Source organism: Cryptomeria japonica, chromosome 3 (genome assembly GCF_030272615.1).
Source record: "Cryptomeria japonica chromosome 3, Sugi_1.0, whole genome shotgun sequence".
NCBI classification, from domain to species: domain Eukaryota; kingdom Viridiplantae; phylum Streptophyta; class Pinopsida; order Cupressales; family Cupressaceae; genus Cryptomeria; species Cryptomeria japonica.
The window spans coordinates 775,552,009-775,696,187 of record NC_081407.1 but is presented as its reverse complement, the minus strand read 5'-3'; the positions used below and the strand labels follow the sequence as shown (position 1 = coordinate 775,696,187).

General features: G+C 36.8%; 1 protein-coding gene and 1 pseudogene across 2 annotated transcripts; both read left to right on the top strand.

Annotated features, from left to right (window-relative positions):
• Positions 1-2,458: 2,458 nt before the first annotated feature.
• LOC131063305 (probable methyltransferase PMT21) lies at positions 2,459-10,201 on the top strand (annotated as a pseudogene).
• A 17,442-nt stretch (positions 10,202-27,643) lies between these two features.
• On the top strand, positions 27,644-125,232 carry LOC131063332 (vacuolar protein sorting-associated protein 26A). Of its 2 annotated transcripts, none has more exons than XM_057997114.2 (13): positions 27,644-27,790; positions 27,895-28,225; positions 40,252-40,300; positions 76,394-76,468; positions 84,457-84,531; positions 84,681-84,753; positions 95,066-95,110; positions 96,348-96,459; positions 112,160-112,226; positions 122,998-123,042; positions 123,211-123,266; positions 123,354-123,529; positions 124,663-125,232. In XM_057997114.2, the coding sequence occupies exons 3-13, from the start codon at positions 40,298-40,300 to the stop codon at positions 124,833-124,835; spliced, it is 900 nt and encodes a 299-aa protein (XP_057853097.1). In that variant the 5' UTR covers positions 27,644-27,790; positions 27,895-28,225; positions 40,252-40,297; the 3' UTR covers positions 124,836-125,232. The 2 variants fall into 2 exon arrangements, with proteins under 2 accessions (XP_057853097.1, XP_057853098.1); XM_057997115.2 differs by having other exon boundaries at positions 27,727-27,743.
• The last annotated feature ends 18,947 nt before the right edge of the window (positions 125,233-144,179 follow it).

Here is a 144,179-nt window from a genome sequence, read left to right as displayed (position 1 = left end):
CTGATTCTTTTGGAGATTGATTTCATGCATAAATTGTGATAACCAAGTACTCACCTCATTTCTTATCACCTTGTAACCATAATTTCAAACCTTTTATCCCCATTGTTGCAATGTTTCCTCTTTAATATCTTTAAGGTTAGGGTTATGACCAATAATTCTCCCCTCCCTGAGAATCATTCCAAAAAGAGGCTTTTGGCATATTTCTAATCTCCTAAGTGACATGTTTGGTGATAATATATGTACATTCCATCATATATTTCCAAATGGATGAACCTCTTGGTAGATCAAATGTTGTTAGGATTCAATTAGGCTCATTTGAGCCCAGATGTTTGTTTATGAGGACTCTAACCCATCTTTGTTCCCCTTCAGTGTAGATTGGCCCCCATTGCAAGATTCATGTTGGCCAATTGCCTAACAACTATTCCATCAACCTCCTTAGGGAGATAAATCTTGTCCCAAGCCACCAAGGCTAGTTTATTTTGTTCACCCACAACACTCCAAAACAATTTCCTCATAATTTGGATAAGTTCATCTTCTACTGCTTTCAGGAGTTTGAAGTATGCCATAGAATAAATAAGAATGGCTGAGAGGAAATTTTTTGTCATGATTAATCTTCCTACAGAGGATAACCACTTTCCCTTCTAGGATTCTAATTTATTTTTGCAACCATTGATCAAATTCTCCCAATAGTTACCTTATTCATTCACACAAAGAGGGGCATTCCTAAAAAGTGGCCCAAAAAGTTGGTCACTCTCATGTTTAATCCTTGTCGAATCCCTCTATAATCTAGGTTGCATGTTGAGGAAGAAGATCTTTTACTTCCTCTAGTTTATACTTTGTCCCATAGCCACAAAATATTCATCTAGAAATACTTTAATTGTTCTAACTTTTCTTCTAGATGATTCACCAAAAAGGATAGTATCATTTGCAAACTATAATTGTGTAGCAGGCTCAATCCCATTAGCCATGCTCACACCTTGCCAACTACCCTTTCTTTTGAGTTTGCCAATAATTCTGCCAAGAGCCTCAACCATATTGATGGAAAGGGGGAGAGAGGGTCTACCTATCTAATTCCCCTAGAGAAAGAAAAGAAACCATGGAAAACATTATTCTCCAAGATGAAGAATTTAGGTGTCAAAATACAACTTCCAATTCATTTGATCTTATTTTATTCAAATCCAAATTTACTGAGCACCTTAATGAGGAATTGTAGATCAACCAAATCATACTCTTTTAGAATATCCAATTTTAGAATCATACAAGCCTCTTTGGTTTTCCTTACCGAGTGTAATATTTCATGTGTTGTTATAACAACTTCCACAATAGATATCCCCATAGAAAACCTATTCTATTCATCTAAGATCATAGTTTTAAGAGTCTTTTTTAATCTATTGGATATGATTACAGTGACAATTTTATACACAATGTTGCATAAGGTAATAGGTTTGAATTCCCTCACTTCTTATGTGCATTTTTTTGGGTATAAGAGCGAGGAAAGTATGATTCAGGGCCCCCAACATTGCGATTTTTCTCCTAGATTCCTTAATTGACGAAGTTAACTCATTCGCCACCATATCCCAATATCTCTAAAATAAAGTAGCTAGAAACCCATCTAGGCCCAGGGCCTTGTCAAGGTTGAGCTTAAATATGGTGATCTTGATTTCCTCTTTTCCAATCTGTCGCCCCATAATTGACATACCAAAAATTTGAACTTCAAATTGGTCTCAATGTTGAATGAAGACCCAAATATGTGTCTATGCATAATGAATGAGCATGTGATCTAAGGTCGTTGTCAGTCAAAATATGAGAAATGGATGAGTTTTGAAAATTAAAAATAATTGAGGGAAATCATTTTGTAAACATTCCCTAAGCGTCATTTTGTGTCATATGACCATTTTTTGCCTGAACCCAGTTCACACTTTGCCATATTTTAAACTTTCAATTTTTTATGTCCCTCACTCGTAAATAATTAAAATCCCTCATCCTAGGTATCGTCATGAGGAATAAATGATGATGGTTTCTCATTTACCTACTATCAACATGTGTTTCAAATTTCAGAGACCAACTCCTTACCATTTAAAAGTTATGGTCGTTTTTCCTAAATTTGGGTATTAAATTTTAATGAGAAATATTTTAAATTGGTTTCTATATATTTCCTATTGAGATCATCTTTGGGGGAAAAATTTATTTAAATATACCTCTCATCTCTCTTTCTCCCACTTCGTGGTCAATGGCTCCTACAGTTCAAAATCATAACCCTTGAGAGAAAATGGTTAGGAATGCTCCGTTTTAGAGCATTCTTAACCCAAATTTATAACCTCTCACAAAAGAGGTTAGGATTTCTCTGAACTGGAGCATCTCTAACCTTATTTTCTAACCTTGTATGGGCCCACTTTATGAGTTACATAAAAAGGTTAGAAATTCTCTGTTTTGGAGCATCCTTAACCTTTTTCACAAGATGAATAAAAGATACTTAAAAAAATGTTGTCACGTGGAATGTAGCAGAAAATATCAAGATTATAATCCATGCACAGACCCACAGAGATGGAGGAAGTATGATCCACCCAGGTTGGTATTTAGGGAGCGACACTGTCCATCACTTTTTGAAAGAATTGATTGCCTAATTCCTCCACCAGAGGGTTACACGCTACCTATTAAATGGCCAACAAGCAGGGATGAGTATTGGTATAGGAATATTTTGTATGAATAGATTAACAATAAAAAATCAAACCAGAATTGGGTGAGGAAGGAAGGGGAGAAGTTTCTCTTTCTAGGTGGAGGTATAATGTTTCGTAGAGGAGTCGATGAATATGTGGATTAAATGGAAGATTTGATTCTAGGAATGAAAGATGGTACTGTTTGAACTGCACTTGATACCGGATGTGGGGTTGCAAGTTGGGTTGGTGATTTGCTGAATCGTGGAAATATCATATTATCTCTAGCATCCAGAGATAATTATGAAGCTCAGGTGCAGTTTGCACTTGAATGGGGAATTCTTGCAATTCTTGGTATCATTTCCACACAATGACTTCCATATCCATCCAATGCATTTGACATGGCTCACTACTCTCGTTGTCTCATTCCTTGGACATAATTTGGTGGAGTATGCCTTTTGGAAATAGATAGAATACTATGGCCACGAGGTTTTTGGGTGCTATTTGGACCTCCAGTTAACTATGAAAATAGATGGCGATGATGGACACAAAGAGCGTAAAATATTTAACAAAATACCTAAAAGGAAATGCATCTCATAATGTCTTTGATCATGGTTGACATGTGGTGGCTATTTGTAGTAAACTTTACACCTTATATTATGATGTCAGTTAGACCTGCGGTGGTCGAGTGAACGTATTCTCTTACTGTAGAAGTGAACGTATTCTCTTATTGTAGAAGTGAACATATATGGAGAATCTTGATGCACAGACAAGGTGGTAGCATCTAGACAACGCGTGTGAAGTGTTTGACATAGTGCTTTAAAGAGATGTCATCTCAAGGAATGAGGTGAAAAGATTGTAGGATATGCACGATGCAATTGGCGGGTGTAATGCCAAATTTTGTAATCCTTTGCTAGCATCCTTCCACTTTTACCAAAACGGGAGCTTTTTAAAAGGACTTCAACATTTATCAAAGTATACAAGGTTATAGGAATTTAGTCAAATGTTGTAGTTGCAACTACTATGGTAGACATGAATGCAGATCATGGAAGAATAGCCATGTCATGAAGTGTTTGACAAGATGCCACAGATGCATAGACAATGTTGTGAAGCATTTAATAAATGCAAATTGTGGAATCATAGCTAATACACGTAAAGTGTTTGAAGAGCACGCGACAGATGCAGAATGTGTAGCCAATGTCATGTACTATTTGATAGAATGTCGTGTTTGCATAATGTAGATCATGGAAGCATCACCAATACACATAAACATGTCATGTTTGCAAAATGCATATTGTAGAAGCATCAACATTGCATATTATTTGTTTGAACAAAATGCTTCGTAGACATTTTAATCCAGAATGATGCAAATCGTGGAAGCACATACTAGGCACATCAAGGTTTGAATATCATCTCATGGAGTGCAATGACTACAACATAAAGGGAAAATAGAGTTATTGAGAAAGATTTAGAAATTATCAAGCAAATGTACTTGATAGCCGCAAGTTGTAATCAGAAATATCTTGTTGACATACATCTAGAATTTGAAATCATCAACAAGGCATGATGAACTGTTTGACAAAACACCTCAAATCGATGTCATCTCATGACATGTGATAATTGCAAGCTATTTGTTAAATGCTTCAAATAGATATCATCACATCGAAGGATAGATTCATTGAAAAATATTTAGAAATATACAAAGAAATGTCATTCGTCAGTGTAAGGATAGATTCATCAACATCCTCATTGCACGTTTGAAAGAAAGAAATGGAGGCATAGACAACATGCAGACCATGTGATAGATGCTTTTAGATAATACCATCTCACATCCCATGATGAAATGAGGGTATGCACTTAATAGATCTTCTCATAGGTGTAATGAAATGATTGTAAAATGATTTTGCAAGGAAACTCTCAAAATTTTAGAATTAATGAGGCATTCTCTAAGCCAACATCATGGTTATATGGTAGGTTATTACATATTAGGAGGCATCCACACAAATGAAAGATATTGGAGAATAGAGGCTGATATCAAACGAGTGAAACCAACCATGATAAAAATAGAGAAAGAAACACATGAGAATGATAACAGGTTATAGTTCAAGATGTTGAAAGGGATGGAGGGACCTTAATAAGCTTGGCGGACTTGAATTTTCTATTCAAAGCATGAGTGTGGGAAAATTTATGATAGCCAAACAATATCTTTACAATAGAATCATGTCATGATGCAATTTCCAATGTGATAGCTTTCAAGCCTACAATGTATGATGCTTTCAAAGAAGGAAGACAAAGAATTGAAGGTCATCGGCCTAAATGTATCAATATGTGTAGATGCGCTCTCTTGGTGCATGCAGATTTTACATGAATATCAACTTAAATGTTGAAAAAGCTTTGAAACCCTTCATGGAAGCAGAATTGGTAAGCGTAAAGCTCATTCTACAACCTATGTCAACATCCTCGGAGCTCATGCTAAAGTGAAGTATTGTTATACATCAAACTTTAAAGGATGCTTGCAAAATAAAATTCGATGAAAGGAGATCCAAAGTATTTCATACAAATGTGCAGATAATGAGTGTAAAGCTATGATTGTCTAACATTTTCCAGCATGTAGCTACACTCCACAGTGTAAGCAGAGAGTTGATAATGAAATAGTTACAAAGATAAAGATGCAGATGAAGACATGGAGGCTACCTCGGCAAAATCGATAACGAATTATTTCTTCAATTTAATGGGTTTGAAATTAGTTTTGTAAAAAAAAAGTGACTTATGTCACTTGTTGTAACCAAAGGTTATTAACTCGTTGAAATTTATGTAGAAAAGAGTTAGTTATTAACCCGAGATTGAATTTGGTTATAAGGTAGTTATCCTACAAAGCCTATAAATACAAGGCTATTTGGAATGTAAGGGGGACTTTTACGAGGGGGGAAATTTTGCAGAATTTTGTAGAGAAACTAAGTGGGAAATTTTGATGTTCATACCTTTGTACTAAGGGGTTTTTGAACTTTTATATTTTCAAAAAGAATAAATAAGAATGCATTGAGTTCGTGTGTTTTGAATATATTCATGAGTTATTGTTACTAATTTCTCGCATGTTGAATTAGTAATCCCTTTGTGTATTGGTGAAACCTATTGACGAAACACATCATTTCATGTTGTCTTGACTTGCATGTGCTAGTACAACCTATCTCTTCGTATGTCGAGGTTTATTGTACTTCTTTCATCGTCGTTGCATGACTAACCTATTTGGTGCTAACCCCTTTTGTAATTGTTATCATTTATGGAATCCTACTTGGTATTCGTATGTCTTCTAGTAGGGTTTTTGTTATTAATATTGTTTAAGTTCTATGTTTTCTCCTTTATGTACTTTTAGGTTAAAAGTACACAAAAAATCCCGAATACCCCTATCATACGAGGGAGCTTCCCCTCTCAAACGTAGAGGAAGATTGTGGTTTTTCTCCAATCTCTCCAATTGTTGGAACATTTGTCACTGCTCATCGAGCAAACAAGGTCAATTTCAGATAAACGATTGTAGTGACAAATTTGTTTACAAATAGATTTTTGGTGACTCTGCTGGGGAGAGAAATACTATTGTGTTTTTTTTCGTCACAAATTGTAAGGTACCTTCTTCAAAATAAAGGTTGACGACTCTATCTGAAAGATCGAATTCAAAAGAATGGTTTGGTACAAAGGAAAGTTGGAAAGTGACATTGAAAGTGATGGTGAAGACTATTTATATAAGAAGAAGCAAGTTCCTGATGAGCCCATATAAGTTTAGTTCTTGAAGAACTTTTATGGTGGCATGCAGTTTACTCCTGATAAGATTCACCCTACCTTACATCAATTGTTGCAAAACATTGAAGAAAAGGATGGAAAGGAGATCAGTTTTATTGCTTGTGATCATTTACCCAAGTTAACAATCAAGAAAGATGAAGACAAAAGTGACCATTATCTAGTACCAGTTGTTCAACACAATTGAAGTCTTGATAATCCTAAACAAGTCAACTTCTTGAAGAGTTTCTACAATAGAAAGAAACTTGATCTTAATAAATTTCCTCCTTCTGTACTCCAGTCTTTGCAAGTAATTGAAGAGAAAGAAGGAAGGGTAAAATTGTTTCTTGCTCATGATCATTCACTTGAACCAAAGGTAAATAACAACAATGATGAAGAAAAAGATCTTCATGTTTCACTTGTTGCTCAAAGAAATCAAGATCTTAATGATTCCGAACAATTTTAATTTTTGAAAATCTTTTATGGTGATAGGCAACTTGATCTTAACAAAGTGCATCCTTCCTTGCTTCAAAAGTTGAAAATGATTATACAAAAAGAGGAGGGAGAAAATTATTTTCTTGAAGATGTTCACATTCCTGATGAGATGTCTTGTGATCCAAGTTTTGAAAAAGATCCATCACATTATGCATGTGTTGAGGAAGATGAAACCATATCGGTTCACAAGGATACATGTCAAAAGAAAGATCAAAAGAAAGTGTGTGAAGAAGAAAAAGAAGATGGTGTTGGAGCATGTCATAAGTATTGTGCTGAAGAAATATTCCATCAACCTAAGAACAAGGAACTTGAAGAAGAGGTATAAAGCGATTTCAAGTCTTGTTTGCAGCCCAAGCTTGAAGAAGATGATGAAGAAAGAGCATCCCAAGATGAATCTCAAGTAGTCTTTATTCCCAGTTGGTGTCTTGAAACTTTTGATGATGACTCTCTATGTGGAGAAGATATTTCTATTCATACATTACCAATTGTTGAAGTGGAAAGACCTGTTGATGAAATCAGAAGTATAACATCCAGTGGACAACTTTGTACGAATATGACCAATGGAGAAGCAATCATAGGTAAAATTTTGCAGACATATTCTTTATCTTAAAAAATGGAGACCTTTATTGAACTTCTCGATTAGCCTCGATTAAAAAAAAAATGAACCATCAAGCATCCACTCTTTATCATACATGCCACCTAAGTATGAAGTTTTCAAATTTCATGAAGAGTGATGAAGAGGAATCATTGGGACAAGAAAACACAAAAAGTAATGCAGATATCTATGAGAAGGTTGAAAATGAAATTTATGCAGGTATATCAACAAATGTCCCTATCTTGATGGAATTACAATCTATGCCTTTTGAAGTATTCAAGGTTCAAAGCAATCCTCTTTTTGAATATTTGAATCAAGAAGACACCCCTATACAAGAGGGTAGTTTTGGGAACTGTATCAAAAATGCAGAGATAAATGAGGTAATGGATGATCTAATGAAGGAAGCCAATGAAGTTAATTCTCATAATGTTTGTATTCCAGATTGGTGTTTGAAGGCTTCAAATGATGACTTCTCCTATGGTGAGAGTGTGTACCTCATCCCTTTATTTTCATATGAGTGTATTTCTACAGGTGATTTTCAAGTTGATACTCAAGAACATGATTCGATGGTTGTGTTTACTCAAGTTTCTTCACATTACAGATTATATGAAGGTTGTCCAATTCGTGGGTTAATTTGTTGCAAACCAGACTATCAGAGGGATCTTCAAATAGAGGATATGGCTATGCTTGAGAATATTCCACAAATTGCCAATAATGTTCATAGTGGTACCCAAATCTTTCAAGAGAGCCTATAGATTTATGATGAGAGATAGTTGTTTGGTTCATTGCTTAAAGATATTTCTCATCTTATACATGTTGATATTGCCAACCTACTAAGCTTACAGGTGTCACATGGATGCATGACACTTTTCCGCAAAGGTGCCTATTTCTCTCAACTTGTGAATGGTTTTGTATGATAATCCTGGAGAAGTTTGAGGTGGGATTTGCCTACCATGTACATATTTAGTTATAATTTTATGTTGTGTTCATCCCATTTTTGGTTTTTGTTTGGTTTCTCCAGCTATTCCCTATGTTGTTTCCTCTTTGACTCTGTTGCTCAATGGATAGTGCACTAGCCTGCGAAACCAAAGATTTTGGGTTCATTTGCGTCCTTTGCAGTCCTTGACCCCAATGAGATCCATTTGTTGCCCCATATTTGACATACCGAAAATTTGAACCTCAAAATGGTCTCAATGTTGAATTAAGACCCAAATATGTGTCTATGCATAACGAATAAGCATGTGATCCAAGGTCGTTGTCAGTCAAAATATGAGAAATGGATGAGTTTTAAAAATTAAAAAGAATTGAGGGAAATCATTTTGTGAACATGTCCTAAGCGTCATATGACCAATTTTTGCCTGAACCCAATTCACACTTTGCCACATTTTAAACTTTCAAATTTTAATGTCCCTCGCTTGCAAATAATTAAAATCCATAATCATAGGTATCGTCATGAGGAATAAATGATAATTTTTTCTCATTTCCCTACCATCAACATGTGTTTCAAATTTCAGAGCCCAACTCCTTACCATTTAAAAATGGCCTTTTTTCCTAAATTTGGGTATTAAATTTTAATGAGAAATATTTAAATTATTTTTTAAAAATAGTTTAATATTTTAAATTGATTTCTATATATTTCCTATTAGATCATTTTTGGGGGAAAAAAATATTTAAATATACCTCTCATCTCTCTTTCTCGTACTTCGTGGTCATTGGCTCCTAAAGGTCAAAATCATAAACATTGAGAGAAAATTGTTAGGAATGCTCCGTTTTTGAGCATTCTTAACCCAAATTTATAACCTCTCACAAAAGAGGTTAGGATTGCTCCAAAATGGAGCATCTCTAACCTTATTTTCTAACCTTGTGTGGGCCCGCTTTATGAATTACATAAAAAGGTTAGAAATTCTCCATTTTGGAGCATCCTTAACCTTTTTCACAAGATGAATAAAAGATGATTAAAGAAATGTTGTCTCGTGGAATGTAACAACGAATATCAAGATTATAATCTATGCACAGACCCACAGAGATGGAGGAAGTATGATATGCCCACGTTGGTATTTAGGGAGGACATTGTCCATCACTTTTGGAAAGAATTGATTGCCTAATCCCTCCACCAGAGAGTTAAAAGCTACCTATTATATGGCCAACAAGAAAGGATGAGTGTTGGTACAACAATGTTGTGTATGAATGGATTAACAATGAAAAATCAAACCAGAATTGGATGAGGAAGGAAGGGGAGAAGTTTCTCTTTCTAGGTGGAGGTACAATGTTTCCCATAGGAGTTAGCAAATATGTGGATCGAATGGAAGATTTGATTCCAGGAATAAGAGATGGTACCATTCAAACTACACTTGATACCGGATGTGGGGTTGCAAGTTGGGGTGGTAATTAGTTGAATCATGGAATTATCACATTGTCTCTAGCATCCAGAGATAATCATGAAGCTCACGTGCAGTTTGCACTTGAACAGGGAATTCATGCAATTTTTTGTATCATCTCCACACAACGACTTCCATATCCATCCAATGCATTTGACATGGCTCACTACTCTCACTGTCTCATTCATTGGACAAAATTTGGTGGAGTATACCTTTTGGAAATAGATAGAATACTGCCGCCAGGAGGTTTCTAGGTGCTATCTGGACCACCAGTTAACTATGAAAATAGATGGCAAGGATGGACATAAAGAGTGTAGAATGTTTAACAAAATGCCTCAAAGGAAATGAATCTCATAATGTGTTTGATCATGGTTGACATGTGGTGGCTATTTGCACAAAACTTTACACCTTATATTATGATGCCAGTTAGACCTGTGGTGGTTGAGTGAACGTATTCTCTTACTGTATAAGAGAACATATATGCAAAATCTTGATGCACAGACAAGGTGGTAGCATAGGCAACGCGCGTGAAGTGTTTGTCATAGTGCTTCAAAGAGATGTCATCTCAAGGAACGAGGTGAAAAGATTGCAGGATATGCACGATGTAATTGGCGGGTGTAAAACCAAATTCCGTAATCCTTTGCTAGCATCCTTCCACCTTTACCAAAACGGGAGATTTTTAATAACACTTCAACATTCATACAATCATAAAAGGTTAGAGGAATTTAGTTTGATGTTGTAGTTGCAACTGCTCTCGTAGACATGAATGCAGATCATGGAAGCATAGCCATGTCATGAAGTGTTTGACAGGATGCCACAACTGCATAGACAATTTCATTAAGCGTTTGATAAATACAAATTGTGGAAGCATAGCTAATACACGTAAAGTGTTTGAAGAGCACGTAACAGATACAAAATGTGTAGCCCATGTTGTGTACTCTTTGATAGAATGTCATTTTTGCAGAATGTAGATCATGGAAGCATCACCAATACACATAAACATGTCATGTTTGCAAAATGCAGATTGTAGAAGCATCGACATTGCATATTATTTGTTTGAACAAAATGCTTTGTAGACGTTTTAATCCAGAATGATGCAAACCGTGGAAGCACAAACTAGGCACATGAAGAATTGAATATCATCTCATGGAGTGCAATAACAACGACATAAAGGGAAAATAGAGTCATTGAGAAAGATTTAGAAATTGTTGAGCAAATGCACTTGGTAGCCGCAAGTTGTAATCAGAAATGTCTTGTTGACATACATCTAAAATTTGAAATCATCAACAAGGGAAGATGAACTGTTTGATAAAACACCTCAAATCGATGTCATCTCATGACATGTGATAATTGCAAGTTGTTTATTAAATGATTCAAATAGATATCATCACACCGAAGGATATATTCATTGAAAAATCTTTAGAAATATACAAAGAAACACCATTCATCGATGTAAGGATAGATTCATCAACATCCTCGTTGCACATTTGAAAGAAAGAAATGGAGGCATAGATAGTGTGTGGACCATGTGATAGATGATTTTAGATGATGCCATCTCACATCCCGCAATGAAATAAGGGTATGCACTTAATAGATCTTCTCATAGGTGTAATGAAATGATTGCAGAATGATTTTGGGAGGAAACTCTCAAAAATTTAGAATCAATGAGGCATTCTCATAGCCAACATCATGGTTATATGGTAGGTTATTACTTATAAGGAGGCATCGACACAAATTAAAGATGTTGGAGAATAGAGGCTGATATCAAACGAGTGAAACCAACCATGATAAAAAGAGAGAAAGAAACACACGAGAATGATAACAGGTTATAGTTCGAGATGTTGAAAGGGATGGGGGGACCTTAATAAGCTTGGTGGATTTGAATTTTATATTCAAAGCATGAGTGTAGGAAAATTTATGATAGCCAAACAATATCTTTACAACAGAATCATGTCATTATACAATTTCCAATGTGATAGCTTTCAAGCCTGCAGTGTATGATGCTTTCAAAGAAGGAAGACAAAGAATTGAAGGTTATCGACCTAAATGTTTCAATATGTGTAGACACGCTCTCTTGGTGCATGCAAATTTTACATGAATATCAACTGAAATATTGAAAAAGCTTTAAAACCCTTCATGGAAGCAAAATTGGTAAGCGTAAAGCTCATTCTACAACCTATGTCAACATCCTCGGAGCTCGTGCTAAAGTGAAGTATCGTTATCCATCAAACATGAAAGGATGCCTGCAAAATAAAATTCGATGAAAGGAGATCCAAAGGATTTCATACAAATGTGCAGATAATGAGTGTAAAGCTATGGTTGTCTAATATTTTCCGGCATGTAGCTACACTCTGTAGTGTAAGTAGAGGGTTGATGATGAAATAGTTACAAAGATAAAGATGTAGATGAAGACATGGAGGCCACCTCGGCAAAATAGACAATGAGTTATTTCTTCAATTTAATGGGTTTGAAATTCATTCTGAAAAAAAAGTGACTTATGTCACTTATTGTAACCAAAGGTTAGAAAGTTGACTTCTTTTGCGCATAAATGTGTAAGTTATTAACTCGTTGAAATTTACACAGAAAAGAGTTAGTTATTAACCCAGGATTGAAGTTGGTTATAAGGTAGTTATCCTACAAAGCCTATAAATACAAGGCTATTTGGAATGTAAGGGGGAGAATTTTACGAGGGGGGGGAATTCTAGAGAATTTTGTAGAGAAACTAAGTGGGAATTTTTGATGTTCATACCTTTGTACTAAGGGGTTTTTGAACTTGTATATTTTCAAAAATAATAATGAAGAATGTATTGAGTTCATGTGTCTTGAATGTATTCATGAGTTATTGTTACTAATTTCTCATATGTTGAATTAGTGATCCCTTTATGTATTGGTGAAACCTATTGACGAAACACATCATTTCATGGTGTCTTGACTTGCATGTGCTAGTACAACCTATCTCTTCGTATTTTGAGGTTTGTTGTACTTCTTTCATCATCGTTGCATGACTAACCTATTTGGTGGTAACCCCTTTTGTAATTGTTATCATTTATGGAATCCTACTTAGTATTCGTATGTCTTCTAGTAGGGTTTCTGTTATTAATCTTGTTTAAGTTCTATGTTTTCTCCTTTATGTACTTTCAGGTTAAAGGTACACAAAAATCCTAAATACCCTTATCATACGAGGGAGCTTCCCCTCTCAAATGCAAAGGGAGATTGCAGTTTTTCTCCAATCTCTCTAATTGTTGAAACATTTGACACTGCTCATTGGGCAAACAATGTCCGTTTCAGATAAACGACCGCAGTGACAAATCTGTTTACCAACACAATCTTATGAAATAACATTTCATTTTGCTCCTCACTTATGATTGCAAGGATAGAGTCTAGAATGCAATTTCTTACATCTCTATTCATATGTGTTTTCTTGTTCAAAATTTCCTCAAAGAACTTGATCGCTTGTATATTTACTTCCTCGATTTTTTGAGTTATCCCCCCATCTTTTTTTACGATCTCTGATATTCTATTCTTACTTATATTTTCTATAGCACTTTTGTGAAAGAATTTGGTGTTTCTATCCCCCTCCTTCAGCCATGTCTCCCTTGACTTTTGTCTCCAGAAACATTATTCTCTTTTTAGTATTTCATTGAGATCCTCCTTCAATGCTTTTTTTATTCATATTTGTCGCTCCCCATCCCATCTTCAACCACTTTCTCATTTAATGCTACCAGTTCTTGTTCCATTCTTTCCTTTTCAACGAAGATGTTTTTGAAATGCATCTTGTTCCACTCCTTTAGTTTAGTTTTAATATATTTCCTAGATTAATTTCATTCCACCATTCTATGATTAATTCTGATAGTTTAGCATCTCTTGTCCACATCAATTCAAATTTAAAGGGATTTCCAATAGGATGACCATCGGGAGACAATGTCAACTGCACTGGAAAATGATCTGACCTTGTAAGTGGCAGGATTATAGCTTCATGAAGTGTCCCCTATTGCCCCCAGTCACCAACTAGCAAGAGTCTGTCAAGCCTTTTTGCTATATTGGTAAAATCACATTTTCTATTAGTCCATGTGAACAGACTATTATTAAGCATTATGTCCATAAATCGATTATTGTCCACAAAGCTTTGAAAATGCCACTCCACCATTGTGTATCTCTGTAAACCTTCCTTATTTTCATGGATATTTAATGTTGCATTGAAGTTTGCTACAACTATTTATTTCTTCTCCCTTCTATTTCCTAGACTCAGAGATATTTTCTATCATAGTTCCCTTTTATCAACTGTGGATACTAGCCCATAAGCATTTATAATAATAGTTTAACATTGCTCTATAGTAGGTTGAATCTAGATAAGATCATTTTTTTCCTTCCTTCAAAACTTCTCCCTTGACTGACAAAGGGTTCCATAGAAATCCAACACCCCCAAAAGCTCCCTTAGCCTCTACGAAATGCCCTAACCATTGGCTCCATGTCTTTGTTTTCCTATCTATCTCTTATTTGATCCATTTTGTTTACTAAAGTAGCCATATATCACCATTTGTTTTTGTTTTATTTGGCGCTTAATTAAGCCCCATTTGTCTGCGATATTTAAAACCCTGACATTCCATGTTATGATCCTCATTTCCCCTGGGGAAGGGTTCTACGCTTCCTTGTCTTGAGTTTTGTCTGACTAGCAGCCTTTGCTGCCAACTCCAACTTTGCTTTGTTGGTTTTAGGCCCTCTTTTCCCATCTAGTTTGATATTTGGATTTTTGTTCTTAGATTGTGTTAGTTCAAGTCCCAATTATTCAAAGGCTCCTTCTTCTTCCTCCTCTCCATCTTCTTCATCTTCCATATCTATTTCAAAGTCATCTTCCAACTCCATCAGATTCTCATCTTCTCTACTTTGGTCTTTGATTCCCTTTTGTTCTGGACCACTATCCCTAGCAATCGCTCCTTCCTTAGCAACAAGGTTCTCATTGCCCTTTCTTGTAGATTCTAATTCCAATGGAGATCCACCTGCATTGTTCTTAGCCTCTACAATAATAGTATTCTTGATCTTCTCTAAACTAGTTTGTTTAGTGTTTGCTTCATCCTTATACAACTCAATTTTAAGTTTTTCTTTGTTTGAGGGGATTTCTCTAATCTATTGTTCAATTTTTTATTTCAAATAGAATGTTTCTTTTAACAATTTTTGCAAGTTTTCTTGCTCATCACACATATAGGGGCTACTCATCTTTGGAGGTAGAGGGATGTTTGCATTTATCTCCCTTTGTGAATTATTTTGCTCATGTTGTAGTTTCCTTTTTTTGGCCCTAGTCTCTTCAGAGAAGATAATAGTCATGTTATTTGTGCTCTTATTCTTGTTGTTTATCTCCTTAGGGGTAGTAGTTGGGGTGCTATGGGGTATGCTTGATATGGGTATAGTTGATGCATAAGCCATAAATCCTCTCCCCAGGATGAATTAGCTAGACATGAACTCCACGTCTATAGCCATTGTTTGACGCGACACTCTTGAGCTTGTAATAATTTCCAAATCATTCAATTGCTCAAGATTAATATCCACGTCCACATATATTATTGCAATTTTCCATTGTTTTTTGAAGAAGAAGTCCTCTTCCACCCCAATGAAATTACCAATTTCTTCCCCAATATGACCGATCACCTCCACGGCCTAATACTTCAATGGCCAAATGTCTAGTCTAATCCATCTTGGCGAATTTTTGATAATGTGCTTCCTTGGGTTGAAGTTTGGTTCCCAATCCATTAGGTAGAGGCTGAAACCCTTGAAAAAAGAGTCTCTCTCCCAAAATTTCCTTTTTCAATGCATTATTGATGCACTCAACTACAAAAAATCCTTCAGTGAGAGATTTGACACTTACTCAATCATCGTAGTGATTTTTCCACCGGTTTGCAATGCGCTCCTTAGGGAAAATAGGTCCAAACCATCTCATGAAGAAGGTGCATCTCCTCATTTTCTTCCAAGCTAGCTCCATCAATTTCCTCATAATTCCTAAGGCTTTACATCTAGGATCAAACTACCTCGTTGTTTGATCTAGGATTTGACCGTCATTAATCCACCTAGTTTCACCTTGAGCATTATTTGTCCTTAAATTGGGGGTCTTTAATTTCTTCTTTACCCACTGTCTACTTGTTCTCCTAGCCACCCCATTCCAATTTCTTCTCGATCACCAATTTTTCGCTAGGTCTGCTATCTTTCATTGATTTTGCCTGAACAAGCTATGCTCGTTGAACCTCGATCTTCTTTGCCTCCTTGGGTTACGCTAGTTCTATCTCCAACCATTGTTGATTTCAATATTTCGGATGAAGGCTTGATTCCATTGCAGGCGAGGATATCCAGCTTGATGAAGACCATTCTGCTCCACAATGTTTCTTCTTCGGTCATCTTGCTACTTGCTTTAGCACTTGTCCTACCATGCTTCATTCTCATTCATCGATTATGAGCAATAGTATTGATTGTATTCCCTTGGCTTCATTTTGCCTTCTGCCTCTTCATCAAACTCCATGTCAGCCCATCGATGACCTTCCAAGTCACTTTCTTTTTTTCACTCCTCATCCATATTGCACACCATTTTAAGACCACTATTTTTTTTACAATGTTAATTTAATTAAATTTTACTTATATATATTTTTATTTTCATATATCCAAAGAAAATATTTGATATTGAAACATAATGGTTATAATAAATATTTTAACATTTAGTTTTAAACATAACATTTGATAAAGAAAATAATTTACTTTAGTATTTGTAAAGAAATTTATTCCTAATCATTCTAACTCAGCTTAAAAGAAATGTTTAAAATAGTGATTGAAGTTCAGGGTTGTGTTTTTACAAATAAAAAATTACTTTTTTTATAATTTTTTTCTATTATCAAGAAATTCCATATATAATAGCCTATTGACCAAGAGAAATATGTTCATGCATTAATATTACCTATTTTAATCATAATCCATTCAAGTGTTGGTTGAAAATTTTGTACACCTGGGAAGATGCGCAAAATTGTGGTTTCAACCACAGCGTGTGAGTATGAAACTCTCCTAAATTAAGGGGAGTCTCCCCCTTTCCTACTACTGCTAACTAAACACTAATCTAATTTGGGTGGGACGATGTCCTTTTCCCTTTTTTCAGAAAAGACGTATTCTTTCCTCTTCCTAGAAAAGAAATAGCAGTTTTGAAAACAAATACAACAGCTTAAACAAATAACAAGAATGCTTAAAACAAAAAGGAAGTGAAGTTTCCATGGAAGCTAAAAGTATTATGTTACTTTCCCATGACGAGAAAATAAAAACAAAGCACAAAGTCTTCAATTCCTACTATCCTATCAACCTTTTCAAAATGATTAACATGAGAATGATATACAACATATAATAAAATAAAATTTTCAATTATGATGCACCTTCAAACTACTTCAAATGGAAACAACTACAAGCACAAAGTCTTGCAACTCTTCTCAATTCTTAATATTTAACTACACTAATTTAACCCTCACTATTTGCAGACAAAGTTTGCAGATAATCAAAGTGAAGCTCTTCTCAACGACTTTCTCCAATTTCAAGCAAATACAAAGAAATGTCTCACTATGACATAAGAACACAACGGACACAAAGTGTGGTTTCAACACAAAGTATGAAACTTCAAACTCTTTTGATATTAATTGAGAGAAAATAGTTTACAGGTATAAAGCTCAAGGTTTGTATTATTGCAAATTTCTGTAGGGTTTTCTTGGTTGCTAAAAAGATCCAAATTATGAAGGGCACCATCATGTATATAGAGGACAAGGGCTGAGAGAAAAATGTGGGAGAAGTCTAACTAACTAAGAAATTTTCTACAACTAACTAACTAACTATGACTTATTCAAATTACAGTCCTACTGACTTTCGATTTGTAATTTATTTACATGCAATTACAAGTTACAATAATGCAAGTAATGTGATTACTTGCAATTACATCTTTTGAACATTATATGTAGTTTGTCAAAACTAAATTACAAATGCATAATTGAAACTAATCTAAGTGTTTGATACACAAATCTATTTACATCATCCTCTATCTAAGAGGTTTTCATGTTGCTACAAGATGCTAGAACTTGAAGTATTTGGGATCGATGAAGGTATATGTCTGGGAACATTGACTTGCATCATTGATAGTTCTTATGTCATTTTCCAATGAAATCCAACCTCATCCTCTTTCTCATTTGATCATGAATGGTAATGACAGTGACCCCATGAAGATCAACCATTGAACTTGAAGATAATTAACATTCTTTGCTGGCCAATGTGATAGTGAAAATCATTGCCTTTAATCATAACATTGCTACAATGCATTGCAACAATGTATTCCTCTGTTGTATTACTCAATTTTTCAAGTCCTCTTTGTGCATATAATAGTATATTATTTTCATTTTTCATCATTTCCGCCATCAACATATGACGACACTGACTTTTTCTTGTTGTTCATTCACATACATTGAAATCCATTGAAATCGGGTCTTAGAAACCCAATTGCAAGTCATCAAAGGGTGCCTTCTTGTAGTCGGGTCTTGGGAACCTGATTAAAAATTTTGATCTTGCAAAGGGAAAATGTGGTAATAAGAATATATGGACAATGTGAATTTTGGAATACATGTGATGCAGGAGCATCCCTGGTTCTTGGCAATCTCGCATCAACCAAAAATATTCTTTCCAGTCTGTTTTCTGTTTTCTGTTTTGTAGTTTTAGCATTTCTTTCTGCATTTTCTTGCATTTTCTCACTAGCTCTTGCGAAGTTGGATTTTGCTTGTAATCATGATTATCTTCCTTATTCTTGGACCGTGGGATGTTTGGATCTCTTTCTGGCAAGTTATCACTTCCGGATTCCAAGATAGTTTTCTGGCTTAGAACACAAGAACTGCTTGGACCTATTTGCTATTGGAAAATCTTGCGATCCTTTTCATAGCTTGCAAAACCCCAATTTGTTGTTTCAACATTCCTTGGTGTGTGACCAACCTTCCCTGTGATCCACACTTCTTCCTTTGGATTTTACATAGGATTTTCATTGGTGGAGGCCGACCTAGTGGTTTTACACGTTTCATCATGTTCATCGTTGTTTGATTCTTCTTGGGATGACCAAATCCCTCTAGATCATACAAGTCAATGTAATTTATCTTGTAGAAGTAAGTCATTGGAGCCGAGAAGATCTATCTTGAGGTTAAGAGGTCCGATATAGACCGAGACTGTAATAGAGCATGTTTTGTATCAGGCTAGTGAGCCTAATATTTTAGCCCACATGTTTCTAGTAGATTGTAAATGGTTTTCATGATAAATCAATCAATTATGTAGTGCCTCCATCATCTTCTCTTGATTTCATTGTGTTTACTCTTGTTGCACGGTGTAGATAGATCTCATTGAGGTCCCTCCTAACTATGAGTGCACTAAGTGGTATTAGAGAGAGATTTTATTCCAAAGATTGTATTGTCCTAAAGATTTTATTGTGGGGTGGTGGATTGTGGATACGACCTGTAGCTGCAAAGGACTGGCATAAAGATGACACAAAGAGGAAATATGAATGGTGGAGCGCGTGGGAATGCAAACCCCGCTGTAATGTAAATGTTGAGTGGAATTGTAGTCCGGTTGGAAGCTGTTGAAACAACCCAGAGAATAGGTCAACATAATGACGATGCGAGTGAAGATGAAGAAGAAGAAGCACCACAAAACAAGTAGCAAACCTGTCAATGATTGATTTGGATGAAGAGAGGTTCTTAAGGGTTTTGAGTAGGGCAAACACCAAACTTCATTTTACCCCACCAGAGTATGATGGTAAGTTAGATTCAGGTGAATTGATGGTTTAGATCTCAGAGATGGAGCAATATTTTGATTTTGAAGGCACTGTAGAAGAAAGAAAGTTTAAATGTGCATGTACTAGGTTGAAAGGTCATGCATCTATTTGGTGGGAACATTTGTAGGTTGATAGACAAAGAAGAGGTAAAGAGAATAACAAATCATGAGAGAAAATGGTTGTCAAGTTGAAATTGAAGTTTATGCCAACTGACTACCAAGTAAATTTATTTTGAAAGTTAGAGAACTTGAAGTAGAAAGAATCAAGTGTGAAGGTGTATACCAAACCATTCTACAAGTTGAATATCAGATACAAACATATTGAAGATTAGGTTGAACAAGTTGCAAGTTATTTCAATGGATTGTAGATGTCTATACAAGATGAACTCAGTTTGATAAAGTTGCAGAGTGTTGAAGACGCTTATCAATATACTCTGAAAGTAGAAGAGAAGTTGAACAAAAGACACGAGAAAAGACAAAGAGGTAGTGGTGGAAGGTTTTCTTGAGGAATATTTCAAGGAGGTAGAGGATATTCTAGAGGGAGAGGAACTTGTATAGATTAGAACAAGGACAAATAAGTAAGCAAAGATGTTAGTTCATACCAGAAGGATGACATAAATTTCTACCGGAGAAGAGAAATTGATGGTTACCAGAATGAAAATTATGGAAAAGATGATAGAAGACAAGATAAGAGAGTGTTTAAAGGAACTTTATTTAAGCGTGGAGGAGAAGGACATCGTGCTTTTGAATTTAAGAAGACATAGAACACTAGGAGAAAGAAGACCCTGCCAGATCAACTAACAAACCAGAAGATGGAGAACTATTGATGATGAGGAGAGCCTTATGTCATACCAAAGAGGATGAAGAACCCAAGTGTAGAGGAGAAATTTGTTCAAGACCAAATGTAAGGTATTCTGTAAGTATTGCAAAGTAGTTATTGATAGTGGTAGTTTGGATAACCTTGTTTCAGAAGAAATGGTGAATAAATTGAAGTTGGAAAGATTGAGACACCCTAAGCTTTATCAAATAGCATGGATGCATGATGATCATAAGTTATTAGTAAGTGAGAAAGGCTTAGTGAAATTGAAAATTGGAAATTGGAAATTATCGTGATGAAGTTTTGTGCGATATCATGCAAGTATGGATATTTGTCACATTTTATTGGGTAGACCTTGGCAATTTGATAGATAGGCAATACATGATGGGAGAAAGAACATATACACTATTGTAGCAAATGGGACGAAATAAACCTTGTTACCAATGGAGGAGCCCCTGGATAGTGAAGTTTGTACAAATGTTAATCTTTTTGATGGATGGAAGGAAATTCCTATAGGGAATGAGACATAAGAACATGTGTTTTGCCTTGGTCCCTAAAAAGAAATCTGAGAACTGGGAGCATGAAAAAAAATCAGAGTTGATAAAGGAGTTGTTGATAGAGTATGAATACATCATTTCAGAGAATGTGCCCAATGGATTACCACATGTGAGGAGTGTTAGTCATTTCATGGACCCAATTCCTGAAGCTAGTTTGCCTAACAAAGTTGCACACCGAATGACGCCCATAGAGAATGAAGAATCGAAAAGACAAGTGCAAAAATTATTAAAGAAAGGTTTGATAAGAGAAAGTTTGAGTCCTTGTGCAATACCAGTCATGTTAGCACCTAAGAAGAATGGAGAATGGAGGATGTGTACCGATTCTAGAGCAATAAACAAGATCACAATGAAATACTGGTTTCCTTTGCCTAGGATGGATGACATAATGGATTGTTTGAGTGGAGTCAAATACTACACAAAGATAGACTTGAAGAGTGAATATCATCAGATTAGAATTAGAGAAGTAGATGAGTGGAAGATAACATTCAAGACAAATGAAGGATTGTATGAATGGTTTGTGATGCCTTTTGGGTTGACTAATGCACCAAGCACTTTCATGAGATTGATTAATGAGGTATTGAAGAAATTATTGGGTAAGTTTATTATTGTGTTTCTCTGTAAAACAAGAGAGGAGAATTTGTTGCATTTAAGACAAGTTTTGCAAAGGTTGAGAGAAGAGAAGTTGTTGATAAATCTTAAGAAGTGTAGTTTCATGAAGGAAGAGTTAGTCTATTTTGGATTTGTGATATCTGCAGATGGATTGAAGATGGACCCTGAGAAAGTAAAAGCAATTGTTGAATGGCCTACATCGAAAAGCATTGGAGAGGTAAGATCATTTCATGGATTGGCTAGTTTCTACTAGAAGTATCAAAAATTTCAGTTTAGTTTATACCTTATGACTGAGACAATGAGAGGAGATAGGAAGGAATTCATATGGACAACTAGAGAAAATAAGAGTTTTGAATTGTTGAAGCTGAAGGTGACTAAGCAGCTTGTGTTAGCTTTACTAGATTTCAACAAAGTATTTAAAGTAGACTCTGATGCAAGTGGAAATGCAATTGGAGCTGTGCTCAGTCAAGAAGGGAGAGCAGTAGCTTATTTCAGTGAAATTTCAAATGATGCGAGAAGGAGATATTCAGTGTATGATCAAGAATTTTATGCCATAGTTCAAGCTTTGAAGAAGTGGAGACATTACATGTTGCTTAAGGAGTTTGTGTTGTATACCGATCATGGAGCCTTGTAGTATTTGAATAATCAGAGTGAGTTGAATAAGAGACATATGATATGGGTAGAGTTTTTGTGGAGTTACACCTTTGTGTTGAGGCATATGAGTGGGAAGTCAAACAAAGTTGTTGATGGATTGAGTAGAAGGAGGAATTTGTTAACACAGATGGGAGTGACAATATTAGGATTTTAGGAGTTAAAGACCTTGTATGATGATGACCCAAATTTTGCAGAACCTTGGAAAGCATGTAGAGCACTGGTTATGGTTGATAGAAGTAAGTGGTTGGATTATTTCTTTCAGGATGGGATGTTGTTTAGATGAGTTCATTTGTGTATACCTAATAGTTCTATGAGGGAGAATCTAATAATGGAGAAGCATAGTGGAGGATGAGCCAAACACTTTGGTGCTGACAAAACAATAGCATTAGTGAGTGAACATTACTTTTGGCCTCAGATTCATAAGGATGTTAGGAAATTTGTGCAGAGCTGTAGAGTTTGTCAGGTTGCAAAAGGTGGTAGTTAGAATGTTGGATTGTATAAACCTTTGACTGTTCTGAAGAGGCCTTGGGAGGATATAAGCATGGATTTCATACTTGGACTACCTAAGACACAAAGAGGGAATGATTCTATATTTGTGGTGGTGGATAGATTATCAAAGATGGCTCATTTCATACCTCGTAAGAAGACATCAGATGCAATACATGTAGCTAACTTGTTTTTCAAGGAAGTGGTGAGATTACATGGATTACCTAAGAGCATAGTTTCAGACAGAGATACTAAGTTTGTTGGTTATTTTTTGAGAAAACTTTGGAAGAAGATGAAGACAGATTTAGAGTTTATCTCTACTTTTCACCCACAGACTGATGGAAAAATAGAGGTAGTAAACATGAGTTTGGGAAATTTGTTGAGATGCTTAGTTGGAGAGAAAACCAGAAGTTGGGATTTGATCCTTGCATAAGCAGAGTTTTACTACAATAATTCAGTGAATAAGAGCACCAGAAGAGCACCTTTTGAGATTGTTACCAGAGAACACCCTAGAGGTTATCAGAATTGAGGGATATCAGTAATGAAGACAAGAAGAGTGCAGAGGTAGAAGAGTTTGCAGATCATATGAAGGCCTTACATGTTCAGGTCAAGCATCATTAGAGGAAATGAACAACAAGGATACGCAGAAAGCAGATGAGAAGAGAAGACATAAGGAATTTGAAGTTGGTGATGAAGTGATGGTGTACCTGAGGAAATAAAGATTTCCAGTTGGAACATATAACAAGTCGTAGATGAGAAAGTTTGAACCTTGTAAGATTTTGAGGAAATTCAGTTCCAAAAATGCATATGAAGTAGAGTTACTGGATGGTTTGGGTATTTCACCTATATTCAACATTGCTGATCTACACCAATATCGTGAATCAAAATTTAATAAAGATAAATTTACGGATTTGGAGAAACAGTTGCCCTGGAAGGAACCAAAGTAGATTGAACATATTTTGGATAGTAGGATTGGGCGTAACACCCAAAGCAGTCAGTACAAGGAGTATCTTGTGAAATGGAAGGACAGACCAGTTGAAGATTCATCTTGGATTTCTTAGGTAGAGGTAAACCACCTTGGTTTTCCTTTGACCCCAAAAAAGTGAGGGACTCACTTTTTTTAACAACCTCAGATGTCTAATGCAGGAGCATCCCTAGTTCTTGGCAATCTTGCATCAACAAAAATATTTATTTTCACTTTGTTTTTTGTTTTGTAGTTTTAGCATTTCTTTTTGCATTTTCTTGCATTTGCTCACCGGATCTTGTGGAGTTGGATTTTGCTTGTAATCATGATTATCTTCCTTATTCATGGATTGCAAGACATTTGAATCTTTTTCCGGCAAGTTATCGCTTCCAGATTCCAAGATAATTTTCTGGCTTAGAACATCGGAACCGCTTGGACCTATTTGCTATTGGCAAATCTTACAGAGCCCTAGTTCATTGTTTCAACATTCCTTGGCATGTGATCGACCTTCCCTCTGATCCACACTCATTCCTTTGTATTTTTTTAGAGGATTTTCATTGGCGGAGGTCGACCAAGTGGTTTTACATGTTTCAACATGTTCATTGTTGTTTGATTCTTCTTGGGTCGACCGGATCCCTCTAGACTATATAAATCAATATAATTTAGCTTGTAAGAGTAAGTCATTGGAACCGAGAAGATCTATCTTGAGGTTAAGAGGTCTGGTATAGACCGAGACTGTAATAGAGCATGTTTGTATCAAGCCAGTGAGCCTAATCTTGTAGCCTGCATGTTTATGACAAATTGTAAATGGCTTTCATGATATAATCAACTAGTTTTGCAGTGCCTCCATCATCTTGTCTTGCTTTCGTTGTGTTTACTCTTGCTACACGGTCTAGATAGATCTCATTGAGGTCCCTCCTAACCATGATTGCACCAACATGAATTGGGAGCAATGATAAGCTTTTACTTATAGTCAGGTCTCTAGGACCCAATTGCAAGCAAACAAACTTGAAGAAATGGTGGCTAAAATGATACATCTTTCACTAGTAATCGGGTCTTGAAGACTCGACAACAAGTGAAAATTGTTTGCAAATGAGTGAGCAAAGTTGATAGTTTGCCTTTGAAATTGGAATTTAGGATATTGGAAGCAAGTGATGTTTGAATGTTGAAAACCACTTACAATCAGTTTTCAAAGACCTGACTACAAGTGAAGATAACTTGCATGAAATAAGGTGAAAAGGGACTTGAAATCGGGTTCTAGATATCCGATTGCAAGTAAATTAACTTGCAATGAAAACATATATCCTCACACTTGCAATGCCGGACATAAAACCCTACTTGACTTTGACAAAACTGCACAACCAAATGAACTTTGGTTGCAGTCGAGTCTTAAAGACTCAATTGTAAGTGTTATAATACAACTTGCAATGATACTCTAGAGACCTGACTTTGCAAGTAATTTGACAATTAAAACAATGAATTAACTTGTGATTTGGTCTTTGAGGCCTGCTTACAAGTAAGTGCATTTACTTGTAATGTCATCCAAAAGTTCCTACTACTTGCAGTGAGGTCAAAAAGTTCCTACTTGCAGTGACTAACCTGAAACCCAAAATTGCACAAAAAACTAGGAATATGAAGGCTAAAACTAACCAAAACGTGGACAAAAATGACAAACACCCCCCCTGATGATTGGACATTAGAAGACATGAGTTTTGAACCTCGTAAAACATGCTTTTATGAATTTTTGAGTAGAAATTCATAAGGGTTGTGAATTTTCAAAAGTTCAAAAATGAGGACAACATCAAGCATGTGAGAGACATACAAAAAAAAACAATCATTATCTAAATTTATATACCTAGATGGTTTAACTATCAAATTCATACATTAACTTATGCAATACTTATTCCATTTATATAAAAAAATTTGTTGTTAATGGTTGAAAATAAATAAAATAAATCTTTTAAAAAATAGGCCAATTAAGTGTAAATGAATAATAACATGCATATGAGAATTGATATAATAATATTACACAAGTACATTTTTCAAAATGATAATAAGGGAATAAAAACTTAGCTTAAAATGTGATGCTAACTTTCTATGGTTGAACTCAATGATTCAATTTGATGTTCTATGATTAGATTTGTGATTCTAATGTTGTAATATATTACTAGATGATTCACTTTTTTCTTTAGTTAAATTCCATGTTGTATAAATGATCCCCACGTTCATAGTTTTAATTTTTATCCACAAATTTAATCTTTGCTAAGGACTTGATTTGTGTATTATTGATTTTCTAAAACTTCTTTATCTTAGGTATATGAATCAATGACCTAAAATTTGGTATTAACTATAGATACCATTTGAGTGTTGCGTAAGGGGTTTCACCATAGTCTAACCCCTCAATTATACATCTTTCATATCTTGACATTCTCTTTCATCCCGATGATGGATCACAAAGTGTGATCTGAAACGTTGATGCAAAAAAAAGAAGTAACACAATCAAATCCAAAAGCAACAATAGACACTTTGAAGAATATTGAAGACACATAAAACAACCATGTAATATTCCTAATCTACCCTTACCATGCAAATGTTAATGTTGAAAGGAAATCAGGGTAGCAAAACAACTTCCTACACTAACCTTGAGAGGAGGATTAAGCAAAAATTTTCATATCTTTACAATAGATAGAAAAACTGAACAACAATAAATCTAAATAGCATGCATACCACAACACAATGATTTATGTTGGGTAAACCCTTTTGGGAGAAAAATTCCACACTCCAAAAGCCACCCAATGTTATTTATAAGTCAATAATATATTACAATATACTTGCAGAGCAAGCTTCTCACAAGAGTATCACCACAAAGATCCACAAGCAACTCAACAACTATTAGACTCTTAGAATACATCACAATACTTAACCACAATACAATGCCCTCATAAAACAAGGTTGCCTTCTAGGACAAGCAAAACACACAAAATATCCATCGTTTGATTTGTGACCTAATAATAAATGGTCAAGATTTACATTGATAAATTATACAAAAAATGTGCCTTTTAGGGGCTCTACCTTTGAACCCCTGCTGGGGTGCATGATCCCCGAATCCCTTGATTGGGGGGCCATCCACTCAAACCCCACAAGGGGGGCACCCCCCTTGCAACCCACCACACTCATTTATCGATAACAAACTTTTATTAAATTGTAATGTTGAAACACCATTTTCTTAACTAATGTTATATAACAATGTTTTGATATGCTTAATGTAGGACAAATGCAAGAAAGACTCTCCCCTTCATTTCTTGACACATCTTATACTAAATTAGAATTTATCCTTTTATACAACACTCAAGCATACAAATTGAATGTTTTCACATTCAAGGTACAAGTAAGAAAGAGATTGGCTTAAGCCTATGATAAAGTTTGAATTTAGAATTTTGCTGGTCAAATCTATATGTAGATTTAACCCAAGACTAAGAATGGACAATCATATCAAATCCAAACCCTTCAGATGTGTAAAAATACTTTCAAATCAATTTACAGACTTTCATACAAAATATGCCACTTAGACACTAATTAAAATATTTTTTATCTAATGAATAAATTTGAAACAATCTACAAATAAATTCGAAAACAAATTTTACTATAAAATATACACCCTTTACCTTTACAAAACAAAGTCAACCCCATAAAAATTAAATTACAAATAAATTAGGACTAACACTTTGAGTTGAAAGGTAGGTAGCATTTAGGTTTCGTTACAAATGAGGGAAAGCTCACCACATTGTCTTCACCACCTGGTTAGCTTAGTCTACAAAAGTTTTCTTCATACACACTTTTAATTTATACTTTCTGCGTATATAAATATCACAACAGACGATTGTAACGACAAGCTTGAAAATCGCATGTATCGAACTCGATAACCTCATTAGGCTTTATTTCGTAAATTGGTACTTCCAAAGTCTCCACATGCCTAACCTAAAGCTTCAACAACCATGTGAGGATTTGAAGTGCGAACCTAAAAATAATGAAAAAATGGAAGTCAATAAACAAGCACTTCATTTTTGAGCTCCTAACAGTCTGATTTCTCCTGTTTGACAGATACGCTACAGTAGACCAAAAAAAAAAAAACATTGTTTCCCGTGACTGTCTAGTTTCGAAATTCTGCATTTTACGGTTTTCTGAGGTCACCTGATCGATTCCTAGCCCTAGCTCGAACCTTCCTATTTCTGCAGTTGTGGATCGGCGGATATATTTGCATAACTGCCAGCATTTTGTCGTCTTGGGAGAATTTAATAGTTCAGAAATCTCGGATTCGATTCATATAGAAAGGGCGATATGAATTAAGCTGCGGAGAATTATTCTGCGAAATGATCGTCGTTGTCGATTGCACATCGATCCCGGGGCGTTCCATCTTACGCCTTTATGAACGGTGAGTTTTATTTAATCAATTTTTTTTCTCTTTTCCATTCAATCTTTTTTTATGATATAGCTGAGATTTTTGCAGGCCGCAATTTTTTGTTTTGAAAACATGGTTGAAATCTGGATTTATGAATCTTATTGAGCCGCCGAATTTGAATTCGCAATCGGCTCTGAACTTCGCGTTCTTTTAAATAATTAACCTACTTTGCCTGCAGAGCCAAGCGGGAGGGATGAATTTAGGGTTATATTTTAGATCTTGGTGTTGATAATTTTAGATTGCTTTGATTAAGGTTGTACAGTTCTAATGAGTGACTTTTATGATTTGAGAGGGGCGGGGAAATGCTACTTATATTATGAATTTTCTGTTCTTGTATTTATTAGCTTATGTTTATGTTGAAACCAGTACCATGTGGCATGCCTTTTTTGGTTGGGCATTCCCCTTGATGAGAGTCCTTCAGCTTAATGCTATGAGCGAGGGGTATCTGCTTCTGTTCCGTGAATTTGGTTTTGATTTTTGCCTGTAAATTTAGACCATGCCATATTGCCCACTATAATTTTTTTCCACAACTGATATGGGTCACAGGGTGTCAAAGATCATCCTTAGGTCTTTCCCGAATCTGTTCTTCCTCTGATTAACCTCTGCACTGTTGCCCAAATCTGTAGCATGAAGTGAGTGGGACCATGTATTTAACACTTCGTTAGTCATAAAAACTGTGAAGATAGTCTGAATATTCTTGCCAAACTGAATACGACATTCTTCTCCGATCCAAATTGAAACAATTTTCGGAAGCTTTATCATATTTTATGAAACGTTCAATGCGGTCAACATGTTATAATGCTTCTTTCCTCTACGCAGATGAACATAGGTGTCCCAGAAGTGATTTATGAGCCTCTGACATACAAACTTTGAATTTAAAGGCCTCATAGGATTATGGAGCACCTAACTGAAATCTATTTTCCGTGGTTAGCAATTGTGGAGAGCATAGGATTTTAAACCTTCATTATTTGGAAACTTCTAAAGCAATAAATCGAAAAAAATATCGAATATTTTGAGTTATGTTGAATGATAGAATTTTTATACTGGGATATATACTCGAATATCAGATTTAAGCATGTCTGCTTTTGTCTCTTTTGGTTGTGCTTGAAAAGTTTTTGTAATGCATGAAGCAGAACATTGGCACGTGCTGTGTAAGTCTTTGTGATTTACCTAATCCTTTGATTCCTTTGATTTAAAAACTGTTTCTGCTTATATTGTATGGAATAATTTTGGAGATTATAGAGAGAAAGTTAGTGAAAACTGCAAAGAATTCGATGCTTATTAGTAATTTGTAAGTTTGCAAATACTGATAACAGGCCAAATTCAACTACTAATATATTTCCTATTCTACAACACATGCACTTGCTAGCCATCAGTGAAGTTAAACTAAGGAGTACTTGGCCACTCGGGTAGAGTATTGTGAGTCGTGACTATGCTACTAAGGGAGTCAAATTAACCTGCGTACTAACTGACTAAAACAATGGACACCATGATAAGCAAGGATAACATTCACTCACACATTGTAGTAGCCTTAAGAATTCAATAAAAAATGGTTGTAAGGACTAATCTAGAAATCAAGTAGGAAACAAATTTAAGTAAAAGCCTCATATTCCAAACTACTACAAGCCTCAGATAGAACATGCAAATATAATTTTAAACAAAAGCAAAGAAACCAAATATTATCAAGAGAGCATTTGTGGATTCGATTGTGTGTAAGATTTTAGCATCAACGTTTCGGATCACACTCCGTGATCCATCATCAGGATGAAGAGAGTCAAAATCTCTTGATATTTATATGATGGATTGTGGAAATCTCTTAGAACAAACCAAATATTTCCAAAAATTCCATTTCAAGTGAGATTTGTTCCAATGATTTGGGATGTGGATAGTTATCCTAAATGGGATGAAATGCATAGAATGGTGTCTCAATTTATAATTTTTTAGGAAGTACAACGGGTGGTGGAGATGTGATGAAAAGGGCAACAATGGAGGATGAATGAGAAGACTTTCCTAGGATTGAGAAGAGAATGGAGGGTCATTATGGAAGCTGTTTAAATGTGAAGGGCTAGGATGTATTTACCAAACATAGTAAGTTGTTGCAACCGTGGGCAATGTGGGGACAAGTGCATTTAGGACCCCCTTTATTCTTGGAATTTGGTGGAGGGAATATAACCAATAATTAAATAATATTTTTTTGAAAATTATTTAGCTATGTGAGGTGGAAAATTGGATAATTAAATAGTTATTTAATTATTTGTGAGAAGGAAAACTAGCTAATTAATTAATTGTGGGGTACATTAGGTGAGCTGAATTAACTAGATAAGTTAATTGGAACAAGGCTGTGCTATGAAAATATAATGTGTTTACATTTTGCCCCTCTTTGATACAACATCGCAACTAAGTGATGTTTGGTCAAAATAAAATAAAAAGTAGGATGAAGTGGAGCTTTGACTGCAGGCTGCTTGGTTTGCTTAGAAGAAAAGGGATGATGATGGAAGTGATTCTCCCTCAAGAGGGTTGTTGGGCGAAATGGATCTTGGGAGGTCTCTTGAAAAGACAAAGTAAGATGAGAGTATGTGTCATGAGGGATAGAAATTACTTGAGAGAAATGATATGGGGATGATATAAAAGCTATGGATATAAAATTGATGATGGATGAGGATTGGACATATTGATTGGTGTCACTTGGATAATTGGATGATATGATCCTTGATGACATGGTAGTACATAATTGATGACGATATCTCACAAGAAGGTATTGCAGCTGTGATGACACATGATTTTGTGGACAGAGTAGGGATGTAAAAACCCCTGCTAAATCTGATCTGTTTCTCTCAATATTGGATGCTTTACATTTCGTCAAACACTTGGCATACAATTCACTGTTATCTGATTTTATGATCACTGTTTATGTTTTTGGGTGTATGTTCATTGCCAAATCAAATAGAAATGCAAAGAATATGATAAACAATGACTGCACTAAACTTGACAACACAGTCTCAAAGGAATGATATTGCATTAGGCATAATTCAGAGTTGAATACACTTATTATCAGGTCTGAAACAAATGATATAAGACTGTAACACCATATGGGAAATGCATAATATTGACAATTACAAAGTCTGATTCGATTCCCCACATACCCGGTTTGCTTGCTTGCCTGTTGTATTCTAATTGATACCCAATGTAACCTGATGAGGAAGGGAATAGCCTGCAACACTGCTGATGAAGACTGAAGCGATTCTGATCCAAATCTTAAGTGATGGCAGCCCCTAAAAACTCCTAGCAACTGTGAATGTTCTCCTCCAACATAGCCGCCTAGGGTATAATAGGAATTAATGAAACCCGTTACTGTTATCAAGCCAATCGGGTCACCTAAACCTTGCCACTGAGATCTGATATAAACCTGTAATCACTTCCAACTGAGCCCTTCATAGAGTCGCCCAAGATAGAACAATATATAATTTCATGTAACCTCCAATCTGCAATGTGGCTCCATTATTGTGTCTAAACTCTAGTCGAACTTCCTCAAAATCTGTCCAAAATTCTACAAATAAGCTCAATAGTAGACTCTATATGAATCCACCCCCCAAGTAGAGTTGGGTTTCCATCCAACCTACTAATCTCTAAGGGTTTGTGCCCTTGGAAAAGGCTGCAACTGAAGAACTCAGCTGAGAATGGAGAAACATCAAAATGTAAAAACCACATATATCCTCCTCCAATGAAAAATACCCCTTATATGAAACTTGATTTCCACCACTTATGGAACCCAAATATAAAATTATGCATCCTCCAAGGGGTCGTCCCACTTCTAGGGAAAATGAAATTAAATAAAAATCATTTTACTTTATTTCCCACCCTTATAATGTCACTTTATGACTGTAAATTATAACTTAAGTCACTTTATTTTTATAATTTTAATTTTATAACAAAAGTGACTTTTCCCTTAAAAAATGCTATTTTATAAGCTCCCAATAAAAATAATATTTCACCTTTATTTCTCCATCAACAAGATAATGATAATTCCAGCCAAACATCCCTCAAGTCTCCATATTAGCCTATTAGGATGACGAGAAATAGGCTAATCAACTCATAGGTGATCACTGAAGAGAAGGGGACGTTACAGTCCTCCCTTCCTGGGATTGCTTGTCCACAAGCAACTGCAATGTTGGATGCTGCAATATATCTTTGCCTTCCCACGTGGCATCCTCCAAAGGTAAATCTCTCCAACGTACCAAATACTTTCGGATCACCCTACTCTTCAATCTCCTCTCTTGCACCTCCTATATCTCTGCAGGAACCAATACCAATCTTCCCTCCTCATCCAAAGGAGGTAAATCTGGAGAAGAAACAATATGCTGCCCAAGTGCCTTTTAGGCAAGACACATGAAAAACATTATGAATTTTGCTACTAGGAGGTAATTCAAGCTCATATGCTACCTCTCCAATCCTTTTTAGAACCTTGTATGGACCGTAGAAGCTAGGCTTAAGTTTTTCTGCACCACTCCTCTTCAGGGGACTCTGTTTATATGGCTGAAGGGGCAAGAAAACCATATCACCAACCTCAAATGATCTCTCTGTCCTGTGTGGATTTGCATATTACTTCTGCTGATTCTGAGCCTGCTGAATGTATCCTTGAGAACTCTAAGAATATCTTGGTTATCTTGCAACTAGTCTCTAGCTTGAGGTGCTCTACTATCATCAAAGGCTAATGTAATGTCCCCAATTTTTAAGGTGACATTTAATTAAATTGATTTTTATTAAGTTATCAAAATAAAAATAAAATATTCATATGATGACTTAATATTAATTAATTTAATTAAAAGAAACAATAAAATAATAATATATTATTATAAGGTCACTCTATTTAATAAAGTTCTCTAGTTGGCCTGACCTTCTAGATGCTTCCTAGAGGGCTTTATAAGGAAGTCTTGGGTTTGTAGCAAAGGCATGCTTGAATTCGATAAACGTTTTGTGATCTTTGGAGACGAAAACCTTCAAGAGCTGAGAGGAGAGCTGGAGGAAACCCTAGTTCTTCAAAAGGGTAGATTCGTGGCAGAGTCTACATTGTACCAAATTTGTGAAGTCTCCTTTGGAGACAAATTTGAAGAGAAAATAAAGCCATTGGTGATTCTGAGCCTTTTCCTATGTTATGAATGTTGAGCGCTTCAATTCATAAAGTGGTGATTCATTATTTGATGGAATGCTTTTAAAGGTTGGGTGTAATTCTTACCGGTGAAAATCATTGAACTATAATATTGGTTCATTAAGTCGCTTCAATAATATTATCAAGGGCTTCCTATATCTTAATTTTGGCATAAGGAAAGCATTGAAAGATAATAATCACTACTGCACAACTTGATATCAACTAATTATCTGTTGTAGTAAGGTGAAAGGACCAGAAGGAGGAGATAGAAGTGTTTGTGAAGGGAGATGGTTGCCACTTAGCGCCACTGTAAGGGCGCCTCTAATTGTCAATCCTCGTTTGGGACTGGAATCTCGGCTAGCTGTTGGGGGTTTGACTTGAATGAGTATTCATTGGCTGGAAATTCAGATAGTTATCAACGAATTTGAAGGGAAAGTGGAGTTCAGGCAAATCTATCTAACAGGGTAGGGTTACAAGAAGAGGTTCTGTGCATCGGGTCTGATAAGCCTCGGCTTCTATTCAGTATTTAGACGGAGGTAGCAAAGTAACTGTATTGTGCAGAAAGAACAATTTGTAATCTCTTCATTTTCTATATATGAACTGTGCGTTGGGATTGATAATCTGAAATATAAAATTTTGTTTTCACTTCTTTTCTCTAATTAATACACACACTAGTGATTATGGCATCAAAACAGATTCTAAGATTCAATAGAGAGCTATTCGCTGTTTGTTTTCCCTTGAGTGATTATTCAATTCTTTTGCTGTTTGTTTTCATACCTTGATAATGTTGGCGAATTTTGTTTCAAGTTTTCATTGTGCATAAGTGGGCATCTTTCAGCTAAGTCTAGAAAAGACAAAGCATCATAACCAGAGTTCCCAAACTTGCCACGAGTCAGGCAAGTTTGCCGATCTGCGAGTTTTGACAACTCGTGACTGGGACTCGGCGAGTTTTGCTCATAACTCGCTTGACTCAGGCGAGTCAAGCGAGTTATGGTAAAACTCGCCGAGTCCGAGCTCCAGGACTCGTGCCGCGGCACGTCAGACGTGGCAGACAGAGAGGTTGAGGCTGTGGCTATGGTAGAGGAGGAGGATAGAGCATGATCCGACACAGGCACAATTGATGTTGATCATTGTGGCACCTCACAGGTGCAAACAATGGCTACTCAGCCATCAAGGACCTACCTTAGACGCCTTTGTAGGAGGTAGACAAACTACTCTGAGGCTGAGGCTGAGGATGAGGATGAGCTAGAGCTTCTATTTGATGATGTTATAGTGTCTTTAAGCATTATTCAATAATGGGTGCATGAAACAAGTTTTAAATCGTTAAAGATCTCTCAATTTCAAGGGTTTTTTAATTTTGCCGAGTCATTGCCGAGTCATTGCCGAGTCATAGCTGGGTCACAAGTCGAGTCGGCCTTGCCGAGTCCAAGTCTGGGAACTTTGATCATAACCATATAAAGCTCCAAATGGTGTCATACCAATAGACATATGATAAGTGGTATTATAACAATGCTCCCTTGGATACAATCACATAATTACGAAGATAACCTTCCACCCACTTATTCACAATCTCAATCTGTCCATCCGTCTGAGGGTGGTAGCTAGTGCTTGGGGTCAAATTAGTACCAGCAAACCTGAATAGCTCCTGCCAAAATATGCTGAGAAACCTGCTATTCCGATCGCTGACAATGGTCTTAGGGAGTCCATGTACTCTAAACACCTCACGAAAGAACAACTCTGCTACCTGACATGCTGAGTAGTTGGCTGAAATGGCAAATAAGTGTGCATACTTTGTCAACCGACCAACAACAACAAATATACAATCCTTGGTTGTTCATGTGACCAAGAACCTATGTGGCCAAAAACTAAAAAGCTAGATCACTGATTTTGAACCAAAGAATTTCCCACCAATGGATTTCCCAAGGATTTAGTGTGGATTTCAAAAAGCTAGGCATGGATTTTGTTGGGTCCCTGCAATAATATCGACTTTTATTTAATAGGGAAACTATATTCCAATTACCTGCACTTCACATTTTTCTTTATAAATTATTATAGTTTGAGACTAGATTTGTTGCCCATGAATATCTCTTTGCACCTGAAACATTTTTTTTGGATATGTATGAATTATGAAAAAATAATCTACTGCTACAATACAGTGAATATGTGCCAAGGTCTTGTGCATTGCGTGGGCATGTCTCTACATATATATCTGACCTATCTACTGTATATACATTGTGATCAAATTACATATACAGCGAATACATGTGAATGGTGGTGTATGTTTCATAGATATAAATAATTATGTATTTGTCTGACCTTGTTGGTATGCTTAAAAAAACAATAGCGTGTACACTCAAAATTACTGTGTATGCATCAAAAACTATAAATTGCAAAATTAAAAACTCTATATATATGCTTAAAAAAATTGCATATATATCAAACTTGACCTTGCATAGGAGTATAACACTGTTTGTATAGTACTGTCAAACACGCTACAAAAATGAAGAAAACTTCCTGTAAGCAAAATATATTGAGTTATATGTCAAAAGTTGCCTTTCAGCTGCTTTGGATGCAACTGTGACCTCTGTTTTGTCCCTAAAAGTTTCAATAAAATTTTGTCAGCAAAACCACTCAAACTGAAGCAAGAACCTGTAAGATCAATTAACCAAAAACCACTACAAAGCACAAACCACGTAATGAAATTGGATGAAGGATATGCTCCCCAGCAGATTTGCTAAATGTAAGGACTAGTCTAGAAATCAAGTGGGAAACCAAATACTACCAAAATTCCATTTGCAAGTGAGATTTTCTCCAATGATTTGGGATGCGGATGCTCTTGTGCAGAAAAGTTACCTATTTTTACAGCATATAGTTAACATAAATGGAATGGATGAAATGCATAGGATGGTGGCTCAATTTATAGATTTTGGGAAGGACAATGGATGGTGGAGATGTGATGAATAGATCAACGGTGGAGGATGAAAGAGAATATTTTCCTAGGATTGAGAAGAGAATGGAGGGTAATGATAGAGTTTGTTTGGATGTGAAGGGGTAGGATGTATTTACCAAAAATAGTAAGTTGTTGCAACCATAGGTAATGTGGGGGACAAATGCATTTAGGACCCCCTTTATTCTTTGAATTCGGTTGTTATTATTAGAATATTTAATTATATTTTAGTCACCTATATTTAGTTCCTTGTTTAATGGTCATTTAGCTTTTAAGTTAATTAGCTTTTAAAGCTTTATTTAGCATTTAGCTTTTTCTTTTTAGATTAATTAGCTTTTAAGCTTTATTTAGCGTTTAGCTTTTTAGTAGTTCACTTTAAACGACTTGTTCTTACTTTAGAACGTCGTCTTGTAATCTCTATATATACGCTTGTATATTGTTGAATACATTATCCGATTATTGAATCATTCATTCAATTTATTTTTCGTGGTATCAGAGCGGGTCGATGGGATTCTTTAAAGTTTGGCGAATTTTTTAATAAAAAATCATGGCCTTCTTTCTGGAATATTTTCCAGATTTTTTTTTATTAAAAAAATGATTTTTCTTTTTAGAAAGCTTTTTGAGGGTTTCTGGTTTGTGGGCGAATTTCTGTGTTGGGCAGTAGTTCATGTTTTTTTTAGAGTTCTGGAGATTTTTGGGGCTGCAACTTGGAGTTTTTTTTTGCAAATTGAAAATTTTCTAAGGTTTCTGCAATTTTCGACTAGGGTTTTGACCCTTCAGTTCAAGTCGGAATTTTATTTTGGTTGCAGATTCTTGGTGGGTTTTTTGAGACCTCAACCGGGTCGTCGTTAGATTTTTCTAGGTGCATCGTTTTCCGTGCCTCAATTTTTGAGCCGTCGGACCTGTATTTGATTTTAGATTCTGGTGGGTTTTTCGAGAGATTTTTTGGGTTGATCTTATCATTTTCTAGTTGCCTCGTTTTTTGTGCCTTGAATTTTGTGCCAGCACATTTGCCTTGGAATTTAAAAATAGTCAGCGATTTCTACTATTTATGTGGGTGCTGTTTATGCTGTACATCCGACCTAGAGTTTCTGCCCTATTTTTTTTGCCTTTTTTTGGGAAAAAAATCGTCAATATTTTTCTTTTTTTTTTACAAAAAAATCAAAGGTATTTTTTTATTTTCTGCAAATTATTATTATTTTTTTGATTGTTTTCAGGAAAAATTTCAGGTTTTAAGTTTGCAGAAAATTTTAATTTCTGGGTTTCTTCCAAACCTCGAAATTTGCACCTTAGAATTCGTGCCAGAATTCTCCTCCAGGGTTTCAGATTTTTTGTGCAGCTACTTCTATTTTGATTTTTAATCAGAATCTTCCGTCTCATTCTTTGTGCCTTCACTAGGTTGACCACGTTCAACCTCGGTTTCTGTGATGGCATCTTTGACCAACATCATGTTGGAACACAGATAGAAGTTCAACAGCTGCCACAACACTTGGAAACAGTGCATATTCATGATATCTGAATATCGTTACCTTTATCAGATTGATTTAGGCCAGACCTCATCTTATAGGTCCCAGGGTTTTTACGATTTTTTCCTGAAAAATTGTCTATCGGTTTTCTGATTTTTTTCCACAAAAAATGATGGGAAGGTTTTCATGATTTTTTCCTGAAAAATTGTTTGTCAGTTTTCTGATTTTTTCCACAAAAAATCATGGGAGGGTTTTCATGATTTTTTCCTCAAAAATTGTTCGCAGGGTTTATAATTTTCCCTTAAAAATTATCTAATCTGTAATCTGCGATATTTGCGTAAGATTTTAGTTATTTGGGTTTTACCCTTTTTTTCCACAAAAACGATGATTTGTAACCTCAGATTTCTTGGTTTTTCGATTTTCTCCTCAAAATTGTAAATTCTTTTTTCAAGGGTTCCCATTTCAGGGTTTGACGGTTTTTTCCTCAAAAATCATGCTTTGTTGCAGTTAGTTTGGGTTGCGCCTGCCAGGGCGAACATCTGCAACCGTGGTATCTTGCTGTCAGTTTTGGAGTTGATAATCTTCTGCAAAAGGGTTAGTCGATTTTCCTCAAAATCATGCTTTCAGGTTTCAGTTTGGTTACCCAACGTCAAGTTGGATGGATTTTGGTGTTCTTGGTCATAAACACTTTTCAGATCTAGGGAGGGTCTCCACCACAACAAAGTGTTCTTTTCATTTGTGATCAAAAGACCTGCAATGTCTTTTGTAGGGTAGTTAGTAGATAGAATGACCATTAAGGGAGGGTATTAGAATATTTAATTATATTTTAGTCACCTATATTTAGTTCCTTGTTTAATGGTCATTTAGCCTTTTAGTTAATTAGCTTTTAAAGCTTTATTTAGCATTTAGCTTTTTCTTTTTAGATTAATTAGCTTTTAAGCTTTATTTAGCGTTTAGCTTTTTAGTAGTTCACTTTAAACGACTTGTTCTTAATTTAGAATGTCGTCTTGTAATCTCTATATATACGCTTGTATATTGTTGAATACATTATCCGATTATTGAATCATTCATTCAATTTATTTTTCAGTTATAATATAGCTATAATTAAATAATAATTATTTAAATATGTGTGAGAGGGAAAAGTGGCTAACTAAATAACAGAGGCATTTCTTTAAGTGGGGTACATTAGTTGAGGTGAATTAACTCAATTAATTAATTTGGTCAAGATTGTACTAGGAAAATAATAGGCGTCTTCAATGGCAAAAGATAATGGCATATATTTGGTTTCTTGGAAGCTGTGTTGTGTAGATGGTACAAATGTTCTACTCATAAAAACACTTCCTTGTTATTGAATCCCAATTTGATTGAATTTTTGCCAAAAAGTTAAGAGTGTGCCACAAATCCTTTCCACTTTGCAGATCTTAGAAAATGGAAATTCAACTTACAGAATCGCTATGTTAGCCTTTCAAACTTATATGATAGAGTTAGATCCTCCAATGATGGCCTTTATGAGATGGAATGACATTTTGAAGGTTCAGCCTTTGTGCAAATTATCTACTAGCATTTAATTTGTTGCTACCTCAAGCTACATTATATCTTTTTAGCAAAATGTTTACTTACATCTCTTTGATTTGCACAAGATGCTTCTTTGAGCTCTGCCCCTTGGTTTAACTCTTATGAACAAAGACTATTAGAAGGCTACTGGATAGTAGTGTCATCATTATTTGTAGTTGGAATGTTCCCTATAATTTTCTGATTTTCAAAGTCTTTGTTTCTATTTCTGTTTTGGGTCTGAATTCTGATGAATTCTAAGGATGTCTTGTTTATATTATTTTGCCATTTCCATATTCTGAATCCTAATGAATTCTATGGATGTCTTGGTTACTTTCTAAATGTAATATGTGAATTTCCTATTGGATATTTGACATTGGTTTAGTTTTATAATGGCAGCCAATGGTGTAACTCAGCCTTTCATCTGGGGGTTGAATTCTCAGAAGTTCTCAAAAAGTATCTTGAATGCTTCAAGAAAGTATAGGATTTCATGAATCTGCTTCATTGGCTGTTCCCGTTTCTACTTTAGCTTGTATAGAAAACATCTGTGCAGAATTAATATATGGACTTATGATAATTTTTTTTCTTTTGCTTAAAATGAATGGAGTATCTGCTATCGACCATTTCTTCAAATCATTTTTCAGTATTAAATTATTAATGAGTAATAATATTATTGAACATTGCTTTTAATATATGTGTATAGTCAAGTACTTCATTTTGTGCTTTCAGCAGAGTTATCTTTGTTCCTCATGATTATTGCAAATGCTTAGCATCAAAGTATATTACAGTTCGTCCACATTGCACAATATACTTCAATTTCATATGTCGTTTCACATTTTTTATTAAGAGAGCTAAGTCTAATCCATTAATTTCTACAAATCTTATGCAGTTTCTGAGTCTTGGTGACAGCACAGAAGTGTTGCTTTGTTACAAAAATGGTACGGCCACTTTTCTCATACCAGAAATTCTCTGTTTCACCACTTTTTTGTGGTCATTGAGCTGTGAAGATAAAGGAAATTCTGTTATTTCCTATTCCAGACCACCATTAAAAAATTGCAGTTGGTTTTATATCCAATTAAACATCAATATATATGGAGTTTGCAACCAAAAAAGATACAACGATTCTGTACACGTTATTTTGATTTTTATCAAATGACTAAATAATTGAGAACTAATTTGAGGTAATCATTAACATCTCAGAAGATAGATGTTATCAGCGAGAAACTGAGCCCTTAATGTAATGACATTGCTTCCAAAATTATTCTTGGAATGGGATGGCAAGGTTTATATTTAACGAAATTTAAAGGCAATGAGAAAGATTTTATTTGTGTAGTCAATGCAATTTTAGTTGTACATTTGACTAGTTTAAGAAAATGGATGTACATTTTGATCAAGTATTAAGAAAACAAGTTTCGTTAACTTGAATTGGTTTAGAATGTAAATGCAAGTATACTTCCTATGTAGTTAAGCCAAAGTTTATTTATCTCTATTTGGGGATGCGCGTGAATGATAGTGTTTTGATTATAGGAAAGTTCAAAAACTGATGATTTGGCAAGTTGAAAGGAAGCCAGATTCAACTGACAACTATGGTGATATGTAGTCTTGCGTTATGTTGCATGTCTGTTTAAATTTTTCTCAAGTTGTCAGATTTGTGTCTATCTAGCACCCACTAACAAAGGACTCAATATACTGGTTTACAATATATTGTCAAAACATCCACTCTTTCAATTACAACCTTTTATACTCCATCGGAAGCATCTCTTAAATAGGAAAACCTAAAACAACAAGTGGTTTCCAACAACCGTGTGCAAAACCAAGAGAAAAAAATGACATTCCAATCTAGAACTTAAATTTACACTCCCAAGTCATAATGAGTCAACAACTCTGTATGGAATGCAATTCCTAGTGTCATAACTTCACCTGTCAAATGGGAGAAATTATTTTGGATTTATTCAACCTTAGAAGGATCCTCTTATGCATCGTAACTTGGTCAGAAGTTTTCCATGACTTTTCTAGTGTATCTGTATACCTCTTCTCCTTGGGCATATACACACATGTATTTGACAATCAAAAAGTTTGATATGTTGAAGTGAGAGCTTTTTACATGTTCAAACCTACTGGTGGGTTTTGTCAATAAGATTTGATGTAGAATGTTTTTTACCAAATAACAAGCTGTAGTAATTGCTTTTGCCCAAAATGTTTGATCCAAACTAGCTACAGTATACATACACCTAGCCTTTTCCTTCAGCATCTTGCTCATTGTATTTGCAACTCCGTTCTGCTAAGGGGTGTGTAGAGTTGTTCTATGCTGCACAATACTATTGTCCTTATAAAATTTGTCAAACTCTTCTAAACAAAATTCCCTATGATATCTATTCTCGACCCCTTGATTTTTTTCTGTTTGGTTCTTCACTAGTGCTTTGAACATTTTGAACCTACAAGAGACCTTGGAATCGGCCTAAGAAAATAGACCCACGTTCTCTTGGAGAAATCATCAATGAATAGAACATAATATAGAGATGTTGCAAGTGAAGGTACATCAATAGGAGCAAACAAATTGCTATGAATCAAATCCAAAATCCCCATGGATCTAGCGGAGCTTGAATAAAACTGAACACGATTTTTTTTTCCATATATATAGTGTTCACAAAAGTCAAAATTCAAATAACAATCAATTAACCCCTCAATCATGTATGTAATCTTCAAGGATCTAAGGCCTTTCTCACCTATGTGGCCCATGTGCTCTCGCCATAACATAGTCATCTTAGTTGTGGGCTTATATCTCTTGGATGTAAGAGCATGCTTTGGGACCCAAGTTGTTTGTGCCAATGTTGTAGTCTAGATGCTATAGGTCCAAATATCCATGTTGTAGGTCGATAAACTAAGTTCGCATTGTTGCAGGCAATGATGTTGCAGGTTTGGATGTTATAGGTCTTATTGTTGGAACTGTTGATGTTGTAGTTGTAGATGCTACAAGTACCATAAATTGGTAAAATACTATGTGGGTGCTAGCCTCATTTTTCTTATTGACAATAGGTTCCTTGCCAAATCAGAGATTTGCAAAAGTCTTGAGAGGCTTTTCATCCTCCGAAATATCCCACCTTGTTCTGGATATTTGACTTCTGATTTTTTTTTTGTTTTCCTGGTGTCCTGATTTTTTTGTGTTCTTTTGTAATTTTCTGATTTTTTTGTTTTGATATATGAATGCTTAAAAATAAATGCTATTAAATAAAATAATAATCCTAGATAAAACAACAAACAATTTCTTCAAACCCTAATCTCCAGATTGCATTTAAATAATTTAACAAAACATACCACATCAGCTACAAGCAAGAATAACAATTCTGAAAATGCAGATCCAATGCATAAAACCCCATGCCTCAATTTTGCCTGGCAACTAAAACTCCAAAGGTCCCTCTGAAAATAGCTAGAATGAACATGATGAGGGGCCGCCAGATGCAGCAACCTGGTACGTTCTGAATTGGGCCCACAAATGATCTGAAAATGCCTCCATCAAAACCCACACAACCCTTAGTTATGTACAAACCTGCCCTTGAGGAGGTACGGCCTTGCTTGGAGAATGTATGGTCTGTTTAGGGTGATTTCTACTCCTCCGATCTGCAATTTATTCCTTAAATCTGCTCACTCTATTTTCTACTAATTTTGAATCAGATTTATTTGACAATTTCTTTCTCAATGAAGCACAAATGATAATCCCTGTATGAGATTATGAAATCAAGTGTCCTTGGGTGATCATCCACACTTGCAAACATTGTCCTTCCTCAGGGATCTTGTCCTCAAAAAGCCATGTCTTCCAACCAACAAACCCTTCCTTCAGCTTCTCTTCCAATATGTGTGTTCAAGAATGAATAATGAGCTCTCCAAATTAAGCTTTTATATTCTCCAAATCTCAACGCACCTTTTTGGCTCCATTAAACAAATTTAAAAAAAATTAATTTCTTTATTGAATTTCTCCAAAGTGGGCACCCAATATGACTTTATAAAGTCATTTTATTATTATTTTATAAAGTAATTTTATAATTTATTTAAAAAGTCATTTTTTTTTTAAAGTTATTTTATAACAAAGTAACTTTAATTTATTTAAATAGAACATCAAAGTTAACTTTATATTCACTTTAATATTTAAATATTTATTCATAATCATCTCTTGGCCACTGAATTTGACAACGGATGCTACACTTGTGGCCCATAAAAAGCAGCACCTCCTAAAAAAAGCCCTCAAAACCCTCTGCAAGGTCCATCACTCATATGGATTCCCTATATATTGTATTAGCCTACGAGAACCATTGCCGATAGGCTAACCCATGGTAAAATAGGAAGAGCCTAGGAAGGGGACATTATAGTCTGCCCTCCCCAAGAATGCTTGTCCTCAAGCACTCTCAACTTAGGATGTTGTAATATCTGCTTGCTCTCTGTTGTGACCATTTCACACATCGCCCCATCGCAAATGGGGACCCCCTCTTTTTGCTTGTTTTCGCTTGTTTTCGCTTTCGTTTTTAGGGTTTTGTTAGTCCGTTAGTTGTCTGGATTTAGGGCTAAGCCTTAGGGTTTTAAATCTTGCCTTTTCAAGCCAAAATCCAGTCATTTTTGAGAGCTTTTGAGCTTTCTTTTCTAGAATGCAAATTTTGAATGCAATGATTTCGCCAAAATGGTCTAATTTTCAATTGGAATGTTTATGCAGAGCTTAAACTTGTTTAAATGATGACCGTCAATGTGAATTTTTGTCTGACTGAATATTTTGACCAAATTTTGACTTTTTTTGAAGTTTGATCCTGAGCATTGGAATTGATTTGTTTTCGCCTCGTGAAGTGTTAAAATGTGAAAAATCTTGTTATTTTGGCCTGTAGGAGCAAAATCGCTCCTGTCCCTCAGTAAAGGACGGGAGCTCATTTTCAGATATCTCATCATCCTTGTGGAGTCCGGACAAATTTTACGTTTGAAGTGATAGAGAACGACAAGATCTTTCATTTGAATATAAATTGAAGATTTTCATGAGCGCGGAAAGGCCTCCAGGAGGAAAATCGCTCCTGTCCCTCAGTGAAGGACCGGAGCTACGATTCAAATTTCGCCTTGTCCTTGCAAGATTTTGAAAACTTAATGATTTGAGGACGTCCGAAGGAAGATACTTTGCCAAATGAATATAATTTGAGATGCAAAAAACGAAGGAAAATGACCTATATTGACTAAATCGCTCCTGTCCCTCTCCAAGGGACCAGGGCGAGGTACCTTGTAGCTCTCGTCCCTCTCCCAGGGACCAGAGCGATTTCCTTCATTTTGCAAAATCCAGACAAGGGTCGAGGCAAGTTTACGTTCAAAAACAAAGGAGAACATGAGATGAGCACATTGAATATAATTTGAAGATTTTTTGGACGTCCATACCAGTGCTAAATGCCTAGTTCGCTCCTGTCCCTCAGGAAGGGACCAGAGCGATTTTTGATATAATTGCCTTTTTTGCAAAATTACAAACAATGTCAAGGCATGGGCGGATAGAGTAAAGAAGGACGAATCCGTTGAATATAAACTTAGCGCATGGCAAAGTGAGATGAAAGCCACAAGGGAAGGATCGCTCCTGTCCCTCTCCAAGGGACCAGGGCGATACAAGGGTGATGATGCGTCCCTCCAAAGTTCAAGGTCGTCCCTCCAAGGTTTAAGGCCGGTCCAAGTCAGGACGAAGGGTGGCGAGGACATTTCAAGGCATTTCCATCAAGCGAAACGTTGCAAAGGTCATCACATGGAAGGATTTGCACTCTAAAGACCTAGATCGCTCCTGTCCCTCTCCAAGGGACCAGAGCGATATCTACATAATGGCGTAAATTTCAAAAGGCAAACAAGTTTCAAGTTACCAAGAGGGTCGAAAGGACATCATTCCACGCAATGAAGATAATTGCAAGTTGGTACAAACAAGAACAAGCATGTTATGATGAACTTCGCTCCTGTCCCTCAGGAAGGGACTAGAGCGATATTGATATATTGGATTAATCCATGCAAGATTTACGTAAAGACAAAGATACACAAGGTTACATATGCTCCAGGACATCGTTTGAAGACAATTTGCAAGAGTTTTAAACGTCCAAACATTGCTAATCAAGGTAAAAGTCTCCCATCGCTCCTGTCCTTTGGACAAGGACCAAAGCGATACTATTAAAACACTCCCGTTCCTTCAAAGATCAAGGCGAGGCGAGGTTAGGAAGTGCGAAGGACGACATTTGGAGGACATTGCAAAGAGGGTCGAAGTTTAAAAGTTGCCAAGATCAAGGAGAAATAATGGATCGCTCCTGTCCCTCTCCAAGGGACAAGGGCGATGGTCCCTTTAATGCATCCAAACACATGATAAAAGCGAATGGGAATAAGCGCAAAGGACACAAGCAATGATATTTCGAAGGTCAAAGATACAAGGTGAACGTGAAAACATGGAGATCGCTCCTGTCCCTCTCCAAGGGACAAGGGCGATGTTAGACAAAACACACGATATTCTTTGAAAATCAAGGACGCACAGGGTTTTAAATGACATTCAAAAGATGATGCAAGGAAAGGATCGTACCAAAATGAAGAATTTCAAACAAAAACATATAGATCGCTCCTGTCCCTCTCCAAGGGACCAGGGCGATAATGGCCATGTGATGCACTTGCTCGCACAAGAAAAGAAATCCAAGTTCGAAGGACCACCAGATGATCGATTTGGGACGTGGAAATGAAGGAGTTGAACGTTGAAAACGCAAGAATCTAGACCAAAATCATGGATCGCTCCTGTCCCTCTCCAAGGGACCAGAGCGATGAGGTACGTCCCTTTATTTTCCAGTTTTGGCGCCAAATTAAACAATTCGAATTTACTTTAAATGCTAAATCAATTTAAAAATTAAAAATCCATTTTTTTTATTGGCATTTAATGTGGCGTTAAACATTTATTAATTATTTTTGCCTTATTTAAAAATCGAAATTTGCAATTTAAAAAACGCAAGGCATTAAATAATTAATTATTTAATTAATAAAAAATCAATTTTAAGCGCTCATATATGGAGGTCGGCCTTGTTATGTCATTGCAAATCATTTAAAAAATGGTTTTATTTTTATTAAGTCGGCCTAAGGGGTAAAGGATGCAAGCGCTATATAAGGGGGGTAGAATTATCATTTTCTACATCATTATTTTTACCTTCCTTTATGCGAATTGACAAGAGGCGAATATAGTGCGAGTTTCATTTATCCAAGGTGGCGAAGACATTCCAAAGGTGGTGCGATTTCAATTGAAGACCAAGGGTGGCGCGCTTAGACATTCCAAAGGTGGTGCGACTTCAAACCATGGTGGCGTAGACATTCCCAAGGTGGTGTGAGGCGTGCGAAGTGTGTTTGAAGAGGTGCGAATCGCATTGAAGATCAAAGGTAGAGCGAATTTGAAGATCCATCCAAGACCACGCCTAGGGCGAATTTGCCAAGGACTTGGTGTTTTATTTGTGCGAAATTGAAGATCACATTCTCTCCAGAGGTGGCGAAATCAAATTTGAGGGGATCATATTGAAGATTATCTTTATATCTCAATTTTGCCTAGGCAAATTTTGTTTTTGCATTCTAGAGTTAGCTCTCTATCGAGGTATGGCGATTTAATTATTATTGTTTTATTCATTCATCGTCATATTTCAAATTTTGAATTTTAAATCTCTTAGCTCAATCGTTGTATTTTAGGAAATGATAACTCTAGGGACTTACCATGAGGTTTCCTAAAATCTATCTCTCTTATTTACGTTATTTATTGCAAAATCTATTTCTTATAATGAAATGTTGTGTAGGTATGGCGACCCCGAAGGCGGGAGCATCCACCAGTCGCTCGGCTCTCATGAAAGAAGATCAGAAGACTGAAGAGGTGGAGACCAAGATCGTGTCCAAGTGGAGCAACATTGGAGATACAAACTTGGGAAACTTTAGCACGAAGAAGTTCCGAGAGATCCCTTACATCGGCAAGCCATCACCTGTCGCCCGGAGAATAATAGAGAGTGGCATCATTAAGGCGGCCGGTTTTCCTCCAGCCATTCAGTGTCACGAGTTGATGATCGAGTGTGCCCGTCATTACAATCCACAGTCCAGGACAATTGTGTCCAATGAGGGAAACACTTTGGCGTACCTTTCAGAGGAGGCCATAAGTGAAGCCTTCCATCTTCCAGAGCACAGGGACATGATATACAAGAGCATTGAAGGAGCCAGATCAGTGTACGATGATGATCCAGATGCTTGCCTAAGCATAATCAACAAGAACTGGCTACTCAAGAGTCGTCCCCGTCTGAGCAAAGTACCGAACACACCACACAGGATTGATTTCCAAGAGGAGTACAGAGATTTGATCACCATGCTCAACAGAGTTACAGGAGCACCTCATGCCTTCTATTTTGAGAAATGGATGTTTTATTTCATCCAGGTGATTGTTCAAGGAAAGGGTACAATACATTGGGCTAGGATAATTAGCCATTGCCTAGACGTACAGTTGAGAAGACTCAGGGCTACTAAGTCCTTCCACATGAGTTCATACGTCATCTATGCCTTAATCAGGAGCGTCGAGTACGCAGGACTACCTCACAGAGGAGTGATTGGAAGAGGACCCGGCGAGGTCAGAGTTTGTGAATCCTATACCTACTTGCATCATCCACCAGGGAAGAACTACAAGTTAATCAATGATACTTTCACGATGAACATCACTAGGACGTTGCAAGGAGGGATTCACAACAGATTATCTCAGGATGCCCAGGAATTAATCAAGAGGTACGGTGCTTGGTTCATTCAGTTTCCCAAGTTCACTTACATTAGAGTGTATGGATGTCCTTTACCTCCATACATGTTGCCGAGGTACCCGACAGATAGAATTGTGTTACTTGAAGTAACAAGGCAGTTGGCAGCATATGTGAAGGCATTCAGACACAGACATCAGAATGGAGTTCAGGTACCTATTATTTTGGGTAATTCAGTTGAGGTATGTCCCAATGTCTCAGCCATGGATGACGCAGAGAGGGAGTTAGCCTTGTATCCTTTTTCATCTTTTGCTTGGAGGAATAGTTTTGATCCTCATGGACATTTAGAGGAGACAGTCGGTAGAAGATTTAGACATGAGTACCAAATTGAAGATTTTATGATGAATCTCCTAGATGATCTCGAAGTGAAACGAAAGATACATTCTAGATTGCCTTTGGATTTCATCAGGAAATGTAAGATTTACAGAGTAGCCGACCAAGCTCAGGACAACGGCAGGCACATCCAATCTTCATATGATAGAGAGAGCAAAGCAATAAGTTTGAATTGGAATGAGCCCGAAGCCGTGGATTTAGATGATTTGATGGCACCAGTCTTGTCTTGTACTCGCAGATGGGTAGACATTCAACATCAGAAGTTGAGAGAACAAGGCATAGCCATGTCTTTTACTTTGGAAGAAAAGCCAGCCGAAGGTGGAGCCAGTGTTAGTGAAGGCAATCCTAATCCTAGGAATTCAGGTGAAGGTAACCTTCGATGTGCCAGTGAGGGCAATCTCCATCCGAGAGGTTCAAAGAGAAAGGAAAGATCAGAAAAGAAAGAGCCTTCCAAGAAAAAGCAAGGTGCTAACAAAGACCAAACACCAGGTACTTCTTCCAGGCCAGAAGATAGAACAGTTCGAGTGGAAGAATCCATGGAATCGATGGTACAGAATGACAGACAGGAGGAAGAACAGGCACAGCATGTTTCATCCGATGGATCTCTCCAAGACTATGATTTAGATAATGATAATGAAGTAACATCTCCTCCCAGACAAGAAGAAGTAGTACACAAAGAAATTCAAGTTCAAGAGACAAGATCAAATATCCCGGATTGGTTGAAGGAAAGATTGACTAAGGTGATCGTAATTGAGGACGAGGACAGTGCAATCGATTTAGAGAGCCTTGTTGGACGCTCACATATGACAACAGAGAAGAAGAAGGCTACAAAGATGTCCAAGATGATTCGAGATGAGACTGGATCTAGAAAACTGCAGATAGCTACACCGGCAGCAGACAAATATGAGGGTGAGATCCTAGCAGAAGACTATCATATACAGACTATTGAGTTAGGACCATCCACAGCAGAGCAGACTTTAGATGATGCCACCGACACATTTGAGGCATTGAAGGATAAGTTTAGAGAAGAAGTAGAAAAGAATAGAAAGCTTGAGAGAGAGGTCGGTGCATGGAGGACATATTTCAGTCACATCAATGAACCTTTGAGACGTCAGGATCCAGTTAGATCACCATTGCAGGCATTGCCCCTTCAATCAATTAATGAAGCAGAAAGATTCAGGAATATGGTTCAGCGTACATGTAATTGGATGGATAGATCTCACACGGTGGCCATTGAGTTTATTACAAGGATGTCGAAGATCACCCATCAGGCTATCCAAGTTCTTGAGATAATCCACAGATTGATGGCAACAGTAGCTGCATTTGCCCATACCAAGGACGTTGTCATCCCTGTCTTGAAAGTTATAAGACATACATCTAGAAGAATTTTAGCACAAGAGAGGATCTTAGAAGGTGATTCTCACAGTTTGTTTCAGTGGTCAACCTTACTCCATATAAAGAGTGTTCTCTTTGAGGACATCAGTGTTAGATGTGGTCAAGTTGAGGAGGTGATCAATCCGATCCAGGACAGAGTATTTGAGGTACTTCGTACCATTCTTGGCAGGAGGATCGAGGTCGAGACAGATGTGGATTTACAAGAGTTTGAGGATAGAATCACTATCATCTTTCGCAAGGACGCAGATGTTACAGATGAGCAGTATGATCAAATGTATGCCACCATGCTCCTGATTGATAGAACAAAGGAACTTGAACCTACTTGGGACACAGCTCTTCTAGATGCATTTGATCAGGTTATCCACTTAGAAGAGAGTATCAAGAATCTTCCCGAGATTCCAATCACAGAAATCGAAGGAATTGTGACAAAATTCATTGCATATGCTAAGAAGGAAAATTGGAAAGGGAATAAGATTCTAGATGAAAGGTTGTTACAGATGACATGACATCTTATTTCTCATTGGTTGATACCTCCTAGATTTTTGTGCCAAATTTAATATTTGGCTATGTATTTAATATTGTTCAGTAAAAAGGAGGTCATTTGTAACAAACCCTAATTAGGGTTTAGGTGTCATGATCTTGTCCGTTGATTTACTTTCAATCTGGACCTTTCATTGTAATTGGGGATGCTATTTATACCCCCATTTTCATTTCATTTGTAATAGTCAGTTAATAGAGAATAGAGTTAAGAGTGAAATAGAGAGATTAGAATTGTAAGCAATTTTTATTTTGTAGCAAGATTGAGTCTTGAAGAGAGAAGTTCAAGCAATTGTTGTATATGATGACTTGGAAATCAATAAAATATTGAAGTTATGGTGTTTTGTTGCAAGTTTCTTGAGTTATCTTCATGGTTGTTGGATGTACTTGAATCACGCTCAATCAAAGTAGTTTGTTAATTAGAAAGACTAAGTGTGAGATTTGATATTTGGTAGGATTCGCAATCCAAACCACTAGCTTCTTGCTGATTGTAGGAACGCCTTGTGTGGTCGACTGGAAAACACCTTGAGTCCTTAACCTTCAAGCATTTTCGCATCTAGGATATGTACCTTCGTAGTAGTGTCCTTGGTCTTTGATGCATTGAACATCATTATTACCTTAGAAGATCGCACTAATTTCAGTTGAGTTGTTGTCTTATGGCGAAATTGAAATTGGTTGAGTCTTGCCAAATCTCATCCATGCTAAGTCGTTCATAGGGTTAGGCTAGATTAGACCTCTTAAGCCCTATCTTTTTCCATTTTTTGAAAGTTCTTTTTAGATTAGTGAAATCTTCGAACTATTGAATCCGTAAGAAGCCTTGAAGGAAACAGCAAATCACATCATACCACTAAAAGCTTGTCCACACGTGGAGACCCCACTAAAAGAACCTTGGAGTCCATCTAACTGATCCTTTTTGCAGATCTTCAGCAGTTAGAGACTATTTTCTCAAGAGAGGATAAGATGCCTGTCGGTATTTTATTCTGTGTATGATTGTGTACAAAAAACACGTCAACAGAATTGGCGCTAGAAGGAGGGCTCTCTTTAGTTTCAAAGTTCGAAGTCCGAAGATTTTGAAAAGAGAAAAATATTGCAAACATGATCATGAAGTACGATGGTGTTGCCGAATGAAGGACTGAATCAAGTGGTGCAACCCAATTTGCAAATAGGCAATACCCAAGAAGACATCATTTCCCAATTGAATCAAGTAGCTTGGAACGCAAGGAGAAGTCAAGTCGAATATAACAGAGTCAGAATCATCCTAGAGCAAGAGGAAGATAGAGCCGAAGAACATCAAAGGGTCATAGCTAGGAATCTTCGCAATCAAAGGAACCCACAATAATCCTTGCAAGACTTCACGCTGGATCGCATTGGTTCATTCTCGCCGGAGAAACATCAAAGGTTGTTGAGGTCCACACCAGGCATCAAAGATCTAAGCGAACTTCAGTTTACTTCCAAAGCAAAGCGAGTTAAAAGAGAAGACACTCCCAAAGAGTTCGAACTAAGATTGGAAGGATCTCCTGAATCATCACAAGTTCTTCAAGAACAAGTGCAAGCGGCGATCCAATCTAGTATCCAGGCAATTTCACAAACAAAGAGCCAGGCTAGTTCATCAAGTTCAGTTTCAAGGAATACAATGGCTCATCGTGCTCCACCTCCACCTCCTCCTCCTCATGTACTTAATGGTGCGACGTGGCTAGTCAACAATCCATCACCGTTGGAATTTGCAGTTTATCATGATATGCCGAAGAACCCAGAACACTTTTGTTCCAAGTTCAATGTTAGTGATTTCCATCGCACAGCAGAAGATCATATCAAGATGTTCGAGGACCTTCTTCGTAACAGACAAATTGAATATGGAGATGTGGCATGTAGGCTTTTTCCCTACTCATTGGGAGAAGAGGCATACTTTTGGTTTATTCATTTGCCTACAGGATCCATCAGGACTTGGGACGCGATGAAAGACGCATTCATTGCCAAATTTGGCATCCCAACTACACCAGCAGAGTTATACAGACAGTTTGTTGAGGTTCGAAGGAGAGAACATGAACCTATTACCTCCTTCAATGACAGATTTCACCGAGCATACACAATGCTACGTCCTCCTTATCTTATTGCAGATCCAAGGGAAATTTACTATGGAGCCTTAGATCATCTCACAGCTATGTTCGTAAGGACACATCCAGCTCCGAATGATCTAAATGCGGCATATACAAGAGCCATTGAAGTGAGTAAGCACATGGGACAAAACATCACTGGACCACTACTACACATGGGATCCGTCGCAGCACCTAACCAGATGCAGGCAGTTGGCACGGCTTTGGCCAACCAAACTCCAGTCATGAATCCAATTCCGCAAGCGACCTATCCAAGCATCCAGCCGGCAAATCAGTTGGTCCTTCACCCAGGAACTCCAATTTCTCAAGCCCCACCCGCTCAACCTGTGTACCTGCAAAATGCTACAAATTCGTCAAGGACACAAGAAGAGAAAGATGAAATGAAAGAGCTGATTGAGCAAGTCAAGAAGTTATCAACTGAGGTCACCCATTTGAGGAACCAGAATAATCAACTCCAGAGCATGCAGAGGGCCAACCATGGCCAACACGCGAACAATCAGAATTTCCAAGGGAATAATAATCAAGGATTCAGAAACAATTATCAAGGAAATAACAATCAAGGTTTCCAAAGAAGACCATGGAATACAGCTCCGAACAATGGAAATGTGGTGACGCCTTTGGACAATCCACCAAATGCGCAAAGTCAAGAGAACCCCTCTTCGAGTAAAGTGTTTTTAGCCGAAGCAGCCTTGTCCAGTTGGTGCAGACTCCACAACACGAACCAACATTCCGAGTTGCAGTGTCCTGAATTCAAAATTGCGGCCGACATTTTCCAACAAGAGATGCGTACTACCAATCCGCCTGAAAACCCTCCCACCACAGGGTACGAAATTGTTCCAACCACGCAGTATGGTCAAGCCATGATCGTTGAAACCTGCGGATATTCGCAAGAAGAAATTAATCAAGTACAAAATGGGAGATTTCCTCCAGAATCGGCCAATGGACCGATGGTACCACCAGGATCTCAGTTTCCGCCAGCATCTGCAAATGGACCTGTAGAGGATTCAGAATACTATTTCCCACCATTGAACGACAGTGTCTTGGTAGAGGGAATCAAGGAAGTATTCCACCAAGCGTCAGGAGGTGCAAACCAAAGAGTTTATCACAGGAATCAGAGAAATCCCGAACCATTAACAACATCGATTCCTCCAAACAATTTTTCGACTCCGCCGGATCCCCAAGCCAGCAACGTCCCTGAATATCCACAAAACACTCAAGAATGCAGACAAAGAAGAAATATTTCACCTCCTGCGGGAAATGAAATGAAAAGATTGGCCGCCTTGGTGTTAGATGAACTCAAGAAAGTCAAGGTAAGTTTACCACTCTATGAGTTGCTCAAAGTGTCTGAAATTAAAGAGGCAGTGATCAATAGTTTGAGTGAACCTAGTGCAACAAGGTCAAATGTTCAAGCCACTATCAATGTGACTCAAGAGGAAGCCGATTCTCAAGCACAACCCGAGCAAAATGAGTGCATGGTTCAAACTATAACCTTCCCAGCTAAAAAGGAAGATATGTTGGAAGGAAAAGTATTACTCAAAAGAGGCGAAGCAAAGAAAGCTCAGCCTACAGTCAAAGAGAACCTCACTACTAACTTGGTTCTTCCCGAAAAGGAAGTCGCAATCAAGAAAGATGTGGTTAAAAAAGGAAAATCTGCAAACCAAGCCAGTCACTCGAAAGAGGAGAGCCCAGCGAAGGAAGATCACTCGAAGATTAATCAAGTTAAACATCAAGAATCAAGTGAAGGAAATTCAGTGCCTTCTCAAGGAAAGGACGAACCGGCCCCGTTCCTGTTATCAGTCAGAATATTTGGAAAGCTATTACACAATTGCCTTTATGATTCCGAAGCCTCAAGCAATGTCATGCCTTTAGCCGTTTGTCAAAGACTGGGAATAACTCCCGCACCTACCAAGAGGAAAGTCACTTAGCTTGACAAGACGGAAGTTCCAGTCATGGGAGAATTGAACAATATTCACATGCAATTGGCCGCAGACCCAAGGGTCCAGAATTTTATAGATATATCAGTAGTGGATATTCCAGATTCATATGGAATGCTCCTGAGTCGAGATTGGTCCCGAAAGTTGAATGGATATGTATCGACCGATTTCGCACACATGTGGCTACCATGGAGAGGAGTCCCGAACCAGATTAAAATTGATAGCACCCCAAGGTTGAGATTGATGATAACTGAATATGGAGAGGACAACGAAGTTCTATTTTTAGAATCCGACCTAGGAACATATAAACCAAAAGTAGAAGAGATCTTAATGATACAAGACATACAAGATGAAGATACCCAACAAGAGGTCATGGAGTCAACTGAGATCGTCATTGAAAGCGATCAAGGATCCGACCAAGAGGACGAAGGGATGTTTGAAAACTTCAGAAGGTTCGTGCAAAGAAACATCCAGCAAAGTGTACAACTTGGCAATATAGCATCCGTCCGAGATCTGCTTCTTCCGAATTGGTGTAGAATTCACAATGCCGTCCACTCAGAATTATCTTGTGCTTTATGCCAGACCGCATTGGAGCAAGTGAACAAAAGAATCCCGCAGACACTAATTGTAGAGGAAATTCAAGATTCAGAGAATGAAAGCTCTACAGACACCGAAAGTTCTGTAGAAGATGAAGTTTCGTCCGATACAACAGATGAAAGTCATGAAAGTCCAGAAACGGACAATCAAGAAAATCAAATATGGACACTAAGGTTCGACGGATCTAAGTCCAAACAAGGATCCGGAGCTGGATATGAATTAATTAGTCCAAAAGGAGAAACATACCTTGCTGCTCACAGATTGCAGTTCCCTTGCACCAACAACGTAGCAGAATATGAATCTTTGGTTCATGGATTACTGTTAGCCATCCAAAAGAGGGCAAAGATACTGCAAGTATACGGAGACTCAGAAATCGCAATAAGGCAAATCAGGAAGCAATATGTCTGTCATGACAAAAGGCTAACTAAGTATAGGAATCGAGTCTGGGATCTAATTGAAAGTTTTGAAGCTTTCAATATCAATTCAATTTATAGACATCAGAATCAAGTGGCCAATTCACTTGCACAGGCCGTGAGCTCATTGATTCCATTAGCAATGGAAGGATTAAAGAAGTTTACCATCGAGTTAATATCAGTCCCTTCAGTCCCAGATAACATCACCAATTTCCAAGTTTTCGAAGACGACAAGCACATTCTAGACTTCCTAACCAGCACGGACGTTTTCTTAACACAGATCATAGATGAAGATGAAGTGGGTGAAGCTGAGTTCGATGCCGAAGGAGTCCTGAACTTAAAGACAAACACTATTCCGAAAGGAATGGTTGAATTAGAAAGGATTTTTGATCCTGACAAGTTGAAAGAAAAGAAGAATCACAGCGTAGAAGGCAATATGTGCGACGCGATCAATCTAGGTGACGAGACACAAGTTAAGAATGTTTTCATTGGAAAGTCCTGCACAGCGGCTGAAAAAGATGGAATCCTAAAGAACATGAGGGACTTCCCAGATGTCATTGCATGGAGCTATGAAGATCTCAAGACCTACGACACTGCGATTATCACTCACACAATCCCGTTGAAGCCAGGAAGCAAGCCATTCAGGCAAAGACAAAGACCCGTCAATCCTTTGTTAGAACCGCTGATATACCAAGAAGTGAAGAAGTTACTCACAGCTAAAATCATCTTCCCAGTAAGACACTCGACGTGGGTCGCCAACCTGGTACCTGTTAGAAAGAAAAATGGAGAGATCAGATTGTGTGTGGATTTCAGAAATCTTAATAGAGCGTCAGAGAAAGATAACTATCCGCTCCCATCATTAGATGAAGTACTGCAGATCGTCAATGGATCGCAGATGATGTCCTTCCTAGACGGATATTCAGGATACAATCAAGTCCTAGTCGAACCTGAAGATTGAATAAAGACTGCTTTCACCACCAAATGGGGAACATTTGCCTATAAGAGAATGCCTTTTGGACTCATAAACGCCGGGGCCACATTCCAGAGAGCTATGGATATCGCTTTCAGAGATTTAATTGGCAAAAGCATTATTATATATATGGATGATATCACAGTTTTCTCTAGGCAGAGAGAAGATCATGTGGACGATTTGAGAAGAGTCTTCCAAAGATGTAGAAGATACGGTGTCTCCCTTAATCCGAAGAAATGCATATTTGGAGTCACAGAAGGAAAGCTTTTAGGACATGTCATTTCAGAGAAAGGAATATCTATTGATCCTGAAAGGGTGAGGGCCATATCTACTATCAATTTGCCAGCAAGCAAGAAAGAGCTCAAATCATTTTTCGGAAAGATCAACTTCGTCCGAAAATTCATTACTGGATTTGCCGAGATTGTCAGGCCATTGAATGAAATGTTAAAGAAAGATGCAAAGGTCGAATGGACTCCACAAGCCAGAAGGGCATTTGAAGAAATAAAGACCGCCATCATGGAAGCACCAGTTTTGATTAGCCCTGATTATCTCAAACCATTTTATTTATATTCCTTCGCTTCCGAATACACTTGTGCCGCCATTCTCACCCAAAGAAGTGAAGAGAGGGATGAAAACCCGATTGCTTTCATGAGCACCCCATTGAAAGATGCAGAATTGAGATATCCAAACATTGAAAAGCAAGCATACGCATTAGTAAAGGCAGTAAAGAAGTTCAGACATTACCTCCTGAGGGCCAAGATTTATGCAATAGTGCCTGATGCGGCAGTCAAGACTCTTCTCATGCAAAATGAATTAGGTGAAAGAAGAGGAAAGTGGGTCGCCATTATCCAAGAATTTGATATTGAGATACAGCCCATGAAACTTGTCCGAGGACAAGCTTTGGCGCAGACATTGGCAATAGATGGGCCAGGATTAGTCCAACAAATTTACGAATTAGAGGATGTCACGCCTGATGAATGGTACAAAGACATTGTGACGTATTTGCTTAATCACAGATGTCCTGCTCATATGACACCTACACAAAAGAGAGCATTAAGATTAAAGTGTCAACATTACATGCTTCAAGGATCTGTTTTATACCGCAAAAACTATGAAGGAGTGTACCTGAGATGTGTTGGCAAAGGCGAAGCAAAGCAGATAATTGAACATTTCCATTCTAAGTTTGGAACCGGACATGGAGCCAACCTCGCCACAGCTCACCAGATCCTAAGAGCAGGATATTACTGGCCTACGCTTTTTAAAGATACATTCAATCACATTAAGACGTGCCACACATGTCAAGTCGCAGCTATTAGAGAGAGAAATCCTGCCATGCCACTGAATTCCGTGATTGAAGCCAGACCATTTGCTAAATGGGGAATGGACTTTATTGGTGTCATCAACCCCGCATCCTCAGCACAACATAAGTACATCATTACAGCTACAGATTATTGTACCAGATGGTCAGAGGCACAGGTACTTAAGGTTTGTTCTACTGAAGTTGTAATCAAGTTTCTAGAGGAGAACATAATCACGAGGTTTGGATGCCCCTATGCGTTGGTTTGCGACAATGGATCGGCATTCACATCATTGAGATTCTCAAATTGGGCTTTTGAGTACGGGGTAACCCTCAAGTTCTCATCGAACTATTATCCTCAGGGTAATGGATTAGCAGAATCCACCAACAAAAATTTGCTCAGTGTTATCAAGAAATTATTAGAGAGAAGTCCAAGAGAATGGCACACCCAGTTGAGATTTGCTTTGTGGGCAGACAGAATCAGAACAAAGAACGCATTAGGCACTTCGCCTTATTTTCTAGTTTATGGCCAAGACCCAGTCTTTCCCATGCAACTCAGGATTCCGACCTTGAGATTCATTCAGGAGTATATGGAAGATACTGATGCAATACAGGCCAGATTAACACAGTTGATGAACCTAGAAGAGAAAAGAGATCAAGCACTGGAAAACTTTGCTAAACACCAAGGAGTGGTGAAGAGATGGTTTGATCGACAAGCAAGAGTCAAGGCGTTCCGAATTTCAGATCTCGTCCTGTATTGGGACAAAGCACATGAGAAAAGAGGAGAACATGATAAGTTTGATAAGCTTTGGAAAGGCCCTTATCAAATTTCAGAGATATTGGGAGAAAATGCATTTAGGTTGCAGACTTTAACTGGAGAAGACATCCCGTTGCCTGTCAACGGGAGATATCTCAAACATTATTTTCAATCCTAAAGTGCCAAGACCTTCCCTTGTACATAGTTAGTTTAGTTTGCTTTCGTTGTTTTGTTTTGTTTTGTTTTGTTTCCGTTTTGTTGTAGTTTAGGTGCTTTTGTTTTTAGGTTAGTTGTTTTTGTCCTGAGGGGTATCCATTTGACATTGGGTGATTTTGTTATGTAACGCTCTGACTTCCTGCTGGATTGTTGGATGCATTTGGAAAATCATGAGGTCTTTTGGAATTACCAAGGGAGTTTCTTTTAATAAAGCTTTGAGTCGGGACATATTTGCATTCAAGTAGATTAGCTTATTGAACTCACGTATTTTTGTCCTCCGGTTATTATATTTTCACATACTTATAATCTCCGAGTCATTATGGTTTACAGGCAAAGCTGTGATCAGTGAAAAATCTAAAGTCTAGCTTCAGCGCCACCGCAATCCTCAAACCCTAGTGAGTTTCACTACTCACGAGCCAAAGAATTGACAGAACTGAAAAGCAGTATCAAAAGAAAGTTGAAAAAATGAGAAAATCAAAAGAAAAGAAATGAGCTGAAGGGAAATATCAAATTGGCTAAAGGGAATTTTCGAATAACTCCATCGGGGCTATAGACGCCTGACTGGCAATGGAGCAATGTTCGTGAGCTTGCGGCGATAACCTCGTCGGGACTATGGACGTCTGACTGGCAGCGAGGCTCTATCTAGGATGCTTTTGGAGTTTAGACGAATTACGTAGCTTATCACAGGGGAACCTGAAGATCATGATTGTCTTGTTGAGGGGAATTAACGCATTTGCACACACATGGGTAACTGTGGACTTGATACTTTGTCTCAATATGATGGTCTCTTCTTGTAAGTATTTCTTAACTCCTGGATTTGTTGAGGGAGGTTTTCTGGGTCTTCTTTTAGAAAGATTGATTCCCAAATGTTTTGCAACATTTCTCAGTGGTGTCGCCAGATGTTGTGACCATTTCACACATCGCCCCATCGCAAATGGGGACCCCCTCTTTTTGCTTGTTTTCGCTTGTTTTCGCTTTCGTTTTTAGGGTTTTGTTAGTCCGTTAGTTGTCTGGATTTAGGGCTAAGCCTTAGGGTTTTAAATCTTGCCTTTTCAAGCCAAAATCCAGTCATTTTTGAGAGCTTTTGAGCTTTCTTTTCTAGAATGCAAATTTTGAATGCAATGATTTCGCCAAAATGGTCTAATTTTCAATTGGAATGTTTATGCAGAGCTTAAACTTGTTTAAATGATGACCGTCAATGTGAATTTTTGTCTGACTGAATATTTTGACCAAATTTTGACTTTTTTTGAAGTTTGATCCTGAGCATTGGAATTGATTTGTTTTCGCCTCGTGAAGTGTTAAAATGTGAAAAATCTTGTTATTTTGGCCTGTAGGAGCAAAATCGCTCCTGTCCCTCAGTAAAGGACGGGAGCTCATTTTCAGATATCTCATCATCCTTGTGGAGTCCGGACAAATTTTACGTTTGAAGTGATAGAGAACGACAAGATCTTTCATTTGAATATAAATTGAAGATTTTCATGAGCGCGGAAAGGCCTCCAGGAGGAAAATCGCTCCTGTCCCTCAGTGAAGGACCGGAGCTACGATTCAAATTTCGCCTTGTCCTTGCAAGATTTTGAAAACTTAATGATTTGAGGACGTCCGAAGGAAGATACTTTGCCAAATGAATATAATTTGAGATGCAAAAAACGAAGGAAAATGACCTATATTGACTAAATCGCTCCTGTCCCTCTCCAAGGGACCAGGGCGAGGTACCTTGTAGCTCTCGTCCCTCTCCCAGGGACCAGAGCGATTTCCTTCATTTTGCAAAATCCAGACAAGGGTCGAGGCAAGTTTACGTTCAAAAACAAAGGAGAACATGAGATGAGCACATTGAATATAATTTGAAGATTTTTTGGACGTCCATACCAGTGCTAAATGCCTAGTTCGCTCCTGTCCCTCAGGAAGGGACCAGAGCGATTTTTGATATAATTGCCTTTTTTGCAAAATTACAAACAATGTCAAGGCATGGGCGGATAGAGTAAAGAAGGACGAATCCGTTGAATATAAACTTAGCGCATGGCAAAGTGAGATGAAAGCCACAAGGGAAGGATCGCTCCTGTCCCTCTCCAAGGGACCAGGGCGATACAAGGGTGATGATGCGTCCCTCCAAAGTTCAAGGTCGTCCCTCCAAGGTTTAAGGCCGGTCCAAGTCAGGACGAAGGGTGGCGAGGACATTTCAAGGCATTTCCATCAAGCGAAACGTTGCAAAGGTCATCACATGGAAGGATTTGCACTCTAAAGACCTAGATCGCTCCTGTCCCTCTCCAAGGGACCAGAGCGATATCTACATAATGGCGTAAATTTCAAAAGGCAAACAAGTTTCAAGTTACCAAGAGGGTCGAAAGGACATCATTCCACGCAATGAAGATAATTGCAAGTTGGTACAAACAAGAACAAGCATGTTATGATGAACTTCGCTCCTGTCCCTCAGGAAGGGACTAGAGCGATATTGATATATTGGATTAATCCATGCAAGATTTACGTAAAGACAAAGATACACAAGGTTACATATGCTCCAGGACATCGTTTGAAGACAATTTGCAAGAGTTTTAAACGTCCAAACATTGCTAATCAAGGTAAAAGTCTCCCATCGCTCCTGTCCTTTGGACAAGGACCAAAGCGATACTATTAAAACACTCCCGTTCCTTCAAAGATCAAGGCGAGGCGAGGTTAGGAAGTGCGAAGGACGACATTTGGAGGACATTGCAAAGAGGGTCGAAGTTTAAAAGTTGCCAAGATCAAGGAGAAATAATGGATCGCTCCTGTCCCTCTCCAAGGGACAAGGGCGATGGTCCCTTTAATGCATCCAAACACATGATAAAAGCGAATGGGAATAAGCGCAAAGGACACAAGCAATGATATTTCGAAGGTCAAAGATACAAGGTGAACGTGAAAACATGGAGATCGCTCCTGTCCCTCTCCAAGGGACAAGGGCGATGTTAGACAAAACACACGATATTCTTTGAAAATCAAGGACGCACAGGGTTTTAAATGACATTCAAAAGATGATGCAAGGAAAGGATCGTACCAAAATGAAGAATTTCAAACAAAAACATATAGATCGCTCCTGTCCCTCTCCAAGGGACCAGGGCGATAATGGCCATGTGATGCACTTGCTCGCACAAGAAAAGAAATCCAAGTTCGAAGGACCACCAGATGATCGATTTGGGACGTGGAAATGAAGGAGTTGAACGTTGAAAACGCAAGAATCTAGACCAAAATCATGGATCGCTCCTGTCCCTCTCCAAGGGACCAGAGCGATGAGGTACGTCCCTTTATTTTCCAGTTTTGGCGCCAAATTAAACAATTCGAATTTACTTTAAATGCTAAATCAATTTAAAAATTAAAAATCCATTTTTTTTATTGGCATTTAATGTGGCGTTAAACATTTATTAATTATTTTTGCCTTATTTAAAAATCGAAATTTGCAATTTAAAAAACGCAAGGCATTAAATAATTAATTATTTAATTAATAAAAAATCAATTTTAAGCGCTCATATATGGAGGTCGGCCTTGTTATGTCATTGCAAATCATTTAAAAAATGGTTTTATTTTTATTAAGTCGGCCTAAGGGGTAAAGGATGCAAGCGCTATATAAGGGGGGTAGAATTATCATTTTCTACATCATTATTTTTACCTTCCTTTATGCGAATTGACAAGAGGCGAATATAGTGCGAGTTTCATTTATCCAAGGTGGCGAAGACATTCCAAAGGTGGTGCGATTTCAATTGAAGACCAAGGGTGGCGCGCTTAGACATTCCAAAGGTGGTGCGACTTCAAACCATGGTGGCGTAGACATTCCCAAGGTGGTGTGAGGCGTGCGAAGTGTGTTTGAAGAGGTGCGAATCGCATTGAAGATCAAAGGTAGAGCGAATTTGAAGATCCATCCAAGACCACGCCTAGGGCGAATTTGCCAAGGACTTGGTGTTTTATTTGTGCGAAATTGAAGATCACATTCTCTCCAGAGGTGGCGAAATCAAATTTGAGGGGATCATATTGAAGATTATCTTTATATCTCAATTTTGCCTAGGCAAATTTTGTTTTTGCATTCTAGAGTTAGCTCTCTATCGAGGTATGGCGATTTAATTATTATTGTTTTATTCATTCATCGTCATATTTCAAATTTTGAATTTTAAATCTCTTAGCTCAATCGTTGTATTTTAGGAAATGATAACTCTAGGGACTTACCATGAGGTTTCCTAAAATCTATCTCTCTTATTTACGTTATTTATTGCAAAATCTATTTCTTATAATGAAATGTTGTGTAGGTATGGCGACCCCGAAGGCGGGAGCATCCACCAGTCGCTCGGCTCTCATGAAAGAAGATCAGAAGACTGAAGAGGTGGAGACCAAGATCGTGTCCAAGTGGAGCAACATTGGAGATACAAACTTGGGAAACTTTAGCACGAAGAAGTTCCGAGAGATCCCTTACATCGGCAAGCCATCACCTGTCGCCCGGAGAATAATAGAGAGTGGCATCATTAAGGCGGCCGGTTTTCCTCCAGCCATTCAGTGTCACGAGTTGATGATCGAGTGTGCCCGTCATTACAATCCACAGTCCAGGACAATTGTGTCCAATGAGGGAAACACTTTGGCGTACCTTTCAGAGGAGGCCATAAGTGAAGCCTTCCATCTTCCAGAGCACAGGGACATGATATACAAGAGCATTGAAGGAGCCAGATCAGTGTACGATGATGATCCAGATGCTTGCCTAAGCATAATCAACAAGAACTGGCTACTCAAGAGTCGTCCCCGTCTGAGCAAAGTACCGAACACACCACACAGGATTGATTTCCAAGAGGAGTACAGAGATTTGATCACCATGCTCAACAGAGTTACAGGAGCACCTCATGCCTTCTATTTTGAGAAATGGATGTTTTATTTCATCCAGGTGATTGTTCAAGGAAAGGGTACAATACATTGGGCTAGGATAATTAGCCATTGCCTAGACGTACAGTTGAGAAGACTCAGGGCTACTAAGTCCTTCCACATGAGTTCATACGTCATCTATGCCTTAATCAGGAGCGTCGAGTACGCAGGACTACCTCACAGAGGAGTGATTGGAAGAGGACCCGGCGAGGTCAGAGTTTGTGAATCCTATACCTACTTGCATCATCCACCAGGGAAGAACTACAAGTTAATCAATGATACTTTCACGATGAACATCACTAGGACGTTGCAAGGAGGGATTCACAACAGATTATCTCAGGATGCCCAGGAATTAATCAAGAGGTACGGTGCTTGGTTCATTCAGTTTCCCAAGTTCACTTACATTAGAGTGTATGGATGTCCTTTACCTCCATACATGTTGCCGAGGTACCCGACAGATAGAATTGTGTTACTTGAAGTAACAAGGCAGTTGGCAGCATATGTGAAGGCATTCAGACACAGACATCAGAATGGAGTTCAGGTACCTATTATTTTGGGTAATTCAGTTGAGGTATGTCCCAATGTCTCAGCCATGGATGACGCAGAGAGGGAGTTAGCCTTGTATCCTTTTTCATCTTTTGCTTGGAGGAATAGTTTTGATCCTCATGGACATTTAGAGGAGACAGTCGGTAGAAGATTTAGACATGAGTACCAAATTGAAGATTTTATGATGAATCTCCTAGATGATCTCGAAGTGAAACGAAAGATACATTCTAGATTGCCTTTGGATTTCATCAGGAAATGTAAGATTTACAGAGTAGCCGACCAAGCTCAGGACAACGGCAGGCACATCCAATCTTCATATGATAGAGAGAGCAAAGCAATAAGTTTGAATTGGAATGAGCCCGAAGCCGTGGATTTAGATGATTTGATGGCACCAGTCTTGTCTTGTACTCGCAGATGGGTAGACATTCAACATCAGAAGTTGAGAGAACAAGGCATAGCCATGTCTTTTACTTTGGAAGAAAAGCCAGCCGAAGGTGGAGCCAGTGTTAGTGAAGGCAATCCTAATCCTAGGAATTCAGGTGAAGGTAACCTTCGATGTGCCAGTGAGGGCAATCTCCATCCGAGAGGTTCAAAGAGAAAGGAAAGATCAGAAAAGAAAGAGCCTTCCAAGAAAAAGCAAGGTGCTAACAAAGACCAAACACCAGGTACTTCTTCCAGGCCAGAAGATAGAACAGTTCGAGTGGAAGAATCCATGGAATCGATGGTACAGAATGACAGACAGGAGGAAGAACAGGCACAGCATGTTTCATCCGATGGATCTCTCCAAGACTATGATTTAGATAATGATAATGAAGTAACATCTCCTCCCAGACAAGAAGAAGTAGTACACAAAGAAATTCAAGTTCAAGAGACAAGATCAAATATCCCGGATTGGTTGAAGGAAAGATTGACTAAGGTGATCGTAATTGAGGACGAGGACAGTGCAATCGATTTAGAGAGCCTTGTTGGACGCTCACATATGACAACAGAGAAGAAGAAGGCTACAAAGATGTCCAAGATGATTCGAGATGAGACTGGATCTAGAAAACTGCAGATAGCTACACCGGCAGCAGACAAATATGAGGGTGAGATCCTAGCAGAAGACTATCATATACAGACTATTGAGTTAGGACCATCCACAGCAGAGCAGACTTTAGATGATGCCACCGACACATTTGAGGCATTGAAGGATAAGTTTAGAGAAGAAGTAGAAAAGAATAGAAAGCTTGAGAGAGAGGTCGGTGCATGGAGGACATATTTCAGTCACATCAATGAACCTTTGAGACGTCAGGATCCAGTTAGATCACCATTGCAGGCATTGCCCCTTCAATCAATTAATGAAGCAGAAAGATTCAGGAATATGGTTCAGCGTACATGTAATTGGATGGATAGATCTCACACGGTGGCCATTGAGTTTATTACAAGGATGTCGAAGATCACCCATCAGGCTATCCAAGTTCTTGAGATAATCCACAGATTGATGGCAACAGTAGCTGCATTTGCCCATACCAAGGACGTTGTCATCCCTGTCTTGAAAGTTATAAGACATACATCTAGAAGAATTTTAGCACAAGAGAGGATCTTAGAAGGTGATTCTCACAGTTTGTTTCAGTGGTCAACCTTACTCCATATAAAGAGTGTTCTCTTTGAGGACATCAGTGTTAGATGTGGTCAAGTTGAGGAGGTGATCAATCCGATCCAGGACAGAGTATTTGAGGTACTTCGTACCATTCTTGGCAGGAGGATCGAGGTCGAGACAGATGTGGATTTACAAGAGTTTGAGGATAGAATCACTATCATCTTTCGCAAGGACGCAGATGTTACAGATGAGCAGTATGATCAAATGTATGCCACCATGCTCCTGATTGATAGAACAAAGGAACTTGAACCTACTTGGGACACAGCTCTTCTAGATGCATTTGATCAGGTTATCCACTTAGAAGAGAGTATCAAGAATCTTCCCGAGATTCCAATCACAGAAATCGAAGGAATTGTGACAAAATTCATTGCATATGCTAAGAAGGAAAATTGGAAAGGGAATAAGATTCTAGATGAAAGGTTGTTACAGATGACATGACATCTTATTTCTCATTGGTTGATACCTCCTAGATTTTTGTGCCAAATTTAATATTTGGCTATGTATTTAATATTGTTCAGTAAAAAGGAGGTCATTTGTAACAAACCCTAATTAGGGTTTAGGTGTCATGATCTTGTCCGTTGATTTACTTTCAATCTGGACCTTTCATTGTAATTGGGGATGCTATTTATACCCCCATTTTCATTTCATTTGTAATAGTCAGTTAATAGAGAATAGAGTTAAGAGTGAAATAGAGAGATTAGAATTGTAAGCAATTTTTATTTTGTAGCAAGATTGAGTCTTGAAGAGAGAAGTTCAAGCAATTGTTGTATATGATGACTTGGAAATCAATAAAATATTGAAGTTATGGTGTTTTGTTGCAAGTTTCTTGAGTTATCTTCATGGTTGTTGGATGTACTTGAATCACGCTCAATCAAAGTAGTTTGTTAATTAGAAAGACTAAGTGTGAGATTTGATATTTGGTAGGATTCGCAATCCAAACCACTAGCTTCTTGCTGATTGTAGGAACGCCTTGTGTGGTCGACTGGAAAACACCTTGAGTCCTTAACCTTCAAGCATTTTCGCATCTAGGATATGTACCTTCGTAGTAGTGTCCTTGGTCTTTGATGCATTGAACATCATTATTACCTTAGAAGATCGCACTAATTTCAGTTGAGTTGTTGTCTTATGGCGAAATTGAAATTGGTTGAGTCTTGCCAAATCTCATCCATGCTAAGTCGTTCATAGGGTTAGGCTAGATTAGACCTCTTAAGCCCTATCTTTTTCCATTTTTTGAAAGTTCTTTTTAGATTAGTGAAATCTTCGAACTATTGAATCCGTAAGAAGCCTTGAAGGAAACAGCAAATCACATCATACCACTAAAAGCTTGTCCACACGTGGAGACCCCACTAAAAGAACCTTGGAGTCCATCTAACTGATCCTTTTTGCAGATCTTCAGCAGTTAGAGACTATTTTCTCAAGAGAGGATAAGATGCCTGTCGGTATTTTATTCTGTGTATGATTGTGTACAAAAAACACGTCAACACTCTCCCACGTAACATCCTCTACTGACAAGTCCATCCACTTTACTAGATATTTCGTAATAACTCTTCTCCTCAGTTTATCTAAACCATAAATTTGCTGCCCAACAAATACTGCTTGAATTTAGCCAAAGTATGCATTATGGCTAACATTTCCTTATCATATATATTGTAGCTCTACTCCGTACCCCTCAAATTCTTGCTCTTGAATGCGATCGGGTGCTTATCCTGCATGAACACCGCACTTATGTCCTCTCCTAAAGCATCACACTCTAGCTCAAACGGTTTGGTGAAATCTGATATGGCAGGAACTAGACAAAACTCATTAGCTGCTTAAACTTCTCGAAACATTGCTGTGCTTGATTTGTTCAAAGAAATGCCCCCTTCTTCATCAAGTTGGTAAGTGGTGTGGTTTGTTGTGAGAATCCCTTGATGAAGCATCGATAGAAACCACAAAGCCAAAAGAATCCGTTAAGCTCAGTAAGATTCTTAGGTGGTGGTCAATTTTCAATAGCTTGGATTTTATCTAGATCAACTTTAACACCCTTTGAACTGATGATATGCCCCAAATATAGAAACTCCGTCATTCCGAACTCACATTTGGATTCCTCAGTGTGCAAGGACTCCCTCTCCAATATGCTCAACACCTCCTCAAGGTGCCTCAAGTGCTCATCCAAAGTATGGCTAAAAATCAATATATCATCAAAGAAGATGAGGACAAACTTTCTCAACTAATGCTGAAAAATCCTATTCATACAAGATTGGAAAGTAGCAGGTGCATTGGTTAAGCCAAAGGGCGTAAGCAACAACTCATAGTGTTCACAATGACACCGGATTGTTGTCTTCTCCACATCCTTCTCCTTCATCTGATTCTGATAATATCCGAATCTCAAAGAATAGAAACATGCCCCATGCAGCTCATCTATCAACTCATCAATGTGGGGGATTGGATATTGGTTTTTCATAGTCTTCTTGAAGTGTCTCATCCTTTTTCTTGACCAATACAACAACTAATGCAAAAGGGCTCTTGCTAGGTCGGATGTGCCCCATCTCAAGCAACTCCTTAATAGTTTTCCCTATCTCATCCTTAAGCCGCTTAGGATGCCTGTATGGGGTGATAATAATTGGTTTGCACCCTCCTCTAACTCAATGATATGCTCTATGCTTTTGTTTTGGAGGTCTCCCAGGTGGTTTAGCACTAAACACCTTATGTCTGGAGGATAATCCCGCTTATATTGCTCCACCTTTGATGACATCCCTCTCAACAAATGTTGCTTGCCATTTACCTCAAGTTCATTTCCATTGTCTGCAAGTTAAGGTAAAACTCCTAATCACATGGAACTACTTCATGCCCAATCATAATCCTTCTGGTGCATGTGAGAGTGAAGCCATGAGCAACTCTCACTCTAAACCCCTCAAACTTCTCTACCTTGAGCCTACGCCTAGCCACAAGCCCCACATCAATGAAGTTGTGCGTGGCACTTGTATCAAGCAATGTGATCACTCATTGCGCCCCCAAGACTCTTCTCATCTTGAATGACCTCTCTTTGTGAATGCTAGAGAGATGTGCCATGGGTACTGTTGTGCTTTGCACACACTTCTTGTCTCCGACATGGAACCCCTTCCTTTCTGCCTTGCTAGCCATGAGAGAGAGAGAGAGAGAGAGAGAGAGAGAGCTTTGGGGGTATAGGAAGTCAGGGTGAAGTCTAAGCATGAGGAAATGGGGTGAATCCGGGCCCATGGACGTGTATTTGTATTCCAACGTAGGAGTTTGAGGGCTTAGGCATAAGAAGAACAAAGGAAGTGAAGAGGAGAAGCAAGGAATGAGGCCTAAATCCCCCCCAAATTGTTGACCAGCTCAGGCTAAGGAAGGAATTTTGGGCTTTCCTTTGCAAAGTTCGGTGGTTGGCTTGGGAATGGGAATAAGCATTGTTGCCAAAGATATTCTATGTGCTGAAATCATTCAATGGGTTCCATCTTGAGCCCAAGCTAAGGCAGTCCTAGGCCAAATTAGAACAAAGGGCAACTCAAACTCGGTGCATTTTAAGTCTAAAAGTCAGATTATGACTTATTTCTAAAGTGCTTGCAAATGCCTAAGAAAACACCGAAATCCATCCTAAACCTCTGCAAGTTCGGCTTTAGTAAGTAGAAAGTCAAAATATTTCTTTTTCCATTCCCCTTGCGAACGCCTAAAAAAGGACTGAATTTTATACTTAACATGAGAAAAGTTTGGTGTTTTCAAAACTTTTGGCATTCCAATCCCCTTGAAAAGGCTGAAGTTAGGGCCAAAATTCATCCATGACTTTCTAAACTTCAGTGTTCTGATAAAGGTGGGAACAAGTTCTGTTCCAATGACACCCTTCCAAGGCTGAAGAAAAGGCTGAACTTTCTCAGTTTGTGCCAAAATTCGGTGATATGCCTAATGCTCCTCCTTATGCTGAGGTTTGTTCCAAGGTTTTGCTTCTAGGATCAGATTTTTGCAGTCATAAACACTCATAAGCAAAGGGTTGTAGCGCAAGATCTATGTTTAAAAGGCTATAGAGTAAGGAAATGGAATAGAAACAAGGTATGAAGTTGAATTGCAGACCAAACTTTGGTGTTTGCTAGAGAAATAACCTTATTTGTAAACTTCTTTCAATGCTGAGAAAAGGTCCAAACTTTCATCTCTCCTAGCAAACTTCAGTGTTTTCAATGAAGATCAGACTATGCCTTGTTCCCATAGTGCTTACGTATGTTGAGGTTAGTCCCAAACTTTGCACAAGCCATCCAAATTTGGGGTAGGAGTGTAGAGCCTTGTTTGGCCTTATCCAATAGGGCTTCCTTATGACAATTTTGATCCTTGGCTCTTCCCGAATCACTTCCTCAAAGCCAAAGACCCTTGTAGATACGATTGCAGAGTAATGTTCAAATGTTTTATCACAGAGGGGTTAGTCAAATAAAGACCCTTCAGGTGATGAGGAAGAAGTGAGTGATGACATAGGATGGAATGTGATGGTGAGAATGAATAACCAAATGAAACAATGGTTGATCCTTGAGTTTACGTGTCCATGCAGGATGAAGAGCACAAAGGAGGTCATGTGGAGATGCTTTGGACAAAGAAGGCTCTGCAACACTACCCTTCGGAGCACAAATTGAGCCGGAGGATTCCTAAGATAGAGCCAGAAGAAGAATTCCATGCCAACACCCTGAAGACATCAATGAGCAAAGGCCACTACTACCATCAACATGGCAACAAGTTGAAAGCCAGGGCATAAGATTGAAGGAAGAGTCACATAATAGTGTGTTACAAGGCCAATTTGTGCTATTCCCAAAATTCTAGAAAACAAGGGGAGGCACAAAATGCTACAGGGGTATGTAGAAACAAAAAATGGACAGCTGGGAATGACAAAATTTGTATTTATTGTAATAGCAATTATTTTATTGTAAAATGACTACTTGTTGGCCCAATTTAATGCAATTCAAAAGGGGGCCACAAGTTAGTTATTTCCTAGCTACCAAGTTTACCTTTTTGTGTGCCCCATGAAATTTTGTCTTCTAGTATGATTAATTGAAAATAGTTGAAAGTAGCTGAAAAGGTGGTTGATGGTTTTTTAGATCATTAACCAAAAGCTGTCAAGATTTCTAGAAGGCAGATCAGAGCCATTGGATGGATTGAATACTGGCCACTGATTCAAAATGTAAAATCTATAAAATGTCTACCTCTCTCATTGTAGGTGGGTTAGAAAAGAAAGGTTAGACAGTTAGAATTTTAGAAGCTAGTAGGTTAGAGTTAGTTAGAAGTAGAATTAGAGTAGAGTAGGAATTGTTGAACAAAAATTGTTGTAATGATAGTTAGAGCAGATGAATAAAGCATTGAAGCACGATGTTTTGCCATTTGCCATAACTTGTTTGCATGGTTTCTTTTCATCTAATTAATTAAAGTCTAGTGATCTTAATGGAGTGTGAGGGTATTTGATTTGATTTCAGGTTCATACCATTGGAGGCTTATTGATTGTAAGCCCCTGTGTATGGTTAGTCTAAGCCTACTGAATGTTTGTTTCAGGTTGCGCCATAATTGGGTATCTAAATGAATATTCATATTCTTAAAGTCCTTTTATTTCCTTTGGAACTTGCACTATTCCTTTGGTGTTGTGAGTTTATCTTTGGCTAATCAGGAACTAGTTTTATTCAAAATCCGTCTACCTACAACACCAATCGTTGCTGTCATTGTCCCTAGGACCTCTAAACCCTGTCCCTTTGCTATTTGTTTCACCCATTTCGAGAAGTAAAGCATTGCCAGATTGCTATATTGGATGCAAACTAGCTTGTTAGATGCATAAGTCCCCTCGTGTTTACCATCAAAACACATTGACCCCAAGTTATCCAAAGCAAGTCAAGACCTGATAGTTGGAACCTTGAGGTTATCTTCTATGATCAATCCGAATGGCATAAGAGATTTCCTTATTCAAGAGAGGGTAGGATCAAAGAAACGGGACTCGGACTCGACTCGGACTCGGCAAGGCCGAATCGGACTCGGACTCGGGACTCGGAGTCAGACTTGGTTGGACTGGGAAAGTGAAAAACTCAAGAAATTTAGAGGTTTTTAAAGATTTAAAACTTGTTTCATGCATCCTTTATTGAATACACCTTAAAGACAATAACATCATCAAACTCGGCTCATTTGATTACATACACAAGTATACATCAATCACATTAGCATAAACGCAAATTGTAGCTGAAGGAAATAACAAGCATAAATATATAAATATTGTCAAATGTATACAATATTACAAAACTCTTGGAATAAAAAATCCATGTCATCATATGATCATCATCAAATGTTCCTCACAAATACCAAAGGTAAATACAACTACAAGCCTATGGCTCAGAGGAGCGTGCACCCTCTCACCTTGGCCCCCTGCGAAGGTAGGTCCTGGATGATTCGACAGCCATAGTCGCTCCCTGTGACACCATGCCATGCTCAACAACTTCGAGAACATCTGTGTCACTATCAGTATCTCCTGTCTTTGCTCGTGCTCTCTGCTTCTCCTCTGCCATGGCTATAGCCTCAGCCTCTACATCTACCTGGTTGATCCAATCAGTGTCAGACTCGGAGGTTAAATTTTCCCTACTTCTATCGATGCAGTTTCCCCCCATATTTTTCCACAGGGGTTTGGGGGCAGCGCCCCCAAGGTGGGGTCAAGGGGCATCGCCCCTTGCGGGGTCAAGGGGCAGCATTCTCAGGCAGAGGTTGTAGTGAACAAAGACGAGATTATTCATTTTAAAAAACTTTAAAAAATGCATTTTTTTGGCCTTTTTTTGGCCTTGCCGCCGACCGAGTCCCAGGCACAGGACTTGCCGATTTTGGCGAGTTCGAGCCCAAGTCCCAGCTCCAGACTCAGCGAGCATGTCTTGGACTCGGACTTGCCGAGTTTGGCAAGTTTTGGGCGATTTTCTTATCTCTGGGTAGGATACATTCAACATTCTATTTTGCGTTGATTGAAAGTGCAGACTTTTGCCATCAACAGGTACCTTGTCCTAAAGTTCCTTTTTTGACTCCCTCAATGCATTTTCCACCTCATTTTTCTCAGGATCAGATTGCTGTTCTGAAATTTTAAAAGTAGTTTTGTTTGCATAATAAATTCCATTTGATTGGCTTTCCCCTTCATAGGGCACTTATGACTCGGTTCCCTAGGACCTTTGCATTTGAAGCACAATATCCTTCTACTCACATCATTTAAGGTCTCATCATTGAGTTTTGGTGCTGATTTCTTCTACTGATTTGAAACCTTATGTTGCAACGTATCTTTTGAGGATGTGAATGTCTTTGATTGAAATTTATTCTTTGGGGCAACAATCTCCATGTTTCATGCCTTCTTCATGGCCTCCTGCCTTGATCCATTTGTTTAAGGGTTCCATCAATCCCTCACTGAATAAGATCACAAGTCTCCTCTGTGTGATACTCTGAAATATCCTCTGAAACTCTGAAATGTAGGACTTAAAGGAACCATGCCGTCTAAGCTATGCAAGCTCCCTAAAGTACATATCTGAATCCTTCCTTTCAAATCATTCAATGAGTCTATTGGTGAACTCATCATAGGTAGTGATCAAGTTGTGCCCCAGCATGACTAACCAATCATACTACCACTCATGAGCTAGGCCGTCATGGTGTATGGTGGCAAATCTAATCGTCTCGTCTTTAGGCATAGGTCTCAAGGAGAGGTAATTGTCTAGTTTTTGTACCCAGACATGTGCTGTACATCTATCACTACCATCAAAGTGTCCCAACATTATTTTACTCACTACTTGCTGGAAGTCTCTCTGTCCTTGAGTCACCTTGGTCTTTGTCCTGCTGGCTGCTCTTGTTCTATGTCCCAACATTATTTTACTCACATCTTGCGGATCTTAGGTGGTAGGGTCTTATACTTTGTATTATGTGATCTAATCTCCTCAGCCATAGAGACTGGCGGTTCCTTCCTCTGAAACTGCGAAACCTGCTTGCAAGTGAAGGTTGGTTGTAGGGGTCTAGATGCTGAGCCAATAGTGGGTCTCTTTTTCTCCGTAGAATGCTGATCATTCACCCTGTGGGACTCACTTGACTCTCCTATATGTCCTGTTTGAAGCGGAGTCAGGTTCTCATTATGCTTAGACAACAGTTGTGACATCATGTCCAGCATATTATCAAATTTCATCTTTGCCGTAGTATTAGGACTAAGGGACTTGTAGGCCCTTTGTTCCTTTTTGCCATCTGTCTTGAAATACTTTCACTGTCACTAGATGCACTTCTATTTAGACCAAGAATCCTTGAAACTGTTTCAGCTTTAGGTACCTGTGGTGGCTGCCATTGGATGTGATGTTCTTCCTTGGTGTAGGTTTGATACTCCTTATCACTCATCGAACCCTATTCACAGGCTGGTAGGAAAACTCTGCTCTGATATCATTGAAATATCCCACCCTGTTTTGGATATTTGACTTCTGATTTTTTTTGTGTTCCTGGTGTTCTCATTATTTTGTGTTTTTTTGCAATTTTATAATTTTTTAGTTTTGATATATGAATGCTGAAAAACAAATGCTTGGAAATAAATTATTTTAAATAAAATAACAATCCCAGACAAAACAACAAACAATTTCTTCAAACCCTTAACTCCAGATTGCATTTAAATAATTTAACAGAACATACCACATCAGCTACAGGCAAGAATAACAATTTTGAAAATGCAGATCCAATGCACAAAACCCCACGCCTCAATTTTGCCTGGGAATTGTAACTCCAAACATCCCTTTGGCAATAGCTAGAATGAACATGATGAGGGACAGCTAGATGCAACAACTTGGCATGGCCTGAATTGGGCCCACAAATGATCTGAAAATGCCTCCAACAAAACTCACGCAACCGGTCTGTCTAGGATGATTTTCACTCTTCTGATGTGCAATATATTCCTTAAATCTGCTGACTCTATTGTTTGATAATTCTGAGTTAGATTTATTTGACAATTTCTTTCTCAATGAAGCACAAATATAATCCCTATATGAGATAAGCGAATCAAGTGTCCTTGGGTGATCTCCGACACCTGCAAACACTGTCATTCTTGAGGGATTTTGTCCTCAAAAAGCCATGCCTTCCAACCAGCAAGCCCTTTCTTTAGCTTCTCTTTGAATATGTGCATTCAAGAATGAATAATGAACTCACCAAATTAAACTTTTAAATTCTCCAAATCCCAACACACCTTTTTGGCTCCATTAAACATAAAATTAATTAATTAATTTCTTTATTGAATTTCTCCAAAGTGGAAGCACAATATGACTTTATAAAGTCACTTTATTATTATTATTTTATAAAGTAACTTTATAATTTATTTAAAAAGTCACTTTATGGTATAGTAACTTTAATTTATTTAAATATAACATGAAAGTTAACTTTAATATTTAAATATTTATTGATAATTATCTCTTGGCCACTGAAACTGAAAATGATACACTTGTGGCCCATGGGTGACACCTAAAAATATCAGTACCTCCTAAAAATTATGAAGTTGGCTAGGAGCTTTTGTAACACCTGCAAAACCCCCTGCAAGGTCCACTAGTCCCCGGATGGATTTCCTATCCACTGTATTAGTCTATGGGAACCACTGCTGATAGGCTAACCCCTGCTAAAAATAGAAAGTGCTTAGGAAGGGGACATTAGATCCTCCCATCATCATATCTAATCTTGACTGTACCATGTCTGACAATATTGAGGAATGTATTATCACCTAGGCAAACTGTTTCACCATCAATGCTCTCATGCTCAGAAAGCTACTCTCTATGGGGAGTCATTTTGAAAAAAACCCTAGGGCCAATCATCTATGTATTTTCCCATGCACGTGTAGCAAGAGTTGTCACAAACATGTCACCAATGTCATCCTAAGAGGATCTTGAGTCTGACTTGTCATTAGACCCCTTCTTGGCCCCCTCGATGTCTTCTTTGATTTCCATTTTTATAGTTTGCATTATTTACTAGAATAAGGTTTGAACGTAATATTGTTCCCTCTAGACTTTTGTTATGTCTATCAATTGCAGTTTCATGTGGTTTGGTGAAGTTAACATCAATTGCTCCAAGATATCACTAGGTTTTTTCCCCATGTTGAATTGCTTGGTTATCATAAATTGCCAGGTGGTTTTCATTTTTCTGATTTGTATGAACACTTACATTGGTCTTCCTTTTCCTGGGGTGGTTGGGGGCATATTGGTGGATTGCTTTGAAATATTATTCTAAACATAATACTTGTGGGTATAGTGTGATATGCAGTGTAAAACAGTGCTACTGCAGTACATATGTTTGTATAGAGAAAAAGGAACAATTGTATTGAATAAAAGAGTGCTAATGAAGTCAAACAGAAAGAAAACTAGCAAGTTTGAAGTGCATTCTTTCAAGTGATGAATGCTCTCTGAATAGTGATGAGAAATTTTTATAAACACATCATAAAAAATTAGCCTGCCAATAATATAATTTCTGCAAGATTTGAATAATATAATTTCTGCTAATTGTGGTTTTTACAAATACTAATTAACTAGTCTTATGGTGCTTAGAAAGGATATTAGGATTACTGTGTTTCTAGTTTTATGATTTAATTCCTTTTTTTCAAATTAATGTCTATTCTGACTTTGTTTTGTTGTCACTGCCAGAATTATCTCATCGGGGCATTTAAGCCACCTTGTACCACCACTATTACATTTTTTGATGGCAAAAGTCGCAAGCAGGTATGCATCTAAAGTTATTATTGCTTTACCTTGTGATACTCTGAGAATAATATCTCAAAATTGGAGAATCTCTTGAACCCCTGATTTAATAGCTGAATTCTGTTATGTATTTAGAGGGTTATTGATTTGCATAGGAAGCTTTCTGAACATTGATCAATTGAAAATTCCTATATTAGCTTTCCTTGAAATTGTTGATTAGTTAGTTAGCTAGTAGTCTGTTCATGAAGGGTGGATGGGTTCTGCCATAACAACAATGTCAGTTTTATACATGATGCTCTCTCTCTCTCTCTCTCTCCAGCAAACATTTTTCATATTGAACAAGGTCTCATTAAGGTTCTTTATGGCTTATCAGGATTATATGTATTTCTATATAAATGTTTTCTATTGGCAGAAGCTAAGTCACCGGTTTGGGTTTAGGCACCAGTTTGGGTTCGAAGAACCCGGTACGCCGGTATGGCAAAATTTTGAAAAGGGGTTTGGGTTCGTTAGTACAAAAACATGTAAATTATATATATATGCAGCCTATAAGCATGAATTAATATTAGCATGTCACATAGCATCATATAAACAACAAAACCAACATAAACTTGTAATCATAGCATCATGATCATACCATAACAGGATCATATACATCAAGTTTAATATCAAAATGATAAATATATTCAAGTATCATTGTTTCAACTTTCAACAATTTAAAGTTTGATCATCAAATGAATTCTCTAATGGGGGTTTGGGGCAACGCCCCCAATGGGGTCAAGGGGCAGCGCCCCCAGCGGGGTCAAGGGGCAGAGCCCCTCGCAGGGTCCAAATTACAACCTTCAAACCCACACGGAACTCCATGGCGTGCATCAATTTTCTGCTTTTTTAAGATGTCAGGAACAAGGCCAAAGAAGTCAAAATTCTGATCAAGGTGCATTCTCCCGTACAAGAATTGTGGTGGAATTCAAAAAAAATTAAATTGCGCGAAAAAGAAATCCATTTTTGGGCTGTCAGACCCTTGGGTTCAACTTGGGTCCTCTTGGGTTCGACCCTGGGTCCTCTTGGGTTCGCCCTGGTTCGAACCAAGCTTGTGAACCACGAACCCTGTCCGAACCACAGACAAACCGGACCCGAACCCTGAACCAGGACTGTACCAGACCAGTACCAGGGGTCTAGGGGGCCGAACTCGGTAACTTAGGGCAGAAGTCTAATTAAAATTTTCCTATTATTTATTTTGAGCTAAAACGTTTTTGGTTCACCTATATGAACAAATTCTTGTGTATGCTGTGCATTCAGACCAAATTTTGTATTCTATTTTTTTAAGAAGTATGTTGGAGACAATGAAAGCAAAAATATTCTCAAGGGAAAGTATTACTGACAAAGTATATATGTGCCATTGGAGATAATTATTATAAAATAGAGGATGCTAAAATGCATGACCTATCTATAACTCCTAGGATTTAAGTCACAAGATACGGCGATTTTCATGGATGAGGTTCGAATTTAATCGAATTTGAAACTTCTATAAAAAAATTGAATTTAATCGAATTTAATCAAATTTCCTGTATAAAGCACTGCTATCCGCCTCTAAACACAACTCAGCTGGTCGTGGGTATTCTTTGTATATGTTTTGTATCTATTGGGTCATGGGTGTTTGCAACTGTTGGGTTACCCTCGGATTTTCTCCAACAAGGGTCGCTATTCTGATAATTTATTAGAAGTATACATATATTTAAAAATAAACAAAATTATAGAAGGCGAATTTTATCTGAATTTTTTTTCGAATTTTTCCCTCATCGAATTTCATCCGAATTTCAGGGCTGTCGAATTCGAATTCGAATTCGAACCTTGTGACTTAGCCTAGGATTATATAACTTATTTAATAGTTAAGTTAGCCACATGCTGACTACTCATAACCCAATACACGCTATAAGATTAGGGGCATAGCATTCTACCCCTTTTTACAAAAGCATTGAGGACAATGCTAACCATTTGTAGATGCTCTTTCTTCTTCTTCTTCTTCTTCTTCTTCTTCTTCTTCTTCTTCTTTTTGCTTCTTCATCTCATATTTTTGCTTTTGCTTGCTCTTCCTCCTCTTCTTCTTGTTACTATTTCTTGCCATGATTGTCTCATTCCTTAAAAAAATTTCTAAGAATCTTATTGATTGGGGCAAATTTGGTGTAAACCCTAATTTTGCAATAAAGAAAACAAAAAAATCCAATCAATTTGAAATTTTTATTGTAGCTTAATAGGGTTGTAAATCACACTCACGAAAAAATCTCCAAGAATTTTGCTTGCTTGTAGCCTTGAGAGATAATTTAATGGAATGCCTAAGATAACCAAATCCTTCCAACCTGATGTTGTGTAACAAAGCTTTCCCTCCTTGTAGCTAGAGACATCAAGATTAGCTTCTCAAATTGAAACCACGATTTTGGAGAAAAATTCCTAAACCCTCCACTGCTTCAAAAAACCGTCAAAAACTTTTGTAGATGAACACTACTAGGTGCGACCCAAAACAATTGCAAGAAACCACAAGTTTTGTGGAAAAATCAACAAACCTTTGATGTGATGCTAAGATCACCCATGGTTTTGTAGACAAATCAACAAACCCTTCCATGATTTTTTTTGAAAAAATCAGAAAACCTAGACATGATATTTGAGGAGAAAATAAGAAAAATCCAGACACGATTTTTGAGGAGAAAATAAGAAAAATCCAGACACGATTTTTGAGGAGAAAATTGAAAAAACCCAACAATAATTTTTGTTTCAGGAAAAAATTATAAAACCCAACAATAATTACTTTTTTAGGAAAAAAATTATAAAAACCAACCATAAATTTATAGGAGAAAATTATAAAACTTAGTACATCAGTCATAATTTTTTTTGTGGAAAAAGTCAGAAAACCCTCTTGCGATTCTTGAGAGGAGTTTGCGATTTTTCTGCTCTTTGAAAAAATTCACACAAGTTTATTTGCGTGTTTTCACAAAGTAGAAATCAACCAAACTCATCTTTGTGATTCTGCACCCTAGTGCGAGCACAAACATATCACGTGAAATGAACAAAACGTAGGAAAAAAAATACTGTGGAAACCCTTGCTGACTTGGGAAAAAACAGCCGTAGTCACGCAGGCAAAAAAACTTTTGCGAGCAGTAAAACTAGACAAATTCATCGCGTGTAGGACGAAGTTGTGTGGGAACAACTAGGTCGTGGGCAGACTAAAAAAACACGAAGAAAAGGCTTCAGTTTGCGGCAAGAAGACAAAAACCCGTCATGAGATGTTGCTGGTAGAAGACTAGAGCCGACACGTGGGAAAAAACACCACGATTTCCACAAAAAATGGTGTGCTTTAGAGCAGGATGCTTGCGGATTTCGCCCTTGCTGTGTTATTGAATAGACAAAGAACCCACATGATTTGTCTCGAGAAAACCCATGAAAACCCTCAAAAAATTGCTCTAACGATTTTTTCATAAAAAAATCAATGAAAATTTTTGATAAAAATTCTATAGGAGGTCACATTTTTTAAAATTTTTTTTGCCAAAACTTAAAAAACCCCACTGACCTGCTCTAATACCATGAAATGGTAACTGGATATTGTATTAACATAGGAGATGAAGGCTCCATAAATAGAGAATACAAGGCGATCATTCCATAAGGGAAATGATTGAGAATAGAAACATGAAAGACAGAAATAGAAGTTACTGAAAACGACAGACTACGATGACCATTATATCAGTATTACAATATTATTTTAATATTCCTTAGATCTTCTTTAAGTGATGCACTTTATGATTTTATATTAATATTTCATTAAAATATTAATTGCCTGTGGAACCACTTAAAAATTCATATTTCTCTCTTTATTGCTCTGAAACTGAATCTGTCAGAAGCTAGGGCCACACTTCGCCATGCCAATGAAAATAGGACCATGTCTATTTTTAGCAATTTTTCCCTAAAAAATAGGAAATCCTCATAAAGTGTATGAAACTGATGAAACGAAGACCAGAACTGAACTCAACACTGAACTAGAACAAATAGACAGACCACTCCTCAAGATACTGCATTACTGACCCGTTTATCCATACTCTGTTAGCCTACAAGGGTCCAAAAATAGGCTAACTCCTCAATCCCAAGTCCCTGACTAGGATGGGGACATTACAGAGTAGGCAATTAAATAACATTTGAAGAGGCTTTTTAAAGTAATTCCATTAATATTTTTACCAAGGACATTATAATTCATCTTTAGTTCCAATGGTTTAGCTGCCAGGATGGCATTTTTAAATTTGTAGTGGTCATGCGCCATTACCAAAATTCTGGTGTTAACTATTGCCCTTTTGGGTTTACATGGGAAAAGTGTATTTAAGAGATGGTGGTTGATATCTTGATGATTTAAGGGCTGGTGGCTACATGACAAGAAACATACCTAACAACCTTGTAGGGCATGTCGCAATGATGATTTTGAGTTTCATCAAACTATGTATTAAGGGAACAGCCTTGTAAGGGACGGTGGCATTTGTAGGATTGACGTTGGGTGTTGAATTTTCAATTTGATGGGTTTTAGTTGTGTTGACCAAGTTTATAAAGGATAAATCTGCTGTCAAGGATTCTTTGCTAGTTGTATTGACTCTGACTATTTGTTGTTAAAAAATATTATATTGCTGCTGATTTGTAAAGTGTAGTTAAAAAAATATTATATTGAAAAAATTAGAATAGATAGAAAATATAACCAATTGGAAAGATGAGTAATGTCCAACTACTACAACACTTTAACAATCTCTACAACAAGTGAACGGGTATAAAGATCATATGGTTGGTAAGATTGTCAACATCTATGAGTCCTACACTACTTTGGAGGCCCTGATCAACAATCTGAAATGATAATTCGTCATTTACAAAGGAGATGAAAACTTGTTAAATAGAGAGTACAAGCGATGTTTCTATAAAATAAATGATTGAGAACAAAAGACAGAAAGGAAACTTCTTAAAACTAACTAGACGGTGAAAATCAGAAAGGGAACTTCCTTAAACTGACTAATTGAGATACACAATAGAAATTTGCTAACTAAACTACTTAAATGACTTAAATGACCATTATAGCTAAATATTACAAAATTACTTTAATACCCTCCCGAAATTTTACAACCAGTGGATACAACCCATGATCTTTGATGCCAACCGCAATGGTTTTCTTCTTGCCATTGGATCTCTGGCTGTCTTCCAACATGATGTTGGGTACTGAAGCCATCCCTCTTGTTATCCAGAGACACATAAATTGAGATCAGTCTCTCAAAAAAACTTAGTTTTTGTTTATAAAAACTCAGCAGAAAACTGAAACCAACAATTTTGTCCAAAAATCATCAAAAAAACCTGCTGTAAAACAGCACTATGATTTTATGGGAAAACCATCAAACCCTCGATTTTTGTTTTAATAAAACTGATAAAAAAAACCCCACAATTTTTGTTTTTAAAAAATTGATCAAAAAACTTCTAGAAATTTCGGAGGTAAAGAACATAAATTTTTTTTATTAAAAAAATTGCCAAAAAAGAACCTATGCTCTAATACCATGAAATGATGATTTGTCATTTACAAAGGAGATGAAAACTCCTTAAATAGATAGTACAAGCGATGTTTCTATAAAAGAAACAATCGAGAACGAAAGGTAGAAAGGAAACTTTCTAAAACTAACTAGATGACGGAAGACAGAAAGAAAACTTCCTAAAACTGACTAAATGACATACAAAATAGAAAGTTACTAACTAAACTACTTAAATGACCATTATAGCTAAATATTACAATATTACTTTAATACAATCAAATTCATAAATAGGGAATAATATTTATATCAAGTTTAATGATGTCCTCCAAGCTATAGACAGTCAGAGTTCAAATGCTCTTTTAATGATGTCTCGAGTTATTATTAGTTGGAAATACGAAATATTTCCTTTCATTTGATTTCTTGTTTTTGTACCTTTGTTCTGTAACATGTTTCTTCTTTCTTTGTATTATTCGTTAAGTTTTGCCTCTATAACTTTTAATCTTTCTAAAACTCTGATCTTATCTTTCTTGTTTGTTACCCTTCATGTCCTTTTCCTTAAAGACAAATATATATTGTTGCATGAAATGTCTTTTGGGTAGGTGTATCATAGGCATGATAAAATGTATCTTCATTTGAATTTGACATCTTCAGTGTTGCTTGAGTTGACCCTTCTAGGCTCAGGACAAGTTGGTTCAGACTCTCAGAGTGTCATCGCCAAATCCTCTTAGGTCATCAGCAATGCTCGAGTCTTTGATGGTTAGATATTGGTACAGATACAAGGAAACTTTTTAATAGCCCTTAAAATTATTGTTGTGAGCTTTGCTTCTTAGGTGAGACTACCAAAACAGTGTTGTTTTACAGGTTTTCAGGCAACATATTGTGTAGATCACACCTAAGTCACAACAGTTTAACATTATTGCCAAATAGATTTGAAATAAAATAAAAATTGCAATTTCAAAATAATATTTTTATATTTATTATTAAATACTAAAAACACATCATATAACACTTTTTAATTATTGTTTATAAAATTTAATTTAATAAATATAATATAATATAATTTAATTATATTTTATTTCATTTAATACAACAGCTTTTCAAGATAACAATATTAATCCATACCTAAATAACTATAACATTTTAAAATTTATAAATTATATTATTTAATTTATAGTTTATAATTTTTATAAAAATATATTAATAAATATAGATTATAAACTATATCGAATTCTTAAGAATATTAAAATCTAAAAACAACTAAATCAATACACGGAGCGGAGTCGAGACAAGGAATAATGAGATTGCGACAGTAGCAAACAAGGAAAAGTCACAGTCGCCTCTCTTGGAAAAGTTGGAGACACCTCTCACGAACGCTGCTGTGGTAGCAAGGAATGGTATGCACTTGCCTCTCCTGGATACAGTTTGCCACTCAACGCTGGACAGAGTCTGCCACTCAGCACTCAGACCTGTCTCTTAGTTCACCCCTCGGCACTCAAACCTCTCTCTTAATCCGCTACTCAGCACTCGGACTGGCAGAATCAGCACACAAACGTTGCAAGGAAATGGGTAAATCAACACTTAGGCATTGTCTTCAAGTTTCAACTCCAATTGATTTGTGTGTTTAAGGGGCAGGAGAACAACTTTTTCTTAAAAAAAATTACCCAAAACCTTAAAATCTATTCCAAAACCCCAACAACAGTCTGCCGTTTTTCCATACGAATAAATGGCGAACTTTAACAAATATTTTATAAATATTTGAAATTTGGCTAAATTCGAATTTCATGGTTGAAATTCGCCGAATGTTGTGACATAGGATCACACTATATAGTGCTGCAGAAAGGATGGCTTTTTCCCTTCTTAGGTGGTTTTCATGATGATAATGCACGTTATTGTTTAGACCTTATTATATAGTGGTGCAGGTCATATCTGTGTTTTTTTTTTTTTTTAAAGAACTCAAATATATGTTAATAATATTTTTAATTTCTGGGTAAGGTGACTGACATTGGGTATGTCTCTTTTAAATTATCACAGTTTGATTTTATTCTATTATTTTAAATTGAACCTTGATCTGGATATGCTATTGGATATCAGAGAGGAACAAATAAAAAAAGAAAGGAAATTGGATAACTTCTCTATGGATTAAAAACAAGACACATGTACCTGGCTATGTTTTATTTGTGAATGCATCAATAGCTAGTGTTCCATTTTTTTCTACTTTATTCTAATATAAACCTCCATGATAATGCTAGTCCCTTTTCACCTTATTTTTAATTAAATGGGAAAGAGCCTGCAAGTGTAGTTCTCTGATGTGCATGATTATCTGGTCTGGAAATTAAATATTCTCTTCTCACTTGCAGTTTCTTGGAAATCATATCCCTTTTTCCCCTCTTTTCCTAAAAAATGGTACTTCCAATTTTCTGGAGTCTGATGAGTGAAGTTGTTTCCTAAGTTTCTTATGGCACGGTTCTCTTACAGGCTAGTGTAAAAAAGGAGAATGGGCAAACAGCTATGGTGCCTCTTTTTCAAAGCCAAGAACATGTTGTTGGTGAGGTAAGTCAATATTGTGTTATTTTGCTAGTATGGGTTGGGCTGGTTAAGTCCATGTTGCTCCTATGGTGGAGTTGTTGGCTATTTATAGGCTTAACAAAAGATGCATTTGGAATCCATAAACTGATAAACTTGGCTATGAATCTGTACAGGTTTGTATAGAACCCATTGCAGGAAAGAAAGTCGAGCATAACGGTGTAAAGATTGAGCTTCTGGGCCAAATAGGTATTGTTCTGTGATGTTGTTCCTTAGTACAACCCATCTCAAAATTCTCTGTTCTGTTTTAATTTTTTAAAGTACTTTGCATCAATTAGGTCACGCATATTATTTGTAATTTTGTATACATTAAATTAGCACAGGTTTTGGCAAATTTCCCTTGTTTGGCCATTTCTTATTTTGAAATCTTTTTGCAAATTGAAATTTACTGAAACTATATAAGTGTTTTTTTTAATGGGTAAATTGAGGGTTTTACTGGGGCCCTCACCCTGAAAAGGCCTAGAATTGGTTAAGTTTACAATATCCTGACCACACCTGGAGGCTATAACTGACTATTCAAGAGAAAAGATTAGTCAATACATACAGAACATTTAATAAAAGTGTCGACAGACAAAATCCCAAGGGAGCAAATGGGACCTATCAGCATCAACTATCCTTCGATCAAACAGAAATAACATTAACTATGAAAACAAAATCCACTTGTAGCCATCTTGAAGACATCCTAAAGCTAACACCGCAACTACAGATCATCAATTAATTTGCAAAAAAATATTTCCAGGTGCATCAACTGATCCACCCTTTCTCCTTCTGATAGATTTATCCACTTTCTAACAAAAATTAAACACTAGTACTCATTGAAGGTCTCTTAGAATCACACATAATGTCCTCTTCTGTCATCTCAGGCATGGTAAATTCAATAGCTACATGTCTTTCTTGAGCACCACTTGGAGCCTGCCCACATATTTTTGTTGGCAAAATATGCCAGTTCTTCCTTCTCCTATTCTCCAACCTTTTCCACCCACACATCCTTTGCTACATTAATTGGCCAACAAAAATATGTGGGCAGGCTCATGTTCTGTCCTGCCTTAACATCGGCATGGTCAAGGCATTGTTTCTGCATTTGGAATTCAGACGGTATTGTGGAGCTGTTTGTCCGAAACAGCTCCTCCAAAGGCCATTCTCTATTTTCCTGAGATTTTCTGTAAGGAACCTGCAAGTAGAATAACCCAATAAACAGGTACATGCAGAAATAGGAGTAACAAAATTATAGTCAAGGTACCTTCTTTTTGGGAAGTCATTATGATATAAAGAGTTTAGCTAAAGACAACTGCTGCTATCCCATGCATGCGGGATGAATACTTTTATTCTAATATACCTAATGACTTACAAAGCATATGCACCCCACTAGTACTAACTAATAACTCTTATCAGAATGGGGGTCCGTAACATTGCTGGCTGGTTCCCACCTGATAAATTTAAGATCCAAGCCGTTTTATTGGATTAAAATTACTTCAAGGGAACAAGTGGGAATTTGGTGGGTGTACCGTGTATCTACTCAAGATTGCCTCCGGTTCCAAAAAGATGGAACACTCCTCATCCAATGTAGATAATTTTGCCAAAACACTTGTAGTCTGCTGAATAACTCTTTTGAGACAAGAGACATGATAATCTGGGTGGATTTTTGAAGAGGTGAGAAGTTCAAGCTTATAAGCTACCTCATTGATGTTCTACACTACCTGATAAAGGACTACCCTAAAATTTGGATAAGGTTAGAGATGTAGAAAGACCCAATCACTAACTTCAAAGATACGCTCTAGTCTTTGCTAGCCTGTCTGTAGTTTCACACAGTTCTATGTCTGTACCAAATTGTCCTTGAGGACTGAGAATTTTCACTCTTTGGGAAAGGATGCTACTGTCAGTTGCTTGGACCTTGGAAGAACCTGGCCCATTGCCCTTGTTGATCAGACACAAAAGATTGTAGTTAAGTCTCTAAGCATTCATTTACAATCCTAGTTTGTCAATCAGTCCGAGGATGATAGGCTGAACTCACCATTAGTTTAGTGGCTTGCAACTTAAATTAATTATGCTAGAAATTTGTAGTGAGATAAGGATCATGATCACTGACAATGCAGTGGGCCATACCATGAAGCTTGAAAACTGTGACTGAAAAGTGTTTTGTGCTACAACTACTGCTGAGTAAGTTTGGGGTAAGGCACGATAATGAGCATACTTAGCCAGATGATCAACAATGACCAAAATGACCTGTTTACCCTGACTTAGGAAGCCCAACAATGAAATCCATATAAATATTTTTCCGAAGCTATAGCTGGAATAGGAAGGGGCTCTAAAGACCTTGGCAATTTGATGGTCTCCCTTTAGTTCTGTTTACATGCATCATATTGTGTTACCAAGGTTTTGACATCTTGCTTGAGGCTATCTCAAAAGAAATCTCCCAACTTGCTCCAATATTTCAAAAAATCAGAGTGACCTGCAGTAGCGGATGAATGAAGCTTTTTAAGCAACTGCTGCTTGAGTTGGAGTTGGGACATAAATAAATGCCGTCATGGTATTTTAGTACATGTGCTGGCCATTGAAACCCCTACTGATCAATGATCTTGTTCCAACTAGTAAATAATGGTTTGGATTCTGGGATTTGCTTGCCCATTCTCAACTAGTTTCTTCCATCCAGGTTGGTATTAGTACTGTGAGAGGATATATTGTATATTACTTTTCATATTTACGAAAGAGTGCATTGGTCTATGCATCATCTTTGCTTTCCTCATTAATGTTCTCATAACTATAACGTGCATTTTACCTACCCACTTTTTCTATTCAGGGGAGGACACCCATTTCTGCAATTTTTTATTTTTCAAAATGAGATGATCAATTTATTTGGAATTTGCACCCCAAAAGGTAAGGGTGCCATTGCTAAAAACATGGAAAATATCGTTATCTCTTTTTCTTTGGCAGATTTAGTGTGATATGCCTAGTCAGTTGCTTGTTGGTGAAGGTGAGTGGTCAACCTTCCTGCATCAAAGCGACACCCATGCTGCTTGATCACATTCTGGATCAAATGGTTTGTGAAAATTCGGCATGGCCAAATTTTGTGGAACACAAAGTTGCTTTGAGGGCCAAGAAGGCCATATCAACTTTTGCGTTCTGGACAAAGGCCCTACAATTTGACTTTAATCCTTAGCAGACTTGCATTAATACCTCATCAATTCCAATAAACATCATAATTTTTGACAGACTTGGGTGTAGGCCACTCTTTCATGGCCTCAATCTTTTTTGAATTGACTTGCATGCCTTCTTGGAAAAAATGCTGCTAAGATACTCCACCTTTCGCATTTTGAAGACACGAATAGAACCTTGGTGAAAAGTTAGCGATCCCTCAAAATTTGGAGGGTGATCTCCATATGCCTGACTGTAAATGTGAATGTCATCAAGAAAGACCAAAATAAATTTGTGTAGGTAGCCTTGGAATTAGTTAATCTGAAGGGTATCACCAAGAATTTCTAGTGGCCTTCATGTGTCTGGAAAGTAGTTTTGGGAATGTTCTCCTCAATCTTTTTTTGAATTGACTTGCATGCCTTCTTGGGAAAAAATGCTGCTAAGATATTCCACCTTTTGCATTTTGAAGGCACAAATAGAACCTTGGTGAAAAGTTAGCGATCCCTCAAAATTTGGAGGGCAATCTCCATATGCCTGACTGTAAATGTGAATGTGATCAAGAAAGATCGAAATAAATTTGTGTAGGTAGTCTTGGAATTAGTTAATCTGAAGGGTATCACCAAGAATTTCTAGTGGCCTTTATGTGTCTGGAAAGTAGTTTTGGGAATGTCCTCCTTAACTCAAATTTGGTGATATCCAGATTAAATATCCAATTCACTGAAATATGTGGCCCTAGAGGGCACATCCAAAAAATTATCAATGCGAAGAATATGAAACTTATCCTTGGTGGTCAATTTATTTAGTGCTTGGAAATTAGAGCACATGAGTTAGCCACCATCTTTCTTAGTAAGTGGAAATTAGAGCACGAGTTAGCCACCATCTTTCTTAGGGATGAATAGGGACTAGTATGTTGTCTGATGACACCTGCCTCTAATAGCTTGCTAACTGTGTTTTCAATTTTGTTCTTTAGTTCAATTAGATAGCGATAGGGCTTAAAATTTGGAGATTGATTGCTAGATGTTAGGGGAATTGCGTGGTGACCGGACCTTGGGGTAGGGGTTCCTTGAACACACGATGATACTAATCCGCTAGCCTTTGCAAATCTGGAGGAGAAGAAGGAGATCAAGGAGTCAAGTTTCACTTGAATGGAACTATGCAATAATGCCATAACGTTCTATATTTAATAGCTTTTGCATGCAGTGAGAACTAACTATTTGAACATTGCTTGCTTTCATACCTTCCAATCTATATTCTATGTCATGGTGACTAAATTTTATCCAAAGCTGGGAGTAGTCACAAGTGATTGATCCTAATGTTTGCTGCCATTGGATGCCTAATAGCACATTTGCACTCCCTAAGGATAGAGTATGCATATTAGAGGTCAGCTGCTATTTTCCTATTGAAAGTTTGACATTGCAGCACTTGCCACCACAGCACATGTTACTCCCATTAGCCACAATAATTTGGAAATTATTGCATTTATGTACATATCAGTGGATTTGATCAGCAAGCTTCCAACTAGTCAATTGGAGAGCTTCCACCATCAATCAGGAGAACCACCCTTTTGCATGTAATGTAACCAATGAGTTGGAGGGCTTGTGAGGTAGATAATTCTGCAAGGGCATGAATAGAGAAGTCAGCATCCTTTGTTGCGTCATTATTTGGTACAATCACCTCTTCTGCTTTTGACAATTCCTCAGTGTCATTGGGCACCCCTGCCGATTCACTGAGATAGAATCTCTGTTCCTGACATTTATGACCTTCTCCTGCTTTTGATCACAATTTTATCATACCTCTTTGGCCCTTTTCTTAATTAAATCTGCTTAGGATAATTAAATGTGCTTAGGATTAAGTCAAAGGACTGAGTGGAGGATCCTAAGGCTTTTTTGCATGTTGCAAACTTATCCTTCTGTACATGGGCTAGTCTGAGAGTGCCCCAAAATGTGGGAGGCTTAAAACTTGGATTTCAACTCAAACATCATCTTTGAGGCAATTGATAAAACAACTTCTGAATTTCTTTTTATCAAGGCTTGTAGCTTGATTGGTTAGTTTCACAAAGTCTGTTTGGTATTCACAGACTTGTGTTTTTGAAACAATTTAGTTAGGGCTATAGTGAAATCTTCTTATTGATTGGGATCAAAGTGCTCTGTACTTCTTTACAAAAGTTTGCACATGTAAGAAATTATTTATAGTTTTTCCAACCATTGATACCATTGAATACCTTCGTTTTCCAGGTGGGAAGATGTTATAGAGAGATTTTGATTTATAGGTGTAATGTCCCAATTTTGAAATAGTTTTTAATAATAAATAATAATAAAAAATAAAATCAAAATATAAAAGAATATAATTAAGTTAATGAATTGTCAGAAGACAAAATGAAAAGTTGTGACTCCCTCAAACATGAGATATAAAAGAGAGAATAGAAACTCATTTGAAGGGGGGATAATTTGGGAATCAGAAGTGCCGATCTGATTTAAATGAGAAGTGCAGGTCTGATTGTAAAAGGTTGTGTCCCTATCAAAGGGCAGAAATAATGAAGAGTTGCAATCTTTCAAAGGGTGCTAATGGTAAAAGGGCGTGTCTCTTGCCAAAGGGCATACATGATGAAGAGGTGTGACCTCACCCTCACATTTAGAGATATAAAGGCAAGGAATCAAAAGCATCCAGTGAGATCACCATAGATCAGATCAGATCAGAACTGTTATTAAGTTACAGGCAGGAACATCTTTGATCTTGGTGGTATGCATGGGGATGTGCTTAAATTGTATGCTTAATATATGAAGCTTGATAATGTTCTTATGCAGGATTTAGTAGTGAGTAATATAGACTGCAATATGTATGACAGCCATACTTAATCTCATATACAGTGGCAGACCATGTCAGATCTGTCCGCCTTTACAGCCACTAAATATACTAATAACTGATGTTTTTAGGCAGCGGTAGTATTAATAACTTATATAATAGGTAATTAGCAAATACATAAATAATTGGTAATATAATTTAATTCATTTATTTTTTTATGTATATATATTCAAATCAGAATTAGGATAACAGATTTATATATGATAATGATGTTAGCAAGATTTATATTCGCTTGATTATAACATACATATATACTTGAAATAAAATCAATAAGATTATACTTATATATTTATAAAAAAACAAATTATAAATATATAATGAATAAATTACTGTGATTATATATTTTTAGATTATTTATATGTGTGTGTCCTATTTCGTAATCAATCAAAGGAACAAATGGAGGAAGTAAGTTAGGGAATTGCAGTTTACGGTTCTCCCAAGCTAAGTAGGCCACCCCAAGGGATGGAATTGTCATAGTGGGAAGTTCCTGCCTCTTGTGGGCCAAGAGGTGAGTTAGGTGAGTTGTCATAGTGGGATGCTGAGTGCTCTTGGGCTTTGTTGGGTTGAGCAGTTTACAGGCACCCTCACGAGGCTTTCCTACCAAACTAAACTACAATCGGTTATGGGTAGAAAGACATGTTTATCATTCTATGTAATATATGTACTATTAATCCATGTATTTATTTGTCTATTCCTAAGTTTATTGAATGACTAGATGAAGTTATTCTTATATGTTGAAAAAATGATGATCTATATTATGGAATTACTAATTTAGGACAATACAGGTAATCACTAGCTGGGGACATTACAGTAGGTGCTTGATGGACTGTAAAATATTGCTCTGTCTGGTATAACCAATTGGTAGGGCCTTTACCATCAATTTTGGAAAGTCCAGCTTAGGTGCGTGTTGGGGCCGACCAAAATTTTGGGAATTAAAAAAATCGTTTTTTGTTAGAATGTTGACCAATATCTAGGTGCAAATTTTCTAGCTTAATGGTGATGTTCGTGGGTGCTTGAGGGCAGGAACCCAACCTATTCTCTAGATCACCTTGCATGTCAAGCCAGTATAACTTTGCGAGATGTGAATCCTCATCAGATTGTATTTTTTGGATTCTATCAATCCCCGACTCCAAACAATGCTCTGGTTAGAGTTGGGATTGGCAGCCAGCAGCCATATTGAACACCTAAGGTTATTGAAGTTATATACCAAAATCATCAGCTTGAAGAGAGGATCATAATGGATCAGTTTAGGAGAAATTTGGCTTGGAAGCTGCAAACTACCAAATTATATATAAACTGAACCGATTGCTGTGATTGGCACTAAACTTACCTTCTGGAGTTTATCTTATATTTTCTTAAAAATGCAGTGTGCTGTCCCACTGATGTTATGTTCACATTTTAGTAGGTAGAGTAGGGTGTGTAACAGGGAAGTTGTCTAAAGGGTGTGTATGGTTTGTGAGCTAACAAATATACTGATCTGGTTCATAGATAATGTTGTCTGAATATTTTAGAGCATCAACTATAGAGGGTAGACCATTCCCATAGACCACTATCATATCTCTAAGGTACGGCATGAGTAACTTTTCAAGGCTAATTGCCTACTGATGCATCATAGATTATAGGTGATTGAAGGCTACTTGGACTTAGGTTTTGAAAAAAAATTATGGGGTCTTCCAATTTGTAAAGTGTACATGGAAGCTCATGGTTATGTATAGAGGTAGAAAACATATATTGGATACTTGTAGAAAATACCAAACTAGTGATATTGCTGCAAAACATGACCCTTGAAAGAACTCTAATACCACATGCAAGGAAACTGCAAGTAGGATAACGCGATAAACAAATATAGACAGAAAATAAAAAGACTATTATTGCGTTTGAATTTTTAATAATCCAAAGGTAATATTCAGTAATATCCAATCAAATTTAATTTTTAATTTCTATACAATAATATATACTTCAGAAACTACACTTTTTTTAATGGTATTTCTAATAACTAATCAAATTTGCACAATTAAATGTATCTTTTAAAGATTGCAATCAGATATTCTGATAAATAGAAAATGTTACTAACTTGAGATTTTATTAATGTCTACTAGAAGATCAGTGAAATTAGCACAATGGTGATTTCTATGTGAAATAACTCTTGAGAAATTGTGGGTTTCCGTCATAGTCCTTCAATTCCTGCCACGGGTTTTGTCCTTGGGTTAAATGAACCACAGTTCCATGCTCCAACGGAGGAATGATCAGATAATAAAAAGATGTATTCATTGTATGGTGATTACTTGTCCTTGTTTGGTGTCTCTTGTATATGTTTTTCCTTCAATAGTTATGATTCTTCACATGCCCCTTAACTTTAGATAAAATTAAACTTTAATTTATATTTTATAAATATATAATATTTTTTTTATTATTTAAATCCCATTCCGTAAAAGGGTACATTGCAATTTTTCTAGGGAGCATAAATGTCAATTAGCATTTTCAAGATACCTTCTTCTTGGGTAGTCATTACAATATAAAGAGTCAAGCTCAAGACGACTACTACTATCTTATGCATGAGGGATAAATACTTTTTTTGATCTACCTCGAAGGTGATTTACAAAGCATATGTATCCCACTAGTATTAACTAATACCTATTGCATGTATTGGAATGAGTGGTTTGTGACATTTTCTTTTTCACATTACTCTCTCTTCTTCACCGCACCTTCCATCTCCTCTTTTAGTGAGCTACAAAATGGTGCCATTGAAATAAAGTGGACACTGCAGATTTATGAAATAAGAAGGCAAATTAAGTCTTGAATGCATCACGACATGTCCCTCAGAGAATTAATTACCATAAAAGACCATCATTACCACTGGGAGCCTATTCTGATTGGAACCTTAGAGTTGAAGCAATAATGATATAGCATTTCAAATATCATATCCAAGAATTACAGGACTGTCATTTCTTATCAAATTAGCTAATTTATTCTAAGAATCTTAATCATTATTGAGAACAACCAAGAAGGGAAGCTGGTTTATAGTTACATTGGCATGAAGGTTGGCCAAATGGTATTGAATAACATTCCATGGAAATGGGGAATGACTCACAGATGAAAATTTTGAGACGTTAGGATTTATATACAAGAAATAATGTCAAATGCCAAATACAGAAAGTAAGAAACCATAAATTATTTTGACGCATTATTTATACTAAAATTAACTGGAACCAAACAAGACATCACTTAACAACATTGAATCAATAATAGTGGCCAAAATTAAATTACACGTTTTTGCAACTGTGAGACCAAAATAATCCTCTCTGTAGATGAGCATGAGTATAGAGTGTTGGTAACCATCCAACACTGGCACTGTGCAATGTCCACCATTTTGTATATGATCCAGAAGAAGGTAAATTGTGTGCAAGCAAGTGTAGTAGGACTTTAGGACCTTGAAATATTTCCTTAATGGCAATCCTTAGTCTCATGTATACCTACTCTGTTGTTTGAATGTCCTTTATTTCATTTTACATATTGGAAGCTTTTATCTTAAACACCATTGGCAGCCCATCATTGAATTTGATGACCTTAGTGGCCCTCTTGAAATTGCCCCGAGCTCTACCTTTTTTCTTTCTTTTGGTCACACTGTATTTCTCACAATCTCACCATTAAGTTTTAGGAGAACATTTTAAAAATAGATTTTTTTGAATTTTACTTCTGTTTTGAAAACAGAAAAACGTGGCTGCTACAAGGGCTCTTGAAAATACTCATGTGTATTTAGTTCTTAGCTAAACAGAAAGTGGCTTTTGTTATTGTAAGCTCTACATTAAGATAAGCTATCGTGAACTTACTCTAAAGGGCCACTTTGTGAAATCCATCAACCTTTGTTGTGAATTTCTATCAATTCCATTTCCTTTATGTCCAAGTGTTATTTGCATGTATTGAACAATATACAAATTGAATTTGGCAAACACTCAGCAAGCTGTTCTTTGACTCAGACTTGCACTAGGTCGAAAATTTGGCAGTTTAAAAACATTGATAGTCTATGAAAATTGTTATTAATGTCCTTTGTTGTTTGAAAATTTCAAGTTGGTTTTCTGTTTTATTTCCAGAGACTTGGTTGAGTCTGTGAGTTGAGGCTGCAAACTCACTGAGCCTGACTTGGACTTGGATTCTCAAGTTCTTGTCAAGACTTGCCAAGTCTCAAATCATGGAGGGACAATGTGAGAGGTCTTTGGTAAATGCTTTTCAAAACATTTGTTGAGCCTCATAGTTACATATCATTTTGCTGTTAGACTAAGGTAATGTAATATGAAGAGACATTAATGGTGTTACTTGCAAACAATGTCAGTTTCTTTGTTGGTAGTAAGAGGTGCAGGCATGCTTTCATTCTGGGATTTTTTTTATTATGGTTTTGTTTATTGTCATTATTAGGCAGCTTTTTTATTAAACAGTCGGTACAAGAGGTATCATGGCTAATTTTGTTTACTATTATTTTAGTGCTAATAATAGTTCATTGCTTCTGCAGAGTTGTACTTTGACAGAGGGAATTTTTATGACTTCACCTCCCTGGGTGAGTTAAGCTGCTATGTATATTTTGTACTCTTTCCATTAGAAATTAAGAAATATTTTCTAATTCTCTGTATTGTATCTCTTACAGCCGCAGCAATACTATAATATATGTTGCTTAGAATGTTTGTTTGGATGTCCTATTTATGAACGAACTTAATTCATTTTATGAATCCCATATCAAAGTGAGTCGAAAGTTGAGTTTGATATGAATTTTCCTCATTTTGCTATGTGTCTAATATTTGAAATTTCTGGAGACACTAAAAGGTTTGAGTTTAATAATGCTTTTACCTAGAAAATTGTAAATTATTTCTTTTGAAATACAGGAAGAAATAACAGTCTTAGGTTTGAAAATAGCTTAGCTTCTGCAAGTTTATGACTAGTTCATTAAAATGGATGGAGGCTGCTTCAATTTCTGTTTTTTAATTCTTACTTCCCATCAGGTAACAAATGAACTTTCTGCTGTCTTCATACCTTTTCGTTCCCCTCCAAATCACCTATTTAACTGGCATAATTGACTCTGGTTTCTACTTCTTCTAGCAATATCAGGATAATGAGAATAGCTAAGATGAATCATATCCTCGGTATAATATGATTAAGAGTATTTTCATTCTGCTTGAAAACCTGAAAATCCTGAAACTCTAGGGGCAAATGTATGGTGCTAATGATGCAGTGAAGGGGCTTGCTCTGGCAAATAGTGGAATCAGAAAATAATTCTATGCTAATGCTGTCCAGGGCTTGTTTTCGTGGAACCATTCTTTAGCCTCAAGTCCTGCCCTAATCTCTTACTGGTGATAATGATATTAGTATAGTAGATCCTTCTGCAGTCTTTCAGTTTGCTGACATCTATCTCTTTTGTAGTCTCTGCTAAAAACCTGACTTCCTAGAAAGTTGAAAACAAATCTTTTCAGTCTCCTTCATCAATGAAGCTCTCTAGTTGACAGTGAAAGAAATCGCCAATCCTCCTCGAAATTCAAAGGGCATTTAATATTCTTGGCCTGCAGGTCTTGCCTAATTGCACTCAATCCTATCCCATCTAGGGAGATATTGATGTTATTTTGGACTTCATAGCACATCTGACATAAAAATCTGGATGCTACACAATTCATGTTTTCCAAGTTCTACTGAACTTTAAATCTTTCTCTTTTCTTGTTTACCACACTGCATTTTATTCGCATCACTGTCTTCTGTTTTGAGCTAATCAAGCTTTTCTTCAATGCTGACATTTATTTGTTTTGCAGTTCGGGAGCTTGATGTACCTGGTGAGATACATGATCGTAAGACATATCCATTTGAATTCTCTACAGTTGAGATGCCCTATGAATCCTACAATGGTATAAACGTGAGGCTCAGGTATGGCAAAGCTATTTAGTTTTCATTGTTATGGTTTGAAGATAGGAGTTTCAGTGTTTCTTGGGAGAGGAATAGGAAATGAACTATAGGATGCTGATGGTTAAAACTTAAAACACTCAAATCTGAAAACATTTCAGGAAAATAAAAATGAATTTTAGTGACTTTAAAACTGTGTTATAACATATTGACTACCATTCTCTTTGTGTCGGACCCTTTTCCCTGGTACTTCTCTGTTTGTAATTATTTTTGATTTGTATCAACCTACTTTGGTCATTTTTAGACATTATATTAATCACTTAGCTTCATTCTTTCTTACTGTGTCCTATGGTTAGGTTGTTATCCTGAAGAATTATATGATCTATTTAATCAAGTTTACAAAGGTTTTATTTTTAGAATTTGGTCTTTGTAGTCTAAATGGTTACCCATTTGTGTATATTGAAGACTTACATCTCAAGAACCAATTTGATACAGGTGAGTGTTGTAGTCTCTATTCTGAGTACATTTTAGCAATTTTAAATTCCGATTACAGGTGCTGGTACAGCTGAATGTTTAAATGCTGATGAGCCAGCTATGAGCAATGTATGCTGGGGGAACCTGTGTTGATTTTGTAACTAGGTTAGGAAAACAAATGGATTCGGATTGCCTTAAAGGCAACATCCGAATCCTTATAGGGCTGGGCCTAAATGCATTAAGCTCACCAAACGTAGGGACACACCCCTTCATGTAACGTGTGGCCCTAAATAGGTGCGCTCCCCCTGCAATATAACTTAATCATTATTAGGACGCCAAAATAGGGCAAGACATAAGGTAACGTGTAAGCCTTATAATTGTAATTAAGTCTTGGCACCAAAACATAAGGTAAAGCCGACTTGAATTGGTCTCCACGCCACATATAAATAGAGATTCATTTGTATGCATTTACCACTCAGTTTTATCATCAATAATGTGAAGTTAGCTCTGCAAGTAATGTGAATTTCCAGTTGAAGATTAAGGCAAAGTCTATGCTGCTGTCTCTGCTCCTAAATAATGCAAGATCTGCCCACTCATTCTGGAGGTTAGCAAATCTTCATTGAAGGCAAGCGAACCACCTCTAAAGGTCAGTGAACCATCTTGGAAGGTCAATGCATCACCAGTAAAGGTCAGCGAATATCTTAGAAGGCCTGCAACTATTAGTGAAGGGATTGCAAATCTGGTTCAGACTGGAGCATCATCATATACCTGCCGAGTTCTGATTCAGACAACAAGTTCACCATTCCTTATCAGCTAAGTCTTTATATTTATGCCCTAAGGCATGATAATGCTGTAATTGTTACTGGATTTACATCAATCAAATCAGGGACACTTAATGCTGGGTTTTTCCTCCAAGAGGGAGGTTTTCCCAGGGTAGACTTGTGTTGTGTACACTTCTAGTTGTGTGTGTTGTTTCCTGTTACTGTGCATTATCATTTTTCTGTTCATTCTTGTAAATCTGATCACTAAAATCAACAACTTGGTGGTATAAGACTTTAAATGGCTACCCACTAATAGATTGATGATGGTAATGCTGGAGATGGAAGTGATATCGAGTTGGATGATTCTAATTAGCAAGTAAGCAATTGTCAAATATTTTTGTGATCCTAAGCAATGGTTATAGTTGAATGTTTAAATGCTAGCGATCCAGTGATGACTGATGTATATTGGCAAACCTGCTGGTGTAGGAACTTAAGAGGCCTTCCCCCTAACAGATTCGTGATGGTCAGGCCACACAACTTACAAATTGTGTGATAGATGAGAAATCACAAGAGTTTGAAAGACACTTGAGTGGCTGCCCTTTTGGAAACCTTGATTCTAGTGGAACCTATGGGCATTCAATTGAATCAGGAAGTCTTATCTGGGAACCATATGTTAAAATTTGGTTTGGTAATGATAGTAGTGCAACACGCACTAGGCTTCCACAACCTTGCTATTTTGTCATGTCCCTCCTTGATCACTATATATATCCTAAATGAAATAATAATTCTTATTAATTAATATAATAATTACCAAAAAATTGATTAGTTGAAACTTATTTATTTATTAATATTTATTACTAATAATATTTTTGAAATATTCAAATAAAAATAAATTAATATTATACTATAAAGATAATTTATATATATTATAAATTATAAACAAAATTTACATGTTCACTGTCATATCAGAAATAATTAAATGGTTTTAGAATTATGTCTTAATTAATAGGACTTCACAATTTTCTAACATTTAAACCTCCAGCCCAAATTCTCTTAATTGGCTAGTTTAGAGTCTCAACAATTTATTAAACCAAACTGCCCTCCAAAAGCCACGTAAGATAAAGAGGTGTATGATTAAGGGGAACAGAGAGACATTTACTACTTTGGCTATTTACTAAGTCAAAAGGCAAGTCTAGAAGACATCACCTTTAGGAAGCACGTGGCCATGAAGAGACATAACCCTCCAAGGTCAATTGAGGATATTTATTGTAGATTGGAACTTAAAAAAGAGGGTGGGTAGGGTAGAATACAAAAACGGAAAATTGTAGAAGAGAGTCAGATTTAAATCAGCAGGCAGTTCACACATGTACGCAATATCAAATACCTGCGACACCGTCCATAGGTTATGTCAATTTATTTTTCATGGTATCAGAGCATGGAAATTAAAAATTGCGAAATTTTTGTTAATTTTCGAAGTTTTTATTGAAGAGATTTTTTTAAAACTGTTTTTTTTGCAGATTCTTCTTCTCTTCCTGGGCAGATTTTTTTTGCAGGTTGAAAATTTTCCTAGGGTTTCTGCAATTTTTGACTAGGGTTTTGACCCTTCAGTTCTAGTCGAAATTTTATTTTGGTTGCAGATTCTTGGGTGGTTTTTTTGAGACCTCAACTGGGTCATCGTCAGATTTTTCTGGGTGCATTGTTTTCCGTGCCTCAATTTTTGAGCAGTCGGATCTGCATTCTGATTTCAGATTCTTGGTGGGTTTTTCAAGAGCTTTTCTGGGTTGGTCTCATATTTTTCTGGGTGCCTCGTTTTCCCTGCCTCAAATTTTGTGCCAACGAATTTTCCTTGGACTCTAATAACAGTCCACAATTTTTGCTAATTCTGTGGATGTCGGGAATTTTGGTGTCTTCTGGGCGCTGTTTATGTTGTACATCCGTCCTAGGATATCCACCCCTATATTTTTTGGTGAAAAAAAATCGTCAATATTTTTCTATTTTTTTTACAAAAAAAATCAGAGGTATTTTTTTATTTTCTGCAAGTTATAATTTTTTTTTGATTATTTTTCAGGAAAAATTTTAGGTTTAAGTTTGTGGAAAATTTTAATTTCTGGGTTTCTTCCAAACCTTGAAAATCGCGCCTCAGAATTCGTGCCAGAATTCTCCTCCAAGGTTTTAGATTTTTTGTGCAGCTGCTTCTATCTTGATATTTTTTTTAAAAATCAGATTTTTCTATCTCTTGCTTTGACTCAGTTGATCTTGATCAACCTTGATTTCTGTGATGGCATCTTTGACCAGCATCAATGTTGGAACATAGACAAACGTTCAACAGCTGCCACAACACCTGGAAACAATGCATGTTCACGATATCTGAATATCACTGCCTTGATTAGATTGATTTAGGCTAGACCTCGTCCTATGGGTCTCAGGATTTTCACTATTTTTTCTTGAAAAATTGTCTTATCGGTTTTTTGATTTTTTATACAAAAAATCATGGGAGGGTTTTCACGATTTTTTCCTCAAAAATTGTTTGCAAGGTTAATAATTTTCCCTTAAAAATTATCTCATCTCTAATCTGCGATATTCGTGTAAGATTTTAGTTATTTGGGTTTTACCCTTTTTTTTCACAAAAACGATGATTTGTAATCTCAGATTTCTTGGTTTTTTGATTTCTCCTCAAATTCTCCTCAAAATCGTAAATTCTCTTTTTGAGGGTTCCTATTTTAGGGTTTAGAAGTGTTCCCTTAAAAATTATTATCTGTCATTCGTAAAGCTTGCGTGGGATTTCTAGGTTTTCACGATTTGTTCTTCGAAAATTGTTTGCTGGTTTTTAGGATTTTTTCCTCAAAAATCATCTGTAATACGCGAAGTTCGCGTGGGATTTGTGATTCACGAAGTTCTTTGGTTTTGATTGATTTTTCTCCTCAAAAATTGAGCTTTGTTGCAGTTAGTTTGGGTCGCACCTGCCAGGGTGAACATCTGCAACCGTGGTATCTTGCAATCAGTTTTGGAGTTGGTACTCTTTTGCAAAAGGGTTTGCTGATTTTTGTTGTGAAATATGGATCGAAGAATAATGATAGTGATTCTGGAAGATTGATTGCCGTGAGTTATTGATCATCTCCATCATTGAATCCGGTTTAAATACAAGAGGAAAGGTTGCCTACCTATGGACATGCCCCTACGGAGGCAACCGTTCATAACAATTAGTTTGTTTATGTTTAATTTCCGAACTGTATGCTCTGTTAATATATCACTCTCCAGATAATAACCGATTTACCATCAGTTAGATTCATGAGGGCTATATCTTAACACTCTCTCTTAGCAGGAGTGGATCTAAGTAATTTTCTTGGGAGCATATTCTGTCATGACTTCCGACACAATTCAGGACAACATTTAATATAGTCTTGTCATGACAATAAACTCAATATCATGATATCCGACTCATTCTGGGACAATCACTTAAGAAGTCAATCATGAGATGATCACATACTTTAGGATCAAGATATCCGACACAGTCCGGGACAACAACTTAATGTAGTCAATCTTGACACTTGGTCAACTATTGTCAAGATTGTCACCTTGAAATAGTAACCTTAAACATAAGAAGATCGTCATCTTCTTGAACACAGTTAGAATATTGCAATATACATTTTATTTATTTATTCATGAACAAATTACACATGGTAGGAATTTCATCCTAATAATCTCAATTATAATCTAGTCATACCAAGTTTACTTCTGAAGTATTCTATCTTCAATCTTGCAAGTGGCTTGGTGAAGATATCAACATTTTGTTCTTCAGTACTGATGTACACTAGTTTTATGACGTTTCGATCTACCATATCTCTTATGTAGTGATAAGGGATCTCAATATGTTTGGATCGATCGTGAAAAACTGGATTTACTGAGAGCTTGATATAGCTCTGATTATCACAGTGAATTATTGTTGAATTTAGAGTTTTTCCAAGTAATCCAAATAATAACTTTCTTAGCCATACCGCTTCACGAGCTCACATGGAGGCTGCCATATATTATGCTTCGGTGGAGCTTTGTGCAATTGCTGACTGTTTTCTGCTGAACCAAGATATCATAGCAGAACCAAGACTGAAGCAACACCCTGTAGTACTTTTACGGTCAGTGGTACTTCCGGCCCAATCAGAATTAGAATATCCTTCAAGATGAATCTCAACATTTTCATGCTTTAAGCCAAGTCCGATTGTGCCTCGTAAATATCTTAGAATGTGTTTAGCAGCCATTAGATGTATCTTCTTAGGTTCAAACATGAAGTGACTTAATACATTTGTAGCATAGCAGATATTAGGACGAGTATTTACCAAATACATGAGTGAACCGATGATTTGTCTGTAGAGTGTGGGATCTGTAGGTTCTGAATCTTCTGCCTCAATTTTTCAGCTTGTGCAAATTAGTTTCCATTGGTGTAGCTAATGGCTTACATTGCATCATCCCAAATCTAGTTAGAATATCTGTGGTGTACTTTCCTTGATTTAGGAAGATGTAGTTTTTCTTCTGCCATACTTCTAATCCCATAAAATAATGTAGAAGCCCTAGATCCTTCATAACGAATTCTGCTGCTAGATCTTGCTTACATTTTTCAATGAGATTATCCTCTCCTGCTATCAAAAGATCATCCACGTAAAGGACCAATATAATCATATTCCCATTTGAAGCCTTGAAGTAGATGTTGGGATCTGCTAGGTTCTTGGAGTACTCTAGTTTGGAGAGATAGTTGTCTATCCTTGCATACCAGGCCCTAGGTGCTTGTTTTAACCCATAGAGAGCTTTCTTTAGTTTACAAACATAGCAATTTTTATCACGTATGGTGAATCCTTCTGGTTGTTCTATATATACTTCTTCTTCAATTGAACCATTTAGGAAGGCAGTCTTTACGTCCATTTGGTGAATTTTCCATCCTTTGGATGCTGCAATTGCAATGATTGTTCTTATTGACGTATACCGAGCAACTGGGGCAAATGTCTCTTCATAATCAATTCCTGCTTTCTGAGAGAATCCCTTGGCCACAAAGCGAGCTTTATGTTTTTCAATGCTGCCATCAGATGCATATTTGATCTTGAATAACCACTTGGATGAGACAACTGATTTGTCTTTTGGTCTAGGCACTATATCCCAAACATCATTCTTTAGTATAGATTGATATTCTTCAACCATAGCATCTTTCCAAGCCTGTTTTGATAAGGCTTCTTTGACATTTGTTGGTTCAGAATTTGTGAGTTCGGTTAGAAGTGCAGCATAACATTTTAGAGTTCTTGTTCTCTTATTTTCTTTGGAAATATCATTTGGTTCTACATTATTCTCTTCAATCATTTTCCTTGCCCATAGAGGTCTTTTCTTGTTATTGAGTGTTTCAATATTTTCATCAACAAGAGGTTCAGAAGCTCTTATGATGTCCTCCCTCTCAGTGTCTGAAGGTTCGGAATTTTCTATGATATTCTCCCTCTCAATCTCAGTTATGTGATCTTCTTCTTCTTTAGTAATGTGATCATCCTTAGGTTCTTTGAGTGTAGTGTTTTCTTCAAACTTTACATCTCTACTTATCTCAACAGATTTTTTCCTTGGAATGTAAATGCGATATCCTTTAGTATTTTCACTATAGCCAATGAAGATACCTCTTTTTCCGGATGGTTCTAGTTTTGTCCTCTTTTCTTTAAGAACATGAATATATATGGGACAGCCAAATATCCTTAAATGACTTAAGTCTGGTTTGTTCCTTGTAAAAGCTTCTTCAGGAGTTATGTTTTCTAGAACTGAGTGCGGACATTTGTTTTGAATGTAGATTGCTGTATTTGAAGCTTCTGCCCAGAATGAAGTGTGTAAGTTTTGGTCATGCATCATGGCTTTTGCTGCTTCAATTATGGTTCTGTTCTTTCTTTCTGCTACTTCATTCTGTTGTGGATTATATGGTACAGTATACTCCCTCTTAATCCCAACAGAATTACAAAAGTCTTTGAAGTTGTCAAATGTATATTCTCCCCCATTGTCGGATCTTAACACCTTAATTTTCTTCCCTGACTGGTTTTCTACTAGTGCCTTGAATTCTTTGAACTTAGATAGTACTTCATTTGAGTCTTTGCACTTTAGAAAATATATCCATGTTTTTCGAGAGTAGTCGTCAACAAAGATTATGTAGTATAAGTATCCAGTTAGGGATGGTGTTGACACAGGACTGCATAGGTCTGAGTGAATTAGTTCTAAAATAACTTTTGATTTGTGCTCGCTTGAGGGTAAAGAAACTTTCACATTCTTTCCCAAGGCACATCCTTTGCAAATGTCTGTGTGTTCAGATATTAGTTGGGGCAGTCCTGAAGTAATCTTCTTTATGTTGGATAGAGCACTATATCTTAGGTTTCCTAATCTTTTGTGCCATAATTCATTATTATTTGAAACTTCAAGATTTAGTGCTTCCTTTTGATCATTGCATAGTTTGTATAGGCTACCATCTCTTGAACCTACTGTTATGGCATTTTTGATATTTGTATTTTTAGGCCAGAGTAGAACTTTATCTTCATTGAAGGTAACCCAATATCCTTGATCAGCTAGGCCTGAGATTGAGACTAGATTTCTTTTTATTCCAGGTACAAACAGAACATCCTTTAATTGTAGAGATACTCCATTTCTTAGTTTGATAGTACAGTTCCCAATTCCTTTCACAGGATATGTGGAGTTATCTCCAATAGTAACCTCTTCACTTGAGTGCCTGTTAAGTGTTTCAAACTGATTTCTGAATCCAGTTATATGCCTTGATGCTCCACTGTCTACGATCCAAGTGTTTTTATTTGTATTTATTTCGCTTGATAGGGCTAAGAAGAAAAGTGAGGTTTCTCCTTTGACTTCGGCTAGAGTAGCTTGTGTTTTCTTCCTTTCTGGGCAATTTCTGTGAGTGTGCCCATATTTGTCGCATTTGTAACACTGAATTTTAGACATATCTCTTTTCTGATGGTTTTTATTTCCTCTCTTCCGTTTGGCGAACTTTTTTTTTTTGTTGAAGGTATTTGTATTAAGTGCTTGGATTTCTCCTTCTTTATTTGGCCCTAATCCTCTTGAGATTAGTCGAGATTCCTCTTGAATGCACTCATTCTTAAGTTGTTCAAATTTGGGTAAGGGGGGTGTTCTGCTAATACATTGAATGTAGGATTCCCATGAAATTGGTAATCCTCTCAGGGCTATGAGAGAGATTTCTTGATCATCTACCTCATTTCCAATAGTTTGTAATTGGTCTTTTACTTCAGATATCCTTGAAAAGTATGTAGATATTGTATCATCTTTATTCATCTTTATGTTTAAAAGTAGTTGTTTCAAGGTTAACATTCTGCTCACATTGTTAACTTCATATGTATTTTTAATGGTTTTAAATACTTCATATGCTTTAGGCAGTCTGGCTATAGATGGAAGAATATGATCTTTGATTGAGTCAATAATTATTTTCTTTGCTTTATTATTACGCCTTTTCCAGGTAGATTTCTCTGGTTCATCATTTGGCATGTCTAGATTTTCTTCTATGTAAGACTCTAATTCTAGTTCTTCAAGAATGGCAATGATTCGTATCTTCCAGGAAACGAAGTTGGAGCGTATATAGCCTCTGCGTCGATTTGTTATTTACTTCCAATAAATGCTTATGAGTAATATGGCTATCTAATTTATTCTCTTAATATGCTGGCTCTGATACCATGTTGTGAAATATGGATCGAAGAATAATGACAGTGATTCTAGAAGATTGATTGCCATGAGTTATTGATCATCTCCATCATTGAATCTGGTTTAAATACAAGAGGAAAGGTTGCCTACGTAGGGACATGTCCATACGTGGCAGTTGCCACGTATGGACATGCCCCTACGGAGGCAACCGTTCATAACAAATAGTTTGTTTATGTTTAATTTCCGAACTGTATGCCTTGTTAATATATCACTCTCCAGATAATAACCGATTTACCATAAGTTAGATTCACGAGGGCTATATCTTAACAATTTTTTCCTCAAAACCATTGTTTCAGGCTTCAATAAGTCGTGTGTGCCAGTTTTCTAATTTGCGTGTGAAGGCTACATTCGCTTGGATGGCTTTTGGTACTCTTGGTCATTTACATTCTGCAGATCCTGGGAGGGTCTCCGTAGCAGCAAAGTGTTCTTTGCATCTGTGATCATAACACCTACAGTGTTTTCTGTAGGGTATTGAGTATGATGACCATTGGGGAGGGTGTTAAAATAATATTAATATCTTCTATAATGGTCATCTTCTATTTTTAGTGGTCATCTTCTATTTTTAGTTGTGGACTCATTTAGCTTTTTAGTTATTTAGCTTTCATGCTTAATTTAGCGTTTAGCTCTTTAATCTTTACTTTAACATTATGTTCCAATTATAGAACATCGTCTTGTAACCTCTATATATACGTGTGTATATCGTTCAATGTAATCATCCGATTATTGAATCATTCATTCAATTTATTTTTCAATAATTGTATCAAGATTTAAAAGGTATAACTGCTATCAGAATTATAAGATACAGTCAAATTGTTATCAGATTTAATAGGTATAAATGCTTAGGATCGAGGACTAATGAATCAGTGTGTTAAGAACAACAAATTGGTAATTAGAGTAGCATCCTATAGGAATTGCTCTGAAGTGAATCATTTGTATTTAGTTAACACTAACAGATTGGTTAAATTGGGAAAGACACAATTTGGAGAAGGCAATGCCAAGAGACAAGGGACATGTCTTTTGGAGCATCCATTTTCACCGTTTATGAGGACTGTCCAAATCATTTGGAAAAAGGATGATGGAATTGGAAACTTATTAACTCTTATTCATATACTTGGATCTGCTCTTTGAGCACCTACCTAATTGGCTCTTATTGGCTGCAAGCACATCAACCACAGATCAGAATTGTTATTAAGTTCCAGACAGTAACATCTTGGTTCTGGGTGGTATACTCGGGAATGTGCTAATTATATAAAACCTGATAATTTTTTTATACAGGATTTAATAATAATATAATAATATTTAATAGTAATGTTAATATAGACTATAATACATAAGGCAGTCATACTTGATCTTATATACAGTGGCAGACCAGATCTGACTCATGTCAGATCTGTCTGCTGTTGCAGCTATTAGATTGCCTAATGATTAGAGTTTTAGGAATTGGCAGTGCTAATTGTTTATATTGTAAAGAATATAATTTGATTTTATGTATTAATTTATGTATATATATAAGGGTGATTAGACCAATAACAATATTAAATTGTATAATCAGAAAGAACTTAATAATAGAAAATAATATAATGATTATAATTATTATAATACTTTATAAGAACTGCTCTGCTGTAAAATATATATCTTATAATACTATCAGACAATAAATACAAGTATATATAAATATATAGAAATAGTAATTTGAATGAACATTTTACTGATTGAACCGTGGATTTGATTCATGTTGAGATGGCTTTGTCTCCTACTTAAGTTAGTTAAATGTATATAAATAGATTAACTATGGTTAAACAGGCCTAAACTAGTAGGGTACATTACATATTTCCTAGTTAAACATGGAGGAAGCAAGCTTCCTTGTATTATATCTTGAAAAGCATGTTGGTATAGGTATTTTATACACCTTGCAATTCCAACTTCCGATTTATTATTTGTGAGTCCTCATGGAAAAGGGTGTCCAACAATGGCTTGATCATTATTGTCATGTATACATGCCTTATTATGATGTGTGTAACAAAATATCTTGGCATGGAGGATGTATAAAAGAATCGATGATAATGATAGTGGTGTAAGAGAATCAGTGACAGATAAGGGCATGATTATAGATAGTTACATTGTTGACTAGGAATCTTCAACAATTTTATGATGTGTCAGAGCATCTTTGAAAGATAATCGAGCCAAAATGAACCACACAATTTGGTGAGTGGATAATGATGGAGTTATTGCAAGCTATGATGATATAAGAGTATCTATCGAGTGTAGCATGTTAACTCATCTTGGGAGTTAGGCATGAAACTTGGGCCTTTGATTTGGGTGCCATTTTTAGGTCATGGTATTGGTCTATAGTTTGTGGTTTACTACTCATGCTTTCATAGATTGTTTCTATTATTTATTTAATGCTAGAGATGAAGGTTTCATAGTGAGTATGTAGGCATTACTATCCTATTAGAGTACTCCATATATGGTGTTGGTGATTCTTTTGTGAGGGCATGTGTATGAGCATTGTAGTGTGACTACTTTTTTTTGGAAATACGATTGTGTTATAGTTGTTTATTGAGAATATGTAATTTCTTATAATTGTATGATTATTTTATCTTGCACATTTCTCCCATGGATTAGTGTAGAAAGTGTTTCAATGCATTAGCTTTTTTTCATTTGGTATAAGAGCTTGATCAACTTGGGCTCTAAGTGCTAGGAATTTCTTTTTTGGACTAATATTGGTTTGAATGGGAGCATGAGGAGAGGAGATCTTGTTTTGGGGAAGATGTTAAGCACTTCTAGACTAGAGATGAAAAGATTTAGTGACACTAACTTTAAGTTGTGGAAGCTCAACATAGAGGATTTGCTCATAGAATAAGATTTGTGGGTTGGAATATTGTGGTTCAAACTAGTTGCAATGTCATTGGATGATTGGCAGTATTGAATAAAAAGGTGAGAAGCACCTAAATGTGTTCAATATGATTGTGATCCAGTTACAATCTGTGAGTATGAAGATGGAAGGAGAAGATCAATGTATGATCCTTTTATGTTCTTTGTGAGATTAGAGGGACGACTTATTATGGCTTTCGGGAGCACTACTTCAAATTTTGTACTTGATATGATCATGATTGCTCTTGGAGGAGATGAGGTAGAAGGCCATTGAATGCACAAAGGAAGCCTTGGTTGCATGTGGATGGTCAAAAGAAAAAGAAAAGGACAATAAGAGGGATAAGAGCAGATCTAGATCTTGAGGGAGATCTAAGTCTCGTGAAAATTCCAATGCAAAGTGTTGAAATTGTAACAAGATGGGCCACTTGAGAAGAAATGACGAGGAGAAAAAGAAGAAAAAGTAAAAATTTGATAAATCTTCTGAAGAGAATGCATGTGAGGGTGCATGGATGGTTAATTTTGGAGCTTCTTTTCACATGAATTCCATTACGAGTTGAATTTGTAAGATGGTTTGATCTATGTTGCTCACAAAGGGAGTTTGTTGGTATGTGTGGTAAAGAGATTTGCAAAGTATACACTTTAGTCATCAAATCTGTAGTGGAAAATTTGGGTTGTGTCAAGTTTTGATGGTTGTGCATTTTGGGTACCTAAGCGGACTCTTATGTCAGAGAGCAAGTTACCCACTAAGAAGACAATGCTATGGCACTAGCACATGGGCTATATAGATGAGGAAGGCCTACAAAACTTGAAAAGTAAAAAATGTTGTAGAGGAGTTTGTGATGTCCCCTTCTAGTTGACATCTGTTAGCTTGGTAGATTAGCCTATCACCGACCCTCGTAGGCTAATAAGATTGAATAGAGGGTCCTTTGAGGGATGCAACTTCTCCAGTGGTTAGAGTTTTGCAGGGTTGGCTTTCGTTTGGCTTCATTTGGACTCCGTATGCTCAACTTTCTATTTATAGTAAGTCAGGATTTGATAGAGAGGGACCCTTACTAATTTAAGTAAGGCGTTTGCTCATGTGTGGCTTCATCTTAGTTCCCAGTTCAGACGGTGTTAGTTGAGTATTAATGGAGATATTAATGTTTATTTAGTTTAAATAAACATTAATGTTTTGAGCTTATGGAGATATTATAACATTAATGTTATAATATAATTTTATATTATAACTTAAGTAAGGGTCCAAATATCATTAAAGGGGACCATTTAATTAATTAATTGTGGCTCTTTTACCAAGGTGAAATATTAAATGGCAAAGTGAAAATATTATATCATTAAATGTCATTTAATATCATTAATGGATTTAATGCCTTATTGGAGAAAATCGAACCTTCATGGGAAATATATATAAGGCTTTTGAAAAGAAGAGAAGTGTGATTGATCATTGTTATTTTTGATGAGAAGACTTGTCTCTTGGCTTTGGAGAAGAAGCTCGGGTTTCTGCAGCTTGTTCAGAGTATTGACATTGGAGAACATGAAGACTTCATTGCATCAGCAATCTGAGGGTGTGAGATATTCATCTGAAGTTGCTCCTAGGGTTGGCTTCATCCAGAAGTTGACATTGTGCTGATTGGAGATTTATTTTCAGATTTATTGGCATAGCTGAGGGCATATGTGTATGGCAGACTGAGAACATCATACAGAGAGGGTTTATTTGCTGCTACAGTGTCACGCTACAGTACCTTGCCAATTTTGTGGTCTTTGTGGAGACCAAATTGGAGATGTTTGTTCAGATTTATGATGAAGATTGAATAAGGAGTCTTTGGCTGCTACTTCTACATTCTGCAAACCCTTGTAGCCACCTTCATCACCTACAGATTGGGGTCGATTGATATTCCGGGTGACATTCAACATTGATCAGCTACTTAGCTTTCATGCCAACTGATTGCTTAAATGCCTAATGGCTGTAGGTGTACTTTGGGATGCATGATTAGTGTTTGTCTTAATGTCTACTAGTTGTACTAGTTAATTTCAGTCATTTCATGTGTGTGTAATGTCTAAAACAGCTAGCATATCTTTTCTATAACAACTTTGCATTCTTAGAAGCTTTCCATAACTTCATTTGCAGCCTACAAACCCAAAGAAGACAAATAAAGAATTCACTACAGTGGCTTCAAACATTGTATGCCAAGTGTTTGACAATATTCCTTGGGGTTCAAATAAGCGAAATAGGGTCAGATTAGCCAAGGGATACTACAGAGTTGATAGATTGTTCTCTTAAATTTTAGTTTTGTAAACATTGTATATATGGAAAACATATTGTGTTCAATTCTATTCCAACTCTCATAAATCTTTTAGATTGTTAGATCCTATTCATTTTGATATATATGGTCCAATAAATATTCCTTTGTTATCCAAGTTGTTTTAATATGTATCATTTATTGATTATTATTTTGGAAGAACATGGTTGCATTTTATCAAGAACAAATTTAGGGCTTTCTTGGAGAATCAAATTGGGAGAAATCATCAATATGTTTGGGATTGACAATGGCTGTAAGTTTGTCTTGCAAAGTTTGATAGATTCTATTACTTGTAAGAAGAATGATATTGAAAGACATTAGATAACTCCATACACTCTTCAATGAAATGGAGTTATAGAGCACATGGACATGACTTTATGGGGATGGATAGGAGTATGCTTAATGGGGCCAAATTGGAGAAAAATGTTTGGGCATAACAGGTTTTTATGGCATGGTACTTGATTAATAAGTCTCGTACATTAGCACTTGTGGATAAAACTCCTATGGAGGTTTGGATGGAAAAGGGTTTTCAACATCTTCATATGTTTGGTTGCAAGGCATATGCTAATGTGTGTAGGGAGATTCAGTCAAAGTCGGGTGATAAGGTTGTGAAATGCATCTTCATTGCTTATGGTGTCAGTGTGAAAGGGTACAAACTTTGGGATCTTCTGGTTGAGAGAGTTTTGTATAGTCAAGGTGTTATATTTAGAATCAGACCTGTTCCTATAGTTGTGCAAGAAGAGGAGGATGAGAATTTAGTTATTGGACCAAAACCAAAGACTAGAAGAAAAAACTAGAAAATGGGAAAAATCAGACCTTCTCCTTTGTGATGTAGAGGATTGGGACAGATTCTGTTAGGTAGTGGGGAAATCGGAAAATTCACATATAGTATTTCTATTTTTGTAAAGTCAAAAGTCACGTATAGGTCTGTTTTTAGAAATTCACAAGTCAAGCAGCATTCATGTTACCAAAATTTTCGAGTTTTAGAAACTTTATTCTCCTAGAATCATCCTTATATAGCTCTATATATATAAAAAATAGGTACCTAATGCAATGAAGGTACATCATGCAGTTTTGTTACAATTTTTCTCTCTTGCTCATTGTTGTTGCAGTTGTCTCTTTAGCACATATTGTTCTCTTACCTAATTGCTAGTTCTAGGTAAATTGCAGATACCTAGTAGAGTGTATCACATATTGCATGTCTTTGATCTGTTGCTGTAGCTCTTATGTTCTTTACAATGTAGAAAGTAAGCCTTTTGTGCAGATTTTCTATTGCTTGATGAGCCTTTTGTTTTCACAAGCCTCATCTGATTGAGTTATCAACTAGGTTATAATGTGTTTTGCAGGGAGATATTGGTTTAATTGTTTTTACTTTAATGCTAACAGTTGCTCATTTAAAATTGCCCAGAAATAAGTGAGTGTTTTCCCAACCAGTTTTTTAAGATTGTGGTTCCTCAATTATGCTATTGCTTTGTTGTTTTGATTTCAAATGTAACAGTTGGTTCGCATTAATGTTTTGTATCTCATGGTTCATCATAGAGCTCGAGATCTTTCAGTATCATTAAAATCTTCCGGTCTCTGATTTTGCAGATATATTCTGAAGGTTACAATCAGTCGTAACTATGTCAGTAACATTGTAGAGTACCAGGACTTTTGGGTAAATCTTCTTGGAACTTACTATTTTATAGTTAATGAATATGCATTATTGGAAATTTATCATGAAAGTCTTTTAGTTAAATGGAAAGGTCATTTGTTTGTTTGTAGGTCAAAATCAAATGGAGTTGTTATCTCGAAAGTTTTTCAGATTTTCTTGGGTTATCAGTTTGCTTTAGGTCTGTTTTAGAGTTTGTTTCAGAATTGCTTAGTTGTTCACACATGAACAGCTGATATATTAAATTAGAATACAAGATATGGCTATTGCTTTCCTTTAAGTATTGCTATACAACCAAAGGTTTTACAGCTTGTAATCTTGAGTCTGATCTCATTGGAATTGCTATATTAGTGATGTGGGTTACAAACCGGAGCTTTTGGCAACATTTTGTGATGCCCAATTTACATTGGGACACTTGTTCCTTGATTTATGCCCTATCCAACTTGAAGGGTCCATTCTCTTTTCAACAATGCTATAACTCATTAATAAAACAAGAAATTATATAGAACTTAAATTGGGTACTCCACCATACACATTGTCATAGCTAGAAATGTTTAAAAAGTGATTGTCTAGGTTTTGGGGGCAGGAGGTTTCCTTCTTGTCCTCAGGGCAGCCAAGGGACACCCAGACGATTGACCAGTTTTTGGGGCAGTAGAGAATGCTCTAGGCAAGGGGGAATGCCTGATGACCCAGGGACTTCGCACAGACATTTTCTCTAGTAGGCGTTTGTGGAGGGATAATGGGGATCTGCAATCCCATCTCTGAAACTCTGGGTTTTTTCCAGGGGAGGGATGCATCCCAGGGGAACACTCAGCCAAGGTGCCATACCTGACTATACCCAAAAGTCCCTTTGATTTTTTGGCATGCCAAATATGTGATAATTTAGTGCTCTTGTCATCTATATCATATCCAAAAGATTTAAACCCTAAAATGTTAAAAATCCTTAATTTTTTATGCATATAGGGAGGTTGGAGTTGTAATGTGGATTTGATGTTTGATGTTTGCAGAGATTTCAGAGGCAGAGTGGAGGCATTTGTTGAGATAATTTCCTGCATTCATGTTGAAAAAAATTAAATCTTTGCTCATGATCTCCTTCCATGAATCTACTCCATGCTTGTTTTTCCCCATTTTTTTATACAACAATTGTTACTATTTGTTCTGCTGAGTGCTTCATGCCTCTAAACTGTTTGTTCATGACAATTTTAAATATGTTTTAAATATTTATTGCAATGTTTGTTTTGCTGCTCTGTTTAGCCCTTAGGCTTTTCACGGCATGTCTATTATATTTTTTCAATAATTTTTTTCAATATGTTAAAACTTAGGTTGAAAGTTAATTTTTAATTTTATATTATTTAAGCATTTATGTTCTAAAAATAACAGCCATATAATTCTGTGTCATTTTGGCATGTTTTAATATAAAAAATAACAGCCATTTTTTTTTTATGTTTTGAAAATAATTAAGTTGAATATCATTTTTTGAAAATCTTATGATTATTTTTTTTTTTATTAAATTAGATTTGTTAGGTACATAATTTTTTTTTTTGATAAATAAAAAGTAGGTCTACCCTCGCTATATATATTCATAATAACAAAAGGTCTTGACACAGTTAGAAAATTTTAGCTGAAAATTGAAGCACAAGATCAATGAATAGCCTATATACAAAAGAAGATACATAAAAATACAGAACCAACCGTTCTTTGGTTTCCTCAAAATTTAGCTTGATCCTGCCAAGTGCTAGGGGCATTTGCTTTGTTTTACTGCCTCAGCCAACCCCATTGTCAGGAATTCCACATAAGGTATTCAGCGAAAGTTTTGCAGCCAAAGCATCAGTTGGGATGATACTGCCCTCTTTTGATGGCCACACCTAAATCAATTCTCTGATAACCTTCTAATCTTCCCAATTACTACATCCATTGTGGTCTCCCCTTTAAAAATTCTGCTATTTCATTCCAATCAAATATTTTAAGTGACATCCAGTGATGACAAGCAGGGCTGCTATTCCAAGTTTGGCTAAGATGGAGTTTTTTCATGTGGGTATGCCACGATAACAACCATTTAAGAGGAAAGGGAGGCATTATAGATAAACCAAAAGATGAGAGGAAATAACCCTATATTTTCCATTAAAATTGACAATGAATCAACATGTGGTCAGTGCTTTCCTCATGGCTTTTACAAACAATGCATCATGAAGTCAGAATTTTCCTTAGAAAGTATTTTATTCTGGATAGCTACCATATAAATGCATTAGCTATTGGTAACCTAGTTCTGTTCCAAATTAATTTCCATTAGAAAGCTTAAGGAGGATCCCTTTCCAAGGCAATCTTCAACTTGTGCCCATCTATAACAATATACCTGCCAGATTTTGACACCATTCACACTAAGGAGTCCTCTTTGTTTAAGAAGTAAAAAGGTCTTGCCTGAGCTCCAAATCCTTGTCTGACACGTAAATTTGTGGGGTATATTCAACTTTTTTCAACTTCTCTTTCCCTTGCTTCCTTTCCACTATTCTCTTTGCATCATATCTTTATCTTATTGAGATTCTCATCTATTCCCAAAGGATTTGGGCTGAGCCATGACTCAGATGAAGGTCTTACTTGATTTCCTCTCCCAACTGACCACCTCATCCAAGGCTTTAACAGTTCAAAGAGCCAGTAAGGAATCTAGTTTGACTGGACTTTAGAACCATATTGGTCTTCCTAGGCATTGGAAGAATAGATACCATATAAATGTGACTAGATTGCAAGCAGGATTTTAATCTAAATCCTACCAACAAAGGAGAGCCAGTTGCTCTTCCATCTGGCCAGGTTCTTCAATGGCTTCATCAATCACATCTTGCCAAATTGCCACTTTATTCCTAGTTATGTACCTGCGAAGTGTCCAATTTCTATATTTAACACAACAAATGGTATTTTGGATACATCTGCTAATGTTAAAGAAGAAGATTTTTGGATTTTTCATTGTTTATCTTCTGACCTGATGCTTTTCCATAAAGGTCCAATGCTTTCTTGAACTCCATAGTCTCCTTCAAATTAGCCACACCTACAAGGCCTGTGCTATCTATGAATTGTATGTGATATATTTTCATAGAGTTATCAATACCTACAGTTCACTAAATTCTACCCGCAGCTTTAAGAGAGGTCAGTGTCATGCCCCCTCCCAATTTGAGATCGCAGCACTTGTAGTTCAGATCACAGCCTTATTTGAATTACAGCTCCTTAAAGTTTAACATTGGCAATATTAAATCGAATCACCAAGATAATAAAGGTATTTAAATAAACTTAAAATTAAGAAGTCATTGGCAGCGATTTATTACGATAATAGATAGTTTCTATTTATTGTTAATGGTTATCTACTATAATATTCTGTAAATACTTAGTTAGCTGTTAGCTAGAATAGAATGTTTCTATTCTTCACGATTGTTTCCTAAGGAAACATCGTCTTTCTTCTTGTATATAAAGATCTATTGATCTCTGTTAATATCAAGCAAATATTTTACCAGTTACTTCGTAATATGGTATCAGAGCCTGATAAAGAATTTGTGAATTCTTTTCTGAGATTTTTCGAGCCTCTTGGTTTTGCTGCAAATTTTCGGAAATTTTTTGTTTTCAAAAGATTTTCAAACAAAAATTCATGTAGAATTTTTCCCGTGTTTTTGAAATCTTCTATTTTCGAAATTTGTTCTTGGCGAGGTTGTTAAGGACTGCGTTCATCTCGTGTAACAAGATTCTTCCTGTTTGCAGGGTCGTACTAGCGCGACCTCCCCGTATCTGCAAAATCGCGGAGTATTTCTGCGCGGCCTGCTCGATTGACTCTATCACGCGACTTGCATTTTTGGCGACCTCTTGGGACGTTTGTTTGATACTTCCGCCGTCAGTTTTGTTTGTATTGCGCGTCACCCCGTGCGTGTCTTCTGCTTGTCGCGACGACCCATCGTGTCTGTCTGGCGAGGGTTTTCGGCGCAGTATAGACCTGCCATTTTTCTGCAACCTACAACTTGGTCAAACCCGTGTTTTTTGACTTTCGGCTAGGGTTTTGACCCTCCAGATTCAGTTGAAATTTTTTTCTGAGCACAGACTTGTGGTGGGTTTTTCGCAGTGTTCCACGGAAATGCGTTTCCCCCTCCCAGGCCCAAGTCCCCCTGTCCCTGAAACCCATCCCTAAAACTTTTTCCCTTTGTCCCCCTGTCCCCGAAGCCTGTCCCCGCGTCCCCCCGTCTCCCCGTCCCCAGCGGTCGTGGAACACTGGTTTTTCGAGAGCTCAATTGGGCTATCGTTTGTTTTTTTGGGTGCCTCAATTTTCGAGCCAACAGATCCAGATTCTGACATCATATTCTTTTTGGGTTTTTCAAGCTCTCTTTTGGGCACCCCTTCATTTTTTTGGGTCCTCCGACATTTTGCCTTAAAGTACGTGCCTTCTCAGGTTTTCACGTTTTTCACAGAAATTTGTGCCATGGCATCTTTGACGAATATTCTGCTCGAGGGAAATCAGAAGTTCAATGGTCAGAACTATAGCACGTGGAAGCAGCGGATGCTAACCATCTTTGAATATTGCGGTAGCGATCCGATGGTTCTGGGTACTACTCAGCGTCCGACTACAGCTGGTCTTGATCAGGTTGCATATGACCAACATAATCGGGAGGCAGTGATGCTTCTCAAATTATCCGTAGCTGATGATCAACTCCCTCAGATTCCATCCGGCAAAACAACTGCCGAGATATGGGTGCATCTCAAAACCCTACATGAGACTTCTGATAAAAGCATGGCCTTCTTTCTCAAGAACACTCTGTTTTCTATTGTCATGGATGAGCGGAAATCGCTCCAGGATCCCTTGAATAGGATTCAGGAAATCCATGATCAGTTGCTTGCCATTGGACGCACGATGGAGGAAGAGGACATTGTGGTAATCACCCTTAAAAGTTTACCCAAGTCCCACGCACATTTTATCGAAACTCTCAACATCACTTCTACTGGTGTTGATATGAAGTTCACAGATCTTTGCACACTTTTGCTTTAGCAAGATCGGTGGACACAACAGTTCGGTAGCAGTTCCAGCTCCACCTCCACAGAACAAGCCTTTGTTGCTAAATTTTCACTAGGATAAGGGCAAGTCTCATTCTCAACAGTCTTCTCAGCAGAAACCCTCTGCTCCTGCATCAGAAGGCTCCAAGAAAAAGAACATTCAATGCAACTACTGCCACAAGTATAGTCACATGAAGGTTAAATGTCGGAGGCGCTTAGCTGCCCAAGCTAAGCAATCTAGTTTGCAGCCCAAAGCAAACAGTGCAGAGCACACTGAGTAGATAGAATCTACCTTTTATGCCTTCATGGCTAAAAGACCCGCAAATCATGTCAAATCGTTTGCCTGGTATATTGATTCAGGTGCCTCTCGTCATTTCACCCACCGTAGAGATTGGTTCACTGACTACTAGCCATATTCAGATTCTGTTATATTTGGTGGCGGGGAAGAATACACGGTTGTCGGCTAAGGCAACATTTAGATTCAGTTTGCTAGGAGGAATCTCATTTTCCTCGATGTCTTCCATGTTCCAAGGATGGAACTCAATCTACTCTCAATCAGTCAGATGCTTCGACACTCTCCACGGTTGGATGTCACCTTCAGTTCACATCAGTGCACCATCACTGATCGGGAGACTTAGTCAGTTGTTGCAGTTGGTCTTGAGGATCATGGTCTTTTCAGACGTGCAGATTCTGGTGTTTCTCAAGATCTAGCTATGGCTGCTCGGTTGTCTTCTCTTAGTACACTTTGGCATCAGCGATATGGGCACTTAAATGTGCGCTATCTTGCTTAGCTTGCTCGGGACGCACTTGTCCTCAGATTGCCAGAGATTCAGACTCAGGAGCTTGGAGTTTTTGATACACCCTTCAAAAGTGGCGATTCATGGCGGGCTTCTTAGGTACTTCAGCTTGTTCATGTTGATATCTGCGGCCCTATGGCTACTCCTTCTGTTCTTGGGTCCAAGTATTTTCTGTTGTTTGTTGATGATTTCAGTAGAAAAATGTGGGTCTATTTTCTTGCAAAGAAATCAGAAGCGTTTATTGTATTTTAGAAGTTTAAACCTCTAGTTTAAAAAGAGTCTGGGAAATCTATTATTGCTCTTAGATCAGATAATGGGGGGGAATTTTGTTCTAATGAATTCTCTAGCTTCTGTGATATTCATGGCATTAAGCGCTAGTTAACCACACCCCACACACCCCAACAGAATAGTGTAGTTGAACGTCGGAACAGAACAATCACTGAGATGGCTAGATCCATGCTCAACCACAAACATGTTCCGAAGCAGTTTTGGGCAGAAGCAGTTAACACTTTAGTCTACCTTTTGGACCGGTCACCCACTGTGGCGGTCAAAGGCAAGACTCTGGAAGAGGCTTGGTCAGGTCGCAAGCCCAAAATTAGTCATCTGAAGGTTTTCGGCTCCCTTGCTTATATTTGGATCCCTGATGCTTCATGCACCAAGTTGGATGCCAAGAGCCATAAACTTATGCTTACTGGATACAGTAGTCTTCACAAAGCCTACCGCTTGATCGACATTGAGACATCTCGTCTCCTGTATAATCGTGATGTAGTCTTTGATGAGCAGCGCAGACCCTTCATGCCTGTCTCTCCTGTTCTTGATTCAACAAACCAGCCTATGAAGGCTCATGATTTGGGAGCTAGACTTCCATTCGGTCCATAGAGAGCTTTCACCAGTCTGAGAATCCAGGAGCTCCAGTTATCCCGGTGATTCCTGTACATACACCTCCGGCTTCTCCTGCAGGATCACCCAGATTTGTAGATGCTTCACCTGATTTTGATCCGGATTCTTCTAATGAGGAACCTGATCATAGAGCATCTCCTGATGCTAATGTTGGTCCTTCTCCTCTTTGGCCTAAATGGTGGGCCAAGACACTTGCTAATCTTTGGGATGATGAACTCATCTATGGGAGAACTGCTCGGAAAAAGAGCAAACCTGCAGGGACAGTTAATTTTGCTGTCATGGCCAACATTCACAGTGTGTTTGAACCTCAAACATACTCCGAGGCCAAAGGTATTCCAGAGTGGGAACAAGCTTATGCAATCTGAACACCAAAGGCTGTTGAAGAATTACATCGGGGAACTTTTTGATCTTCCACTAGGGAAGAAACCCATTGGCTGCAAATGGGTCTACAAAATCAAATACAAGTTTGAGGGTACTTTGGATAAGTACAAAGCTTGTTTAGTTGCAAAAGGCTTTTCTTAGCGTCAGGGCATTGATTATGAGGAGACCTTTGCTCCTACAACAAAGATGAGCACTATAAGATTAGTCTTAGCCATGGCAGCATAGTTTGGTTGGAAGGTCCATCAGATGGACATCAAGAGTGCTTTCCTGAATGGTGACCTACAAGAAGAGGTCTACATGACACAACCTCCAGGTTTTAAGGTTGCAGGTAAAGAACACTAGGTTCTCAAACTGGTGAAAGCTCTCTATGGTTTGAAGTAGGCCCCTAGGGCATGGTACATGAAAATTGATAAGTACCTCAGTGATCAAAGCTTCAAGAGGAATTCTTTAGACTCAAACTTGTACATCAAAACTACTGATAGTGATATCATCCTTCTGGTCATTTATGTGGATGATTTGATCATCACCGACAGTTCAACATCTTTGATTTAGGGAATCAAACAGAGTTTATGCCAGTCTTTTGACATGACTAACCTTGGGCTCATGCATTATTGCCTAGGTGTTGAGGTTTGGCAGCAACCTTCTGGTATATTCATTTCTCTGTCTAAATATGCTAGGGCTCTGTTAGACAAGTTTCGTATGCAGGATTGCAAGACTGCATCTACACCCATGGAGAAAGGTCTGAAGTTATCAGCCCAGTCTGATTCTCCTCCCGTTGATGATACTACATACAGGCAACTAGTAGGTAGTCTCATCTACCTCTCTGCTACTAGACTTGATATCAGCTTCGCAGTCTGCTACATTTCACACTTTATGACAGCTCCCAAGGCTGATCATTGGATAGCCACAAAGCGCGTGCTTCGCTATGTGAAGGGCACTATTGATTATGGAATTCTCTACTCTCGGAGTTCTAATCCTAGACTCCGTGGATTCACAGATTCAGATTGGGCCGGCTCTGTTGATGATAAAAAGTCAACTTCTGGATGTGTTTAGTTTGGGATCCGGTGTCGTCACATGGACCAGTAGGAAGCAGCAGGCTGTTTCTCTCTCCTCTACAGAGACCGAGTACAGAGGGGCAGTTAAGGCAGGCTGTGAAGCTGTCTGGCTTCGTTGGATGCTTGGGGATATGCAGATGTCACCAGCAGGACCGACCTCCTTGTTTGTTGATAACGATGGCATTATCAAGTTAGCACGGAGTCCAGTCTTCCATGAACGAACCAAGCATGTAGATGTTCATTGTCATTACATACAGCAGCTGGTTGAAGACAGTATCATAGACTTGCAGTATGTTCCTACAACGGATTAGACTGCAGACATTCTCACCAAGCCACTTGGTCCAGATAAGTTTGTCAAATTCAGAGGACAGCTTGGTGTAGTGGATAGATTAACCATTAAGGGAGGGTATTACGATAATAGATAGTTTCTATTTATTGTTAATGGTTGTCTACTGTAATATTTTGTAAATACTTAGTTAGTTGTTAGCTAGAATAGAATGTTTCTATTCTTCACGATCGTTTCCTAAGGAAACATCGTCTTTCTTCTTGTATATAAAGATCTATTGATCTTTGTTAATATCAAGCAAATATTTTACCAATTACTTTGTAATACGATTACCAAAGACGTAATTAAAATTAGAAGGGTTCAAGACCAGTGACTTCCTCAAATTGGAAGATATGAAAGGGAGAACATTTTGTTTGAGAAAGGCATCAGATCAGGAAATCAATTCAAGCATCATTCAAACATTAACTTGTCGATCCATCAAGTATTATCAATCAGCAAAAGCAATCGGCAATAATCTAGCTAATACATCAAGCAATCGGTTTTGAATTTTAGGAAGTGTATTGCAAATATGACAAAATCCCTTCCAATTTTATCAAAGGATAGGGATAAAAAACATTATTAATCTTTTATTGAGTTTGGATGAAAACCCAAATCTTGGTCAAGGTCTGAAGAACCTTTGATATTGCCACTACTGAGTTAGGAACGAAAACCTCTAATTAAATAGATTTGTAAGTATTTCCAAAGAATTCATGAAATGATTGATTTTTAGGATTGTGATATGATTTATTGATACGAATATAATGATAAATTGATCAACCTGGATTTATACTTGTAATAGTATTGTTTCAATCTGCACTTTTGACATCAATATGTGTATTATGCTTGAAATGAATCGCTTAATCACAACATTAGTAGTTGGCATGAAGACAAGCATATCGGTCTTAGTTTCTTGTCATCATATTGATTATAATTTGAAGGTTCACAGTTCAAGGCATATCAAAATCCTCAACATCTGCACTAGGCTTTGAATACTCATATCATTTGTAAAGATAATACAAAGAGCTTTCTGAACTTAGCAACACAATACTTACGAAGTCTTGTTTTGTTTTAGAATTTGGATGGGGACATCACAGACCAGCAGTCTAAGGGACCAAGCATCAAAACCTTAACAATTTTCCAGTTCTTTTTCAATGTCTACTTTGCTATTATGAATCTTGATCAAGAAGGCAACATTTTTGTGAAGCCTTGCTTCCTCAAATAGTTCATTTAGACGACCCACCTTCGAATTGTTTTTATACTATATACGAATATCTTCGTATGCAGCACATTCCATGATAAAATGCCATTCAGTTTCAACCATCCCTCTGTTGCAGAAAATACAGGTTCTTTCTTTCCTCTCTTCCTTGGGGACCATTCATCTGTCTAACATCTAAGATGGTGTGAACCGGTTCTCAGCCATTGAACCAAAAGTCTAGCCTTTCCCTTGATTGTGACCCTCAGATAATCTTTTTCACCATGTTCCCCCATGGGTTTGAACTCTTTGACGTAATGTGCTTTTTTTTGTGCCAATCTGTTTTGACCACATGGCAGTTATAAATTTTTCATTTTTTTTTAATCTCATCATTAGTGTTGGGACATGCAATTTAATGCCCCATTTACTCATGCGCTTCCTGTTCTGTTTCATCCAAGACTTCTTTCTAAGGTATAATTCTTCCTCAGCCACCATTTTTTCTTAAAAGGATTAAAACCTTTTTACACACGCTTCTAATGTAAACTATTGTGGGCAGTGTTGTTCTGGAATAACTGTTTAATATTTTTGGGTTTTTACTTTTCAAATCACACTGGAGGACCTATCATTTGGAAAACGATACAAGCCAATGCTTAAGGATATAATTCATGGGATGTATATATGTATTGTCATGACAGTTAAGGAGATAGTTTGCAAATTATTATGGTTATCAGCTTACAACAGCATCATAAATATTGTTTTGTTTAATTTTAGCAGATTTATACAATCCATAACTGTATCATTTAGCTGCTTCTGGATTTGATTGTGTGAATATTTTTGCATCAATATTTCGGATCATAGTGATCCGAAACATTGGTACAAAAAAATTCACACAATCAAATTCAGATGCAACTAAATGATATTGTTTTGTTTGTAAATACCAGTTGTACCTTCTGACACTTCATCATGTTCTGGCACAGTTATTGATGTTTAATGATGAACAAATGTGTACATTCCTATAGCTTGCAAATACATAAATAATTTTGTGGACAGCTTAATCATTTCTTTGGATCTGCAATATGTTATATATAACCATATGTTTCTGTTATAGGTGCGGAACTACACACCACTTCCACCTGTTAACAACAGCATCAAGGTTTGCTTATGTTGTCTCTGACATTTAAAAATTTAAATATTAGAACTTATTTTGAACTGACGTGGGTACAAAGATCTATGTGGGCCTTTCTCCCATGATTAATTTGTTGAATAAGCTAGGCAACTACATATTTGGGTAGGTTTCTTATGTGGTTTTCTGTTATTTCAGATGGAGGTTGGCATCGAGGATTGCCTACATATAGAATTTGAGTACAATAAAAGCAAGTGAGTTATATACTGTATGATACTTGCTTAGCACAATTAAGGTTCACACAAAGAAAATATTTCTAACTGATTAGTGAATTTACCCAGGTATCACCTGAAAGATGTTGTCATCGGCAAAATATATTTTCTTCTTGTCAGAATCAAGATCAAGAACATGGAGCTTGAGATTAGACGAAGAGAGTCTACAGGGTCAGGACCTAATACATATGTTGAAACAGAAACCCTAGCCAAATTTGAACTCATGGATGGTGCTCCTGTTAGAGGTATATTCCATTTTATGTAGAAGGTTGATATGATTGATATTCAAAATCAAATTGTTCCATCAACTTTTAGGGCAAGCCTGCATAAGCTAGTTTGTAATTGTCCTTTATTTTTATTTTATCTGGCATAAGCTAATTTGTAATTGTCCTTTATTATTATTTTATCTGGCATAAGCTAATTTGTAATTGTCCTTTATCTTGGAGGGATCCCTTCTATTGGGTCAAAGTCATAATGGCATGCTTTAGTACAAAGTAAAATAATCATTTGCTAGTAATGAAATATCAAAATCTCGAAGCAGCTGCCAATTCTTTCTTAGGTTAGATCTATAATCCCTAAAGTACATTGTATCTTCTCAACCCATTTAAGCTGGATAACCAAACAGGGTTTGGCGTGACATTTTTGTAATCAACCATTTGGTTTCTAGTGCAATCTTTTTCAGGGAGGGTCCTTCAAACTCTTTCAGCATTTTGCTAATTATAGCATGATTGATTTCCAATGGAGGAGCAACAAAAAGGAGTTGGGGTCACTACAGTACTTTGCTGATAGTTGCAGGATTGATTTCTAATGGAAGAGCCACACAAAAGATTAGTGGCTAGTGGCCCCAACACCATTGACTGTTTGTTTAGAAGAAGATTTGTGTGGTGAAGGTACATCAGAGAGGTGATGGGGATAGGCTCTTGCCCAGTCAATTGCTCTGTTATGGCAGAATGTAACAATGGAAAATGTCAGCCTAGACACCCTAGCATCAGGCTAACCCTTGCTTGTAATTGTCTATGGTTGACCCTAAACAGCATCTTAGTTACTTGTGCATCTGTTATTGATTACTCTTTTTTTGCATGAAAACATATTCTGTTATCATGTACTGGAAAGCTAAGCAAAAGTTAACGTAGGTTTCAGGGGTTTTTATTTATGCTGATTAGAAATATGCTTAGATGTTTTCTACTTACTGTTTGTGCATTCTGTTTTTCACTTTTTCATAATTGCTGCACATTCCAAGTGCAGTGCTATGAAAGTTGAAACATCTCTGGTATTTTGCATGTAACATTAAAATTAACTGCACATATAAGACAAGATGCACTGACACGAATGGAACATGATGAATCTATAAACTAAAAGCTTTTTTTCCTTTCTTCAGGGGAATCAATTCCTATCAGATTATTCTTAAGCCCTTATGAGCTGACACCAACTTACCGTAACATTAACAACAAATTCAGTGTCAAATACTACTTGAATCTGGTTCTGGTAGATGAGGAAGACAGGAGATACTTCAAGCAACAGGAAATCACAATGTATCGTTTGCTTGAATAGTTTTCGCGATGAAATCAGACCATGCTTTAACAAAGTCATCATGTATCAGTGAGATTAAAGCGGTGGTGTTGGCTGTTAATAAATCTTGAATTTAAATTCTGAGTTCCCATTGCGGCTGGTTTTAAACAATATGGGAAGTGGTAGTTTTTGTTTTGGCTTGTTGGGAGTAAACATTTATTATAAGATTTTTTTGTGGTATAGATATTAGGTGGTGAATTGATTAAGAAGCTCTTGTACAGTTTTTCTAAGGGACCTGTTGAAGACTGAATCTTTATTTAACTTTGTCTGAATGTTTGTATCGATGCTAACATTTGGTTGGCTGACAATAAGTTCCTTTTTCCCATCAATTGTTGTAGTACAGGGATGTGAAATCTGCTTATTTTCATCTTCTATTTTACTTAGGCAGTCAAATATATATTTATTCTATGGTACGTTAAAATTAAAACAGTCCATTGGACTGATTTGTTTTGTCCTAAATTCTCTTTTTATATTGAAAACGAAGGTTATGATCTATATTACAATGTGATCAAATTTATTACCTTTATTATTTTAAAACTGCTACCATATTAAAATTCTTACCATGGGTTTTGTGATCTTGGAAAATTATGTTTAGAGAATACAAAGTAGAGCAATTCGAAATAAAATGGAGGGAATGCCTTTTGTATAAGAAGTCGTTTGGCATGAATTGTGGTGTAATTTTATTTGAAAGTACTGTTGTTACTGGATATGTGGGGGTATGGTATGGGAACACAACTGCAAACTATTAAGAATACGGTGGTAGCATTCTATTAAGAAGACATACTGGAAGTGTAAATGAAATTTAATTATTTGGGTTTAAAACTGAAAAAAATTAAGCAAGCTTTGTAAAATTAGGATAAATAAATTGTTATTTTTATTTCGTGCCAGAATATAATGCATAAAGATAGAAGCGAACAGTACGTAAAAAGTTGTTTGTTCAATGTTGCCACCAAATTGTGAACTTTGGACTGAGCGAAATTCTAAATAGATCTCAAATTTTCAATCAATTACAATTTTTGTTGATTGCAGAGTTTGAATATTTGATTTTCAATTGTCCAGTGTACAAACTTCTGAATTCGGGAAATAAAAATGAAAGAAATTGCAAAAATGAAAGTATTTATTGGTAAAAGGTTTTTTGTAAACCTAGGAATAACTTGCAAGTTGTTCAATAGCTCGTGTTTAACAAAGATATTTTTTTATAAACATGCGGGTGTTCAACGGTTTGCCCATGAGTTCATTAAAGAATTGTGGGTTTTTCAAAGTGCCAGTTGGTTATTGATCACGAGTTTTCAACCGTTTTTGGTTAATATGAACGACACTAATATAATCAGATATAACTGAGTTTTTGCCAGTTTTGGTTAACACGAGTAAGACTATTAAATAGAAACATAATATTCCTGTAATCAATGGTTTTGGTTGCAATTGTCGCAACATTTCAAATTATATTTTATGATGGATCATATGACAGTTTACAAATAAATGCTCGCTTAGAGGAAGGAAAATATTGTAAAAATGTATGGTAAAAGGGTTATAAAAGGGTGATATTAGGTATTATAATTTAAAACAGGGTTAAATTTTGAGTCAATTAAATTTTTGCTTAAAAGGTTTCAAAAATTTCTGAGCTCAAGAATATACTAGCTTTAAAGACAAGTAGAAATTGTAGACACCTAAAAATGTCTCATTAATTTTACATTAATTATTCATTTATTTAATTAAGTAATTATTTAAATATTTGATTAAATTAAATATTTTTTCAAATCATCACATCCAACATTTCTAATTATCAATTTTCTATCATTTCATCATTCTAATTAACTAACCCTATCTCAATTGTTAATAAAATATCAAATATTTAATTAATTGCGACTTTTTCCCTAGTTAAATAATTTTATTATTTAATTAATTCAATTTCTTAAGTTTAAATAATTTCATTATTTAAATTAATTAATTAATTCTTTTAAATCCCCAAATTTAAAATTTCAATTAATTTCATCTAATTTCACATTTCATCAAATCTGAATTTCAATTAATTTCATGTGCATTTCAGCATTCGAAATTCAAATTCAAATTGAAAATGAAAATCAAATTCAATTTCAAAATTTTACAACACATGCTAAAATTAGAACTGATTGATCAAATTAGTTATTTAATCAGTTAACTCAATTAACTCATCAATCATTCTTTTTAACTCGATCACCTTTTTTGACTAATCCATCAATTCAGTCATCTCCTTAGTCAATTCAATCTACTGATCAATCATTTGAGTTTACTAGCCAATCTATTTAGTTCACTCTCTAATCTTTTTAGTTAACAAATCAATCAACTCCGTTAACTGATCAATCTAAATAAGTTATTTATCAATCAACATTTGAGTTTTATTTCTCACCCCCTTTGTGTTGAAAATTTATAAATTCAACCTCATTTTCTCAATTCAAGCTAGAATCATAGTCTTCAAAATTGTTGTCCATCTTGTGCAAGAAATCAAGTGCAATACTTGAGAGTCACCTACACTAACAACAATGGAGAAGAGCAATGGAAGCCTTGCCATGTCAATTGAGGGAGTTTTAGATAGATCTTCTTTTCATTTCAATTGATTTTGCATTATTCCATTGTAATTTAGGAGTAATATTAATTAGATTAGAGTTGTGATTCGCTATTTGATATCTCATTATTCAATTTACACTTATTTTACCCTTGAATATATTTGGTGAACCTGACCTGAAAACATGCTAACTTCAATTGTCTGTTCAAATTGATTTTGCAGATCCGTACTCAAAAGGAGATCCTGATACTGCAATTATTTATGCAAAAATTCGCATTTGACAACATCACATCGCAATTGATAGCATATTACATCGTAATTGATCAGTTCCTATACCACAATTGCACAAACAGTTCACAATTGCCTTAGGAATTTGCAAAATTAACTTTCTTATGTCATTTTGTCATTATTTAGTCTAGCGCACCTGACCCAAAAATTTCATTAAATTTTGGAAATTTCAATTTCTGCATATAAAATGTATCTAATTCAATGGCAGGAAAGGTAAGATTCTGAAATTTAGGTGCAAGAAACACAAAACAACATAGGAGACAACAAAGGATGTATCAAAGGCTCTTAAAGGCAGAAAGGGAGCTTCATGAAATCAAAGAAAAAGAGGAGATTGCTCAATATCACATAAATATCCACCTTTTCTTAGCCAAGTACACATTTTACGATGACATTGATGTGATGGTTCGAGTGGTGTGGGATAATATCATTGCAGAATAATCCTTCTATCTTCTATCTTTTTCTGCTATTTCTTAGAATTCAGTTTTTAAATTTTTTTTTTTAAAACTCATGAGCAATTGATTTTATATCAATTCGCAATTGATCAATCATCACATTGCAATTGCTTAAACATTAATTCACAGTTGATGGTATATTAATTAACAATTGATCTGACATCAATTCGTATTTGCTCAGTAGGTAAGTTGCAATTGTTAGATTAGATTTTTCTCATTTTGTTTTAGTTCAGATGTGGTTTTTATCAAAATTTCTTGCTATTTGTAAAAAGACAGAGCTCTGAAATTCAAAAATTAGGTTGGATAGCTCACCATGTGCTTACTAGCATCATTTTCTGTAGGGATAACTTAGAAACACTTTAGTTTGGTGCTAATAACATAAACCACAAACAAACTTGTCTTCTTTTTCACATTTGCGATGAAAGTTGAAATTGAACCTCGTGCTTTTTTGGAGTAACATCTCCAACTAGATTAGAAGATCATTGTGATAAAAGGTTAAAAAGAACCCTTGTTTTTCGTGTCTTCGAAGGGATAGGTATTATGCTCTCCCTTTCAATGGGTGATCAAAAAGCCACTCTCTTCTTTCATGCTTTCATTTATTTCTTGCAATTAAATCCTTTAGAAGGCCTGGTCTCCCGAGTTGCCCTTAGAGAACCATTAAGGCCGGTGAGAGGGAAACGACCTAAGTGGCAACAACTAAAGCCAAGTAATCCAAGCCACTATAAATAAATGCGCATGTGATGAAAATCATATGTGACGAGTGTTACATGCTATCACAACAACGTTATGCCTCCCTCAGTGCCTATACAGTACGTTAAAATCTGTAGAACGTAACCTCTACATACTAGGAGACCTCCCTCAACAAAGTGTAAAACGTTGTTGATTGTGACCACTCAAATGAAACCTTGTCTAAACACCATAGAAATTAGAAGCCCAACCGAGTTAGTAACCAGGCAGGGCTGTTTGAGCTGACGAAGTATCAAGATGTGGGCTATGGTAATACTTGTGACCTTTTGACCATAGGAGAGTCTGTTTGATGTGATATTGGATTGCCCCAAATATTTCGAAAACAAAATGAGATCTTGAGAAGGATCCCAACATTCATGGGAATTTCCTTAAACAAGTGTTCTTTTCATGGTTTTGTTCTTTTGGTGTGACTGTTGTGTCCTTTGCTACAATTCGTCAAATTCAAACATTGTAGGAAACAAATCAAAACCTCAACAAAGTCAAGTTTCAGTGTTCAACAAGATCAATCAAAACCTTAACAAAGTTTTAGTGTTCAACAAGATCAAACAAACCTCAACAAAGTTAAGTGTCAACATCAACATCAATGTCAGATCCAAACCTTTGCACAAACTCAAAGATGATATACATGTTACTTTCAAGTGATCTTAGATCCTAGGCATTCAATTCATGTAGAAGTCCTATTAGAATCATCACACAAAGTCCTTGCACAAGTCATTTCAAGTTTCCATTCACTCATTTAAAATTTAGTGTTGCATTAGAGTATAGGAACCATACCTAAGTCCATGGGTATTAGAGGAGACGACGAATTTCCATTCGAACAACCCAATCTTGGGCCAAACAATGACTGATTAGCAATAATTGATGGTTTGGATAACGTCGCTTGAGAAGTAAGAGTCAATCATGCCGAATATGACATAGTTGAGGTCGTCATAGAGGATGAAATCCAGAAGTTTGTTCGTCTCGATGAGAAACTAAGCAAAACGATACAAAGAGCAGCTTAGAAAGAAGCCATTAGACAATTGGTAAAAAGATCATAGCAACATTTCTAAATCCTTGTCAATATTCTTCAAAAAATCAATGTGTTAATCATTCCTAGGGTCTGCATAGTTTGCATTGTAGTCTTCAACGTATGGGTCTAAAAGGAAACGATAAATTCCCATTTGAGCCCCCTGACCTTGGGCCAAACAACGTTCAATTAAAAATAATTGACGATTTAAATATCCTTGCTGAGGAATTGATAGTTGATCAAGACCAATACTACATAGTCCAAGTTGTCATAGATGATGAAGTTCGGAAGTCAGTACAAATAGACATAGACCTCGAAAATCAAATCAAAGAAGAGGCAGAATTAGAAGCTTTTGGACAATACGCTAAAAACCTTGTGTTCAAATTTTGGAATCCTCGAGAGCAAGTCATCATTCATAGATTGCATCGTTTGCACTTTAGTCTTTTGGAAGTCATAGAAGCATACTTAGCTGCATTTAATTGAGTCTTGCATCTACATCTTATAGAATCAAGATCACTTTGGAACAACATTCATGCCATTAACACGTGCTCAAAAGGCAAAATTCCAGATGGATCCTAACAATGACCCTTTGGTTAACCCCACATGGAATATGGATCTATCCAAACAACAACAAACACAAGGTTGGAGACCCACAACATTATTGATAAACACAAATATGGTGCCTTCCATTGATGAAATACAACATAATTTGTCAAAAGAAGAATTGGAAGCAACCCAACCAGATCATGCGATGCTCATGATTCTCAATGCTCTCATCAATAATGATAGAGACAAATATCTTGCTCTCTTAGTCCAAAATGGGGCCAAGTTACCTCCAGGGGTAGACATTTCAGCAATATTACTGCAAGGTGTGACATTGAATCAAAATGTACCTCAAATGCCTATTGCAACACAAACTCAAGCAACAATTGCTACATCAACACAAGGTATATCTCAAAGCACCCATACAACTACAACCTCAACATAGTCAACAATGACATCATGAAGTACCAATGTTACATCTCTGACAACACCCAGCGTGACAATGCAAGCTACAATGGTTCACAACGCTACTTTGGCAAATATAACTCAACCCCCAGTTTCAGTTGGTTCCACCTACAATAGCCAGAATGTGAATCAAGGGACAACTAGCTCAACTCAGCCAAATGTCAGTCCATAATTTGCATACTTTACACCACCTAATGGAACTTATGGTACACAATTACATGGCCAGTCTACATTTCAACAAGCTCAAAGGTACTCCAATACTATCCCGTTTGTGGGAAACACTCATCAAGTCAATACACCATTGACCCAAACAGAGATCCCGACTCAATAAATAGAGAAACTTCAAAAGCAAATGACCAGTATTCAAGTAGTTAATGATAAAAAGAGCTACACAATAGAGGATCTCCGTCCGTATCCTTTTGACAGGAAGTTATACATGCCACCATTTCCCCCACATTTTGAAACTCCAAAGTTCGAGAAGTATAAAGGGAAAGGTGATCCTTGAGATCATGCCAGATAATTCTTCATGAAATGTATTGAAGTAGCCCACAATGATACATACTTAATGAGGCTATTTTCCAAAAGTATTAGAGGGACAACATTGGAATGGTTTTCACACCTTCCACCCAAAATTACTTCATGGGGAGAATTGGCTGATTTATTCATATCCAACTTTGCATTCAACATAGATAATCCGATTACCTTAATGGATCTATGTGCAACAAAAAAAGAAGAAGGTGAAACTTTCGCCACGTTCTTGCAAAGATGGAGGGGCCTATATCACAGTTTTCTTAGTAACATCCCTGAAGCTGAGCAAGTAGACATTTTCAATGAAATTCTTGTGCCTCCAATTAAGTATCCATTGCAAATGCAATGCCTGAACAACTCTAAAGATATAATAGAAAAAAGACATCAAGTGTGAGAGAGGCCCGTTAGAACAAGGGATACTGAAACACCACAAGGATAGTGGACCGACCACTAGTACAAACAATGAAAGGCCAAATTTTTGGCCTAGGAACAAAAATGTCACAAATGATGGAGTTGTTGATGCACATGTTGTAAACAGAGCTCAACCAATAATATCTCTACAAGGACCAACTGATTTTGCCAATAAGAACTAGTCTCAAACAATACCAATGCACTATAGTCAAACAATTCAATGCCACCAAGGATAAGCGCACCCAGAAGAAACTTTACACCCCTTGGTGAACCTATTGAATCAACACTCAAAAAAATGATACAAAGCAATGCCATAACTTTATTGGAAGCTAGGCCATATAAACCAGGTCCATTCAAGCCTGCTTGGTGGAATGACGATGATTTCTATGAGTATCACCACAATAAGGGTCACAAGACAACAAGTTGCTACAAATTGAAAAACATCATCCAATATCTCATTGATCAAGGTGACATTACTGTGGATACTAATAAGGCACCAAGCACATATCATACCATTTTTAAGGACAATGTACAAAACAATACTGCCAAGTATACCAATGTCGCATTTGACTATGCCATAAACACACTAAGTGCAGGAGATGAAATGGTGGCTACAATCACAGTGAATCCTAAAAATAGAGATTGTGCTGTTATCACTAGAAGATCAAAGGCCAGATTACAATGGGTGCCTTCAAATCCCCCTTCGATAAATAACAACCACAATATGGTGGATTAGTTGAAGTGAACTCTAGCCCAAATTTCATTATTTGAGTTACTGCGCATCTCGCCCTCTCATAAGCATTCTTGGACAAACCCTTACAAGATTCAGCTGTTGCTAGATATATTGATGAGAACACATTCCAATCCATGGTTGGAAACTTGGCAGCTTCAAAGGTCGCAATCACTAAACATGATGTACCTACAGACCGACCCATGCATAATGATCCCTTGCACTTAGAAGCTCTGGTTCACCGAATGAAGGTTCAGAGAGTCTTTATAGATGGTGGAGCTGGCCTTAATGTATGCACACTACATTTGATCAAAGCTTTCGGATTTTCTGAACATTATATTGATTCTACCAAGAGAATCATATATCAAAGCCTATGATGACGAGGAACACTCCTCTAAGGATGTGGTGACTTTACCAGTACCAGTGGGACCAGTTACAACTGACACCAACTTTCAAGTCCTAGATAGAGAAATTGGGTACAATATGCTATTAGGTTGCCCATGGATACATACCATGCAAGCAGTACCATCGACTTTTCACCAATGTGTGAAGCTCCCAGACAATAGCATAGAGATCACTGTTCATGGTGATCCAAACCTTTTTCAACACTGTAATTATTTAAGGGCAAGCACAGACAATCAAGTACCAAACAATTAGGAAGCCCCACTTCACTTACAAATGGAATCATTATCAATCAGAGAAACAGAGAAAAAATACACTAACCACATCTTCTTTGCAGATTAAGGAAGTTAGTTGTGGAGAATATTCCATTTCAAGTACCTCAAATGACAAACAATCATCTTTTTCTCCCAGGTCTTTTGGGAAGCCTTATAACACAACAATAAAGCAAGATAAAGGAAAAGAGATAGTGAAGTACTCAGATTCATGCTCTTTCTTTAGACATGGAGACTTATAAGAAGAATCTCTAAATGAAGATGTCAATCACTGGATATACAGAGAAGAAGATGACATGGTAGTACCCAGGTTACAAAAACACGAGTATGATGGCACCACATGATTGGGAATACAAAAGCAAGGAAGATTAGAACCTATTTTTCCACATGAAAACCCAACAAATCAACGCTTGGGATATAAACATGTACCACAAATAACTGAAGCCAGACAACGTACATTAGATATACTGAACAAGCCTAGGTTACCCTTAGAATACATACCTCAGAATCGGTCATCAACTAGAGTATATTCCTCTTCATCTCAGAAAAGAAGGAGATCACCAACATCTCCTATTATGGAATCAGATGGTGAAGACATGAGGCAAATTCTACAAGAAACTAGCACAAAAGTCATCTAGTAGTACAATACCTGAAACAGCTGCACAAGCAAATATGGTAGCAGATATAGGCTTAACACCAACAAATGAACCAAATCCTTGGTGGTTGTCAATACTTTTTCCAAGGGAAACAACTCTAGATCCTCCATTTGAGTCAGATGAAGAAAGATTGCAAAGATCGATACCAGGCTTAAGATGGGTATCCACAATACAAAGAAGATCCACTAATCTGCAACAAACTCATTTACAAGAACAAGAGAAGATGAGTGACACAGAATCAAAAAGTGTCACAGATTCTTATGACTATGAATTCCCATATGATAATGAAGACAACCCACTGCCAACTTATGGTGAGGACATATCGGATCATAACCAAGTATGCATGGTATCGACATCTTCTACGACAACAGGGAACACAGACTTAACCCTTATGCATTCATATTTAATTGACCGGGGGCAAAAAGGAAATCCATAATTATATTGGCTTCAAAATGATGAAGCCATAGCTGAATTCTTGGGTGCAAGGGACATATTCCCTTACAATGATCACAAGGCTGGAATTGCAATAGATCTAGACATAACTGCATATTTCAGAGAAGCAAGATCCTCTCCTAATAAAGACAATGATAATGAAGCAGAACACATTCCTCATAACATAATGGAGGCTCTACCTATTGATAAAGAACAATAAACATTATTGGTAGAAAAAAATAAGGAAATCAACATCGGTGATGCTGAGAAAGTTTGTAAAATCCACCTAGCAAAGTCCCTAAATCCAATAGAAAAATAAAAATTTATCCAATTCGTTAAGCAAAGACCAATCCATTTTGCATGGTCTTATGTAGATATGCCTGGATTAGATCCTGAATTGGTCTTACATCATTTGTCATTTCTTCCAGGAGTAAAACCATATAAGCAGAAGCTTAGGAAGATGCACCCTTACATAACTTTGTTAGTCAAAATTGAGCTACAAAAATTGTTAGATGTGGGTTTCATTAGGCCCATCGAGTATGCTTAATGGATTTCAAATCTAGTCTTGCTATCCAAGCATACTGGAGGTATCAGGATCTGCATCGACTTCAGAGATCTCAACAAGGTTTTCCCAAAAGATGACTTTCCACTCCCTAACATAGACATGATAGTGGAATTGATAGTTGGAAATGAAATGCTATCACTCATGGATGGTTTTTCTGGTTATAATCAAATCAAAATTGCACCAGAAGACCAACCTAAAACATCATTCACTTGTCCATGGGGAACATATTGCTGGAATGTGATCCCGTTCGACCTTAAAAATGCAGGCGCCACTTATCAAAGGGAAATGACCACCTTATTCCATGGCATGATACACACAATCATGGAGGACTATGTAGATGACTTGCTAGAAAATCCGAACACAGGGAATAGTCATCTAAACATATTGGCTAAGATCTTGGATAGACTCGAGCAATACAATATAAGACTCAATCCAAAAAAATGTGTCTTCAGAGTAACGTCCGACAAACTTTTGGGATTCATTGTATCCAACTGTGGCATTGAGATAGATCTAGAGAAAGTGAAAGTTATTTTAGACATGCCATCACTTACTACGCTCAAGCAAATCAGAAGTCTGCAAGGCAGATTACAGTCCATAAGGCGTTTCATTGCCCAATTGGCAGAAAAGTACCGACCATTTCAACATCTTTTAAAGAAAGGCATCACATTCAAATGGACACAACAATGCCAAGAGGCATTCGAGACACTAAAAGAATATCTTTTATCCACACCGATCTTGGTTCCACCCATGCATGAGAAACCATTACTCCTGTATATAGCTGCAACAAACTCCTCCTTAGGTGCTCTCCTAGCACATCATGATGAACAAGGAAAAGAGAGAGCTGTCTACTACATCAGTAGAACACTAATTGGATATGAACTCAACTACACACCAATAGAAAGAGCATGTATTGCAGTAGTTTTTGCATCCCAAAAACTGAGACACTATATGTTGAGTCATAAAGTCCATCTCATTGCACAATTTGATCCACTCAAGTACCCGATGAATAGAAAAACACTAACCGGAAGACATGCAAAGTGGGTTATGATACTTAGTGAATTCAAAATTGAATATGTCAATACAAACACCATTAAAGGAAAAATCATAGCAGATCAACTTGCAGAAGTACCACTACAAGACAATCATCCAGTGGTGATAGATTTTCTAGATAAATCAATATTTGCACTACCAGCACAAACAAACTGGAAATTATTTTTTGATGGGTCTCATACGAATTATGGAGCAGGAGCAATAATTCTATTCATAACTCCTCAAGGAGATTCAACTCCCAAATCATTCAGGATCATCTTCCCTTGCGCCAATAACATTGTTGATAGGAATCACTGATGGTAGGACTACACACTGCACTGCAATGGAAGATCATGGACCTACAAGTCTTTGGAGACAACTTATTATTAATCAAGTCAACTATGATTACAATACAAGAGATGATAAGCTAACACCGTACAAACAATTGGTGGAAGAATACAAGCAACACTTCACCAATGTAACATTTGAATAGATACCAAGGGCACAAAACAAGGTAGCAGATGCAATGACAATGATAGGTTCTCTCTTGGATATGCCAAATGATGGAACTCACTTTGAATTTCAAGTGGAATAACTCATTGTCCTAGCTTATGAAATACCATCCACTAAATATGTATGTATGATAATAGGATCCAAGTCCCCATGGTACAAAGATATATATGCATACCTTCATGATCAATATATACCTCTTGATCTTTCATGAAATCAAAGGAAGGCACTCATTCGACAATCGTCAAAACATTCAATTATTGCTAACACTTTGTACAAAAAAAGTATAGATGGCACCTTACTCAGATGCCTTAATATTGAGGAGGTGCAAATCGCCCTGAAAGAAGTTCATGATGACATATGTGGGGCACATTCTTCTGAACCAGCTCTAGAAAAAATATTATTGCGAACAGGTTATTATTGGCCTACAATGGAAAATGACGCTTACAAGTACGTCCAAAGATGCAAGCAATGCCAAAAACATGGGAACCTAATCCATGCACCTGCTCAAGATCTTCAACCAATAACATCACCATGACCATTTTCATAGTGGAGATTAGATCTTGTAGGGAAAATAAACCCTACCTCCTCCAACATACATAAGTTTATCCTCACAGATGCAAAATACTTCACAAAATGGGTTGAAGTAATCCCAATGACCTTCACAACATGAATGCAAATAGCTAAATTCATTTTGAATTATATTATTTGCAAATATGGAGTACCCATGTGCATTGTAACTGATAACAACTGAACCTTCAAAAATTAAGAAGTGAGTGAACTTTGCGAACAATTTAACATCCAACAACGTTTTGTGACACCCTACTATCTCGAAAGCAATGGTCAAGCTGAGGCAACAAACAAAACTATTTTAATTTTTTTAAAGAAAGTTGTCAACAACAGTGGACAAGATTGACATCTCCAATTGAATCCGACTCTCTAGGCCTATCGAACTAGTGTCCACACAACAACTGGTACCACACTGTTCTCTTTGGTTTATGGTTCAGAAGCTATTTTGCCTATCAAGGTAGAATTGCCATCGCTAAGAGTCTCTTTGAAAATTATTATCTCAGAAGAAGACTATAGAGTAGCACGTTTGCAAGAACTAGAATTCCTAGACGAAAAACGATAAAGCGCTCTGAATCATTTACAAGGATATCAAAACATAATGAGAAGAAGCTACAACAAAAGAGTTAACCCACATTGCTTCGAAATAGGAGACATCGTTCTTAAAGAAAATCAAAGGAACCTCGCTGAACATGAAAAACTAGGAAAATTCGAACCTTACTGGTTAGGTCCTTTTGTCATAATGAAAGTAATCGGAAATGATGCTTATCATTTGAAAATAATAGAGGGAGATCCACTCCTTGATCCGATTAACGTCATGCACCTAAAAAGATATTAAATCTAAGGGTGGGTTCATTTCAGTACTGCATTTGCATATTTCTTTACTGCATTGCATTGCATATCTTCATTTCAAAGTACATCATAGTTGCTTTCATATCACCATTGTACAACATATAGCTGCATATCATTATTGCTTTCTCATATAGTTGCATTAGTAAAAACATGATGATTGTCAGAGTCATTCACCTGCCTGCACTAAAAGGAATGAAGGTTGTCTCATTTCCTAGATACTTGTTTTGAAAGGCTTTAGGAGGCCTTTAGTCATTCATCTTTAACATCACATTGTGATTAAGATTTATCCTTGGTTGGGTAGAGGTTTCACTATCAAGTCTTGCTAACCAAAACCTATCAATTGTTATATCTCACACATTAATCAAAAGATATAAGTCATTACAGATACTTAGTTGGTTATGTGGCTAGTGAAAAATCCAATATTCTGCGTCAGCGTCGCTTTAATTATCATACCCAAGTAGTTTTCATTACTTACAAGTCAAGGCAAGAAAAGAAAGAAAAGAGAAGAAAAAAAAATACTATGCCAATATCCATTTCAAGGCAAAATACAAAAAAACAAGGATATATTACTAAAATATCACGTATACAAGTACGAAAATAAAAGATTGACTATGAGAACATGCAAGTAACTCCATCAGGGTTGTGGATGCCTGCTGGCAATGGAGCAATATTTAAGAGATTACAGTGCATAACCTTGTCGGAGCCCTAAAAGCTTGCTGGTAGAAAGGCTCTGTCCAGGACGCTTTTGAAGTCAAAATAACTCACATAGCTAGCCACAAAAGATTCCAAGGTTCTTTGATGGTTATAAGAGTCAAAATGAATCCAAATGCACACACATGGGCAAAAGAAGGTCAAAGTTTCAAGAATTTATAGAGAAGTTTTCTGCGCCTCCATTCATAAATCTTGGTTACATAGTGTGTTAGGTTGGATGGTCTAATATTTTTTGAGAACGGATTAAAATCCTATCTTTGAAACGTTTCACACCTTCAATTCAATCAGTACATGTCAAAATGAAGGAAACACACAATCATCCTTGTTTGAATAGTACCTCATGTCAAAATTCATTGTCTCCACATACATTTTGCATGTCATCATATAGGGTTGCATACCTGGGGGCATAGCTAAAAACATTCTAAAAATCAGATAAAGTCCTGAAAAAATTCTAAAAATCATAAAAATTCCTGGAAAAATTCTTAAAGTAAGATAAAGTCCTGAAAAAATCAAAACATTCAAATGTCAAAATCACAACAAAAACATTCAAATACGATCCTGAAAAAGAACAAAAACATTTAGAAAATGTCCAAAACCCTAAACATCGAAAAGCTCTTCGAAAACAAACTAAAAATTGAAAAACATAAAAAACTTGCAATAAATTATCTCAAAAGAATCCAACACCCTAGCAGATATCCAACAAACACTTCACACGAAGTTAAACAAAGGATACAACTATCTTGTCAAAAAATCTGCAATCAAGCTGATCAACTGTCTAACCTATCGAATCACTATCAAACTATCAACATGATCAACATCTTGTCTTAAAACAGAATCGGTACACTCGAAACCAGATAGGTTAGTCTTAAACGAGGTCCAAAACTTTTGAAACCAGACATTTATCAAAATCACGTCAAACATATCAGAGCAAAGGCATAGTTAGTCCAACTGCTGAGTTTTGTCTAATTTGGTTGACTCTTTTTATTGGCGAAGATAATTGCTTTTAGCTACTCAAGGATGTCCAAACAGTGACTAGAGGAGCCGTGATGGGCATGATCCTTTTCTTTGTTTGTTGTTTGTGGTTTGAACCAATGAAGCTCTAGGGCAATTTCTCTAATGGGTGTCTGTGATAGGAGCATTCATCTTGTGAATGCCACACATACCTCGACCCCTAGCCTAAATCCCAGAATGGAGGGTTCCTTCCTTTTTTGCTACATGTTTGTTTCTTTGCAATGAGATATCTATACATCTTGGTTCCTCATACCTTGGTGTAATAAGCTCCATTGTTAAATAATAAGGCTCGATGATGAAAATGTATTGCACTACGAATAAAAAAATGAAGACTTTCTCATCAAACTCCTATCAATCAAATCGTATCTATTTATATAATAAACAATGGTTGATTCAATTGATTTATCATTTCTAATCTATTCTATGTCTAACAACTAACAATTCTTCCAAATTAACGATTTTCAACACCTATTTTGACACAACAAAAAAATAAACATCATCACATTGCATTTTCATATAAATCACTTCATAATATTAGTCCATTGCATTATAATAAGAATTTCATCAACCATTATACATGGCAAGATAAAGATACATAACATCACTGGATGATATCACATTCATATTGCAATCATTATCACATAAGCATAAAAACAACAAAGAAACATTAGACCATGAAATTCATAATCAAATAGCTCATCAAGAATGCATATCATATAGAAATGTGTCAAAATACATCATATCTATGATGGAACATCAATATGAAAACTCTCAACCTATGCTACCTCTATCAGTAGGTGCATCTCGCCTAACTCCAGTCTATCCCGATGACGCCCTAGGTGGACCCATCACTCCTCAACTGCTAGTCTGTCGAGGAGTAGACCGACTCGATCTCCTCCCCATGAAAGCACTAAAACTAGGCTCCCTCTGACCCTCAAGAATGGATCTCTCATAAGACTGCCTATAGTAAATGGCCTCCCATGTAGCAGCAAAATATCTATCTACTTGGCTCTATGCCTCTGTCACTAGCCCAAATAACCGATCGTATGCATCCATGGTAATCTGATCTCTCCTAACTGCCTCATCCCTCTTCCTTTGTAGTCGATCTCTCTCAACGACTATCCGATCCCTCTCTATATTCAACTCCTCCATCGCCCACCAATACTGATATCTATCCTCCATGTGCCGCTGCCGCAAAGTAGCAAACAAGTCCTCTAAACTCCTAACCCGATCTATCCACTAATATCCACATCCTCCTCTCCACTCTCTACCTGCTCTGCAATTGTTGCTATCAGATCTATCCCACGCCCACCTCTCCCTCCTCCATCTCTCCCCCATCTCTCCCACCACCTCTCCCTCTCCCCCTGGGACCCCTGCCATGTCTAATCTGTTGAGCAACAATTAGATTTGTCGGATCTGTCAAAGGTATAGGCTTGTGCTTTATCCACCATACACTATATTGTGCTGTGGACCTCAGATCTGCTACACCAACTTGCCATCCCCACTTAACAGGAGCAATAACATCAAACTCAACAATAGAAACATGAGGCTGCACGCAAGCAACCCAATCACCAACCTCTCGAGTAGTGCGAGCAAAATAAGCAGTCACATCTGAAATACCCTGTATCTCCCTAAAATATCAGAGTACATGACCAAGAAGATGCATATCAATAACCCTATGGCAACCCATGTCTCGACCAATAAGATATATTTGCTGTCGACAAAAAAAAAGATGCTGGGCATCATCAACCCAACCAAAGTAAGTAAGATAAGGTCTCCATGAGAAATACTGTAAGATATCAATCTGATGACGCTAATGAAAGATGTTACCCGATGCCCTATGTCTCACACCAATAGTGTATCTGTAAGCATATGGCTGATCTGTCTCTAAATCAACATGTAACACAAGAGAAAGATAGCTATGTTCTCCCAAGCCCATTTCTGGAGAAAAGTAACACCACATCCAACTGATTTCTGTCGCAAGTAAAAAATCCCTTGCATCTGATGATATAAAGTGGCAAGAAGATAGGGACCCAAGAAAACACCCGTCTATCAATAATCATATCATGCATGACTTGTCCCCATCCAACAGGGAAACCATTGGTACATCTATCAGGGATAAATAATCCAGCAACAATGCAAGCAAGAACAATAGTGAGGTCATCATAATCAAAATCACCCCAACGAATCTCGTAACGACCACGAATATGGAGATCTTCCTCCGAAGACTCAAACAATGTACACAAAGCAAATAAACCATCACGACGATCAAAAGTAACTAGTGTACCAAAAATCAGAATATGCAAGATACACCACAAATCCTCAAGTGTGATGGATGCCTCACCTGTCGGTAGATGAAAATAACATGTCTTTGAATGCCGCCGCTCAATCAAAGCAGTAATCATGACCCTGTTGGTCATAACCTCAGGAAAATGCGCTATGTGATACAATCCAACCTGTCACAACAAAGCGGTAAGAATAAAATCAAGCTCATCGATTAAGATCATTTGACCTTGTCTGTCTTGCAAGCAATACTAGACAACACTCCTGCATTTGAAAAGAAAAAATGAATTAGTTACATCATTCGCATCATCAGGAGGTAAGAATAAATGCCTATCATTATCAATTACCAATTTAAAGTTTCAGTTGTAAAATACTTAAACCAAGTGCGAATTAAATCAAGGAAATGTGAATTGATTTCAACAACTGCGAATCATAACTTTCAAGTGCGAACTGATTTCAACAAATAGGAATCATTAACTTCAACTGCGAGCTAAAAAATCAATTGTGAAACATTAAAAGAAAATGCGAATCATTCATATCAAATGCGAAAAAATCGACATGCAATTGCAAAATGCATAAAATTGGACCTACCAAACATCGATGAAAAAATTGGAAAAAACAAATAAAGATGAGCAAAAAGTCATGACAACTCACTTTGCCACTAGTGTCGGGAGGTCTCTGATACGACCGCACTCGCTTGGACAAATTCAACCTCGCTCTATGACTCACCATCTCACTCCAAGGACACTGAAAGCACTAATATCTTTAAGGACTTCTTACAAATCAAAAGAGTGAAAATGAGCTCAAAGCAATACCAATTTTCAATTTATAGCTCAAAGAAGGGTTTTTTTGTCACCCTAACGACCATGGATTGCAGTAACTTCAATGCAGTTGTAGACATATCAAACGAGATCAAAACCTTACCAAACTTCACATTATCACTATGTAGCACATTTTCCAAAAAATGGCCTTCATTCCATAATTTTTCGACCACTTTTTCCGAGGGGGTATATTTATACCCTAAGTGTCACCGGGGCATACGAGGGAAGGATTTTTTCATTTTCTTTGAAACAACATCATTCTGATATTGTGTCGAAGAAGGGAAAATGTAGACACCTAAAATGGCTCATTAATCTTACACTAATTATTTGTCTATTTAATAAAGTAATTCTTTAATTATTTGATTAAATTAAATATTTCTTTTGATCATCACATCCAACATTTCTTATTATAGAATTTATATTATTTCATCATTCTAATTAACTAACCCTATCTCAATTATTAATTAAATATCAAATATTTAATTAATTACGACCTTTTCTTTAGTTAAATAATCTTTATTATTTAATTAACTTAATTTCCTAAGTTGAAATAATTTCATTTAAAATATTTAAATTAATCAATTAAATTTCTCCAAATCTCCAAATTAAAATTTCAATTAATTCCATCTAATTTCATTTCATTTTCCCCAAATTTGAATTTCACTCAATTCCAATTAATTTCATCTAATTTCACATTTCACCAAATCTGAATTTCAATTAATTTCATGTACATTTCAACATTTAAATGACCAAATTCAAATCCAAATTGAAAATGAAAATCAAATTCAATTTCAAAATCCTACAACACATGGTAAAATAAGAACTAATTGATCAAACCAGTTAACTCAGTTAACTCATCAATCATCCTTTTTAACTCTCAATCACCCTTTTCTGACTAATCCATCAATTTAGTCATCTCCCTAGTCAATTCAGTCTATTGATCAATCAATTGAGTTTACTAGCCAATCTATTTAGTTCACTCTCCAATCTATTGAGTTAACAAAGCAATCAACTCTGTTAACTGATCAATCTAAATCATTTATCTATCAATAAACACTTGAGTTCTATTTCTCACCCCCTTTGTGTTGAAAATCTATAAATTCAACCTTATTTTCTCAATTCAAGCTAGAATCACAGTCTTCAAAATTGTTGTCCATCTTATGCAGGAAATCAAGTGCAATACCTAAGAGCCAGCTACACCAACAACAATGGAGAAGAGCAATGGAAGCCTTGCTATGTCAATTGAGGAAGTTTTAGGTAGATCTTCCTTTCATTTCAATCGTTTTTGCATTATTTCATTGTAATTTAGGAGTAATATTAATTAGATTAGAGTTGTGATTTGCTCTTTGATATCAGATTATATTTACACCGATTTTACCCCTAAATACATAAACTATTTTTGTTGATTAATATTTCCATTTGGCTTATCACAAATACAGGGAGGATTTATCATAGAAATATTTTGAGGCTTCTACTGTAGTCCAAGTTGCTATAGTACCAAAA

Excerpts from the sequence above, each read along its gene's own strand:
- LOC131063332 (XM_057997114.2), top strand. Across the intron at positions 84,754-95,065 it reads TGAGCTTCTGGGCCAAATAG|AGTTGTACTTTGACAGAGGG; the intron begins GTATTGTTCTGT and ends TTGCTTCTGCAG. Across the intron at positions 123,267-123,353 it reads TTTGAGTACAATAAAAGCAA|GTATCACCTGAAAGATGTTG; the intron begins GTGAGTTATATA and ends GAATTTACCCAG.